General features: G+C 46.6%; 6 protein-coding genes and 1 pseudogene across 9 annotated transcripts; 2 read left to right on the top strand and 5 right to left on the bottom strand.

The window, feature by feature from the left end:
- Positions 1–8,523: 8,523 nt before the first annotated feature.
- On the bottom strand, positions 8,524–45,803 carry Hm13 (histocompatibility minor 13). 4 transcript variants are annotated; one of them, XR_007835031.1, is made up of 13 exons: positions 45,499–45,802; positions 37,599–37,697; positions 33,828–33,910; positions 27,839–27,927; positions 25,141–25,226; positions 24,924–25,049; positions 24,173–24,230; positions 22,122–22,205; positions 19,565–19,601; positions 18,635–18,737; positions 13,430–13,515; positions 9,675–9,875; positions 8,524–8,929 (listed from the first exon to the last, which is right to left on the bottom strand). XR_007835031.1 is itself a non-coding variant. In XM_051193257.1 (13 exons), exons 1-13 carry the CDS (start codon positions 45,679–45,681, stop codon positions 8,827–8,829), a joined length of 1,284 nt encoding a protein of 427 aa, XP_051049214.1. In that variant the 5' UTR covers positions 45,682–45,803; the 3' UTR covers positions 8,524–8,826. The 4 variants fall into 4 exon arrangements, 3 of the variants coding, with proteins under 3 accessions (XP_051049214.1, XP_051049229.1, XP_051049236.1); XM_051193257.1 differs by having other exon boundaries at positions 9,729–9,875; positions 45,499–45,803; XM_051193272.1 differs by having other exon boundaries at positions 9,715–9,875; positions 45,499–45,803.
- On the bottom strand, positions 26,007–26,750 carry Mcts2 (MCTS family member 2). The gene has a single exon (XM_051193459.1). The coding sequence runs from the start codon at positions 26,596–26,598 to the stop codon at positions 26,053–26,055; it is 546 nt and encodes a 181-aa protein (XP_051049416.1). The 5' UTR covers positions 26,599–26,750; the 3' UTR covers positions 26,007–26,052.
- A 29,799-nt stretch (positions 45,804–75,602) lies between the features above and the next one.
- Positions 75,603–83,224, bottom strand: Rem1 (RRAD and GEM like GTPase 1). Its single transcript, XM_051193367.1, has 4 exons — positions 82,658–83,224; positions 81,684–81,763; positions 77,423–77,624; positions 75,603–76,334 (listed from the first exon to the last, which is right to left on the bottom strand). Exons 1-4 carry the CDS (start codon positions 82,995–82,997, stop codon positions 76,060–76,062), a joined length of 897 nt encoding a protein of 298 aa, XP_051049324.1. The 5' UTR covers positions 82,998–83,224; the 3' UTR covers positions 75,603–76,059.
- A 17,435-nt stretch (positions 83,225–100,659) lies between these two features.
- On the bottom strand, positions 100,660–104,925 carry Defb123 (defensin beta 123). Its single transcript, XM_051193594.1, has 2 exons — positions 104,860–104,925; positions 100,660–100,903 (listed from the first exon to the last, which is right to left on the bottom strand). The coding sequence occupies exons 1-2, from the start codon at positions 104,915–104,917 to the stop codon at positions 100,758–100,760; spliced, it is 204 nt and encodes a 67-aa protein (XP_051049551.1). The 5' UTR covers positions 104,918–104,925; the 3' UTR covers positions 100,660–100,757.
- A 7,224-nt stretch (positions 104,926–112,149) lies between these two features.
- Positions 112,150–114,846, top strand: LOC127229022 (beta-defensin 122-like; annotated as a pseudogene).
- Positions 114,847–122,411: 7,565 nt separating this feature from the next.
- Positions 122,412–129,643, top strand: Defb119 (defensin beta 119). Its single transcript, XM_051193545.1, has 2 exons — positions 122,412–122,500; positions 129,372–129,643. The coding sequence occupies exons 1-2, from the start codon at positions 122,443–122,445 to the stop codon at positions 129,563–129,565; spliced, it is 252 nt and encodes an 83-aa protein (XP_051049502.1). The 5' UTR covers positions 122,412–122,442; the 3' UTR covers positions 129,566–129,643.
- Positions 129,644–131,513: 1,870 nt separating this feature from the next.
- Positions 131,514–134,571, bottom strand: Defb118 (defensin beta 118). The gene is made up of 2 exons (XM_051194058.1): positions 134,511–134,571; positions 131,514–131,746 (listed from the first exon to the last, which is right to left on the bottom strand). Exons 1-2 carry the CDS (start codon positions 134,566–134,568, stop codon positions 131,514–131,516), a joined length of 291 nt encoding a protein of 96 aa, XP_051050015.1. The 5' UTR covers positions 134,569–134,571.
- Positions 134,572–141,766: the final 7,195 nt, after the last annotated feature.

Genomic DNA, 141,766 nt, shown 5'->3' on the forward strand with positions numbered 1-141,766 from the left:
GAGAAGTTTCTATTCACAACAGATGGAAATGAACACAACTGGTCAAGGTATATAGAATAGAAGAGTGCAGAGTGCTGAGCCCTGAATGGGATGTCTTCTTCACAACCCTCTTCCTAAGGCTCAGGGATTTTTGTGGAAGAGGTGGTGGAAGGTTGTGAGAGCCAGAGACAATGGATGACAACAAGGGAAGTGTTTCCCAGACACAGCAGGACAGCTGCACGTAAGAACCCATAGAGGTTGTGACAGCATTCACAAGGCCTGTGAGACCTAACCCAGACAAAATCTCAGTACAGAGAGGGGAGGTAGCATCAAGCTCCACCCCTAGCTGAGGAGGTATTGCTGGGAGTGGGAGAGTCAATTGTCTTTAATGGTGTGGTTCCTAGTTGGTGGCTCACATTTCAGAAGGCCACACACATAAGAATATATAAGCAACACATATTGGCCTAGATGGATTAAAAAAAAAAAAAAAACAAAACAAAAAACTAGGATTCAAAGTTGGGCCAGTAGGGATGGTTGGGGTGGGTCTAGGAGTAGGGTTAGGTTGAGTATGATAAAAAAAAAAAAAAAAAAAATACTGTGTGACATTCTCGAAGAACAAATCAAAAATGAGAGACCAACACCAACAAAAACAGTACCAACAGGGATGTTGAGGAATGATCTGTACACTGTGTGAAAATGTATTGCTGTGATTGGTGTAATAAAGAGCTGGCTGGTCAATAGCTAGCCAGGAGGTATAGGTATGATTTCAGGTCAGAGAGAGAACTATGGGAAGGAGACATGGAGGAAGCAGCATGAGCAGTACAGAGAGATGAAGTAAACATAGGTTTAATAATACGGGTTAAGTTGCAAAAGCTAGTTAGGAACAAACCCAAGCTAAGGCCAAGCACTCATAATTAATAATAAGTCTCTGTGTCAATATTTGTAAGTTGGTGATCTCAATGAGAACGTTCATCTACATACAGCCTTATACTTGTTAAAGTATCTTATCATTAAGCCACATTCCTAGCCTAATAAAATATCTTTAAAAAAAATTTTTTTTTAAATTTTAGATGTTTTGCCTGCATGTATTTATTTCTGCACTACATGAGTGTCTGGTGTCTGCAGAAGAGGCCATCAGATCCCCTGGATGTTACTAGAGCTACTGAGTTACAGATGGTTGCAAGTCACCATGGGGGTGCTGTGAACCAAGCAAAGGACCTCTGCAAGAGCAGCAAGTGCTCTTAACCACTGGGCTGTCTCCCCAGGGCCCCAACAAAGGCTCTCTCTCTCTCTCTTTCTCTCTCTCTCTTTCTCTTTTTCCAGGGTTTCTTTGTGTAGCTCTGACTCTCCTGGAACTTAGAGATCTGCCTGCATCTGCCTCCCAGTACTGGAACCAAGGGTCGGCTTTGTTTTTTTCTCTTCAAGAAATAGTTTCTCTGTGTAGCCCTGGCTGTCCTGGAGCTTGCTCTGTGCTCTGCAGACCAGGCTGGCCTTTAACTTAGAGATCTGCCTCCTTTTGCCTCCTGGAATTAAAAGTACTACTGCCAGGTAATGGACCATCCATCGAGGAAAAGTGGTGTCTTCATGTGAGAACTTGGGAAGGTTCTTGATTGTTATATGGGCAGATCCTTCTCCTCTGTGCCTTTATTTCCCAATCTGTAGAATGGGAACTGACCCTATGATATGGGGCTGATGAGGCTTAAGAATATTAAGCACTCATCACTTGGAATGCTGTCATCATACAGTGAATAAGAATGACAACTACTGTTGGTATATTTCTTACATGAAGGCACATGTCTGTGTTGCCCAATTCAGACTGGTGTCTCCTAGACAGGGTCATTCATGGAAGTACATGCAGGCTCACACATATGTAAGTCTATGTGTGCATATGTGTTGTCCTCACTAGTTTTTATGTAATTTTGATACAAACTAGAGAGTCATCTGAGATGAGGGACGCTCAATCCAGAAAGATGTCTTCATAGGACAGAGCTGTAGGGGCCTGCAGGACATTTTCTTTCTTTCTTTTTATTTGGGGTGGGGAGGGGTGGGTTCAAGACAGGTTTCCCTGTGTAGCCTTGGTTGTCCTAGAACTCACTATGTAGATTAGGCTGACCTCAAACTGCCTGCCCCTGCCTCCCAAGTGCTGGGATTAAAGGCATACAAATATTGTTTAAGAATTAGAGACAGTTGGGAGAAGACCCAATCCATTATGGGTAGCCTTGGGAACCAGCAGTCTGCTGACTCCGCCCTCAATGATGGGCGGGACACTCATGGCCATGTCATGTCATCGCTACATCAGGCTTACCTAGCTGCTCAAGCTTTACCTGGCTGCACAGGGGACTCAGTTACGCATGCACAAGCCCCCCTTTTAAAGCAAGTGCGCCCCTCTCTCTTGCTCTCTCTGGCCTTCTCTCTTTGCTCTTTCTCTTCTCTCTCTCCTGCTTTTGGTTGGCCACCAGCTACCCCCTTTCTCTCCCCTCTCTCAATAAGCTCCACATGGGCGCTGAGTCTCGTGTTTGTGTTTTTTAGGCAATAGTTGTAGCAGAAGAACAACAGGTAGGGCCACCCCTAGTTTGTGGTCTGTAGGAAAGCAGGCTGAGCAAACAGTGAGGAACAAGCCCGTTAGTAGCACCCCTTCATGACCTAAGTATCAGCTCCTGCCTCCAGGGTTCCACCCAGTTTGAGTTCCTGCCTTGGCTTCCTTCGATGGACCGTGACTCAAGATGCGTAAGCCAAATAAATCCCTCCCCAAGTTGCTTTTGGTTGTGGTGTTTCATCATTGCAATAGAAACCCTAAGACATGTGTCTTGTGCACACCCCAAACGTGTACATTGCAGGAGACACTGCACACAAGGAAAAAGGTTCCTAGGCTCTTTGCTCCTGGAACACCCTGTGGTGGGTTAAGAAATGCAGTTCATTCTTTTCAAGGCTTCTGAACCTCTCTGCACTACCCTAGATAGCTTCAGATCAACCCTGCTGGGATATGCTTCTTTCTGGTACCCAATCAGGCCCCAGACATCTTGAGGCTTGGAACTTTTTTCCTTCTGCAGTGTGCTGGATCAAGGCCTTGCATGCCAGGCTAGTGCTGCTCCACTGAGCTGCTGTCCCCAGCCTCTGTCTGAGGACTTTTTAAGGAGAGAGTTTGAGGAGTTGCTTTGAAACTGTTTCCTACTCCCTGGGCTCTCAAACTGGGCTAAAGAGAAGTTCCTCAGTTCTGGGTAACTGCTGGAGAACAAAGTTCATCCCTGGCTGAGGAAGGCCCTGCCCAGAGTATGAATTCCCTGTAGTTTGCCTCAGAAGTCTCTGTGACTTTAAGTCTCCTTAAGATAGAGATTCAAGGTGAAGCTGCCTTATTCACCTTCTGCAAGGTTGGCTCTTTTTCTTCCTTCTCCCATCCTTCCTTCCACCCTCTCTTTTCTTTCTTTTCTTTTTTGGTTTTCTTTCGAGACAGGGTTTCTCTGTGTAGCCTTGGCTGTCCTGGATCTTGCTGGTCTTGAACTCACAGAGATCCACCTGCCTCTGCCTCCCATCTGCTGTCACCTGGCTTTCTTTCTTTCTTTTTTTTTTTTTTTAATAAAACTTAACAACTATATTATAGTGTCTGTATGTGTGCATCCCAAGGTGGAGACAGCTTGCAGAAAGCAGCTCTCTCCCTTCCACCATATGGATCCCGAGGATCAAACTTGAGTTATTAGACTTGGCAACAACAAGTGCTTTCTATCCAGGGTCATCTTGCTGGCCCTGTCTCTCTTTTGAGATAGTCTTTAGCTCCTGCATTTTAATTATTTATATTTTATGTAGGGATGAGTGCACACTTCAGCACATGTGTAAAACGCCAGGGGACATTTACCTGGAGTGGGTTTTTTTTTTCTTCCACCACGTGCAGTCCTGGGTCATCAGGCTTGCATGCTGGTGAGCTATCTTGCCTGACCATTGAGTTCTTGCTTGGCTGGTGGCCTTAAACTTCTGAACCTTGTATTGGGATTACAGGCATGTACTACCACACCCAGTCCTAAGGCTGCGTTTGAATAAACCTGTTTCCCTCTACCAACTTCTGGTCCTCTGTTTTTTGGTGGTGAGCTGTAAGAACTTGATTATTCACATGAATGAGGCCGTGAGAATATTGCCAGGAAATGCTGAGAGACATCTGGATGACCTTGGGTCCACTCTACAGCACGCCTTGAGTTCTCTGCCTCTCCTTTCTATCCCTCCCTGGATAGAAAATAGTCTCTGCCCTGGCCACTTGGCCTTGTTTATTTTAATGCCCATTAAGGATGATGACACTTCCCAGCTCAGAGTCCTCCCTTGGCTCTCCATTGCCTTCTGAGTTCCTTGGTCTGGCTTTGCGTGAGGGCTGTTTATTCCCCCCCCCACCCCCCACTCCAAAGCCTCTGGTTTCTCCCTTCTCTGCTGGGCCCTCTTTTGGACCAGGGCTCACTCTTGGAGGAAGTGACGAAAAAGCCAGGGAGGGAGATGATCTTCCTCTCCTCACTTTGCTGTATATTTAATGTGGAGTTCAACAGTTTTTCATTCATGTCTCATCTCTACTGTTTCCTGCTAAGGTTCTTGTTACCATTTGGTTTTGGTACAGGGATTGAGCCCAGGGTCTCCCTCTTCTAGACCAATGCTCTACCAACAGCTCTGGCTCTAGCCTGTGGGTCAAAATATTGAACTATGAAATTTGATAAATTATTTTCCTGAATCTAGGTACACTATAAACTTGTAGGTACCCCATGATGGATTTATTTATTTTTAGATTTACTATTTTATGTGTAGGAGTATATGTGTGTGCATGATGCCTGTGGCGGTCAAAGATGGTGTCAGATACCCTGGGTCTGGAGTTACAGACAACTGTGAGCTGCCATGTGGGTTCTGGGAACTGAGCACCTGTGCTCTGCAATAGAAACACGTGCTTTTGATGGCTGAGCCAACTCTCCAGCTTTGGATCAAAGTCTTTAAAAATACAAATAAGAGATTGCATATGTAGAAAAATTCTTGTAATCCTAGCATGGTATATATGAATTCCATCCAGGCTAGTCTGGGTTACACAGCAAGTCTGCATCTCAAAACCAAACAATCCACTCAATCTAAATACCATTACAATACAAAAAGTAAAAGGAAACCTTCCAGGTAGAATTTTGTGTTTGTTTGTTTTTTTTAAACCTCCAAATTTATCTAGTATTTGTTTTGGAACAACAGGATTTTATGTAATCTCAACTCACCCCAAACATTGCTGGCTCCAAACCCCCCCAATCCTTCTGGCCACTCCCCACCCCCCCAGTTCTAGGATTACAGGAATGTGCCACGACGCTTAGCTTTCACTTAATATTTTTACACCTTGTGGAGATTCTTCCATAATATTTTTTTTTTTTACTGAAGATATACTGGATGTCTTTGCTTCCAAGGACGGCTTAGTCCTCAGCCATCCTGGAAGAGGAAACCGCAGCTCCGAGATGAAACAAAGGACTCATCTGAAGGACTGTTCTGGACCTTTGCATCCATTCATTTAAAGAATGGTGCTTGTATGAGTCTGCACTAGGCCAGGTATTGGGGGATACAACTGTTCCCTCATTTTCTAGGTAAGAACACCAGAGGACAGGGTTGGAGATATAGCTCAGTGATAAAGCACTCTCATAGCACATGCAAGGTCACAGATTCAGTCTCCAGTGACTGGGATGAAAGAAAACAAAAGTAGCGAAGGTAAAACCGGACTAAATTCCAAAGCTTGTCCTTGGGCCAGTTGACCCCGCCCTCCTGGGTGGGACCAACCCCGGTCACGCCCCCAAGGCGGACGGCTTCCGGCCACAAAGCTGCGCAGGCGACCAGCCCAGCTGGCGGCCCCCGCAGTGCGTAGGGAGGCGGTCCAGACTCGCTGGAGCCAGGCGCTGCCCGGGCCCTACCGCCTGCAGAGTCCAGGTGTGGCCTTGGCGGGGGCGGAGAGGTGGCGCTTTCCTTCCCGCTCACATGCCCTTCCTGGCAAACCCCGTAGGATGCTGTTCTTCCCGTGGCCGGCAGTCACGCGGGGTGTCCAAAGTGGGAGAGTAGCAAGGAGGCTCATGCCGCCGCCGCCGAGACCCCATCCAGCCTGGCTTTCCATCCCCCCTGGGGTGGTGGCAGTGGTACTTAGTTTTGCAAGGGCAGCTGATGGCATAAGCCCTTGCTTTGCCCACCAGGACTCGGGACAGGAGGCTCCCCTTCTGTGGTGCCCATCTTAACATATCCATATTTAAGTCAGTCTCCCCAGAGGAATGCCGTCTTGCAGGACAGCTCTAGAGAGCCTCCATTTGTGTTCCTTGCTACATCCTCAGCGTCTTAGCTAGTGTCTGACACACTGCACGGAAACAGCAGGGCTCTGGACTTCCCATAAGGGGGACTGGCCTGGGAAGGAAGCTCCCACCCCTTAGCTAAGGATAGGGGCCAGATGTCAGGATACTGCCATCCCATCTTGGAAGCCAGTCTTGGGAAGCCTTTGACGTTGTCACCCTGTCCCCACACCCCTATGCTTGTCCCTACGGGAGGAAAAAAAAAAAAAAATCAGGAATCTAGCAGTGGTTGAACACGAACTTAGAAGTAAGACACAAGGTTCAAACGCCCCTGCCCCCTCCAGGCACCTAATGGGCTCACTGCCTCAGTTTCCTTATCTGTAAAGATGATGGCAGGTGCCATATAGAGCTCTAGTCTCCGAGTGCTGGATTAGTGGCGCATCAGCACGATCAATCATGCTTTTTTTTTTTTTTTGATAGGGTCAATCCCTGCTTGGCTGGCTGGCCTGGAACTTGCTATGTAGACCAGGCTTATCTCTACTTGCTGCCTCTACAAGTACTGGGAGGACAGACACACAACACACAGGGATATAACAACTATTTCTAGAATACTACCAGCACAATGCTGGCCACATGCTCTCCTGGTGAACATGGAGTATCAGGGGTTTCTTGAGGGATGGCCTTTCCCCTTACAACCTCCTCCTGCTGCAACCAGGAGAAGCCAAGGCACATAAAGGACACCACAAATCAGGGGAAATCGGTTTGAAAGCAGCTTCCTAAGAATCCACCTCCACCCCGGGGTGAGCCTGGCATCAGGCCCACCAGAGGCTCTGCCCAACCACCCACCCTGCCTCCCAGTCTCAGTGTACGGGACCAATGCGTGCCCGGCCTGGTGCCATTTTTCCATGGGGCTCAGGCGGTGGCCGTTCACATCTGGAGTCTAGACTCAGAGGCTCTGCTGGCCGGGCCTACCGCCCAGGCTGGGCCCCGCTGCCCGCTGTTTGCTCAGCTGAAGCTGGTTAATTGGAACTGGAGTGGCCTCTGTGGCTGGCTGGCCAGGCAGGCCCTGATCGGCGCTGCAAGGTCTGTGGAACATCTGGCTGGGCTAGGACGGTCATTAGGTGGCAGGCGCCTGGCGCCACTGCCACCTCAGCCTCTGCTGGGGGTCGGCAGTGACTCAATAAGGCCTTTGTGGGCTGTGGGCTGTAGAAGCCAACCACACTGTGTGCCTGGGCTGCTTGCCCCATCTGCCACCCTCAGAGGGGCTTTGTTCCAGGACCACACGGCCTCCCCCTGAAGGCAGTATAAGCCTGTGGAGGTCGGAGAAGACCCCCTGGCTGGAGGAGCCTTTGAGGTTTTCCTCGCCACAGAATTTTAGACCCAGAGAAGTTGGGTGGCTGACTCAGAGGGGCCCAGCATAGCAGCTTCAGTGACTCGGTTCTAGAAGGTCTGAAGAACAGCATAGTACTTTAGTATGTTGAGCGGGAGTCAACTGCTTGAGGTCACACCCATGTCTGAGGGCGAGCCATCCCATTTCCTCATCTGTACAGTGAGGCTAACAGTAACACACACAGCTTAGGACCATAAGTGCAAAGTAGCAATCCTGTATCAACACACGTTGGTCCACATCTGAACCCAGGGAAGACTCAACCTTCTTATTCTCACTTTCAGGCTCTGGCCACTTTCAATGTTATTTTTAACCATTAAAACTGAACCCTGTACGGGGTAGGTCATGGGCTGGGAAACAGAAGCCAGGCTCTCAGGCCATGGCCATTCTCTGGTCTCAGTTTTACCACCTGGGCAGGTGGACAGAGCTGAGCTGCCCTCCCCTTGTCCTCTGAACTCTCCTGAAGGTTAGAGGTGCGGGACAACTGGCTTTGGGATCCCTACCTCCTGACCCTGGATGGCATCTCCTAGTCCCTGGGGCTACCTTCTTCCCAACCCAGGCTCTCTGAGGATCTGGGCTTTATGTTGGGAAACTCAGGAATGGGCAGATTGGAAAACTTGGAGCTTTGATCTGCGGCCAGGTGGACAGCAAGCCCAGGGAGAGGCGTCTGTCTACAGTTACAGGTTCCCTTGTTGAGTCAGGCTGCTCCATGCTACTCTCTTCGTCTTCTCATACCAAGGCCAGAGGGACACAGCAATCCCTTGACCACCACCTTCACTGTCCCCAAGTGGCCTGGCAGTGGGATGGGCACCCACGAAAGGGCTTGCAGAGACCTAGTGAGCTTAGCACAAGACACTAGGTGAAGTTGCGGAGACCCCTCCAGGAGGAGCACAGTGGCCTGCCAACCATGGGATGAGTTTTTAATGTGAGCAAAGTCAGTCCACAATACAAAAATCTAAAAACCACATTCGGTTCCCACCTGGCTCCTGGGGAAAGAAGAAGCAGAGGGTTTCCTTTGCCTGCAGGGGAGGAGGAGCAACAGAGGAAGCCAGAGAAAGGGGAGAGGAAAACAGGCAGCAGAAGCCCGCTCCCCATCCTGGAGCCACCTTCGCCTCCTGCAGGCGTCCTCCGTCTCTGTCGCCTACAGGTCATCCTCCACCTGTCTGATCTGGCCCGCAAGGGTCAGGTAGCGTTGCCTCATTTCTCCTTCTTCTCTAGTCTCTTCGATGCTGACGCCTCTGTTGTCTCCTCTTTGGATTCAGTCCCAGTTGCTGGATCTTTAGGGTTTGACTCCTCATAACTGACCGGAAAACAAAGGAACACACTTGGAGGAGGCTGAGGGCACAGTCTTTGTTAACCCCTATCTTTGCAATCTCAGGGTCATTGCATCTCCAGCCTAGCATCTGCCAGTACCTTACCCCAGCCCTCTGTGTGTCCTCATGGGCACCCTGCTTGGCTTTCCCTGGGCTCTGTGCTGCCAGAGGCTGCAAGGGCAGCAGCAAATGGGAACGACTGGGCCTGGAGCTGTATGGATCAACAGTAAACTTCTTGAACCTTCTGCTGGAGAGCAGACGAGAGGAGTACACATGAGACCCTGGGAGACCAGAAGTCTCCTGGGGCACGGGGCAGGGTTAAGAGCCCAGCCCTGGGTGGGGACTGTTCTGGCAACTAGCACAGTGTTACTCATCAGGACGGACACACGGCGTCTTGTCAGGGGCTCTGCTTACTGAGCAACTGTGCCCATCCAAGCACAATGCACATTTCCTGGCTGGGTTAGGTGGGCAGCAGGTGCTTGCTTGATGAATGAAGGAACACAAAAGAGAAGGTTGTGTGTTCAGGGCCAAACACACAAGCAACAGTCTCACAGGGCCGCTCATGCCCATCTCATGTGACTGCCCATTGTGGGTGAGCACCCCAAGGTTCTGGGCTACCTGCCTGCCTCGAGGCTGGGCAGCAAGTGCTGGTGTCTGTGAAAAGCTGCCTTTCTGCCATCAGCCCCAGTGACACTCCCTGACTTTACACCAGGGCTGGAGCATCTGCCCTACCTTAGGCCCAGGACAGTGGGGGGAGTGGGCAGGTGGGCACCTGCTGGGCATTACATGGCGCTGGGATTCTGCGGGCGCCGGCGACGAGGGCCAGCTAGCTTCTGCTGCATGGAGTCGGCCAGGCTGGCAGGGGAGCCCGAGACTGTGGGAAAGTGAGTGAGCCTCGGTGTATGAGGCAGGATTATGGCCGAGGACTCGTAGCTGTGTAAAGAGACAGACAGAGAAGACAGAACAAGTAGACAGAGAAGGGAAGACAAGGAAAGGACAGAGATACCCTTCCCAAGGAGCACAGAACACTGTTGTCTTGGTTACCTGGCTTGCACTTCCACTTTACTGTGTGTAAAGCAGCCTTTTCTCTCTTTTGGGGGAAGATGCACCATGCAGACAAGAATGAAGAAGGGTGTGGTATGCCAGGCTGAGCATGCTGTCAAACTACTGTCTCTAACACATGCTGTTCTGCAACACACTAATGCAGCAGGGTGTAGCTCAGCAGGGCGGCATGTACTCAGCCTGAGTTCCTGGGTTTGCACCTTAGCCCTCTAAATACCACACACAGGAAAAGCACCAAAGTGCAGAGAATTTGCTGGAGAATGATACCTGTCAGTGCACAGATGTCTCTGAAGGTCTGTAAGAACTGACCTCCAGCAGGCTAGGAGGATAAATTCTTCCTTCTCCCAAGTGTGTGTGTGTGTGTGTGTGTGTGTGTGTGTGTGTGTGTGTGTGTGGTATATGCATGAATGTGAGTGTGGAAGCCAGAGTTTAATGTTGTTTTCCTCTATAACTCTATACTTTAGGTTTTTGAGACAGGGTCTCTCACTGAACCCACAGCTTACCTATTGGCAAGATTGGCTGTCCAGTGAGCTCCAAGGATTTGTATGTCTGTCCCCACCCAAAACTAAGGTTACAGATGTGTGCCGCTCTACCCAATTGGGTATTCAAACACAGCTCTTTATGTTTGTGAGCAGGCACTTTAATGCCTGAGCCATTTCCCTAAACAACAACAACCACCATTTGTGTGTGCCATGGTGCTTGTGAGAAGGTCAGAGGACAGCTTTTGGAAGTTGGTGTGTCCCTACCATGTGGATCCTGGGGATCACACTCAGGTCCTTAGGCTTGGCAATAAGCAATGCTACCTCGTGATCCATCTTACTCATTTTAAAAAATTCATTTACATTTTTTGTATGTGTGCATTTTGCCTGCATTTATGCATGTGCACCAAATGTACACTTGGTGCCTGCAGAAGTAAGAAGAATGTGTCAGATCCTTGGAACTGGAGTTTACAGATGGTTGTGAGCAGCCATGTGGGTGCTGGGAACCAAAGCCACATTCTCTCTGAGGGCAAGGAATGCTCTTACCTGATGAGGCATCTCCTCAGCCCTTTTACATTTTTATTTATCAATTTAGAGACAGGACCTTACTATGTTGCCCTGGCAGGGCTAGAACTCACAGAGATACAGAGATGCACCTGCCTTTGTCCTCTGAATGCTGGGATTAAGGGCATATAGCACCATACCAGGTTCTTTTTCTTTTTTCTTTCTTTTTTTGTTTCATTTTAAAACAAGGTTTTGACCTGCTTTGTTTCCAACCTGGGCTGATTCACCCCTCCTTAGGTCACTAGGAGGTCACCATAGTGATGCTTAACTTAGTGTGGATACCCAATTGGCATAGTATACCACAGCCCAGAATGATCACCCAATTAGCATAGCACACCACAGCCCAGAACTCCTGGACTCAAACAATCCTCCTGTCTCAGCCTCCCCAGTAGCTGGGACCACAGGCATGTACACCTGGCTGAAACAAGGTTTTATTCTGCCATTCAGATTGCTGGCCTGGAGTTTGCTACATACATAGTGCAGGCTGGTCTTGAAATCAGTGATGCTCTGCCTTAGTCTCCCAAGTACAGGGATTAAAACATGTAGCATCATAAGGCACAGGCTCAGCTGATTATCCAAACACAGGCCTTACTCCTTACACGGCAGGCGCTTTACTGACCCAGCTCTCTCCCTAGTCTTTTTTAAAAAATACTGTGGTGCTTTGAGTAAGAATGGACCCCACAGGCTCATATATTTGAATGCTTAGTCATCAGGGAGTGGCACTATTTGAAAAGAATTAGGAGGTGTGGTGTGACCTTACTGGAGGAAGTATGTCACTGGGGGTTTCAAAAGTCCATGCTGGCCTGTCACTCCCTCAGCCCACAGACCAGAATGTAGCTCTCAGCTCCTGCACTATCTAGCATCAAACATGCCACCACACTCCCTGCCATGAAGATAACCACCTGAAGTTGTAAACAAGCCATCAGTTAAACGCTTTCTTCCATAAAAGCTGCCTTGGTCATGCTGTCTCTTCATAGCAACAGACAGCGATTGATACACTACATTATTTGTGTGTATCATGGTGCTTGTGAGGTCAGAGGACAACTTATGGGAGTTGGTGCGCGTGCATATGTGTGTCTGTGTGTACACATGTGTGCACATGAGTACATGCACTGAGTATAGGTGCCCATGGAGGCTTCAGGCCCCCCTGGAGGGATGGTTGTCAGCTGCCCAATGTGGGTGCTGGGAACTGAACTAGAGTCCTCTGGGAGAACAGCAGGTACTCTTAACTGCTGAGTCATCTCTCCAGCCCCAGCAATGGAATTTAAAACCATGTACGTGTGCAATCCATTCAAGAATGAATCAGTGAATGAATTTTTCAAAAGGAGTGGCAGTGAAAGAGAGAGAGAAAAAAAAAAAAAAAAAAAAAAAAGGCAAAAGATCAGGTTGAGTCTGGGGTAGAGGGCAGAGGAGAGAAAGACTACCTACCTGCTCTCACTTTTCTCTAAGGACCTTCTGGGCAGGGTGGGACTTACACAGAAGAAGAGCATAGGGAAACTAGGCTTCAGTGTGGGGAAGGAGGCAACTTCTGCCCTGGCTGGGTGCTCAGAGCTCAAGCTGCTGATACAGGGGACTGGTTCAGAAGTCTCTCCAAGCATGGACAGGTGCTAAGGGCTGACCACAAGGATCAGCTTGGATGCCAGAAGATGGGGATGGGCAGGCTTTTAACCGGTATGCCAGGAGCTGGGGATTCCAGGCAGGGCAAGCATGGGGAAGGGGTGAGTCATCTGCTGCCCTGAGGTATTCAGGTGCACAGGAGGCCCTGGCAGGCACTTGGGGGACAACTTAAGGCCAAGCAGGTGGAGCTGGGTGAAGGCCCCTGAGTGGGCAGCTTTAATAGTAGCTGGCAGCTATTTCTAGGTCTTTGGCAGGCAGGGTTGATGGTGCCTGGGAGTAGACACCTGCTGGGAATCATGCAGGCCCTGGGGTAGGGGTGCGGCTGTGTACAAGGTGTGGCAGATATGGCAGCAGCCACTGGGGAAGGGGACTGTGTATCAGAAAACAAGCTGTAGGTTATAGCTAGAGAGGCATCTGGACAGGGATGGACACATGGCTTCCTGTTGTAGGTACATTCTTGCCCTATTACATGTAAACTGATGCTGCGGGAAAAGACAAGCCTCAAGTCACCTTGGCAGAGCTAACTTGTGACCCAAGGCCTGGGACAGTGGACAGCCATTCCTTTAAGACACAGTGGTATGGGCTGCCCTAGCTTAGACCTTTCCTGGCTTCTAGGAAAGGTCCCACTGGTGACCACAGGCCAGACAGCTCGTCGTTGGCAGAACAGCTGGTGGTAACACTCCCTTGGAGACAATGCCCATGTGACCTGGCAGGCTCTGCAGGTGTGCCAGGGCCTGTCTGCATGTCTGCTCCAGCCCGCCTTACCTGAACATTTCTGCCACTTCGCCCTTGACCAGTGCCACCAGGACAGGAAAGCCGATGCACGCAGGGACCAGGTACAGGAGAGCCGGCTAGGAGAAGACAGAGGCTCATGAGGCAAGGCACTCAACCCTCTCCTGGACTTGACTGAGGGATAGCTCAGACCCTGGGAGGGAAAGCATGCTCTGGGGGAGACAGCGAAGGGCTTCAAGGCTCCTCAGGAACATGCCTGACAATGTCTGAATCATAGCAGCTCAATGCCTCTATTTCGCAGGCTGGCTTTCTTCCTGGAAGCCTGCAGCTTGGGCTGCGGCACAGCCTTGCATTTTAGTAATGCTCAGGAGACACTGTAATGATGGCGGTGACAGGGACGGTAGCATACATGACCGATAGCAACAGTGTGATTCCTGATCACTGGCTTTCATTCTCATGTGCTCTGTCCTCCACCTCCCCACTCCCAAGTCTGTGAAAGTCTCCTAAGAAAGTTGGTCTGGGAGAGAAGGAAGACTGTCCCCAATGCTTGAGACTTTTCCTGGTGGTAGCAGCGCAACACCCCATGGCTGTGACCACCCTCTTTGGGTAGAGAAGGGCTAATGTTCTAGAGGGAGGGACAGTCTAGGTCTCAGTTCTAAGAGCCTAGCCAAGGATAGAAGCCCCACATACTAGGCCCTGCAGTCATTCCTTGCTCATTCCCTCTGAAAGGTGAACATCACACCGCTGTTGGATACTCTAAAGCCACCAATGCTGCCAGTGGCCTAGAGACCCCATAAGATGTGATCCTTGTCATCGTCTCCTCCAAGCCCATCCCCCACTTACTCTGGCCATAGCCCCAAGTACCTTGGCACGTGCAGTTTTAGCTGCCTAGGCTCTTGTTCCCCCCTCTGCCCAGTTCCATCTGTTCAGCCCTCAGCTCTGTGGAGAAGCCTCCACAGAAGCAGCACCAGGTCCCTGGCAGTGTGGAATTGACCATCCTAGATAGCGCGGAATCTGTCCCCTTGGATTGTGGGTTCAGACAGAGCAAGCACCCGATACCCTTGTTCAGTCTGTATGCCTAGCATTCCAGAGCGCCTGGGGGTTGGGGGGTGGTGGTGGCGGCGGCGGCAGCGGCAAATAAAGTGCGCTGGTAGCTTCTTTACCATGTTCTTTAAGAGAGAGGTCTTGGAGATGAATGGGATGAGAGTAAAGAGCACCATTCTCAGTACAAAACCAGCCTGGGGCCCAAGAACAACAGGATCGTTCCCCTGCATCTGAGGACCTTTTCTTGGTACTGGTCTGGGTAGGCAGTGAGCCACATTGCTTTATATAGATTACCCTAGAATCTAGTAATAGTATCCAGACCAAAACTCTACAGATGATGTTCCTGAGGCTCAGAAGAGGACTGACTTGCCCAAGGTCACAGAAAGTGTGTGAAGCTAAGATGGGACCTGGGGAGCTGGGCATTCATTCTTTCACTGGTATTGGGTTCTTGCTGTGGGTTTTAAAGGTCCATGCCCCAAGTTGTGAGAAGTAGCCAGAGGTACTCTAAGTCCTAAGCCCTAAGCCAACTCCAAGGAAACAAGAACAAGGTGAAAAGCTTTCAGGTCTCCAGGCAGTGCTGGAGACACACCTTTAATCCCAGTATTCGGGAGGCAAAGGCAGGTAGACTCTGAGATAGAGGTCAGCCTGGTTTACAAAGTGAGTTCCAGGACAGCCAGAGCTGTCTCAAAACAAAACAACAACACAACAACAGCAACAGCGATGATAACAACAGCTTTCAGGTCACAAAACTAGAAAAAACGGGCAGAGGTCCAGCTCAGTGGGCAGAGTGCTCACAGAACATTTATGCAACTCTGGGGTTTCATTCCCAGTACTGCCAATGGTGGGGCAGATGGGGCAGCTAGAAAAAGAATAAAATACCCTGAAGTAGAAAGAGAAAGTCAGGCATTGCAGTGCACACTTGTAATTCTAGCACTATGGAAACTGAAGGCAAGAAAACTCCTGGGAGTTTGAGGCTGACCAAGTTACAAAAGGAGAACTTGCCTCAAAACAAAACAAACAGAAACCAACCACCAATTAACCAACCAACCAACCAACCAACCATACACCCAAAACCAGGCTGGGTGTGCTGGTACACACCTTTAATCCCAGCATTTGGGAGGTAAAGGCAGGTGACCTCTATGAATTATAGGCTACCCTGTCTCCAGTGAGTTCCAGGCCAGCCAGGGATATTCAATGAGGTCCTGCATCAAACAACCAACCAAATCCAACCAACCAACACAGGCCCCCAAAACAGTAAGAATATAAGGGGAGATGCAGGGATAGAAGCTCCAGCTCCAGGGAATCTGATACCCTTTGCTGGCTTCTGCAGGTACCTACTCCCACATTACAAAGTCAACACTCTTCCACATAGTAATCATAAGTTAACAGATAGACGAACAAACTGGGGAGCTAAGGATGGAGAAGGGCTCTGGATTTGGAGTAAAGGTTCTCCTGTATAGCCAGCTCAGTGCATTCTCTTGCCCAAGACAGTCTTGGGCAGGATGTAGGACTTCCAGGGGAGCTGTGGCCTCAGGCTCATGGGAAGGGTACCTTTGAGAACAATTTTGCTAGTATCAGAGGGATACAAGTCCGCTTTCTTTTCTTTCCTCTCAAGGCACCTGGGAAAATCTTCAATGAGAGTGTGATGGAGAACTGTACTGCTCAGCTCAGTAAGCTAGAGCCAGCCTTTGAGACAGCGTCTCATACAAGTAACCCAGGCTCGTCTGAAGTAGCTGTGTAGCTGAGGGTGATTTTGAACTTTTGTTTCTCCTGCTTCTACCTCCTAAGAGCTGCGATCATAGGCATGTGCTGCCATGTCTGGTTAGGAAGGTTTTTATTTTTTAAAAGCTAAGTGAACTAAAGGCCACACAGGGGACCTCTAGCTACAGCAATGCTGCCATGGGGACTGCCTGTGACTTCTGAGAGAAGGCAACCTCACTTAACAGGCACTTCCTACGAACTGGGTCCCCTCTTTGGGACTTTCAGGGAGATGGCCATCTGGATGAATCAGGGCCAGGAGGAGCATAAGCCCAGACACAGCCTGGGAAGTCTGTCCTTCTAGGTTTGCAGTCTCTCCACAATGGGGAGGACAACACCTTGCAGAGAGCAAGACTCTCTTCCGCCTCCAGCTGGGAAGGCAAGCCTGCCCTCTGGAGGCTGTCAGGGAAATGGCTCTGGCCTACTCCAACATAGGGCTGGGAGCTATGGAACAGGCCTTGAAAAGGCCTCTAAGCTTGTTCATGATCTGGCACTCTGTAATCCTCTCACCAAGCACATGCCATGCTCCACAGGCACATCAGAAGCGGTGCTAAACATAACTGAACAAATGAGAAGGCTCTGTGAACACTCTGAGTTTCTCTGCTTAGGAGCCACACCCTTGGATCTTTGTGGAAGGTTTAGCACCAGCACAGTGATCAACAGTCTGATCGTGTGATGAATTCAAAGGCAGCTCCCACGTGACAGAGCTTTGGGGAGGGGAGGAATGAAGGGAACAATGCAGTAGCCTTCCCCATCTGCAGAACACCTCAAAACTGTACAGAATAACATACTGTGAGTGAATGCTTTACTGAGTCTCTAATGGTGAGTGGTGTGCAGTGTGACAGGCTGGATCAAGGAGTGGTTTATGTGGGCAGTAAGAGTTGCTCTTGCTATTGAGAATGCATGGCATTTAAAACTGGAGTTTCTGAAGTTTCAGTATTTTTGGGCTGTGGATAACTAAACCCACAGAAGGCAATGCTGTGCTGGGGTTGCAGGGCTGGGGGTTGGTGGGGCTCGAGGGTGCGGTGTGGGTGCGATTTATCTAGGTGTAGCTCTGAGTACTTACACTGATTTTTCCCCATCCCCAAGCCACTCTTTTTTCTGTTTTTATTAATGAAATGAGGAAATTTAAGTATGTGAATAACTTGTGGGCCCTGGCCTGAGTCCCAGAGAGGAATCTACTGATTCCCACTGGGGCTTCCTTGGCCCCTGCATCACATACCGTTCCTGCAGTGTCCCAGGCCAAATCCTAGTCCTACCACTCACTTGCTGGGTGGCGCCTCAGCTTCCGCTCCCTCATGTGCTCTCTAAGACCTGAGAAGTACAGGGCTGGGGGTGTGCACTGTGTTCCTTAGACAAGAGAGGAGGCAATCCTGCCTGTTCAGCCCCTACCAGCATCCCTTCTCCAGGTCACTGAAATCTGAGCCTTCACACATGCTGCTTTTGCAGAATTACTTTTAACTGTGTGAAGGTGGGTTACATTTGCTTACGCTGCGTTTGTTTGAAGTGTAAGATGTGTTTAACTGTGTAAAGATGAGTTGCATTTGTTTTATCTCGCCTGCCTAAGGCGCCTGATTTGGTCTAATAAAGAGTTGAACAGCCAATAGCTAGGCAGGAGAAAGAATAGGTGGGGCTGGTGGGCAGAGAGAAATAAATAACAGGAGAAATCTAGGCTCAAAGAGAGAGGAGGAAGAGAACTAGGGACAAGCTTTGAGCAAGAAGCCAGGCGGATGCCATCCAGTCAGACATACACAAGCACTGAAAGATGTATAGAAGAAAGGCAATAAGCCCCAAGGTAAGAGTAGATAAAGGGAAACAGGCTTAAAGACAGCTAGCCAGAAACGTGCCTAAGCTAGGTTGAGCATTCAAAACTAGTTAAGTCTCTGTCATGACTTGGGAGTTGGTTGGTGGCCCAAAAGAAAAAGCCTGGTACAGCTCATTGTGGTGGCTTAGAAACTGGAGCCCACCTTTGTGGGAGGAGGTGGCAGAGCCTTGGCTTTCCTAGGGTGGTGTATCCTAGGGTGGTGTAGATAGCTGCCACTTGGCAGGAACACCTAACTCTCACCCAACCCTGCTCTTTGACTGTGGTACCTTGCCTGGGAAGCCATGTTCTCTTTCCCAGACTCTTCTCCTGCAGTTGGAATGACCATGTGCCATACTACCTGGCTCATGGGATACAGGCAGAAACAAGGTAGAGAGAGCTCTGGTGAACTGTCTGCTTTGCTAATGAAGACGGTGGAGCGCTCAACAACCCTTTGGCCTGGAACAGCAGCTGCCACATTCCCACAAGTCAAAAACAACCAAAACCATGACTGTTTGGCTAACACTGCAGGGTGCCCACCTCTGGGCTGCTTGTGCAGGTAACAGAGCAACTCTCTGTGAGGTCTGTTACCGTCAGGGAAGCACTCTGGACACACAAAGGGCTGATCTGCTCACCTGCGCATGCTTGAAGATGTGCATGATGAAGATGGTGAGGCCCAGGCCGAAGATGTAGGCAGCGAAGCTGGTGTAGAAGTAGGTGTGGGTGTTTTTCTTCAAGCTTCAAGGAAGATGGAAGGAAGAGGTTAGAATTGTACCACCCTTTCTGGAGAACCCTGCAATTGCATGTGTGGGGGAGAGCTCCCAGCTGGGATCCTGGAGGGCCATGGACCCTGTACTTCCCTGAGTTAGTCTCTTTAGGCAAGTTACCTTTCTTTTTTCATGCTCAGCTCATACCTTTGCAAAATGGGAAACCATAACCCCATTTGTAAACAACAAATAGCACAATCTAGAACTGCCTGTAAGATTTTTAGCCAACATAAACATCTCGTGTGTGTGCATGCATATGGTGTGTGAAAATCCAGGTTCTAGGTTATCCCCACAGAATATAAAATTGGGGCAAGGCCCTGCTAGCAAGTGTTCCTTCATGTTCCAGTCCAACAGTATGTTTAGTTTCTACAACAGCCTGAAACAAGTCTGAGGAGGAAGAGGAAAGGGATCAGCTAGACTGACAGATGATGGCTGCAGCTTGCTTTCCTCTAAGTGACTGTGGTTAGCCTGTGGTCAGTACTCTCCGCCGACTCGCACAGCAGACCTGAGTGGGAACACTTGTTTACCACCATGGATGTGAGCTTGAGGCTCCTGAGATCAGACTGGCCACCAAGGGCATAGAGCTACAAGCACCAATCTCAACTAATAGGACTTTAAAACAACAACAGCAGCAACAAGAACAACAACAAACCAAAAGCAAAAACAAGACCACTTAGAAGCTCAGAATGCAGGTGAAATGAGAATTTCTCTGGATGTGTGGATGGAGAAACCTTCTCTGGGCTCCTGAAAACTGGGACTTTCCCCAGACCAGGCCACGCCACGCCCTCCCTTGCTTACCTGATGTCAAAACGAAGCAGTAAGGCAATGAAGATCCCTGAAGGGGAAAAGGCAGGGTTAGAATGCTGGGGTGGGGTAGGAGAGGAATCAGGACAAGCTCCCCCACCTCCAGCACCACACTGTGTCACAACAGGCCGCCTACTATTTCCCACTGATCAGGCACAGGGCAGGAGCAAGCGAAGCTACAGTTCTCAGAGCTCAGCCAAGGGGCAAGACGGTAGGGAGAACGACACCAGACCCCAGTAGGAAATCAAATTTAGGCTTGTTCTAACTGGAAAATGGACTTCTTGTGTCATAAAAGGTGGATTGGGGTGGGAGCCGGTCTGAAGAGGGCTGGGGAGAGTGGAAGGCATACTCCGAGGGGCTGCAGGATGGAGACACATGGCACAGGCAGCCACACTGCAGGCTCGGGTCTATATTCCGAGTAAGGAACACAGCATGTTAGAAAAGTTCTGGGCAGAACAACCTAGACAGGGTTAGAGAGACCCCTGTGGCTGCTGCCTGGTTGGAGGTGGAGGGTTGGAGCAAGAAGCAGACCCCTGGGAGGCACCCCGGGAGCCCAGGAATGCTAACTCTGTCCCTTAGGACCTGGCCCACACTTCAGATGCCCCAGAACCCTGAGTCTCAGACAGAGCCAACATGTTCAACCTTTCTACGCCGCACGCATCACATCCTTTAACTCAGGCCCACAATTGTGCATACTAGGCAAGGGCTCTACCAAAAGTTAGAATCCCCACCCTATGTTGCTAATTTTAAAGAGGGAACTGAGTCATCCTCAGTGAGGACTGTGATAGAAGAGTTGCATGGAAAAAGTTGACCAGAGCGGCCTTTTCTACAGTGTTTGCAGCTCAGCGCCCCCTGGTGACTGACACTTGTAACAGCTCTTCAACTAAAGCAGGGGTGGGGCTCTGCTGGTGTACTAACTCCAGGCAGCTGAGCGAGTTTCAACAGTGCTTTCTGGGCTGGGTGACTGCTGCAAGATTTGGAGCCATGTATAGATCCTGGAGGTGAGGATGTGTGCACTCTTAAAGGCCAGACCATGCACCAAGGAGACCAACAAAGCTAGAAGCCAACAGTTCTCAACCTGTGGGTTGTGACCCCTTTGGCATCAAAAGATCTCTTCACAAGGGGGTGCCCAAGACCATTGTGAAATACAGATATTTACATTCTGATCCATAGCAGGAGCAAAATTAGTTATGAAGTAGCAATGGAAATAATTTAATGGCTGGGGGTCATCACAACACGGGGAACTATATTAGGGCTGCTGCACTAGGAAGGTTGAGAAGCACTGCTGTAAGGCATTTGTCTTGGGGGTGGGATTAGATTATTTTCTTTAAAAACAATTCTGGTCACCATGCCAGGCATCAAGCTAGAGAACACAGAGAACTAGACAACACAATCTACTCTGTCCCTTACCACCACCACTAACGGGGTGTGTCTGTTCATTGCCAGAGGGTAGGAATTCACTTTTTTAAAGACAAGAGTCTCAGGAGTGGGAGGGGAACAAGAGTGGACAATGAGGGTAAATTTGATCAAAATGCACTATGTATATGGAAATGTCACAATGAATACAATATATATATATATATATATATATATATATATATATATATATATGCTTAAAAAAAGTCTCATGGTGACCATTTAACCAGGCTAGCCCTGGGGTCATAGGTACGTGTCATCACTTTCTACTACAGGACTCAAACCTCTCCTTTGTTTCCTGGGAAGCAAGCCCTTGTTGACCTCAAGTGTTTTATATCAGAGAGATACTTGGTGTGTGTGTGTGTGGGGGGGTGTGTATGTGTGTGTGGTAATGCCAAGCTCAATCTCTCAGACAAGTTGACCAGCTCCTTTAAATCTGGAATACAGAAATTCTCTCTATTCCCTGGAGTTGCTGGGAGTAGTAAAATGATACAACAAAGCACCCGCCACAGTGCTGGGTGAGTGGCAGGTGTTGTCACCACCATTCTGTTATTACTGTCCTATGGCCGGTTCTGACAGTATGGGCTTTTGTGTGTGTGGTGCTATGGATGAACCCAGGGTCTCTGTACGCTAAGCTTTATTCTTCTTCTGAGCAACATTCCTGTCCTCTGCAGGAAGGGACAGCAGATAGTTAAGACAGCCCCACTGCTGAGGACAGTGTGACTGTCTTATCAGTCCTTTAAAGAAAGTAAGAGAGAGACAGATCCCTGACAGGCAGACAGGGAGAGGGGCCACAGACAGATAACAATGCAGCCTTTTCACCCTCCTGAAGTGAAAGGCCAGGCAGGCTTTTTCTCCCATCAACAGGGATCCCCCTTCTGGCTGAGCACCCCAGGTCATCTAGAAGATAGGTTCAAGGCTATTCTGGACATGTTTACCTGAAGCTGTGGGCCTATGGGCTCCTCTTTCTTGTTTTAAGTCCAAAATTAAGAAAAAGAGAGCTGCCCTATGCCACCAAAAACCACAAACATGTACTGAGGGGGATCTGCCAAGTCCTCACCTAATCTCCCCCATTCCCAACAGGTAAGGCTACCTACCCGCCTCAAAGTAAAACCCTGGCCGCCCCAGCAATCACCTGGAATGACGATATCTCCAAGTCCCAGCATGGCAAAGTTGTCTGCTTCAAGGCCCTTCTCCAGCAGATCCTGGGGGAACACCACTGCGGGGAGAGGAGGTAGGGGTGAGAGGGAGCATCAGAGGGACCCTGTTTACTCAAGGCCACCGGCCTCCAGCCCTGTCAAGTATGACTCTTATACACTTGTGTATAGGAGACGACAGGATGTTCCCAGGATGAAATGGCAGCTCTTACATTATAGCAAAGAGGGATCTAAGAGCATCTAACCAAAGGTTTCATTAATCTTCACTTCTCTTTCTATGTTGCCATGGGACCATGAAAAAGAAGCCCAAAGCTGACTTTACACCCAACTGCTTGCTGTCTGTCACAAGCCAGAGCTGCCATGATTCTACAGATCACTGAAGTATCCTCTCAAGGTCACCTCCCCTTCTGCCCAGCTACTATGCCTGGTACAGTCCTGGAGCCTTGTGGTCCCAGGTGATTCCGGAACATTCAGGGCTGAGACTTGAAGTTAATCTGCTTTCCCATCTACCTTGAGATGACACTAGCTTGCTTTGACTGTTTTTGAGACACTCCAGCTATGTAGCCCAGGCTGGCCTTGAATTTTCATTCCTGTTAAGTACCAGCATTAACACTCAGGTGATATCAAACCCACGCATGGTAGAAAAGCTCTTTACTACTGGCTATGCCTGTAGCTATATAACATGACTTGGCAAAAGAATCATGAAAGGAGCTTCCCCCTTCTCCAGGTTTTTTGTTTTGTTTTTTTTCCCTTGAGGAAAGAGAAAAATTGGTGCATGTCTGGATGAGGAGTCATTGCTAGAACTGCGGTTCCCTCTGGGGGAGTATGGAAAGGCTAGAGAACAGATAACAAGTTCGCTGAGAATGATGGGGTGGGAGGGTGGAAGTAACCTTGGTTTTGGTGATTCTACTGAAGTGCATTAGTCCCACCTGGAGCTGTTCTACCCAGGCTTACAGTAGCCTGAGATAAAATTTCCCCGTTTATTCAGGCCCAGAGGTTCAAAGCCATCGCTAGGCATACAGTGAGTTTCAGGATGGTTTCAGCTACCTGAGATCCATCTGGACAAACACCCAGAGACTCCCCTTATTTAACAGCACTTGATGCTTTTTTGTTTTGTGGTTCTTTTGAGACAGGGTTTCTCTGTGTAGCCCTGGCTGTCCTTGAACTCATCTGTGAGCAGATCAAGTGCTGGGATTAAAGGTGTGTGCTGCCAATAATCAGCTTGAGTTTCTCCTTTTCAAAAAATTTATTTATTTTTATGTATGTGAGTACATGCATAACAGAATTTCCATGGAGAGGTCAGAGGATAACTTGTGGGAATTAGTTCTCCCCTTCCAGCATGTGAGTCTCAGGTACTGAACTCAGGTTATCAGGTTTGGCAGCTAGAAATGAAATGAGCCAGCTGAGCCATCCTGCTGGCCTTTTTTTCTTTTTCTTTTTGGACAGTCTTGCTATGTAGCCTAAAAGTTGCAATCCTGCCCCTCAAGTGTTGTGACAACAGGAATGTGCCCCATGCGTGGGCTATGGATCTTCTTTCCCCTTCTTTTAGAGGTGAATCCCAGGGTTCACACATGCAAGACCACTGAGCTACTAAACACCCAAGCCCTACATTTGGGTTTTCTAATACATGTATAACAATGGTTATTCTAAAAAAAAAAAAAAAAAAAAAAAAAACCAAGGTATGGTCAGAGTTAAGAGACCTGGTACTCAGGCAACAAGGGGAACCCAGTTGAGTGTGATAGAGTTAGTGTGAAGGTCTTGACTTCTGGAAAACCACTACAAGCCCTATGATAGATAGGCTGTTAAACAACTCTCTTCTATACTTATTCCCATTCCTATACATCTCATGCCACATGATGTTATGACCAAGTGGCTAAAGGCCAGGGTGGAGGGGAGGAGGGCCAGAGTTCAAGAACACAGCCAGATGAATCAATGAAGAGGAAATAAAGAGAGGCTCTGACACCAACAGGGATGATGAGCCAACTGGGGTAAAGAGGACGATGCCCGATCATGGGAGGTGGTCACTTACATTTGATTGGTGCCTCAAAAGACTTGGCCACAGTCACCATCACGTTGGTGCCGAAAACCTGGAAGGAGAAGACAGGGATCTAGAGGGAGGTGGGCGGGCAAGAAAGGCTCTCCCTGGTCTTCCAGATGTGGGGTGGTTTGAGGTGTACGAGAGTTGAACAGGGAACTGGTAGAGCTCAGAGCAGACCTGACATTGAGTTGAGGTGGCCATTCGTGTGGTTCTGGGCAAAAGAAAATCTGAAGGAGTCAGGGGAAGACCCCAACTGGCCCAAGCGAGGCAGCCTGCTTGTTCAGGCTTCTAGCCTTCTTAAGAGACAAAGGCACTAGGCAGCATTCATTCAAAGACAAATGTCTTCCAGAGCCAGGGAATGAATGTTACAGTCAGGCAGATCCCAGACCCCTCAGAAGATGAAAACTCAGCCAGAACACAGCTACCCTCTGTCCTTGCTGGGCCATTCACCAGCATCCACCACACCTATCCAAATGTCCCCGAGACTCATTTGCTCTACAGACACGGTTTAGTAGTACCCTGTAAAGACCATGTGAAGGTGTATGAAGGCACCGGGTACACTGGGCTCTTGGTAGGAGATGTATTTCATTTTCTTTGGATTTACAGATAGCCGAGAAATAGACCTACTCTGGGGTACAAACTCCATCGGACTGCCATGTGGACAGAGATGGCAGAGATGCAGGGAAGCTGGGAGGCTGAGGAGGGCCCTGAGAGTTGGACAGCATGTCCCTGCCTGACTCACCCAGAAGATGTCATAGATGAAGAGTCCGCCAAGCAGGATGCAGCCAGTGCTCACGTTGTTCAGGTGCAGGAGCTCTACCCCATTAAGGGAGAAGGCCAGGCCAAACAGGTTATTGGCAATCCAGTGCTGGGGAGAGCTGGGAGTGAGACAGGCTGGCCATGGCCCATCCTACCCTGTCTCCCCAACCTCCCCTTCTGCTCAGGCCCTGACTACTCACCTTCCTCAGCAGGTACCAGACACCAACGATGCTGCTTAGGCCCAGGCACACCAGGTCCTTAGTGTCAAACTCATAGTTGATGATCTCTGGGCAGAGAGGCCAGGTAAGTCCACTCCCCAGAGTGAGGCCATCCCCCCAACCTGTCAGCCCCTGGATGGAGGAGGGCATGGCCGCCAGTATGGTTAGGCAGGCCTAGGGACCTGGCCTTAGCTGCTTCACACTGGCAGGGGGGTTAGGTGGGGAAAGGTCACTGGAGCCATGCCCAATTTTCTAGAGGGGAACATAGGCCCACAATGCAGGGAGTTGGAGATATAAGCTCTGTCACATGATGATGGGTGGGTGACACTGGGGACGCAGTACCCTTTTAGAGTTTGTTTCCCTATCTGCAAAAAAGTCAACACCTTCCTCATGGAGCTGTTACGGAGTACATAACGCTGTTCTTACAATGCCCTCAGCACAGTACCTGGAATGGAATACAGTGGGTCCCCAGTTAATGCCACTCCTACCAAGTTTGAAATTTCAGGAAATCAAGGGGATTGCTGGTAACCCTTTCCAAACTGAGGAAGAAGGAAAGAGAGATGTAGAAAGTACTCAAGAGAGAATCTTGGAAGGCTGCTCGTTAGGAGCACCTCGGTAGGGACCCTGATGTCAGACCTACTCTGGCTGCTTCCAAATTTCTGAATAACAGAGTGTGGCCACTTCTGTGATTCCAAAGTGCAGCAAATTGCTGCTTGTCCCCCATTTCCTGCTCTCTCCTATCGTTACAACACCCTGTTTTCATTTTTTTAAAGGTATCTTGTTGAATTTATTCAGCGTAACTACAGAGGCATTGTCTTCATGATGTCACATACAGACACAAACACAGATACAACACAATATTTATATTTAGCTCAAGTGCATTGCGTCTAAGGCTCACTTATATGTCTTCATGTGCCACAGCCCGTCATTTAGATAATGGATATTTTCAATGCCGATCCCTTTGTTGATTTTCTCAATGTCTGCTGCAGCCATCTTCATCACTCCGACACACAGGGCATGCTCTTTCCCTTCAGCCATGACTGCCACGATGGTATCGACTGCAGCAGCGTAGAGCTTCGCTCCAGGAGATGTTAAGCCTGGGCACATGATATTTGCACCACTGAGCACAAATTTGATGGCTCCTTTGTCGACCTGCTGGTGTGGCAGAATAAACGGGTATTTGTGCAGTAATCTTAGCGTTGGATAAAAAGGTCCTTTTCTCTGCCTGAAAAACAGTAATTCTCCGTTGACTGTAAGGATTTCCATGTGTTCATGGCATCGCACTATTTTGACTGGATCTTTCTTAGGCATGATTTGATTAAGCCACGGCTCGATACCTGGAAACTGTTCAGTCAGTTGGCTCTTAATACCCTTAATAACGGAAGTTTTCAACTGGATGCAGTTGGACACACTTTCCTTCTCGTCAAATTTCTTGAACATGATCTTGGTGAAGGGGCGCCAACAGGGAAGAGCTGAGGCGAAACGTGGATCGCCGAAGGTCCAACCGGAATCGCGCTCTACAGGAAGGATGGCACCGGCGTCCGAGCCGTCCGTTGTCGCTAACCGGAAAGTGGTCCGACCCAAGGCGCTTTACGGCTACGTAAGATCCAATTACTTCCGCTCCACTGACCCCCCCCCACGGTCACCCCAAGGCTCTTCACCGGACTTCCGGCAGCCCTCCGGACTTCCGGTTCTGCTCCGGACATCCGATTGCAGAAAAGGTGGGGCTCGGACCGGAAGATGCGTCAGAGTATCCATGTATACGGATGGACAGCCGCTTCGGGTTCCGACTGGACATGCGCCGAGCCTAGCCGCGCCACCTCTCGCGGGAACATTGCTCAGCTCCGTGCTAACAGCCAATAGCGATTCTCCTGTAATTTCTACGGCTGCGCAGTGGTCACGATCCTAGACCACGAGGGGTCCCTGATTATGTAACTTGGCGTGGATGGGAGATTTGGAATCCCGAAGGGTCTATGGTCGTTAAAAAAAACAAACAAAAACAAAAACAAAAAAAAAACAAACAAAAAAAAAAACCAACAAAAAACAAAAAAACAAAAAACAAAACAAAAAACAAAAAAACAAAAACAGGCTTAGCCTTTAAAAACAAATCCAATAATCATTTATTTGGCACAGGTGTACTTGACGCGGAGACACCATCACGTCACTGTTTTGGGGGAAAAGGCAGAAGGTGCTTGGCAACCAGGAGAGAATGGAATACATTCCACAGGCTTCTCATGTGTGAGAATTATCTTCCATTTGGTCCCGAGCCATCATTACTCTTGTCGCCACGTTTGAATCCACACGGTAACTAACACATCTTCATAAAGCTTAGGAGAAACAATCACTAAACATGCTAAGAGCTAGCTGTCTGGTACAGCTTTTACTGAGTGCATCTATGAGCCAGGCACTGTGCTAAATGCTGTCCACTTAAAATTTACTTTCTAATGGAAGAAGGGGCTAAATTATCATTTTTTGTTTTACAGATGGGGGAAACAAACTTCCAATAAAAAACACCCAGTGCACAGAAATAATGGATTTACCCAGACTCTGGGTAGTGGCAGAGCTGGGATATGAACCAGGGCCGCTGAGTTTCTCCTTTTTATTACTTTTTTTTTTCCTTTCGGAGAACCCACTATTAGAGAAACAAAGAAGGGGAGGGAGGGAAGTGGGTGCCACTGACCTTCCTTGTTTTCCCCAGAGCCCTGTGTGAAGAGCAGCTGATACTGGCGATTTGGGAAGTTGGCTGGAAAAAACGTATTCATGAAGGGGCTGGAAAGAAAGACAAAGCAGGTCGGCAAACAAGAGCCCCCATGGGCAAGCACAGCTTTTAACAGTCCCCACTAATACCCACTTATGGTGGTTACCCACTGGGCACCTTTCATAAGTGCCCCGGTAGATAGAGATTATTGTTCCCACTCTGTAGATTTGGAGACTATTAGAGGAAGACTTGACCAGGGTCACAAAGGGAACCAGGATCTGAGCAGAGATTCAAACTGAGGTTTCTGACTCTTAGTGACTTGTTTTGCTTATTGGCAAAGTGGACACAAGAAGATTTGGTATGAAAAAAAATCTGGGGGATGAGTTAGAATTCCCAAGTCTGGCCCATGTGCCTTCTATATCAGTTTTTTGTTGTTGCTTTTTTTTTTCCCCCAAGAAAATTACCTCCAGACTCTTACCCAGTCCCATTCTATTAATCTGACCAAGAACTGGACTTTCACAAATGTAGTTGAAATCCTCCAGCCAGATGAACCACAGCCCCCAGAGTGGGAATATCCCCATTTTCAAGCCTACTATGAGGTCAAGAGGTCTTTGTTGCTTAGGGCCATCCTAGCTTTAAAAATATTATTACCCAGCATGCTCCACCTCCTGGCCAGACAGGGAACAGACATGTTCTTTCTCAGACTACTTTAGAGCAAGATTAGCACACCAAAGCCTCTTGATCATGGGTTTGGCAGTATTGTGGAGTGGTCACTAGTCCCTACAGTCCTGTGGGGACCACAGTAGTGGTAGCCTCCTCAGGCTTTAGTCTCCTTACCTGTGTGTGAGGATAAGAGTATGGCCTATCTCAAAGAGATACGTGTGAAGGGAAAATAAGGCAGGAAAGATGCTCAGCTTAGTGCTGGCCTCTAGTAGGGCTTAAGAACTGTGAACAAAGGTCATAGAAGACATCCCAGAATGGTTTTACAACTAAGAAGTAAAACAAGGTAGGTCTGTAAACATTTAGGTCACAATGGATAAGGCAGGGATGAGAGAGTTTTGTTTTTTTTTTTTTTAAAAATTAAACTCTGGTGGCTTGGAGAATATAAATTTCAGAACCCTCTCTGGGCCTCAGATTCCCCACTTGTCAAACAACTGATCCCTTGCAGCCTGAGGCTGTGTGATGTGACTGATGGTGAATGGCAGCAGATAGAGGGCTGGAATCTGGAGTGGGCATTTATGGAAGAGCTCTGAAGAGATGGAAGGCAGAAGCAGCCAGGATGGCCGAGGCTGGAAGATCAGTTTGCTGAGACTTTTGGGGAGGGTAAAGTCACAGTGCATGTGCAGATAGAGGCAGAGAGAAGCTTGAGGTGCCGAAGCATTCACCCAGCCTAGCCTCTTAGGAGCTTGACGTTCTGCATCTTAATCAGAATAACAGAAGAGACACGCTTCCTAGGTTCAAGTCCTACCTCTGCCACTTCTCACAGGTGTGACTTTGGGAAGTTACTTAGCTGCTCCTTGCAACTCTTTTTGAATCTGGACATTACAATATCTTCCTCAGAGGATTACTGTTTGTTTCACTCTATAGCTCAAGTTGGCCTGAAACTTGTAATGATCCTCCTGTTCTACCTCCCAAGTACTGGAGTTACAGGAAGCACCCACCAAGTCTGACACTCACTGGATGAGAGGATTGAGCTAATGCTTGCTACCCTGTAAGTTCAACTGCAGCTTCCACTTCAAGTGTTAACTGTCTGGACTGACTTCTGCATGTGATTTACACCACTGAGCTCACATCCAGCCCTTAATTATTTTGATAGAGTCTCACTAAGTTGCCTAGGCTGGCCTCCAATTTTTGATCCTCTTGTCTCATTCTGCCAAACAGTTGGGATTACAGGCAAGCATTGAGAAAAGGGGCCTGCCGTCCAACACAACACAAAGGATGACGCGTGTGATGCAACTGCTGAGTCTGACTTGAGGGTGGGGCCCTGTCTCGTCATTGTCACCTCCCAGGCCAGACAGTGGTAGATGTTTGCTAGCCACCTCAGAGTGCACTTTTATTGTGGGCAGTGTTTTTATGAACCGCCCCCCAAGTTCATTGCTTCCTGCTGAGACACATCCTGGTGCCCTTGTCCTTTTTGAGGGTAGATGGTGAGGGTTAATGGAATTGTTGATGTACCCTTGTTCTCCTGAGGTAGGAGACAAGGACTTTCTGTCTGTGGGCCACATGAGTAGGGCAGAACTCTGTCCAGGTGATAAAAATAGGCCAAGGTGTCTTGGCAGAATGTGTGGAATCTGGCTGGGTTAGAGTCTTGGTGACCGTATTAGGTGAAGACAGGATGTGACCCCTGCCTGCCCCCAGTACTGTGAGCTGCGGTCTCTTCTGAGCGTTTGAGGTAGGCAGTGGGGTGGGAACAGAGGTGAAGGGATTCAGAGAACTGCAGCTGAGGCCAGCAAGGCCTGGGATATGGCTCTTATAGCCTTTAACACACGTCTCTGAGAGATCTGTGGAGAGGAGAATCTTCAAGTTCTCCCTCTCCTTTACTTCTGCCACAGCAATAAAGAATTCTAGCACAGGCATCAGACAAACCTGGGATCTAACCCCCCTGCTTTTATCAGCTGTGAATCCTGGTAGACACAATTCCATTGAACCTCAACTTCCTTGTCTCATACCTTCAGACCTTACAGTTCAAATTCAGAGGCAGGCATGGATATAAACAGCTGTGGAAACTCTGAACACTGCAGCTTTCTTAACCAAAAGATTAGAGAAAAACACAACTTCAGTGAGTGAGAGTCAGTTTAATTCTGGATCAACACTAAAAAAAAACAAACCCATGATTATATTATACTCCCTTCTTCTAATAAAATTGCTTTTGTTGGATTTTGTTCTTTCTAATGATAAACTTATGACTCCATTCATCTGGCAGGTTTTGTGGTCCAGGCTGGTCTTAGACTCATGATTCTCCTGCCTCAGCTTGCCAAATTCCTGGGACCTTTACATGAGAGCCAGAACAGATTACTATTGCTCTGAATTTAATTAAGAAAATGATTTATGGCTGGGGAATATGGCTTAGTGCTACAACACTTGACTAGCATATGACAGGCCCTGGATTCAATTCCTAATACCAGAAGAAAGAGAAAAAACAAAACTCAGGGATGGGCTATGTTTGTGCAGAAAAGACTGTCTAGGGAAGTACAAGGCCCTAAGTCTAACACCCAACATGAAAAAGAAAAAAAATTAAAAACCATAAACCAGTCTCTAGCTGACAAATTTTACCATGTACCATTTATTTGTTATTTTGAGACACTATTTCATATAAGTCAAACTGGTCTTGAAGTAGCTGTGTAGCTGAGAATGGCCTTGAACACCTGTTCCTCCTGCCTCTACCTTCCAAATGCTAGCATCAAAGGCATGAGCCACTAAACTAAGCCCGTGCGTCTTTTCTTTCTTTTTTTGACTTTTCAAGACAGAGTTTCTCTGTGTATCTTTGGTTGACCTGGAACTCAGAGATCCACCTGCCTCTGCCTCCCAAGTGCTGGGATTAAAAGCCTGTACTACCATGTCTTTCTTTCTTTCTTTTTTTTTTTCCAGACAAGGTCTCCCAGTGTAGCCCTGGTTGATATGGAACTATGTAGATCAGGCTGATCCCGAACTCAGATACTTGCTTGCCTCTGTCTCCTGAGTGCTGGATTACAGATGTGTGGTACTGCTTGGTTTCCTATGAGGTTAACTGCTGACTAAAACCCCGGGCTTTACCCTTAGTAGACAAGTGCTCTCCCACTAAATTATACTCCCAGATGCTATGGAATATTCCTTTACACTGTGATTGGTTTAATAAAGAAGCTGACTGGCCGATAGCTGAACAGATAAAGTTAGGCGGGAAAGCCAAATAGAATGATGGGTGAAGGAGGGCAGAGTCAGAGGAATCCTAGGCCAGGCAAAGAGGGAGCAGGAGATGAATGTGTCATGGTAATAAAGATACCACCACATGGCAGAGATGTAAAGGAATATGGGTTAACTTAAAATGAAAGATCTAGTTAGTAATAAGTCTGAGTTATTGGCAGAGCATTTATAACTAATATAAGTCTCTGTGTGGTAATTTGGAAGTAGCTCCCAGGACAGGAAAACTCCATCTTCAACCAGGCAATTGCTAGTTTTATTTTCTCTTGATAATATCTATCACTAAAATTTATAAACTGGTTAGAGGGTAGAGAGACAAGTGGTTAATCTGAGACATTAGGAACATAACAGTTTGTGGGCAGTTGAATGCAAGGCTACTGAAATACTATGAAATAACCAGTTTCTAAGCATATGGTCTAAATGTCACTTCCAAAGTGTATGTTCTGTGTGGTGAAGCTAGGCTATGGAAGAACTGAAAGATCTCAAACCTCTTATAGACACTGGGGTGGGACTGGCTATACATAGAGTGAATTATCAGCATGGAAAAGGAAGAGATCCAGAATTTCAGAGTGATGGCTCCTGTCTGTGCCTAAGGTCCTCATGAGTGCTGGTTGCTATTACTTCTGCTAGGCCCAGTCACCCAGGTTCTCTGAGATGGGCCATGGTATTTTCAACTCAGCAAAAATAAGCTTTTGAAGGCGAAGATGGTGCTGGCTTTAGTACAAAGCCCAGAGCCAAAGCCTCAAAAGTCTCAGCTATTTAACTCTGGGCCAGTCCTGAGCCCACCACTGTGTGCCTGGCATGGCGCATTTGATGCTTCCTGCCCATTAGAAGGCTCTGTACTCTGTCTACAGGGGGAGGAGCTGATACTTAGAGAGGCTAAGGCTACCTTTTTAGACCATACTTTGACTGCCATCATCCTGCTGGTGCCTAGAGAAACAAGCCACACTGTCCTTGGCATTCACTGCCTTTGGGGCAGATTTTGCTCTGAATACTATGGAAAGCACCTGACATCGGTCCCTTAATGCGCAGAGGCCATCCAGCTCCTGGCATGGCACCTCTCTCCTTACACCTCTCCCAGGCTTCCTACCTTCCAAACCTGAGTGCAAGCTGAGTTCCTTTCTTTGGACAACTTTTCCTGGCCACTCCTCAGTCTTATTTGTAGACTACTGCAGAGGCAGACAGGAATGTGTTGGGCTATCTTTGTTGTCCATATTGGGGCTAAGACTTCCATTTGGTGAATGTGAATGGATGTCAAGAAATTACAAGTGGTTAGGCTAGCCTTGCAGAGTGAAGGTGGCCAGGAGCCTCTTGTTCTCATGACACAGTCATAAATCATTTATGCCCGATGCTCTGATGTGAGCAACTGGGTCTGAGCCGAGTGGCCTGGGTCCACAGACCTGGGCCTCCTGCATCCTGATTTTGCACTTTGCCAGCTGTGTGATCCTATGGAATGTCTTACTAACTTCAGTTTCTCTAACTGTAACCCAAGATCAACATCAAGAGTTGTCTAACAAGCTGACACAGGCAACTGCAGCAATCCTAACAAAGGTGACACTTTTTTTTTTTTTTTTTTTTTTTTTTTTAACACACCCCTGAGGAGACTGAAGTCAGAGAGAGTAACTTGTAGTCAAAGTCAGAGGCTGCATTCTCAGCCCTCTACTGTCAGGAGAGTGTCCCTTGAGGAGCTTAGCCTAGTGCTTGGCAAGTGCCACTGAGGTAACATATTCAGCACTGTGATGACTCTTTTGATACTCCTAACTGGGGTCTTTCTAAGACTGGGTCTTAAACTGTAGCCCAGGTTGGCCTGGAACTTGCCTCAGTCTCTTGAATGCTGACAGCTATCATAACTGGCTAGCCTTATAAGTCCCTATAAGGAGACTGTGACTCAAGAGAGGTTCCAGTGTCCATCCTAGATCATGTATAATGTGATACAAGGGGAAGAATCCCTTGGACTTTAAAGCCAGGATTTACACCTGACTCTGAATGACACAAAAGATCACGTTCCCATTCAAGACCCTGTACTGGCTCCTGAGAAAGCAGTTTCAAAGGCTGCTGGGAGATGCCTTCTGACCTGATGGTGTGGGACAGGGCCAGGATCCCCAGCACGAAGAAATACATGGACAGCAAGAGGTTGATGTACTCCTGGGAGAATATCTGAGGAAGAAATACAGAAAGAAACAAGTCAGTGTTGTTAGAAGATGAGGTTGTCAGAACCTCCTGGAGGTTGGTCTCATTCTACCCTCAGGAGTTAGGGGCAGTCAGGAAGCAGCTCATACTCTAGTGCTCCTATTTTCACATCTGGGGTAAGGGTAGTACCTTAGGTCCCACAAGATGGACTCTACCCACAAAGAAGTCTAGATGTTTACATATGTGATTCCATCATTTGGAGAAGGGCAATTACTATGTGTGTCCAGGGTTTAACATGGGAGTTCTAAGGGCACAGGGGAAGGGTCTAAAATCAAAATCAAGAGCAGTGTCAGAAGCAAGAATTTACTCTTCGATGTTTCCTTCTCCCTGCTCAAAAAGCAAGAAGCCCTAAGGCATGCTAGTTATAAGATATCTGGGTACCCTGCACTCCACTCATTTCAACTGTCTCCCCCTACCTGTGATGGCAACTTAAAGACGGGACACCAGGCCCCAACAGCTACTTCCTCATCTTGCCATTGTCAGTCAAACAGAAATAGTCTGTCACAATGCTCCAAAGCTAGTTGTCACATATTCACTCTGGAACTTGGGAAGGCTGTGCTGAATCTGTGCTTGCTGCACCTTGGCTCCACTGGCCACTGTTTTCGTAACTGGGAGGCAGGGACCTGCTTTTTTTGGGAGTACAGGGACCATGTTGCTGGACTCATATAGTTATCTGTTTAAATGCCAATCTGACCACGTCACTCTCCCACTTCAAGCCTTGCCACTGTTTTCCCTTTGATGCATGCTGTTCCCATGAGTGAGAAGACCTTGTAAGGCCCCTTCTGCTCTGCTCACACGCTGCCGGTGTGTCATAACACTACAGCCTCACTCCCATTCCCAGGCAGCCTGGGTATGTGCTCTTGGGCTGCCAACATGTTTCTCTATTTCCAGGCCGCCCCATTCTTCGTTTATCAGCTCTCAGCCCTGAGCTTTACTCAGGTACCTGTCTGACCTCTGCCCAGCAATTTGGCTGTATTTCATGGCTGCCTCCTATATGCAGCACACTGAGCCAAATACTAGTCATACAGTGAGTGAGGAATAAGGCAACTTCAGAGTTCACATGCTGATGAGAGCGAAAGAATCTCAAAGGGGATGCCAGGCTTTGCAGTATCATGACAGATTTCAGATTCACCAAGCAGGACTGGAGGATTGCAGCAGGGTTATGACATGATTTGAGGACCTGAGATGATCCTATTGCCGCTGTGTACACAGAGCAAGAATGGAGGCAGAGTGCCCAGGTAGAAAGGGTCCTGCACGAGCCAGCAGAGGGAGCATCGTGCCCTGAACTAGAGGTGTGGGGAACGGATGAGAAGCGGAGTCCAGTTTGTCCTGGACCAGCAGGATGTGCAGAGAGGCTGGATATAGGGACAGGAAAAAAGGCGGGAGCAAAGGCATCCTGGTGCTCTTGGCTGAGGGCTGAGGGTGTGTGAGACATGGGCTCCAGCAGGAGGAGCCCACAGTGGGTTGGCCCTTGCTTTTGACAAACACAACTTCACACTTGATGCTCCTACTTATTGCTCAGTGAGCCTAGCACAAGGCCTAAATTCAGAAAGACTGAATAGCAATCAAACTAGTGTCAGGTAATGGGAATTCACTTCCCCATTCACAACACAGCTGGTGGCCAAGGAAGATGGAAAGTTCCTCAGAAAGGCGCACGAGAAGAAAGGACTTGCCTGTCTATGAGAAGGGAGCAAAGGGGCTGATAAGTGCCACTGAGGTGGGCCTTCTCCTGTTACACAAACCACACAATTCCTGCAGAGATCTGTGGTCACACTGACAATGCTGTGTCAATGTGGGCACTGTGGAGGCATGGGAAGAGCTTGTGTCGGGCCCACCTGTCCAGAGGACAGACCGAGCAATACAAAACCTCAGGCAAAGTTCATACCCTTTGATGTTAGAAATTCTTTTGGGGGACAACTGGCCTAAAGAAATAAACATTAATTAAAGAATTAAACTAAACATTAAAAATGTGAGACGGTCTAGAGACACAAGGGGCTGGGTGTGAATCCCTGCACTCAGCACAAGAGACCCATACATCACCAGCAGCCAGGTCAGAGGCAGTGGCATGGCTGCATTCCTGACAAGTCCTACATGGCAGTGTGGGGCTGAGGGGGAGCCAAGGGAGCCCCACTACATACTGCTGCCTCTGACAGACACCAGACGGGCTCTGGAGCAAGGGCCTCTGATAGAGAGGGAAATGGAGGTGAACATTCAGGGCACAGGGAAAAACAAGAAGCCAGGGCTTTGAGCAGGGTGTGCTCTAACTGAAACTCAAAAACCAGTTAATACCCAGAATAACCAGATAGAGAAATCCTCAGTTTTCAAAGTAAAAACCAGAATGAGTCTGTTTAGAGAGAGACAGTAAGTGTGCTGGGTCTGCTTGTGGGGGTTAATGATTTAAGAACTAAAGAGCAATCGACAGAAGGGCTACTGAGATGGCTCAGCGAGTCAAGGTGCTCACTGCCAATCCCGGGGACCCGAGTTTGATCTGAAACCCACATAGTGGAAAGACCCAACACCTGCAAGTGTTCTTCAGACCTCGGCACATAGTGATCAATGCATTAGGAAGCAGGCATTAACATTTGGGCTTTTACTTGACTTGATGCTCTCTGGGCCAAGGGTACGGCTCAGGGCAGGAAAATGTGCTTGGCATGCATAAGGCCTTGGGTTTGCTTCTCAGCAATACCACTCCTGCCATCACTGCCACTTCCACAAAAAGGATTTGGCACTGTCTGTCCAACTGCAAATGGAGACCCTGTTGTACTGCATATACCTGTGTAGCGAAGCATTTTGTGCCACAGTGTGGAACGAACATATTTCTAGCAGCACTGCCATGCTACCTGGGCACACCTAAAACACCCTCAGGGTTGACTGTTGATGCAGGCAACCACCCAACCCACATACCCTTCCAACCCCTCAAACGTTTAACAGAAATCTAGGTCTATCATTGCAGTCTCAAGAAACTACAGGAGCGCAACCAGTGTGTTTGTACGTTTCCTTAGGTTGAAGTACACATAAATGGTGACACTGACTACCCGTTGTGAGACCTTCTTCTTCTCTCAATAGACAACTCCATGTAACGTTAACTACCTGGTATGTATTACTCTCACTCAGAAAGCAGTACACATAGAAGAACATGTACATGTACAAGAATGAACTTAAGGAGCACTTAGTTACACGAGAAAATGCCCATGACATTTTCAACGGAAAGTGGAAGCTAGAGACAGGCTACACTGTGCAGGCCACAGCTATGGAGAGAGCACGCTCAGGAAGACCACGGAGGACACACTCCAAAGAGGAACTGGGAGTGTGTCCTTTTTACTTTTCTGTGTTTTCCAAGTTTTCAACATTGAGCCTGTTTAACTTCTATTGGGAAAATAAACCCCAATAAATTTTAAAAAATTAAAAAAAAAAAAAAAAGGTAACTAGTGTGGTAGAGGTTATGTCTGCAACAAAAAACTACATTCCAGACCAGCACAAACAGGGAAACAGACCTGGCAACAGAAGAACACACAGCTATCTGGAGAAAAAGGGCTGGCTGGTGGGGAGGGGGGTAAACACTAACAGACCCTGGCTAGGCACTTACTTGTTCTCCCTGCTATTCCTACAAATGATCACGCATAGAATAAAGTTATTCAGGCAGCAAAGGACTTACTTTGAAAAAGAGGTAGAGCCCCAAGAGAGTGCAGCTGGCGATGATGGGGAAGCGGGCAGCGTCTCGGCTGGTGATGGTTTCTGGCATGTCTGAAGAGCTCTAGAAAGAAAAGAAAGGTGCAGTTGAACCGCCAGGGCTGCGTGCTGCTGGAACACGAGGCTTCAGCGGTCAGCTTTCTCCCTGCATGCTGGTCCACTTCAGTGTCTCACTCCTTGTCTCAAGGCTTTTGGTAATGTTATTCCATCTACCACAGAGGTTTATAATGGCAGATGTTATAATTAGCAAAAATATGGCATGGGTAAGGAGGTGACACAGGATAAATACACAAAAATGAACGGAATGTAAAACAAAAGCATTTCAGTATTATAAACATGGAAGTAGCTGAAAATGGAGTGACAGTATAGCATAAGGGTTAAATTAGTTTTATAGAATTTAAGTCAAAAGACTTTAATGAAACTTCATTAGTGTTAGCACAATCCTGGTTTAAATTAGTACTAAAAGCTTTCAATATGGAGGTGTGGTGTACCTTTAATCCCAGCACTCAGGAGGCAGAGGCTGGTGATTATCTGGGAATTCAAGGCCAGCCTAGTCTACATAGTGACAACCATGGTCTCAAAAACTAAACCAAACCCCCAAATCCTTATTATCATTAGGGGACTCAGCTAGCATCCCTGTTGGGAAGCCTTTCTCCTAGAACACGCCTATCCCTAAACCATTTTTTTTCTTTAGAGATGGATGTTCACGGACCTTGCTATTCCGCCTACTTCAGCCTCCTGAATAACTGGGATTACAGATGTGCACCATAGTGCCTGGCTCCCCTATTTTATATCAATCGCCCAAAGTCCTAGCAATGCCAGACTAGGCTATTTCTCATGCCAGAAGGAAGACCATAGTAGCCACAATCTCATTACAGCACCTGAAATTTCATTACCATCTATACCAATCTTGTGATAAGGCAGCTACATTTCTGGGAGAAAGGACCTCAAGCAGCTGTGGAGGCTCATCAAAATCATTAAGGAAAAGCATGCTAAGAGGGCAGCTATCTCTGGAGAGGAAGATTTTGAATCTGAGAAGTTCTTGTGCTCCAAAGTACAAAATTGCCAAAGGGCAAGGAAATAGGAGCTGGGCAGCAAGCCTGTGAAACCATCACCAGGTAAGGGAGGCATACACTTTGTGTGCACACCATTCACTTAAATGTGCACAAACCTGGGCAGCCTTTTCGATGGCAATTTGATGGAATGCATATAGTTTACATATGCCCAAAGCCACAAAGCCCGCATACCTATGGTGTGTATGTGTTTCTGCGGGTATACATGGGTGCACGTACCCCTTTCATGTGTAGAACGGGCCTCTCACTTGAACCCACAGTACTTCAATTTGGATAGTCTGTCTAGATAGCATGCTCAAGGGATCCTGTCCCTGTCTCCTAAATGCTGGGATTACAGGTGGATTGCCACACCCACCCAGCATTTACCACAGGGGTGTGATCTGAATTCTAGTCCTTGCTCTTGTGGGACAAGTGCTTTATCCAGTGAGTCACCTCCTAGCTCCACTTCTAACTTTTTTTACAGTTCTTTGTGTGGTCCCGGGGATTGAATCCAGTCTCACACACAGCCGGGCAAGCGCTCTACTCCCAAGATCCCCTGTAGTGATAATTGTGATAATGTCAAACAAAACCTTACTGTACACATCCTTTGGTCAAATAATCCCAAACCTGGGGATCTTCTCTTCAGACATCCATTGCTCAGAGCCTCAGTTTACTCCTCTGTCAGGGTGACAATCTGTATGTAGCTTTTGCTTTATTTAACTCAAAAGGGGGAGGGTGCTAAGAGGTTGAATGGAGACTAGGATACATATGGGGTAAGGGGTGGGCAAACTGTGAAGTGAATGGGAAGGTCCTTACCACCCCCCCTCACCCAGTAGGGCTGAGAGGCTGGCTGCACGGCAGGCCACTCCTCTGAGACTCTCCAGTTTGCAGGAAGGGGGAGAATTCTGACAGGGAGGCCCAGTTTCCTTCCTTCTCTACTCTGCCAGCCCTTGGCTTCTGCTTTTGGCAGCAAAGCAGTGACACTTGGGCAGCACCTTGCCTCTGTGCCCCTCCGTATGCCGAATACATTTCCTGTGGGTCCGGCTCCTTACCTCAGTGAGTCCCCAGGCAAGTGGGCTACAGAATAGACTGGTACAATGGCTGTGATATGAGGCAACATAGACATATGGTCTGATACGAGCATGAAGGCCCAATGCTTGGACAGCTTGTCCAGAGGCCAGGAGGCCTAGCAGCCTCCCAGCTATACTTCAGACAGTGATTTTTTCCCCCCTCTCAGAGCCTTCATTTCCTTGACTGCAAAACAAAACCAGGATTCCAGTTTCTGCAGTGGATGTACGTAGCACAGAGCCTTGAGTCATTACTCAGATCTATGTGCTATTTCTATCACTATGCGCAGGAATCACGGGTAAGCTGACACCATCTCTGAAGGGAAGTGTCACAGGTGGCTAGCGCAGATGCCATTTAAAGCCTCGACAGCCAAACACAGGGTCTGGAATGCAGCAGAGAGGCCAACTGAGTGGGGGCGTTTGCTCTGTGGACAAGTGGGGCAGCTCTCAGAAAGACTGCAGAGGCTCGGAGCTCGGAAGCACATTCAGGACATTGTGGCTTCCCTACAAACCAGCGCCGTGGCTCAGTTCCACAAATTCCTTTCAGTTCAGCCCAATCCCAGGGCAGGAAGAGGCTTCATGTTATTCGATGACAAACCAAGGTTGGACAGATGCTTCACCAAACAGGAATCTGGTCTCCACCGTGGGTGCCGGCTATAAATATCTCACGCTGCAGTGTTGAGTCAGAGCGGGAGCCTTGCGATCCGACTGGTAATAACAGAAGGAGTATATTTACTGAGCCCTTTCTGTGTGCCAGGCAGGGTCCCAGGAGCTTTGTACGCAGTCCCTGCCCCCAGCAGGCACTCCTAACACAGGAGGCAACGAGGCCCAGGGAAGTGAAGTATCTTGCTTGGTGTAAGACAGACGGTGAGTGGGGCTGAACCCAGGCAGCCTGGAGGCCTCACTACCTGCTTACTTGCTACTAGCTGTCTTCCACCTTTTCTCCCTGGAGTGTGCTGTTGGAACTAATAAGATAAGGAAGTCTGTGGTCCTCAGAAGACACAGACCCTGAAGACAAACAGCTCATCACCCCCTCCCCCCACGCCTCCAGATAGGGTTTCTCTAAGCTCTGTCCGGGAACTCACTCTGTAGACCAGGCTGACCTCAAACCTGCTTCTGCCTCCTGCATTAAAGGCATGCACCACCATTGCCAGGCTGAATAGTTCATCTCTGTAGTTACAAAAACCACTAAACTTAGCAGATTCACTACCAATTTGATTTGGCTTTTTAAGCTAAACACTGAAGAAAACCAGAGAATGGAGAAAAAGTTTCACAGATGGCTGAAATAAATTAGCTTTCAGTACCCTGGGTATTCAGGTGTTAGGATGGAAGCCAAAGGCACAGCCAGGGCCCTGGAAGGACTGCGTCCTGACCACACCCCAGAGATAGCCTGGAATTCCTGGGCCATTTTATTGCTGTCTTCCAAGATTGAGGCCCTCATGCCACTCACCCCCTCTGCCACCGTTTTGCCTCCTGGCAGTGCCCTGAACTTACCCCCCCCCCCCAGCTTCACTCAACTGGACCCCGGCCCTTTTGTTTTTCCTTCCAACTGACAGAGCACTCTCTAAAGCCTACTCCTGCCTGTAGTTGCTTAAAGACCTCCAGAGTAGACCACTTGGCCCTTCAATAGCAAGGATGCATGTAGCCCATGGCAGAGTGAATTGCTACAGAGTCTTTGATTCAATAAGGCAATTTCAAGAAATTTGTCCTACAAACAAAATGATGAAACCATAACTGTGTAAGGATATTGATTTCAGCATGTTTTGTAGTGGCTAGGGACCAATTTTTTGGAGGCCTTTAAATTAGTGGCTCTCACATTTTGAGTATGTACTAGAATTACCAGGAGAGCTTGCAAAACACTCTTCTGGGCCCACTTTGAATTCTGAATATGAATCTGCACTTGATGAGGAAACTGGGAGGCGTGGTGCTCACCCCTGTAGTTTCAGCATCTGGGAAGTCGAGGCAGGAAGAGTGCTGAGCTACCTAGTGAATACCAGGCCAGCCAGAGCAATGTAGCAGCATTTAGCCTCATAAAAACAAACAAATGGAAAAAACCAGCTCCCTTCCCACTCCCCTGAAAAGGACCATCCCAGGCGTACCAACACACCCGGGTGTCCAAAGGATGGATAAATAAGATCCAGGCAACGGGGGCTGCTGAAACAGGCAGCTGGGGCGGGAGGCTTTCATTATGTACCCGTGGCCCTTTTGTATTATGTACCAGGGACCTATTTCACTTTGAAAGGGCTGAGGCAGCTGTGACACAGAAAGTGACTAATTCACGCCGCTAAACAAAAACAAGCTGCAGGGCAGCATGCACTGAACAATCACTTTCTTAACAATAGGCCTACCTGTACATACAAAAGCAAGCACATATTTGTGTAGACACACACACACACACACACAGAAAATGTTCTAGAAGGCAAGCTGGGATATAGCTTGGTGGCAGAGTAGGTGCTTATCATGTGTGAGGCTCTGGGTTAGATTAGGAATGCCATAAAAATGAAAAAGTTTTGGAAGGTTCCACAAGTAGCTGGGCATGAGTGTTTCTTCCAAGTGGTTCTGTCTCTTCCAAGTGGTTCTGAAGTGGCTTTCCTTTATGCTCTGCAACTGCTTGAATTTTACACATGAGCAGCATTTTTGCTAAGTACCCATTTTAGTGTTACATCATGTCAAGGATTCTTTTCCTCAGAAAGGGTGTGGGTTCTCCAAGCATCTTGTCACAGCACTCAAGTCCCTCTCCTGTGCTCCTGTTATATTTTTCCCTGCTCCCTCTCTTCAGCCTGTTGAATTCTCACTCAAGCGTGCAATGACACCTGTTGCCTCTTCAGGAGACACAGAATGCACTCTAGTTGGCTGGTTGTACATTCTGTGTCTTAGCCCAGCACTCCTGGCACCTTGCCCAGGAACTGACAACAGATGCCCAGGGCTGTTGGCTAAGAGATCCCTCTGCACTATAGGTCAAAACGCAAAGAACCAATCCAGCTCCTGCTTGGCTGCAATTTACTTCCTCTCAGGGACACAGGCTTCTGACACCCCTATGGCGACTTCTCCCAAACACCCCTGCACATTTCACTATCTTTTGCTCAGGATTGTACAATATGCTCTGCCATTTACGGACACTGTGACCCCAGGGGAACTGTCCTCGAATGCTCTCTCAGTAGGCCTTGGTGTTGAATATCAGTTGGGAGTGCCAAGCTCCCAGATCCTCTCTCTCTCTCTCCTGTCAAATAAGCAAGGCGGACAAAGGAGTCATCTGGCCCATTATATCTGAGGTCAAAACACTCTTGTGTGTCTTCAGAGGCACTTGTATTACGGATGGCACCCTGGTCTTCTAGAACTGGGCCCACCTGGTTCATTCTAAAATGGCAGAAAATTTTCATTCTTTGACCCTTGGTTCTTTTTGCAAACGGACTGGCTTTGCCTGCCGCTCAGCAATGTGATTGTGAAGGCAGGTAAAGGTTCCACAAGTTTAGAGCACCCTGGTTACTGGGACTGGGCAGCCCCTGCTGTAGTTTCAATCTTTTAGGAAGGCCTTTCTGTGGATGATGCTTGGAACACACAGATTATGTCCCCCTTTCTTCTATCTGCACCCTCTGCTCTGCTACAATAAGATACCTGCTGTGTCCCAAAGTGCATCCTTCCTTCCTGCTTCGGTACCTCTCTTGCTTTCCCCGGTGTAGAATGCCCTCTGGTGGCTGGAACTGTACATCTTACCCAGTCAGGTTGCCTCGCTGCTCTGATACAGATAATCTGCCTTTCTCTACAGACCAACCACCTCGGCCCCGATGCATTTCAATCACAGGCTGGTCTCCCTAGACTCCTTGGTAACAGGGCTCTGACCCATTCATTCATCTATGCAACATCCTTCATCCTTGATAACAGCTTAAATTTAAGAAACATCGGTGCCCGGAAGGTATTTTCTGCAGAGTGGTCCATGTGCAGAAGGCGGCAAGAACAATCACCTAGTCTAGTAGCTGCTCGGCCTCATGTCACGCTGCCTTCCATCTCTTTTGTCCTGTTCTGTATTTCAGAACTTGCCTTGACACTGAGTCTGCCTGACTAGATTGGGAGAGGTGAAGAAGCCCCAAAATCTGCCTAGAGGAGGCAGTGGAGCAAAGAAAATGGGTCACACCCAGGACTGTCAGCCTGAGAGCTCTCTGCATCTGCCCAGAAAGAGCCTGCAGTAGGTTTCCTGGTCTTGGTCAGGAAGGTGGTATACCCTCAGCCGCCGCTCACACTGAGTGGTGTTTTGAGAATTGGAACTGAAGCAGTTTCAAAAGTGCCAGCTGCCTTGTGGGCCTGCCCTCTCTGGGTAGGGCAGCTTCCTCTCCAGGCCACCTTCAGGTTTGAAGGGGGAGGGAGGGACAGTGGGGAAATGTGCACTGAGGCTGCTGAAGAGACAGGATGCCAGGAAGGGAGAAACTGTTGGTTTCAATGGGCTGCAGAGGCTTAATATAGGGTACGGAGATTTGGGAGAGGAGGTGGAAAGTTCTGGAGTCCCCCTGGATATCCAATGAGACAGATGTCATGGGCAGCCAAAGACAGGGTCTGCCCCAGTCTCATAAACAGTACAACAGGGGCTATTATTGAGTCTCAATTTGCAAAGGGATTGTCTTAATGGGGTCTGGGCTTTAGTTTGGATAGATCCAAGGCTGGGTGGTAAGTCAGAAGAAATCAACCAAAGGAGAAATCTAAACCTGGGAAGGACCACGGTGCCACATTCCAAAGAGCTGGATGGCTGGGACTGGTTCCACACCATGAACAAAAGAGAGAAACTGAGTTGGTGCTCTATTCCGACACTCCCATCCCACACCCTCCCCCCTTTTCTGGGCAACTGGGTCTCTCTCTGTAGCCTAGCTACACTAGAATTTTTTATTCTCCTGCCTCAGCTCCCTGAGTGAGAGGCTTACAAATATGTCATCATGCCAGACCTCTATTTTATTATTATTATTTTACATTTACTTAGTGTGGGTGTGACGAGGTCAGAAAATAACATGCAGGAGTTGATTTTCTCCTTCCACCATTTGCATCTCTGGGATTTAGCTCAAGTCACAGGCTTGGCGGCAAGCGCCTTTAACAGCTGCGCCACCTCCCTGCCCCTGGGTTTTGTTTCCAAGGCAGGGAGAAGGGTCTGATCTAGGGGTTCCTGGAGGGCACACATGCAGCTGTGATTCCAAAGCTACAGAAATCAGGGCCTAGGTAGGGATGGATCTGGATGCTACAATTAACTGTGGGTGTGGCCAGGCATGGCTTCTAGCAGGATGACAAAAGATGGTGCCTTTCAGAGCCATACCTGTGAGGGACACACCGGGGCTGACCCAAACCCACGGATGGGGGTGATCGCTATGGGTGAGGTTGCAAACACCTGGCTGCTGACTAGCCATAGCATCAGGTGGGGCTAGTGTGGCTGGGCTCAAAAGAGTCAGTGCCAGCCTTTGTGTCTGAAGTCGGGCCGACAATGTTCCCAGCTGTGGCATAAAGCAGGGGGTCTGGGGGAGGGGATATGTCAGGGTCTGTCTGTGGGCCACTGTCTGAGGACAATGCTAATCCCGCTTTTGGGAGTGGCCAGATTCTGGGATACCAAAGGCTAGCCACAGCTGTGGACGCAGGTGGAGGGAAAGGCGATCGATGCCCGGGTGGGTGCGTGACGCGGGAGAGAGGGGGCAATTATCGGGTCTGCAGGGAGAGGTTTGTGGGGGCCGTGACCGGGATGGGGATGGAGGGCGCCCGCTCTCCCTGACCCTACCTTGCCACGGGCGCAGCGCACTGAGCGCAGGGCGCCGAAGAAGATGGGCAGCAGCGCCATGAGCAGGAGGCTGCCGTAGGCCAGCGCGATGCCCTCGGGCGTGGAGGGTGGCCGCGTCGTGACGTTGGCCGGGCTGCTGGCCTCGGCGCTGCCGTTGTGCGGGTCGCTGAGGGCCGAATCCATGGCGAGGCTGCGCTCGGGCTCCGACTCCAGCTCCGGCCGCCGCAGCACGAACGCAGATGGAAGGCGAGGTACTGCGGGGAAAGCCACGTTCCCCTAAAGAAACAGGAAGTGACGTGCCTCCTCGCCTTTCCGCGCCGCGCGCGCGTTCACGCTACTCCCCCCTCCCGGCCTCCGGATCGCCCTCTAGTGGCGATGAGGGAGGGGCGGCTTGTTGCTAAGCAACTTGGGGGCTGACCCATAAAAGCGCTGAGGACCATTATGGCTGTTAATCTATCCTGACACTTGAGGACCCATTCCTTTGGTCGCTGGTGATTTCTTCCGTACCAGGCTGTCCTGCTCTCCACAAATCCTCAGCCTTAAGCCTAGAAGGATGCACACATTCATTCGATACTCAATTGTTCGTTTGTGCCTTAAATATTTATCAGGGTGTCCCACTTATCTTCTAGTTACTCTCCTGGGGTCTTAGGACACTAAAGGGGACAAACAAAAGACTGTCCTTGCACTCACGAAGCTCACATTTTAGTGCGCGGGAGTTGGGAGGGGAAGACAGAAAGAGTAAAATGAACAAAATAAATTGTGAAGTCTAAAATGTATCTTTTAGAATAGCTTTAAAACGTAAAGATGTCAGCATATAGGTATGAGTTCTAAACCATATTAATGAATATAAATTAGAGAAAAACAAAGCAAAATAGGTGTGTAAAAGGTTTGAAAATGTGTTAATTGCTTATTATGTGCCTGACAATAATAACCCTGTCACCCCATAACCTCTTACAGTTTATAAACACTGTGGCTCTCATCATAACTGGAAGGATGTAAGTGGGCAGATGTGTGTGTTCAGTTGGCCTGTTGACTAGGCTCTTAATTGAAAAAAGACAATTAGGCTAAAATTTAGTATTTTAAAAAATAATGTTATAAACCTGGAGAGTTTGTAAAATTATGGTTACATACTTTAATATTTAATTCAATTAATATGTTGCTTCTTTTACCTATTACTAGGCTTCTTGTTCTTGCTAAAAATCATATCATCCAATCATGTTCTAATTACTCATCGCTATCTTTGAGATTTATTTACATCTTTGTACTGATGTCATTTCTATAGGCATTTGATGACTAGAGCGGTGCCATGTTATTCCTTGTTTTCTTTAAAAGGCAGGTAGTTTATACACATTAAATAACCCAGTCTTGGAAGTCAGGCATTGTGGTGCATGACTTCAATCCCAGCACTCAGAGACAGAGGCAGGTAAGTATCTGTGAGTTTGAGGTCAGCCAAGGCTACATAGTGAGACCCTTGTATCAAACAATCAAAACCAAAACAACAATAACTTTCCCTCTCAAAAAAAAAAAAAAAAAAACCCACAATCTTATGGCTGGTACGATGGCTTGGAGGTTAAGAGCACTTTGCTGTTATAGAGGGCAGGAGTTGGTTCAGCATCCACATATGGAAGTTCTCTGATGCCCATCATCCTTTTTTGAAGTAAATTGGTGCTCTCAGGAGCAGACTGTCCCACTCATGAAAAGCCTTATGTTATTAAAACATTTAAAATGCCATATTGTGTAGGTCTTTTAACTGTTTGAAGACCATCTATTTAAAATATATCTGACCTTGAAAACATACCTAACATGACTACAAATTTGATTTTTATAGATGACTACTAGCTTGTATTTCTCTATTATTTGAAATAGCTTTTAAGGACTATAGATTTACATTACATTGTTAAATGAGTTGCATAGGTACAATATCTTAGACAAGAGTAGAAACTATATATATATATATATATATATATATATATATATATATATATATATAAAGCTAGCAGCTTTGAAGTTGTTTTGGATGCAGAATTTTGAGGAAACTGTAACAGGCCAGATCACCTGGGCTACTTGTCTTTATTGGTGTCTGGTCCTTTTGTTTTGAAAACACAGAAACTTCTAAAGATAACATATATATCTGTATTAACACAAGACTGGAATGTGCACTGTGCACAAATCAGTTAAACATGATTTTTTGTTTTTTGTTTGCGCAGGTAAAAGGCTTCTGTTAACTTTATAAGTCTGTTAGGACTGAATAACTAAACCTGTATTCATGTCATATGAAAGGATGGCATGTAATAATAAGTCATGAGGACTCTGTAGCCAAAGAAATTCATCATGTCTCATCCAGTCTCAGAGCTGTTCCCATGTCAAGGGATCAGCATATATGTCATACATCCTGTAGTCTTTTTGGCTTCTTTCTTTCTTTCTTTCTTTCTTTCTTTCTTTCTTTCTTTCTCTTCTTTTAAATGTCTATAGCCAAGATTCTCAGGAAGTCTCCTCCAACCAAATCTGATCTTCATTAATTTTGTAGAGAATCATAACTTTTTGTTTCCTGTAGAAATATAAACTCTCCCCCAACACATTTCTTGACTTTCATTTTGAAGTTAAGACATTCTTAAGATATATAGACTGGTTTAATTTAGCAGTTTTGATAACTAATGCCTCAGCAGTTATTGTTTTTTTTGTACATTAGCATTAAAAATTTTTTAAATCAACATACAGCATCGTACAGGATCCAGACTCCCTGTGTATTTCCCATCTTTATGAGGCTTATTTTTTTAATATCATTCTTTCTTTAAAGACTTTACTATTATTTTTAAAATATTTATTTTTTCTATCACTGTCTATGGCCATTTTCTTTTCTTTCTTCACCATCTAAGCACCTTTTAAAGCATGCTGTACCTTTTTCGAGATTTTCTGTGTCTGGACCTGGCTTTACCAAGTGCCTGCAGCATTCTATGACTGTGTGAGACAAATCTTAAACTGCCACGTCAGTCACCATGAGACTCAGCCTAGTGCTTGGCACTTGTACATAGTGCTGGTGGCCGGCTCCAGCCTGTAGGCAGTGGTAGCTGAGTCTCTGTATGCCAAGCACTGACCTCCCTAAAAGACTGTCGGACTAAGAAGTCATGTCTGGTTCCTTGTCCAGAACTTTTAGCTTTCTCAGGCCCCATGTTTGGATAGTCAAGCCTCCATATTGTACACCATATGTAGATGAATTTTTCTTTGGGTCACTCGCTCACAAAAAACAACATGGAGATTTATTAATTACAAAAGCTTGGCCTCAGCTTATGCTTGTTTTTAGCTAGTTGTTATAACTTAAATTAACCTATTTATATTAATGTATGTTCTATCACGTGGCCTTACCCCCCTTCTCTCTTGCATCTTCCGTTTCACTCCCTGTCTTCTGGCATCTCCACCCTTCTTCTTCCCAGAGTTCTCTCTGTCCCCAGAAGTCCTGCCTACCCTCTTTCTAGCTATTGGATGTTTGCTTATTACACCAGTCACAACAATACATTTTCACACTGTGTACCAATATCCATCAACAGGGATATTTTCGTGGTGATTTTAAACCCAATCAAATCCACAGTGAAAAACTAACCAGCACACCTTGTTCTCTGACAGGCTAAGAATGACAAGTGGGGAGTTGGGGCTTTGGGTTTTCAAGGGCTATAAGCCAAGAGTGAAACATTTTATCCAAGGAGGGTGCACATTGACACTTAAATTTCTAAGAGGAAGTGAAGAATTAAACCCTTGTTCAGAAGAGGCAGGGCTCGAGCTGGGCCTCAGGAGCTCCCAGGGGCCAGGGTGTCCATGATACCAGGATCGTTTGTGTGCATCCCTTGTCTGCTTTTATCTGCTTTCTGTATTTATTCTCCTTCACTGCAAACTGGTGGGCTACAATTGTCAGACCCTGTAATTTGAGTTGAATATCAGGGGAATTTCTAGGGCGCCCAGTCAAAAGTCCTTTTGGGTGGCAAAGACTACTTACAGGGGTAAGTTTGAGGTTGGGGAGGATCTTGGCCATCTCAGGTCAAACAGAAGAGGCTGGAATTGCCCACTGTAGTGGGATAGTAGCCAGGGACAGCTCAATGCTTTTTGAGACAGGATTTTTCTGTAGCTTTGGAGCCTGTCCTGGCACTCGCTCTATAGAGCAGGCTGGTCTTGAACTCAGAGATCTGCCTGCCTCTGTTTCCTGAATACTAGGATTAAAGGCATGTGCCACCAGTGCCCAGCTTGCTGGGATTCTTGATTTGCTACAGGAAAGAATTTCAGGTTGAGTCCACAGAAATGATAGGATAACAGGGCACATTATTGAATCTCTTTTTATACTAAAAAAGCAACCACTAGTCTTAAATGTTTTACATTGGTTTGGATTTTTGTACATTGATACAAATTTAAGGTTATTTTTGTTATGCTGTATTATATGTTTCTATTTCTTGTTTAAGGTATTTTTATATATTGATACAAATTTAAGGTTATTTTTGTTAGAACATACTGTACATATGTTTCTACTCTTGTTAATTTACCTGTAATGTACAATGTAATGTAAATTTCTAGTTCTTGAAAGTTATTATTACAAGCTATTTAGGATAATAAAGAAGTGTAGGTTAGTAGTTTATAACAATCAAACTTGTAGTCATATTTTAGATAGACAGGTGGCCTTCAAAACCTTCAGAGACCTACAGAATATGGCATTTTAATGTTTTAGTAACATAGGGCTTTTCATGACAGCGAGACATGTCTGTTCCTGGCAGCACAATCTACTTCATAAAAGGATAATGGACATCAAAGAACCTCCATGTGGAGTTTGCATTCACTGTGGCAAAGCTAGCCATTTGGGCAAGAAATTGCCCTTGCCTCAACTGCTGACAGTATGCTGTCTAAACTGCACAAGCAGGACACAAAGAAAAAATACCACCAAATTTTGCCAAGACAAGGTAGGACAGTCCTTCAAAAATACTTGCTTCATAGAAGAGTCTGCCAGATATTATAGGCCTGTGGGCCAAATATTGGATGCTCTTATGTATAGGAACCTTGGGTGACTGTCCAGGCAACCAAATGTCTTTGTCCTTTCAATAGGTTTAGAAGTGGCTTGTTCTATACTTCCTGTTTATTCAGGTAATATGTCTTTCAGGGGTCTTTGATGGAGTTGAAGACTAGATAGTTATAGTTGCAGTTTTCCTAGTTATGATAGAAGGTAAATTGGGTACAAAGCTTTAGACTCATCAAGATAGAATAAATAATAAAGTATTTCCTCTAAATATGCCAAATAGAAATGGACTGGACATTGTAAATGTAATTCTTATTTGATAATTGTTCTTTTTGTTTTGTTTTGTTTTTTTAGACAGGGTTTCTCTGTGTAACAGCCCTGGCTGTCATTGAACTCACTCTGTAGACCAGGCTGGCCTCAAACTCAAAGAGATCCACCTGGCTTTGCCTCCTGAGTACTGGGATTAAAGGCATGTGCTACCACCCCCTGGCATTAATTGTTCTTATTGCTTGTAGTTTTATTATGTTAGAGTTAAAACATTTCCTTTTTATTTAGACAAAAAAGGGGAAGTGTTGTGGAATATTCCTTTACACTGTGTGAAGATACGTCACTGTGACTGGTTTAATAAAAAAGCTAGGCAAGATTTTTGAGGCAGAGAGAATACTGGGAAGACGAAGGGTGGAGATACCAGAACTTGCCAGCAGATGAGAGGGAACAGACATTACAAGAGGAGAGGTAAAGCCGAGTCAGGTGGCAACATTAGATGAATAAAAATGGTTAATTTAAGCTACAAGAGCTAGTTAGAAACAAGCCTAAGCTATCAGCTAAGCTTTTATAATTAATAATAAGTCTCCATGTCATTTTTTTTTTTAAAAGCTGGTGGCCCCAAAAGAAAAATCCATCAATAGGAAGTCAATAGGAGTCAATAGGAAGCAGAGTTTTATTAAGAGAGATTTTAACTGAGATTTAAGTATGGGAGTTAAGAGAGAGATGCAACATCAGGCATGGGCAGGGTTTCTAGAGATAGCCATACTTAGTGTCTCAGCCGTAGCCATAGATATGGTTTTGGTGGCTTCTGCAGGTACCATTGCTCAAAGATCTCCAAGGGACCTTTAAAATTTTTTTTTTGCCCTTCAGCATCTGGAGAGATGGGTCAGTAGTTAAGAGCAGTACTGTTCTTGCAGAGGACCATATTCTATTCCTGGCACCAAGATTGGTTGGCTCATAAATAACCACCTGTAATTTAGCTACATGGGATCTGGTGTCCTCTTCTGGCCTCCTCTGTCATCTGTACCCACAAGCACACTCTCCTACTACATAGACAAGATTAAATAATAAAGTACATTTTGAATTAAAGATTAATCTTTTTGGTAAATGAGCTCATAGGGCAGTTTCTGAGCTGCTCTGGATAGGATTACAAGCAGCTAACGTGGCAAATGATGTTAGCAGTGGTAAGGTCAGATAAGACTTATTGAAGTAGGAAAAAGGAGCTTGCAGTTTGCACTCTGGGTGTGTAGGTGACCCCGAGGACTTAAGTTCTATTGATTTGCAACAGGAGTAAAAGGTTCACGGGTTCCCTTTTGTAAACAAAGTTTTAAGGGGGATGCATTGGGCTGTTGCTTAGATTTAGGAATGTGGGGATGGTGCATCCTTCTGAACTAGGTAAAGCAGTCCGTCCATTGTCTTTGACATTTCATTCAAGATGTCTGCCTTTAGGGAGTCATTAGGAAAGCATTGTCTCTGCCAGCTATTTTGGCTTTCTCCATGGTGTCTGGAGTCTCCTGACTGTCAGCAAGAAAGGCAAACCAGTGCACAGGATGGGGCAGGGCTCTTTGCTCCCCCATCTCCCCTTCATTGCCTTTCTGTCTTGCCTGAAAACCACAAATAGCAAAGTTTGAAAAGGAGTTAAAGCATGTCTTTTACTGTGAGTGGAATTTATAATCTTACTTGTCAAGTTATAGCGGGGGTGGGGGGGGTGAGGGGGTGGGGGGTGGGGTGGGGAGAGAAGGACCATACTTGGTCTTATATGCTTAGGCTTTAAGGTCCATTGCTATTTTAACTTAAAAAATTTTTTTGTTTGTTTTGAGACAGCCTCACTATGTAGCCTTGGATAGCCTGGAACTTACTATATAGATTAGTATGGCCTTGAACTCATAGAGATTCTCCTATGTTGGCCTTCCAAGTGCTGGGATTGAAGGCATGCTGTTTATTTTAACATTACTTGAAAGGTCTCTTGATAAAAGGAATGTTGTCTTTACATTGTCAGCCCTCCCAGCAAATGTTAATTGCTTGAGAATTCTTGCTTCTCAGCTGGTGAGAGGTATTACCAGCCTTTGGAGTGAGGGGCTATTTTCCCTTTCCATGTCCCCTTCTATTTTTTTTTAAATCCCTTCTTTCTATACTCAGACTGACAGCGTGTTAGTCATAGACTGTTAGCCTCACACCAGGTTGGAAACATTTTCCTGGCACTGATGTTTTTCCTAGGGAGGGAATTGTGTATGGGATGTTTCCTTGGCAACCTGCTGTGGGGAGGGGAGACCCTGAGTGCTTTGTCTGGCATGGCTGAAATGGCAACTTTGCTTTGCAGGATAATTTGTAGGAAAGAGGGAACAGAGGGGCAGAAAAGACTGGGATGCTGGAGCAGAGAGGAACCAGTGAGATGTCCAGAGGCACTCCACCCAGAGAGGGACATTCATGGTGTGCGCGCGTGTGCTCGTGTGCTCGTGTGTGTGTGTGTGTGTGTGTGTGTGTGTGTGTGTGTGTGTGTGTAGAGGGATAGAAGGTATCATGACAGACTGATTGTGATCTTCTTACAGTTTCTACACACCTCTAGTAGCCTGGTGGGAGGTACCTGAGCATCCCAGTCCTTCCTCTAACACTGAGTGGTATGAGGGGGATTTTGGAACGAGAGGGAACTATGTGTGTTCTGCCTAGTAGGAAATGCATTGGACAGGGACAGAGTAAAAGTGAATGAATAAATGAAAGAAAGAAAGATTTGGTTGCAGGGCTAGCCAGTATAAAGCAGAATGGACACAAGTAGGAAAAAAAAAAAAGATGTAGATGACATTTTCTGTTAGAATTCTACTTGGGAGATGGCTCAGCAGTTAAGAGTATGATTGCCTTACCCAGGATTGGTACCCAACATTCACATGGTGGCTCACAGATGCTCATGACTCCAGTTCTAGGGGATCTGATGCCCTCTTCTGGTGTCTGAAGTCACCTGCACACATGTGGTGCATATAAACTCATGCAGGCACATACACATACATGTAAAATAAATAATCTCGGGGCTCGAGAGATGGATCAGCAGTAGGGTTCTTGCTGCTCTTGCAGAGGACTTGGGTTCAATGCTTGGCTCTCACATGATGGCTTACAACCTTCTGCAACTTGAGTTCCAGGGATCTGAATTCTGGCTTCTTTGGGCTCTGGCCATCCATGTTGGATACATGCATACATTCAGGCAAACCATTTACATACATAAAATAAATCTTTAAAAATATAAAGAAAAAATAAAGCTGAATGAAAAGAGTCCCCCTGAGGGAGTGTGAGGAAGAATGAAGTGTGTTGGCAGACTCCCCGATCTCTAGGGTCTTGCTGTGTAGCTCTAGCTAGCCCTGAACCCTTGATCCTCTTGCTTCAGCCTCGTGAGTGTTGGAATCGAGGTGCATACCACTGTTCCTGACTAGGCCCTGGGCTTCTGAAATGATGTATTGGACAATGAACTAGATAAGAGTAAGGTGGAAAGTCCTTTTCAGAGTCTGTCTGGAGTTCTTTCTCTTGGAGGCAGAGGCTCCCCTTGGTTAGTGTCCTTTCCTGCCAGCAGAGGGCAGTCTAGGCCAGTTAACAGATTTGCCCTCCCCCCTGGTGACTGTTTGCAACATGGACCCTAAGGAAGGCCACACTTAGCTACAGGCCAGCTCTGAGTCTAAGGTTCTGCCTTTGACTCCAGGCTGAGTCTAGCTAGAGAAATCTGGGCCAGATCAAGTCCTATGCTGCTGGCCAATCCAAGCCATACACTCTCTCCAGGAGTATTTCTAATCCTCGCCTAGAGTTCCTTCCCATCATGCCTGATGTGCTGTTAGAAACCCTTTGGCAATCATGTATGCCTGCAAGATAGTTTCCCATGCCTCGCCATCACCTTCAGGTGCTGTTTTGTTTGTCCAGCCAGGTCAGTGTGAAAACGGGAACATTTAACTTCTCTAGAGCATTTGAAAGATGTAGCAATCTTGGCTCTGCATTTTGGGCTGTGTCTAATTAACAGTTTGCTTTTGTTCGTTTGTTTAAAAAGATTTGTTTTATTTTATGTGTATGTGTATGTGTTTGCCTGCGTATATGTATGTGCACCATGCTCATGCCAGGTGCCCGAGATCAGAAGGGGACATCAAATCCCCCGGACCTGGAGTTATATTGATTGTGAGTGGCTGAGTGGGCGTTGGGAACTGAACGTGGGTCCTCTGCAAGAGACTACCTGTTCTTATATCTCTCTAGCTTCAAATACTTATTAAAAAAAATGATTGCGCAGTTTCCCCATCGTGTACTGTGGTCTTGATATCCTACCTCCCATTCCTCATCCTACACAGCTGTGTCTCAGGGTACAGAATCACACCTGTTACACACAGCAAGAGACTTTTGGTGAGCCTCCAAGGTCCACAGAACAATGTCCTCACCCTTTGGACCAGTAATTGATCCTTTTATGTCACCTCTGGCTTCTCCCTGTAGCCTGACCTCTCTTAGTCCCAGACTTTGAGCTTGCAAAAGCTATTCACAGGTTGCCTAGTTAATTGAATTTATTTATGTATTCATTTATTTGTATATGTCAGTCATGTATATCATGGTGCATCTGCGGAGGCCACAGGAAAACTCTATGGATTTGATTTTTACATGTGGTGATGGCTGCTCTTGGTTGTCAACCTGCCTACATCTGGAGTTAACTAAAACCCAAAATGATGGCCTACACATGTGAGAGATTTTCTTCCCCAATTACAGCATTTGAAGTGGGAAGTCCCATTTTTAACCCAGATCTTCTGAGGTGGTAAGAGCCACCTTTAATCTCGGCCCCACCTTCTGCTGGCAACTCTCATTTGTAAGTCCATTCCTTCATGGGCATTAGAGCCTACTTCTTCAGGATTCCGGTGTGCCCTGAAGACTGTGGGAGACATCCAGCTGTGTGGACTGAACAACTACTGGATTCTTGGACCTCCTATTGGTAGACAGTCATTATTGGATTAGCTTGGCTGTCCTGGAACTCACAGGCTAGCTTCGAACTCAGAGATCCCCTTGCCCCTGCCTCCCGAGTGCTGTGATTAAAGGCATGCGTCACTACCACCTGGCTAAATTTCCTTTTTCTATATAGATTCATCTATAAGTTCTGGTCCTCTAGAGAACCTTGACTAATGCTCATGGTGCTGGAGATTGAACATGATATCTGTATCTACATGGCAAGCACCTTCAGCTGTTGAGACATCTCACAGCACCATTACCCACAAGTTTTTATTTATTTATTTTAAAACATACTTAATTTTATTTTAAAGATTTATTTTATTTTATGGACATAACTCTTTTGTCTGCAAGTATGTATGTGCATCACATGTGTGCATGGTGCCTGTGGAGGTCAGAAGAGGGTGTCATATGTCCTGGAATTGGAGTTACAGATAGCTGTGATCCATCACATGGGTGCTTCTGGAAGAGCAGACAGTGTTCGGAACAGCTGAGCCATCTCTCTAGCTTTTAACACGAGCATTACATTTTTTTTTCCTGTTGTTTATTTTTGAGGCAGAATGTGTCTATGTAGGCCTGGTTGTCCTGGAACTCAATATAGGGACCAGGCTATCCTCAAACCCCACAGATCCATTTGTCTCTTCCTCTTGGGTGCTGGGAATCAAGGGGTGTGCCGCCATGCCTGACAAGAATTTCTTTTTTACCCTTGTGTGTGTGCCAGTGTGCGTCTTTTGGACCATATGTATGCAGGTGCTTGTAGAAGCCAGAAGAGGGTATTGGGTCTCCTGGAGGTTGAGTTTCAGGTAGTTGTGAGCCATGTGATGTGGGTGCTAGGAACCGAACTCAGGTCCTCTGATAGAGCAGTACGTGTTCATAATGGCTGAGTTATCTCTCCAGTCCCATTTACTTATTATTTTTAATTTCAAAGACAGGATCTTGCTTGTAGCCCAGGCTGTCTTTAAATTCACGATCCTTCTACATCCTCAGCGCTGAGATTACTGCTACTAGGCTTAGTTTCAGTATTCTGAAAGAACTCAGGATGGCAGGCCGGCTCTTTAAGCCATTGCTAACTCCGGTTTGATAACACTGAAGTTGGGGAGTTTGCACCTGGTCCCTAGCTTTCTGGTGGGGAAATGGAGCACTGGAGAGAAGGGACGTGATAAGAGTCCAACAGGAGAGCAGGCTCAGCTTGTGGCCTTCCAGCCCACAGTTCTTTCCACAACCAGCCAGAGGTTCTGTCGGGTACCTACTGCAGTATATGGGGCCTGACCAGAATGAACAGCTTCCTGGTTCTGAGCACTTGGAGTTCCAGCATCGAGTCTGTTTCCTTTGGAGGGCAAAGGGACTTGAAGGCCTCTTGGTCTTCAGGGAGCCCCAGCTCATGTTTCGAACTCCTGTGATGAGTCCTCTGATAAGCTCATGTCAGCCTGTTCCCAGGAGGATGAGCTGGCTGACCAGCAGCCAAGGGCGAGATGCCGTGGGAAGGAGATCCTGACTGACTGGAGGCCTGAGGAATGTGGGAAGCACCAGGCAGGCAAAGCAACAGGGTGGGGAGGGTGTGTTAGTCTCAGAAGGTCAGGCAGCTGTGAGAGCCTGGACTGAGGTTGCAGGAAGCCACCAACTGGCTCTAGGTCAGTGCTATGGTGCTGACTAGCATCTGGGTTTTATCTCAAGGATTTTGCATGCCAGGAAGTTGCCAGTCCTGGGTGGTGGTTACCATGGCAACTATCTCTGCTCTATAGCGACCAAGGAGACTTGTTGCCATGACTGTGGCTGCCAGGTACAAGAGACAAATGATTGGCTATCAGTCCTTCCTTGAGACAGATTCAGCCTCCCTTCCTCCTCCTGCCACCAACTGCTAAAATTCAGTGTACATGGGGCCAGATGCAGTGATGCTTGATGAAAGTGTCAGACACCAGAGCTCTGGCTTACTGCCACCTAGACATAGGCTGACATTCTGTGTAACGGGGTTAAATCTCTGCTTTTGCCTGTGCCTTAGTTTCCCTATCTGGATAATTCAAAGACTGGACTAATTCCCTTCAATTGTAAATTGTGGTTGCCTTTAATTGGGAAACATCCAGAAAACCAAAGGGTTGTTTCAGAAATAATGAGACAAGTGTCAAAAGCTGTCCTAAGCACTCTTACTGATGATACTTACCGCCTCCATGGCTCTGATGTGTCAGGTATTGCCCACTCTGTGACTGTGATGAGGCCTGGGGGGGGTGCTTTTAAAAATTCTGGAGTGTTCATTGTGTTTCTGGGGAGTGGTTCTAGGTACTCCATAGAGAGCCATTAATAATTATCAGGATTGCATATAGATTTCCTTTTGGATAGTCTTTGATTATATAGACACCGCTGGCCTCTAACTTATGATCCTCCTGCTTTAGCCTCCCCATCGAAGGTGTATGTCACCACACCCAGTTTATGTGGTCCTTGGAATCGAACTCAGGACTCTATTAACTTAGACACCCCCCCAGCCCTTAGTATGTCCATATGCTGGCATCGGAGCACCAGGTTAACAACAGCTCTGCTTGAGGTCTACTGTGGTGGAGTTTATGAGCACTGTACTTTCTGATGTCAGAGAGATCAGGTTGCATCTGGCTTAGCTGATGGCTCTGAAGCCCAGCCTTGGTAGAGAGAGATGTCAGTGTAAATGCATCTGTCTCTTTGGGTCTGCTAGCCTAGGCTCCAAGAATGGCTGATAGTTTGAGAAACAGGCGGGGCACAGCATAAAATGGCAGGGCCTAAGAACCCAAGGAGGAAGCAAGGAGCCTGGATGCCTCTCCTGGGGCAGATGCCAGGTCTGTAGCCTCCAGGACCTGCCCTTCCCCCTGCAAGCCCAACAGTCCCGCCCCTTGCCTTTCATAGCAGGACTTTGCAAACAGTCTCTCTGGATGGACACTGGACACGGCTGCACCTCCTCCCTGCACACTTTCCATTCCCAGACTGAGCCTCAGCCAGGGTTCCTCAGGAAAATTGGCTGAAAGAGACATTTTCCATGCTCTTGACTCCTCTGACTGCCGGCGCTCTCCAACCTCTTCTCCCCTCGGTGACCCACACCCAGAAAGCAGGGGTGTTGTTTGGCCAACCTGCTGTCATTCACCCAGCACTTAGCATGAAGTCATCTTGTCTCTCCGATCCTCAGTGTTGTAGTCTATGAAACAAGCTGCTCAGGCTGCATGTGGTGGTGCAGGCCTGTAATCCCAGTACTCGAGAGAAGGAGGCAGAAGAGCTACTTGAGTCTAGCCTGGGTATGTGGTGAGACCTTGTTTCAGATTCAAACCTATGAGGGCGGGCAAAAGGATATCTCAGTTGGAAAAGTGCTTGCCGTGCAAGCATGAGGACCAGATTTGGACTGTCATCATTGACAGGTAGTCATGACAGCACACCAGGATTCTAGCACTCTGGTAGACGGAGACAGGATTCCTGGGGCAATCTGGTCAGCTGAACTAGTGTAATTGGTGAGTTTGGGTTCAAGTAAGAGACCCTGTCTCAACAACTAAGGTGGAGAGAGATTTCAGAAGACAACTGATGTCAACCTCTGCCTTCACAAGCACATGTACACCTGCATACATGCATCTGCACCCATGTATGTGAATAGGTATACATACAGGTACAGCACACGAATGGACACATGAAAGAAAAGGAAGAACCCATCAAATCCAATCACACACACACACACACACACACACACACACACACACACACACACACGCATGCACGCACGCACGCGCGCACACACACACACACACACACACACACACACGCACACAGAGGACAAAGGGGTTGGGGAGATGGCTTAGTTGGTAGAGCACCTGCCATACAAGTAAAAGGAACTGAGTTCAGATCTCCAGAATCCAAATAAAAAGTTGGGCACAAAGGCACAGGCTTGTAACCCTTAGCCTTGGGTGTAGGGGCCAGGGACAAACAGATCCCTGAAGCTCATTGGTTGGCCAACTTAGCCAAACCAATAAGCTGCAGATTCAGTGAGAAACCCTGTTTCAAAAAGTAAAGGTGAAGCTAGTTAGGGTGGCGTGCACACTTGATCCCAGCACTGAGGAGGCAGAGGCAGGCGGGTCTCTGTGAGTTCGAGGCCAGCCTAGTCTACAGAGTGAGTTCCAGGACAGCCAGAACCATGTAGAGATACCCTTTCTCAAACAAACAAAAAGTAAAGGTGGAGAGGACAGAGGAAGGACATGTGATATTGACCTTGGGCTATTACATAGATGTGCACACATGTTCATGTACACACCCACAGACAGGTTTTCTCTGTGTAACAGCTCTGATTGCCCTGGAACTCTCTTTGTAGGTCAAGCTGGCCTCAGACTCACAGTGATCCCCCACCTCTGCTCCCTGAGTGCTGGAATTAAAGGTGTGTGCCACCACCACCTTGACTGGCATTTCTTATTTTGTCTTTCATACTATATATTGCCTGTGACTTTGCACAAGGCTTGACCCTGCACTCTCTTCATGTGTAAAATGCCCAGCTCTCACTACTATGAAAGTTGGTGAAGTAGCTGTGTTGCATATCTCTGGGCTCAATGACATCTATCTCAACCTTTTGTTGTGAGACAGGGTCTTATTATATAGACACTGCTTTGAACTCAGGATCCTCTTGCCTCCTGGGTACTGGGGTTATAAGAATGCCTTCCTGTATACTTCATTGATCTGAACTGGGTAGGTTCCCCTTAAATCAGTCTCTTGCTAAATGTAATGAAGTTCTTCTTGATCCCACAGAGGAGAACAACATTGCATTGTTGGTAATGTGGAAGAAATGAAAGAAAAAAAAAAAGGCCAAATATCTTCTACAGGATATATGGTGGTGGGAAGAAAGGATAAGCATCACTGTTAATGGTGGACACCTCCAGGCAGAAGTGGGGGCATAGGGGAGGGCGTGGAGGGAGCTCTAAGGCAGATACCACAGTTCTGTCCAATGGCCCTCACTTCATTATAGAAGCCATCTTGTTTGGAAAAGTGAGGGATTGCAGGATTGACCTAAAGCAGGTGTGGCAAACTCATTCTCATTCCCTTCTGCCTGCCCTATAGTGGCTTTTCCAGCTTCCCTTGCAGCGAGAGGTAGTAAGTGAACTATAAACAAAAGTCTCCTGGTAAACAATTTCCCCTTTGATTAAAAGACAGAGGAGAGAGGAGGGAGAAAAAAGATAGAAGGAGTGCATGAAAGAGAGAGAGAGAGGGAGAGAGAGGGAGAGAGAGGGAGAGAGAGGGAGAGAGAGAGAGAGAGAGAGAGAGAGAGAGAGAGAGAGAGGGAGGGAGGAAGAGAAAGAGGGAGAGAGGTTTCTTTTTTTCTGACATTGTCCTTTCTGACTGTTTGGGATACCAGTCTAAGGATGGAATGCTTGGAATTGTGGTAGTCATATTACAGCCATGAGAAAAAGCCTGACAGAATTACAGAGTTGCACACTAGGGTCTTCACCTTTTAGGGCTGATGAAGCAACCTAAAATTGCCTACCTCTAGGCATCTAGGTAGAAAATGTTCTTAGAAGGATTCCCTTCATGCATAGCTACAGGCAGCTTCATAGATAAAGACATCTTTGAAATTCATACCATATATCCGCCATTGTTTTGATTTATCCTTCAAATGAAAATGTATTGCTGCTGTAATTCTAAGTTCTATTTGAAATACACACCACCTGGCATTGGGCATCCTTGGTATTCCAAGTGGCAGGAAGAGCCCTGTTGGAAAGAGAGCTAGTAAGGAGTGAATAAAAGGAACACACTGTTCCTTGTAATTATGTCCTAATGCCGAGGAGTGGCCTTGTAGACTGGGGGAGGGGGGTGATAATCCATTTCTCATCTCTGTTCAGGTTTTCATCAGAGGTTGTAAAATGCTAGCTCTGGTTAGATTAGGGATGGTAGACATGACTTGCCTGGTTTTTATTTTTATTTTATTTTGTTTTTTTTTTTTTTTTTTTTTGAGACAGGGTCTCTCTGTATTTTATTTTGTTTTATTTTGGGTGTATGGATGTTTTGCCTGCATGCATGTCTGTGTGCCATGTGTGTGCCTGGTGCCCACAGAGGCATGGTAATTATCTTAGTTAGGGTTTCTACAGGTTTTCTTATAAAGGAAAACATTTAATAGGGTGGTTTACAGTTCAGAGGTTAAGTTTGCTATTGTCACGGTGGAACATGGCAGTGTGCAGGCAGACATGGTACTGGAGAGGTAGCCGAGAGTTCTGCATCTTGTGCAGGCAACTTACTGGGTGTGACTTGAGCATGTATGAGAACTCAAAGCTTGCCTCCACAGTGATGTACTTCCCCCAATAAGACCCCACCCACTTCAACAAGGCCACTCCTCCTAATAATGCCCCCTCCCTTTGGGGGCATTTCCTTTTATTCCATTCCTTGGCCCTCAAAGGCTTGTAGCCATATCATAATGCAAAAATGCATTCAGTCCAACTTCAAAAGTCCCCATAATCTATAACAGTGTCAAACATAATTAAAAGTCTAAAGTTCAAAGTCTCTTCTGAGAGTCATGCAATCTTCTAACCTTTATCCCCTATCTAATCAAAATCAAAAGGCAAATCACATACTTCCTACATATAACGGCACAGGATATACATTACCATTCCAAAACATAGGGAGGGAGGGGAGTTTAGTGAGGAGATACTGGACCAAAGCAAGACCCAAAACCAGCTGGGCAAACTCGAAACTCTGAATCTCCATGTCTGATACCAAAATGCTCTTTCTTTTCACCTTTGTGGACTACAACACACTTCTTTCTCTTGGGCTGGTTCCACCCCTGTTACCAGCTTTCTGTGGTAGGCATCCCATGGCTCTAGCATCCCCAACATTCTGGGGTCTCCAAGGCAATCCAGGCTTCCACTTCACAGCTTTACACAATGGCCTCTCTAGGCTTCCATTCAGGGACGCCCCTGACACTAGCCTGGCCTCAGATGCTTTCCTTAGGAGTTGAGGCAAATTCCATAGCCCCTTTATGTTATCCTTAACTCCAGAACCATGTGGCTGAAGTTACCAAGTTCTGCTGCTTACTGGGGCTGGAGCATGGCTCCCTCATTCAATTATATCTTCACCAGCTTTCTGTTTTTGATGGTTTCTTTCATTGCCTAAGCTTGGATGTCCTGGAACTTGCCCTGTAGACCAGGCTGGCCTCAAAATCGGAGATCTGTCAGCATCTACCTTCCCAGCACTGGGATTAAAGGTGTGTGCCATCTCACCTGGCTCTCCTCTTTTCTTTAATTCCTTTTTACAAGTTGTAAAGTTATTTTGGTGGGATCTTGCCCCGAGGTCACCACTCCATTTATTCCATTTCTTAATCTGTTTTTTCTCCATGAACAAAAAATTTAGCTCCATTTCATTGTCTGGTGCTCTAATTTTACATTTTCCCCTCTTGTTCGACTTGCTCCTTTTCATTATAAATATTTATAATCAGGAACACTAGTAACCACACAACAAAGTCTATACTAGGCTTTTGAGATTTCCTCTGCCAATGGAATTAATCAAAAACTCTTTACTTTAGCCTCAGGCAGACTCTTTGGCCAAGGGCAAAACTCAGCCACTTTCTTCACCATAATATAAGAACAATTCTAGGTAACATACTAAAATTCTTCTCCCTGAAACCTCTCAAGCCAGCCCCCAACAGTTCAAGTAACTCTTTGTCTGTCTTCCATGCTCCTACTAGCATGGCCCATTTAAGGAGCACTTAAAGTGTTCAGTTGTTTTTCTGATACATGTTCTATATTCCTTCAAACAAAAGCATGGTTGGGCCTATCATAGCAATACCCCAGTCCCTGGTACCAATTTTTCTCTTAGTTAAGGTTTTTATTGCTGTGAAGAGACACCATGATAATGGCTACTTATATAAAGGAAAACATTTAAATGGGTATATTGCGGTTAAATAAGGATCAGGATAAACAAATAGGCCGAATAGATGTTTATTCAGGGAGAAATAACTTACAGCCTAGACAGATGAACACCAGCAATTTCCACCGGATGCTCTCCTGTCCGAGTCCTGCCAGCAAGAGAGCTTTTCCTGGCTCTTCCTCTGACCTCCTTCCACAGGTCACTTCCGCCCATGGCTCCACACCCAATGGGCGTGGTCAGTGCCACAGAAGGACTATCTCACTACATGGGTGCCTTACAGTTCAGAGGTTTAGTCTATTTTCATCATGGTGGGACATGATGGAGCACAGGCAGATATGGTGGTAGAGATGTAGCCGAGAGTTCTACATCTTGTGCAGACAACAGGAAGTGGTCTGTCTCATTGGACTTGGCTTGAGCATATATGAGACTTCAAAGCCTACCTCTATAGCAGGCTTTCTTTTGGGCCACCTACCAGCTCCCAAACCATGACATGGAGAGTTATTATTAGTTATGAATTCTCAGCCTTATTTTATGCTTGTCCCACTAGCTCTTATAACAATCTATTTATCTTCATCTACATTTTGCCTTGGGGCTTTTTTACCTTTCTTTCATTCTGTGTGTCCTACTCCATGCCTGCCTGGTTGGTGGCTGCCTGACTGGCTGGCTCTAGGTGTCTCCCTCTCTTTTTTCCCCTCATTCTCTCTCTCTCTCTCCTCCAGCCTATATACCTCCTCTTCCTCATTGTCTCTGCCTGTCAGCCCTGCCTATTCCTCTACTGCCTAGCTATTGACCATTCAGGTTTTTTGTTTTGTTTTGTTTTTTTTATTTTTTATTTTTTTTGTTTTTTGAGACAGGGTTTCTTTGTGTAACAGTCCTGGCTGTCCTAGAACTCCCTTTGTAGACCAAGCTGGCTTTGAACTCACTGAGATCCAGATCCATCTGCTTCTGCCTCCCAAGTGCTAAGGTTAAAAGCATGTGCCACCACTGCCTGGCAGGCTATTTCATTTTTTACTAGACCAGACAACACATCTTTACATCATAAAACAACACATCTTTACATCATTAAACAAATTCAGCATAGATAAATGTATCACATCTTTGCCTAGTTAAAGTAATATTCCATAACAGAAACAAGTGCAACACATCTTTACATAATTAAAGTAATTATGGAATATTCCTTTACAATGTGTAAATATGTGTCACTGTGACTGGGTTAATAAAGAACCTGACTGGCCAATAGCTGGGCAGGTAGAGGTTAGGTGGGACTTGCAAACTGGGAGGATGCTGGAAAGAAGGGTGGAGTCTGAATAGTCTCGAGAGAGACACAGAGGAAGCAGGAGATAAACATGCTAAGCTGAAATAAGGTACCACCATGTGGCAGAGGGTAGATAAGAAATAAGGGTTAATCTCTAAGGTCCATGGTTTCCACAGTCTGGTTGCATAAGTAAGGGACACAGTGTCTATTTAGAATATCTTCATCCCTCTGGGAATGTTTTATAGTTTGAGTATCATTTGAACTAGTTTAATGACTGCCATTTGACTGGCCTTGTCTTTCAGAGTTCTTCTTTGTTGTTTCAGTGCCTTGGAACTATCAGGGATATTGTATCCTTTATGCCATAGACCTTGTCAATTTGGATGCTGTTTTGAAGAAATTAGAGTTTGATGAACTATCTGCCCTGTGTTGGTCCTCTGAGGCTCTTCTGAGCCATTATGGTTCTGTTGAACCTTTTCAGACATAGAAGTAAGGGTGTTGAGGAGATCTCTGTTGTAACTATGTAACCAAAAAAATAAATAAAACTGTATCGCAAAAAAAAAAAAAAGAAAGAAAGAAATAAGGGTTAATTTAAAATGTAAGAGTTAGCTAGTAATAAGCCTGAGCTATCAGTTGAGCATTTATAGTTAATAATAAGTCTCAGCCTGGTTATTTGGGAGTGGCTGCTGACACAGGGAAATTCTGCCTACAAGTACTGTTGCACAACATATCTCTACAGTGATACAATTTTTCCAATGAGACCCCACCTACTTTAACAAGGCCATACCTCTTAATAGTGCTCACTTTGGGGGCCATTTTCTTTCAAACCATCACAGTAATACACATCTTTAATCTTAGCTAGCACTTAGAAGGCAGAGGCAGGAAGACTCTGATAAGTTCAAGTCCAGCCTGATCCACACAGTGAGTTTCAGGCCTGCCAGAGAGACATAGAGATATTCTGTCTTAAAAACGAAACCAAACCAAAAATAAAGATTAAAAATAGATGAGGCTTAGAGAGATGGCTCAGTGATCAAGAACATAGGTTGCTCTAGAGGACCCTGGTTCAATCCTCAGCACCCACATGGTAGCTTACAATTATTTGTAACTCCAGATCTGGAGAATCTGATGCCCTCTTTCTGGCCTCTGTATGTACCAGGCACACATGTGGTACATAGATACACATGTGGGCAAAACATCCATACACATAAAATAAATACATCAAAGATTTGAGCTATTTCACCAAACAGCTAGGTCCTGGTTTTCTTAGGAAAATGGAATACCTGTGGTGCTAGGTTCCCATCCTGACAGCCCGGGAACAACAGGCAGCTTAGTCCCCCATTCCCAACAAGAGGGTGTAGTATTTACTTTTCTGTTGTTGTGATTAAACACCACAACCAAGGCAACTTGAAGCAGGAGGCGTTTATTTGGGCTTACAGTTTCAGAAGAGTAAGAGTCCATTATAGCAGGGGTGCATGGTAGCAGGCAGGCGTGGTGGCTGCAGCAGGAAGCAGAGCGCGCGCAGACTGCAAGTGGGAACAGCCTATATACTTGCAAAACCTGCCTCAGTGACATCTTCCTCCAACCGTACCTCCTAAAGCTCTGTAAACAATCCCATCAACTAGGGACTAAAGGCTCAAATGCCTGAGCCTATGTGGAACATTTCTCATTCAAACTATCACATGAGACAAGTTGTTCTGCACCTTGATGCTCTCTGAAGTCTATCTGTGACCTCCATAATTTATGTGAGCCATAATTAGTTAGCTACCAGCAGAGAGAGAGAGAGTGGTGTTTGGACTCTTGTATATAAAGGTGTTGACAGCTGGGGAAATGGCTGTGGGCAAAGCATGAAGACCTGGATTTGGATCTCCAGCACCCATGTAGCAGCTAGGTATGGCATTGTGCATCTCTAACTCCACTGCTGGTGGGCAGAGACAGGCAGATCCTGAGGAGTTTCTGGCCAGCTAGCAACAGCGAGTGCCAGGTTCCATGAGAGACTGTCTTAAAATAAGATGAAGAGGCCCGGAGGAAGATGTCTGCATCTGTCTGGAGATGAACCAGTGATTAAGGGCACCTGCTGCTCTTACAGAGGACCAGAGTTTGGTTCCTAGCACCCACATCAGGTGACTCACAACTGCCTATAATGTCAGCTCCAGGGAACCTGACACCTTCTTCCAACCCTCCTGGGTACCACTGCCAGGAAAGTGGCATACACACACAGATGCATGTAAAAATAAATCCTTCAGGCATGCTGGTTCACATGTTTAGTACTAGCCCTCAGGAGTCAGAGGCAGGTGAATCTCTGTGAATTTGAGACCAGGTTGGTCTACATAAGGAGTTTTAGGTCAATTAGGGTTGCACAGTGAGACTCTTTAAAACAAAAAACAAATCCAGCTTTCTCACCGGGTGTTGGTGGCTCATGCCTTTAATACCAGTACTCGGGAGGCAGAGGCAGGCAGATGTTTGTGAGTTCGAGGCTAGCCTGGTCTACAGAGTGAGTTCCAGGACAATCGCCAAAGCAATACAGAGAAACCCTGTCTCGGGGGAAAAAAAAAAACAAAAAACAAACAAACAAAACACCTTTTGGTTTTGTTTTGATTTGAGACTAAGGGTCTCACTGTGGCTATGAGTGGCCTGAAACTGGCTTTGGAGACCAGGTGAGCCGCTGCTTCCTGAGTGACTGGTTTGAAAAAATCTTAAGCTACCTGACATGCTTATGTACAGGCATGTGAACCTACATGTGCATGTAGGTTCATATGTATTCGTATACTAACACACACACACACACACACACACACACACACACACACACCAAAGAGGCAAACCCCTCTGATCTGTGTGGGCCCAGTGTGATCTCAGAGAGGAGGGGCAAGCAGAAAAGGGGGTTGGAGAGATGGAGTCTACGCTTGGCTTGATATAACTGGTATAACGAGTGAGCTATGAGCCAAGGAAAATGTTTGCCCTGTGGGAGCCGAAGAGAAGGAAGTGTCTTCTCCTCCAGAGCCTCCAGAGGGTACTGCTGCCACGATGCTGTGCCACAGTTTGGCCCAACTGTAATATAACAGGCCTGCGCTATTGGAATCCACTGAATTGATGTTAATTTGTAGGAAGTGATAGGCTTCTCATAGGTCTATCAGACTTCACTCTCTCTACAACAGCCATGGAGTTATGGCTTTGGTGACTTCGGAGGTTAATATCTTCAAGGACTTGCTAAGGAATTTAAATAAGGTGACAGGTGATTTCTGAGGTGCTCCTGGACAGGGTTACAGCTGGTGAGGTGAAGCCCAGCTCACAGGGCTGCAGAAACAGGACAGCTTCACAGAAAGCAGACTTTAATAGTTGTACTTGGGAGATTCTTGGGAAATATCCAGATAGCCAGACCGCACTAGTGTGCATGGTTCAGAGCGGTTTTAACTTGTTAATTTAGATTCATCTCTACATAGAACGAATACTGTCTCCATGCTGGCTGCCTTCACAGCAAATGGTGCTAACTGTGCTGGAATCCTTGACTCCAGCCAGACTCCAGAGACGGAGTCCTTTTCCTTCCCGTGCTCCTGTCACCTCCCCGGTCTCTCTGTCCTGCCTCAGATCCACTTTTTTTCTGTGTGGGTTCCTGACACATAGTTTCTGGGAGGGAGAAATGGTGACTTTTGTGCCTCTGCATTGCAGGACGGCTTTAAGGCAGCTTAGGGTGGGGAGTGTGACCCATCTCACATGGCTCCCTCTTTTGTTGTCTGACACATAGCTTTTCCCCATATGTAACTTTTCTTATTACACTTGTCTGTTGTCTGTCTATCTATCTATCTATCTATCTATCTATCTATCTATCTATCTATTCATCCATCATCACATCATCATCTATCTATCCACCTATCTATCTATCCATCTATCTATCATCTATCTATCCACCCATCATCACCTATCTATCTTTTGTAGGTATGGTTCTCTTCTTTCACCTTGTGGGTCCTGGGGATTGAACTCATGCCTTCAGGCATAGTGGCAAGAACATTTACCTGCAGAACTATCTCGTCAGACCCATCAGGAAGCTTTGCTCAGGGGCAAACCATGATTAATCCAAGTAGATGACTGACTTGAAGGTGGCCATGTGACTATATCCTGTCAGTGGGAAACTTTGCTTGCTAGAAGCTCCTGGGAGACTCCTGGATGATGAAAGCCAGCAAAGCAGTAGCTTTCTCATGTCCCCTGGATATTGTCATGCTCATATTTGATACTTGGAGCTGGCGTGGCCATATTGGCACCTCAAATGTAGCCAGTCAAGGTAAGCTGAAACTCAGAAGACAGTAGAGGTAAAGGGTGGTGGTGGTGCACACTTTTAAGCCTAGCACACAGGAGGCAGAGGCAGGATCTCTGAGTTCCAGACTAGCCTTGTCTATAGAGTGAGCTCCAGAACAGCCAGGGCTGTACAGAGAAACCCTGTCTCAAAAACAACAAACAAACAAACAAACAAGATGGCAGAGAGGAAAGAGCGTCTGACACAGGTGCTCCTTGTTCATAGCAGTACTATTTGTAATAGCAAAAGAAGTCCAATACGAAGAAAGCTGAAAAGAAAAAAACCTAGTATGTTTATAAGCCATGCAGTGGAATACTACACACTGCTAAAAAGTATAAACTATAGTTAATTATCAATGCAAATGACTCTCATAAATACAATATTGGATGTGAAAAGTAAAGCTGAAGGGTTTATATTTGAGTAGTCTAAAAGCATGTTTCAGAGCACATTTACATGGGAAAAGGTATAATGAATTGAACAAAAATATTACTACAAAGTATGGAGTGCTCAAGTGTGAGGAGCTTCATGCTAAAGAAATCTGAATTCTCACACTGACCTTAAGAGAGGGAAGGGCGAGCTAGAGGTGGTGGACAGCGCCAAGGAGACAGCATTTTCCAGACATAGCAGGGCTGGTGCACATATGAACTCCCAGTCTATGACAGCAAGCACAGGGCCTACATGGTCAAGTCACAAAATCCCAGAGAAGGGAAAGTGGCACAGAGCCAGTTTTCCTTAGTGGAATGACACTGGGCGTCAACCATACTCCAATATGGTTGCTCAGTAGTTAGCCAACACAAAACAGATTCCCCTGTGTGTGTTTAGATAAAGATCTTTATTATTATTATTATTATTATTTTTTTAAATGTATATGAGTGTTTTGCCTGCATGTATGTCTGTGCACCGTGTGACTGCCTGCAAGAGGGCATCAAATGCCCTGGGACTGGAGTTATTGACGGTTGTGAGTCACCTTGTGTGTGTGAGGAATTGAACTTGTGTCTTCTGTAAGAGCCACAAGTGCTCTTAATCACTGAGCTAATTCTCCAGCCTCCTTTTGTCTCAAGAGAGAAAAAGAATATGAAGTTGGGTGGGTAGGGAGGGAGATCTGGGAGGAGTTGGGGTAAGAGAAAGAATAGAATCAAAATATAATGCATGAAATTTTAGAAAAGTAAAAATATACCCCACAGACACACCCACAGGTCAATCTGATGGAGGCCATTCCTCATCCGAGGTCCCTCTTCCCAAGTGATTCTAGTTTGCATCAAATTGACAAAAGTACTAACCAGCACAATGTCTTTGTTACCCATAAAACTGAGTAAGCCTTCTCATTCTCCCCAAAAAGAGGGAAGGAAAAGGGTGGCCAGTACCCCCATTTTCAAGATGAAGAAACTGAGTTCTGAGAGATGAAGGAAATTACCCAGTAGCTCCAAATACTTAAAACTCATTTCATTTATTTTTAGTTTTTGAGACAGGGTCTCTGTGTAGTCTTGGCTGTCCTGAAACTCACTGTGTAGACTAGACCGGCCTCAAACTTACAGAGATCCACCTGCCTCTGCCTCATGAGTGCTGGGACCTAAAGGTATACACCACCGTTACACCAGCATCCTGAAGTTCATTTTATATTATAGATTGGAATTATCACTGGGAGGCCTAGGGGTGCACAGAGATCAAGCTTCCTAGATGGCACCAAATGGTGATGTTTTCCAGTTCTACCAACTGGTCTCATCTGTGAAGCATAAGCATGGGAATCTCTCTCTCTCTCTCTCTCTCTCTCTCTCTCTGTCTCTCTCTCTCTCTGCCCCCTCTCCACTGGCCCCTCGATTTGGAGCAGATGGAAGTGGAGAAAACCGCACACTCTGGTGAACCCAAAGCTTGCAGCCCATCATTAGTGTTATTTTTAACTGAACCCTGAACTGAAGGGGACAGTGCTCAAATTGAGATGGAACTTTGTATATTTTTCCAAGCTGTTAAATTTGAATGTTCAAGTAGTTCTTGAGACAGAAACCGCCATGTGACAAATTCCACCTTAATCTCTCCCTTCTGTATATTTTGATTTGTCTAAGGTCATATGAGTGGCCAGAGTCTAGGGACATTTAATTGCTCTGAAGGAGCCACACGAAATTGTTTCTTCCCACATCTCCCCTTCCCTTCTCCTTCTGAGCCAGGCAGTTGCACATGCCTGCCAGTGATGCCCTCTGTGCCTCAGCTTTCCTTCACAGCACACTCTTGGCCATGTTTGCTGAGTGAAGGCAGGGGCAAGCTGGGTCCTGTGAGACCCTGTATTTCCCACCACCCAAGGACAGGAAGCCGCGGTTGGAACTTGATCCCTTTGAGAGGCTCCAGGCAGAAGCCTCACAGTTTGGGCCGAGAAACCCAACTGTTTCACCAACAGAGAGCCTCTGTATTCTGAACAGCGGCTGGGTTGTCTCAGGAGCCAGGTGGCCTTCATCTCTTCTGGATCAGGCCAGCACAGTGCATGACCCTCCTCCACAGCAAGATGGGGACTCTGAGGAGCCTTGGGGCCCCTGGGGAGACATTCATCTTTTCAGTCTTTATCATATTTTTCCATAACAGTACTTTCCTTTTGAGATGCAGTGGCCCAGCTGGAGGCTGAGGGCTCTGAACACACTTTTGCTCTGAGCCTTGTCCCCAGCATAGGCACTGGGTGCAGTGGACGTAGGTGAGGCCCCGCCACTGTGGGACTACACTGCACTAGTTTGGTTTCTGGTGCTATTTGCTAACTGTGCAACCTAGGCCAGGGACCAACTTCTCTGTGCTACAACTTCTCCACCTTAAAACTGGCACGGTGACCGCATCAGCGGTTTTGAGGACTTCCTAAGTGTCCTATGGAAAGCACCCAGGACAGTACTTCACACACAGCATAAGTGGCATTTGCTGTTATCCTCACACCATCTTGAGCTTGGGCCCTCTCCTCTCTCTGCAGTGTCTCCAGCCCTTCGGGGATGCCTCTTGACAGTGGCTGAGTCGAACTGGTGTTGGGCCCATTTCTTAGGTTCTCTTAACTTCAGCATGCTCGTCTGTAAGTGTAGCTGTTGAGGAGGGGGTGGGGGCAGCGATCAGCAGGTACCGAGGCACAGGGCTGGACCTTGACCTGGGAAAGACTTCAGAGTTAGCAAGGAAGACCTTTCTAAGTCAGGTGGGTTGTGCGCTGTGGTTTTCTTATGCGCTATCTCTGCATCTCTGCTTCCCTTGCTCATGGACACCTACAGTCTAGACTGGAAGGGCATTTTACAGGTTGGTGAGTAATCCTGTCAGCATTCACTGAGCGCCTGTAGAAGCCAGCCACTGTTACAGACACCGGAGCTGGAGACAGAACAGCATGTAACTTCTGCCTTGTGAGCCTCCATTTCTTGGGCTGGGAACAACAGACAACTAAACACAGGAGTACGTACATGCAATACATGCTCAGATTCAATTGCCTTCTTTTCAAGACAGGGAAACTGAGGCCCAAGGAAAAAAGAAATTTTCCTAAAGTTTTCCAGTGGCATATCCAGGCAGAAGCTTCCAGGCAAATCCTCATGGTTTAAGCTTCCTCCGAGGTCTTAAAATGCAGTAGCATACATGTGCAGAGGCCACAGGTCAACCTCAGCTGTCATCCATCCACTTCTTTTGTTTTGTTTTTCAAAACAGGGTTCCTTTGTGTAGCTCTGCCTGTCCAGAAACTCACTCTGTAGACCAGGCTGGCCTCGAACTAAGATCCATCTGCCTCTGTCTCCCAAGCACTGGGACTAAAGGCAAGCGCCACCTTGGCTCACTTTGTAAATTTGAGACAGGGTCTCTCATTGGAATCTACAGCTCACAGAATAAGCTAGGATGGCGGTCCCGTGAAGGTCAGGGATCTGTGTGTGTCTCCTCAGTGTTGAGATCACAAGGCTGTGCCATGGGACCTGTTCTTTTTTTTGCATGGGTTCTGAGGCTGAAACTTAGGTCCTTGATTCTGTATAGCACTGAGCCATCTCCCCAAACCCAGTTTATGCATCTTAAAACACTTCATCCTTGAGTCAAGTTTGGGGTGGAGAATTGTCACCCATCTTATTTTATAGTGGGGGGGAAGTGAGGCACAACAAGGGGAAGTAACAGAGTTCGGATGTAGACCCCTGGCTTTAGGCTCCCCAGCTATCCACACATACCCTTTCCCCACCCTGGCTTCCTTTCCATTCTGAGTGGCCTGGTGGAAGACCTGTCCTCTTTCGAGCTTCACTTTCCTCATGGGTGAACTGAGGGGTCCTCCTTGACGGCAGCTTTTTCCTGACTCCTTTATCCACTTCGTTTTTCTCTAGTGTACCTTCCTACCAAGCAGGGTGAGCTCAGGGAGCCAGCAGCGTCTCCTAAGGGCTTGGCTGTCTGCCTGGCACATAGTAGAGCCTCAATAAATAACTGTGGAGCAAGAAGGAAGGGAAGCACAGCGCTTGTCCACGGTCCTCGAGGCCCGCTGGGAAACTCCTGTGGGCCTTCTCTCTGGGTCCTCAACCCAGGCAGCTGTCTTCCCCCGCCCTCCTCCCGCCCTCGCACCCAGCCCTCCATCCGGCCTGCATTTTTCCGGGTTTGATATCATTTTTTCCACTCTCCCGGCTGCTGCCGGCGGCCCCTGCCAACTTTCCACAGCTACAGCCTCCCACCCCCATTCTCAACCGCAGGCCGGAGACAACTTCGGGTGGGGAGACCCTCCTCCACTTCCTGGGCATGACTGCTGACCAGTGAGTTGGTAAGCCCGGGGCAACCAGACAGCCCAGGGCATATTTTTCCTGCACCTCATCCTCTGGACTGGGCCATGGGTGACCCCCTTGCATGGCCCAGGAATATGGGGGGACAGTTGGTTGGAGGCAGGGGGGTCAGGAGTTAGAGACAGGATGATCCAAACAGTTTGCATCTTGTTCTCTTCTGGAAGTAATGACAGTCCCCACCTCCCCCATCCTACCGAAATGGAAACTGCTGACCTGACCCCTACACCCAGCTGGGTTCCCAGCCAAGTGGGAAGCCTCACCACGTCCTTCATCCCTCACGGCCAAGGGAGGCCACAGGAGGGGGCTGGGTGCTGGGGGCCTGGAACTCACTGACTGGTGACCCTGGAGCGCTCTCTGCTCCTCTTGGGTCTTCACTTTCCACATTTGGAAAATGAATGCACTGAACTAAATTAGTGTCTATCCTGGGATTAATGGACTGAGTTCCATGGAATTCATGCCAGCCCCCTTAAATTATATGCAAAATCGTGTTAGAAAAATCTACGTGCTCCCATTGTTTTTTTGAGCTAGCACCTGGCTACATAGACCTGGCTGGCCTGGAACTTGCTTTGCAGACCGGTTTGGCTTTGAAGTTTCAGGGGTACCCTCCTGCCTCTGCATATCCTGAGTGTTATGATTATGGGTACACACCTAGTTTCCCTCTCCTTTCCCTGGAAGGCTAGATTGGCCTTGAATTCTAGATTCTTTTGCCTCAGCCTCCTGAGTTCTGTGTTTATGGGCATGTGCCACTATTCCCACCTCCTTCACAGAATTTAACACTTTTCCTTTCTTTTTCTTTTCTCTTTTGCAGTGCTAGGTTCAAATCACTGACATCACTGTGCCAAGAAGCTGGAGCCCTCAATCCCATCTGTAGTTCCCATCACTCTTATGAGTGTGTATAGGTCAGAGGTTATCTGCCCACCTCGTTTTCAGAGACAAAGCCTCTGACTGGCCCCAGGCTCACCAAATAAGGCTGGCTGGCTGGCTGGCCTGAGTTCCAGGGATCCACTAGTTTCTCTCTGACTCCTAGGTGCTGGGGTTACAGGACGGTAGCACCAGGGTGACTCTTTTTTCCTGAGTTTTGGCATGGAACTCAGGACCTCATCTCAGCTCTTTTTTTTTTTTCTCTTGGTTTTCCAAGACAGAATTTCTCTGTATAACAGCCCTAGCTGTCCTGGAACTCACTCTGTAGGCTGGCCCTGAACTCACAGAGATCTGTCTACCTTTGCCCGCCAAGTGCTGGAATTAAAGGTGTGCACCACCACTGCCCAGCCTCATCTTAGCTCTTTATCGATTGAGCTATTCGCCTTACCCCCTCCTAAAGAGGACTGTGACAGGGGGCTTGTAGGACCTGGGATATTGATGCCTCACTTAAAGCAGCTGTGTGTTTCTGGGTTCCTGCCTTTCCTCTCTGAACCCCTCTTTCCTAAGCGACCAGAAGAGATTAGTAGTCACATCCTGCCCTTAGGCATTGTGCAGGCATCACACTTACAAACATAAAAATGACAGGGGCTGGGTATGCAGCTCCAGCTAGAGCTTCTTAGCATGTGTGACAGCGTGACAACTTGGCACAGTCAGCTCACACAATCAGAAGCAATTACAGTGCCAGGATGAATTCTCGAGAGACAGCATTTTGTGGTTCTAGAAACTAAAGAATGAGTTAAGGAGCAAATAGCAGGTCACTCAGCTTAGTGGTGTTCATGTAACTCACAGTGTGTCTGTCTCAGGGGCCTGGGGTAGAAATTAAATGTGGCAGTTGGGAGGAGGGCCTGAGCATATAATTAATTCACTGACTTTATTGATTGTCCAAGACGTCAAGGCCAGCAGGCCAAACCAGTCTACAGTCAAGTTAGATGTTTAGAGAGGAGGTGGAGATGCCTAGAAGGGCCCAGGGAAGAGGTCCATGCATCAGACAGGACATCCTGGGCAGGCTTACTATGGTACCTTCTGAGGATTGGTCACAGCCCAGGTACAAGAAAGAGTTTTACAAAAAGACACCCACCCTGTAAAAAACAAAACAAAATAAAACCGTACTTGTGCCCAGCTTGGGTTTATAGCCCCATAGTGCACCCATCACTTCCCCAGGGAGGAAGGGTCCTCAAAGCCCTGGTTCCTGGTGACATACTCTGGCCATCCTGACAACTGGCAAGGTCCACTACTCAGACTCCAGGCGACACACCTCTAGCCCTCAGTGGCATCACAAATGTCTCATCACCCCAGAGAGGTGCTGGCCTCAGAGCACAGCCAGGTTGTGGCAGGATTTGGAGCGGGCCTTGAGTGCCCGGCGTTGTGTGCTGCGTGCTGTCAGGCGTGCCAGGAAGCGGCGGGCGCGCTGGCCCAGGCTGGCTCGTCGTCGTGGTGATGGTGCCTCCTCCGAGGCCATGCTGTCTCGGCGGCGCAGGCGCAGTTGGCGCACCACGCCCTCAAAAAGCTCCATCACATTGTGCTGCAGAGTAGCTGAAGTCTCGATGAACTTGCAGTCGAATACCACTGCACAGGCACGGCCCTCTGAGGTGGGCAGAGCCAAAGACAGAAGGCAGAGATAAGGGTGGGGGTGAGGGGTGGGGGTGGGGGAAGAAGAGGTGTGTTCAGATTTTCAGGAAGCTCCCGCCCCCCCCCCCACCAGGGTTTCTTTGTGTGGCCTTGGCCGTCCTAGAACTTGCTCTTTAGACCAGGCTAGCCTTGAACTCACAGAGATCCTCTGCCTCCCTAGTGCTGGGATTAAAGGTGTGCGAGCTATTTTCCAGGTCCTACTTAAGTCGTTCAGGTGTCAGGACCCAGGGGCAAATCAAGTGGACATCATCAGCTCAGTCTAGGGACTGACTGATACTCAGTAGAACGACGCTGGGAAGATTCGATCTCATGAGTAGGGGCCGGTTTAAGATCTTGCCTCACTAGAAAGATGAAATTTACACTGGGAGGTGGTGGCGCACGCCTTTAATCCCAGCACTCGGGAGGCTGAGCCAGGCAGATCTGAGTACGAGTCCAGCCTGGTCTACAGAGTGAGTGCCAGGACAGCCAGAGATATAGAGAGAAACCTTGTCTCAAAAAAAAAAAAAAAAAAAAAAAAAAAAAGAAAGAAATTAAACTCTTCCTCTTCCACTGCAAATACCTTTAAAAGTTTTGGTTTGTCATTACTTGCCAATACACAAGTGTTTCATCCAAAACTTGAATTTATAATCTCCCCAGTTTATACAGGAGCCAAGCTGGTAGACATGGGGTGTGGGAAGAGTGTCTCTGATTATCAGCTTGGGGGGAGCTTCAGAGGAAATTTTAAGCAAAAGTCACAAGGTAAGCCGTGGTTCTGGAAGTTTCTGTCAGCTGTCCAGGAAGAACGATTCAGTAGGGCTAGAGAAATATAGAGACTGGCTGGGACAGAGTGGTGGGGGGGGGGTGGTAGGAAATAAGAGAGGTTTGGGGTGTGGAGTGAGAGGCCTATAGGACTTGGGTACCGATTTGTTAGGTGAGAGAGGATGAGACCAGGTAGGTAGTTGAAGGAGTGCGTCAGGTTGGAGGGCGCAGACCTTATCTGATATGAGCACTGGAGGAGAGGCAGTAAGCCTAAAGGAGAGAGGAGAGGAAGGCAGAGAGCTCACCTTCTACGGAGACTTCCCGGCAGCGGGCCAGGTCTGCCTTGTTGCCCACCAGGATGATGGGCACGTGGTCAGCCCGATGTGTGCGCCTCAGCTGGATCCGGAGCTCTGAAGCGCTCTCGAAGCTGCTGCGATCTGCGATGGAGTACACGATGATGTAGGCACTGCCCTCCTGCAGGCACGACTCCTGGCTCCAGCTTTCATCCTGCAGGGGAGGGATCCCAGGCCCATCCTCAGAGGGTGCCTAGCCCTGGCTGACAAAGAGGCTTTGTTGGTCTAAAAGGCGGAGTAGGTAGAGAGAGGTTCTATTCTGGATAGCTTTGGGGAACAAATTTCTATCATAGCTGCGTGTCACCTTGGGAAAACCACTAATTGTCTGAGCCTCAGTTTCCCCCCCCCCTCGGAAATCTGATGTACAGCACCTTGCTTTCTTCCCTCTCCCCTTGACTGCTTCATGCTGGGGATTAGAGTTCGGAATCGAGTGGACCATCTCCTGAAAAGAAGGATCTACCTTTGCCTGTTCAGCCTCCTCCTCCCCTCTGCATTCTCCTGTTCTGGTTTTTGACAAAGTCTCACACTGTAGCCCAGAGTAGTTTTGGTTTTGAAGCAATTCTCCTGCCTCAGTTCTTGGAGTGCTCATTCAGCTCTATCTAATTTGTGAGGAGAGTTTGGTGTTGGGACACAGTTCTTTAGTGTTTCTGCAGTGCAGAATTAAAAGAAAAAAGGAAGAGAGGGGTATAGAGAAGGCTCAGTGGGTAACAGTGCTTGCACTGAAAGCCTGAGTATGATTCCTGCATCCCACAGTGGGAGGAGAGAACCAACTCCAAAAGTGGTCCTCTGACCTCCACACCTGCACATGGAAAGTGTGTCCCAGCACTGATACACACATACACATCACCACACAATACAGCATACACACTCACAAAACTGGTAAAAAAAAAAAAAAAAAGATAAAGTGTGTGGAGAGAGAGAGAGAGAGAGAGAGAGAGAAAGGAGAACAGAAGGCTGGATTCAGGAGGGAGGCCTTTCTCAGGAGTTTTAGAGAGAGAGTTGAAAGGTCACCCATGGAATGTATGGAGTGTGAGGACAGAAAGGGATGGAAAGGGACACTTAGGAAGCAGAGCTCTTTCTAGTCATTTGACCAAGGAAAGGAAAACCAGAATAGCAGAGACAGAGCTCCCAGAGTGTAGATTTCAAGCCTTTAATGAGATCTAGTTCCTTTACTCAAGGCACATGATCTGGAAGGTGGGCTGTGGGAAGGGGAGGTGCGGTGCAGGGTGGGGAGGGCCGTCAGGAGGGGCTACAAAAGTGGCGGAGGACGGAGAGGTGGTGTGAGGTGTGAGGTAAAGCTGAACGGTTTGGGCGGGATCCAGTAGGCAGGGTTTGAAAGGAGCAAGCCCAGCAGGCAGGCACACAGGCAGTCCAGAGGAAGGGACGAGTCAGTCTTAGAGGCTAGGGTGGGAAAGGCTGAGTGGGATGAACTGTAAGGGAGGAAGATGCTGGAAAGCAGAGACAGGTGAACAGAGAAGTGTCAGGCCCCTGGGAGCGGTGGGTGTGCACACTCAGCAGCTGTACCCATCATTTCTCAGGCCGAATAGCCTTGGGGGTAGAGTCAGACAGATGCAGACTCTCAGGGCCTAGAGGTCAGGGCACTGGGTGAAGTGCTCGCTGCTGAACACAATGAGGACCTAAGTTTGACTGAATTTGGTTCTCAGAAACAACATTACAAAAAAATATAAAAAAAAACCCCAAAACCTGGTGCGAGTGGTGAGGCCAGAGGACAGCTTTCAGGAGTGGATTCTCTCCTCCCACTGTGTGGGGGTGATCTATGGTTGTCAGGCCTGGTGGCAGGCACCTGTGCCCACCTTTGCCACCTTGCAGGCCCCGTGCCTGGCTTCCGATTGGTCTGCCCAACTCACTGACTACCCCACAGTATCCCCCTACATTCAGAAAGCAGTTTGTCCCCACATGGCCCTAGAGTCCAGGGTCTTCAGCCCACTATAGACATCTAACAAGCGTTTCCAATGAACGAGCGAGTGAAGAAGTGTAACTTAAGCCGAAGGTTCAGAAAGTGATGCTTCCAGGGCAGATGGGGTGGGGACACAGTCCAGGCATAAGCTGTGGAGCTAGTAGATCTGGGCATGAGTTTGCCTGCTCCCTGACAACTTCGGACACATTAAGTCCCCTGAACACCTGTTTCCTTGTTGACAGAAAGGGAAGTAGAAGACCAACTGTATGTATAGCTTTAACTGCATGTCACAGCGTGTGTCAGGGCTTTCCAGTGTTAGGGGCAGAAGCATGTGCTCCATAAACCCCGGTGGTCGCTGTTTTAAGAACACCGTTAAGCTCATCCCCACCCAGACTTCCTTTTATATTTGTTGAAAGATATTGGCCAAACCAGACATGGTGATGTATGCCTGTAATTGCAGCACTGGAGAGGCCAAAGCAGGAAGATCAAGAATTTGATGCCAGGGCTGATGAGATGGTTCAGTAGATAAAGGTGCCTGCTGCCAAGCCTGATGGTCCAAGTTCAGTCCCTGGACCCATAAGGTAGGAGGAGAGAACTGATTTCAGCAGATTATCTTCTGACTTCTGCATGTGTTTTACCCTCCCACACAAAATAAAAAAATCATGCAATAAAAAAAATCTAAAAAATGGAGATGCACAGGGGAGGCCCTGTGTAAAAGAACAAAAAGGAACTGTTCCCATAGCTCCTTTCTTCTCTTCTTTGATCTATGGGCAATGCTGCCGACCACTCAACACTGCCCACACATGGTTTTTTGAAACAGGGTCTCTCTACACAACCCTGCCTGTCCTGGAACTCACTATATAGTCCAGGCTGGCCTCAAACTCACAAAAGTCCACCTGCAGAGCTCTGCCTCCTGGGATTAAAGTGGTGTGCTACCAAGCCAGGCCCAACACTGTACTCTAAGTTTCCTTTAGGGGGCTTAAGTTTGGGGAAAGGTGACACAATTAGTCACTCCTTCATGTTTTCATGTCTGTCTTTTCTGGTATGCAAAAAGCCCCATTAGGTGTCCATGTTTCCTAATCTGTGAACATAGTACTTGGCACATGGCAGGCAGGTTCAAGACTATGGGTTTTGTCAGTTGAAGCCCTTTAGAGAGAGGATAGATATACCCACTGATGTTTTGATTTCTATCTCCCCCTCCCTCCCTTCCTCTCTCTGTTTCTTTACCTCTCTCTCTCTCCCTTCTTGAGACAGGCTAGCCTTGAACTCATCATGTAGTCAATGATGGCTTTAAACTTTTGCATCCTTTTGCCTTTAGCTACTGGGATCACAGTCGTGCACCATCATTTCTAGTTTGTGCAGTGCTGGGGATAGAACTCAGAGCCTTGTAATTCAGAGTGTGTCAACAGATACTTTACTAATTAAGCTAGATCCGCAGTCCACGTTCAATTAATAATGAAAGCCATATAAAAAGCATATATTACCTGTGTAACAAGAGGAAAGAAGACTCAAGCAAGAAAACTGTCACCTTCCTGTTCTGGCAGGGCAAAGGGGAGGGTTTCCTTCTTCACGACCTCCCTAGATATCACAATCACTCCAGACAGTTCTCCACTTCTGCTTAGCACTCTATTCACGCTCTGCCCTCGGCTGCGGAACTGCACCAGAGTTTTTAAAAACCAGCTGATGATGTGGCTAGGGTAGAACTTGCTCAGTGGGAAGATACATGCAGAGCTGGTTCTAGGTCCTGGGTTCGATCCCCAGAACCTTTGTAAATAAATAGCAGTAGCAAAAAAAACCAAACCAAACCAAAACAAAAAAAAAAACAACAACAACAAAAAAAAACAAAAAAAACAAAAACAAAAAACCTCAGCTAATAAGGAAGGAATGCTGGGCCCATTTATCAGATGAGAAGATTGAAATTCAGGGTAAGTCTATTATTGCACAAAGCCACATGACTGGTAAGAAAAAGGAAGGTGCGTGGGTGTCCCCTTAGGCATTTAGGGGTCAAATCCAGTGGCTTTTTTTTTTTTTTTTTTTTTTTTTTTTTGCCAAATGTGAGAGTGACCATAAGGATGAGGAGGCATGCAAAGGGAGAAGTGCATGCTGGGATGTCTTCTGGGAGGGGAATTGGTGGAGTGAGGAAAAAGGTCAAGGTTATGAGGTTCTGCTCCCTTAGGAAAAGGTACACTGAGGCAGGCTCCTGCCCTAAGCCCTGCTCTATGTGCTCCAGGAGGAGACAGGCATCTAATATTAGTTTCAGCATCCCTCACCCTAAGCAAGCTTACAGTGTCATACCAGTTTCTCAGCCTCCCAGGTGTCCATGACAACCAGTGTGGTGTCCTCTCCATCTACCGATAGTGTTCTCTCGTACACATCTGCAATCAAGTAGGGGAGTAGAATCTCAGGGTAGAGCAGGCCATTGGAGACACAGCAGTCCCTCACTTCCCTTTTATGTCATCACTTCACATGTCCTTGAGGTAGGGAACCCTGTCTTTCCTGGTGCTCAAAAGCCCTTCTTAGGTGGCCATACATCCCCACTGTGAGCATAGTACTTGGCACGTGGCAGGCAAGCTCAAGAAGCTGGGTCTTGTCAGTTGAATGAATGCGGTTAACCTGGGCATCCTCTCCAGTCTGCTCTGACTCTAGTTTAGGCAGATCATGTTATCTGTAATACACACATGTGCACATTACTTCCAGGAAAGTCAACACTGGAGAGGGGGCCTGTCCAGATGGTCCCCACCTTCCTTACACACCTCATGTCCTCAAAGCCTGCCCTGCAGAGGCCTATCTTCCTGTCATCTGCCTTACTCCTGTATCTAATTGTCCTGGGCCTATGGTCCTGCAGCTCCTGACCCGTGTGTTCAATGCATTTTGGGGGAGTAAAGCAATCCAACGCTCAGAACTGGGAGTCTGAAAGCCTCCATTTAGGAAGAATGTTAGTTTTGTTGTGGGTCTTGGTGGCTGAGGGATGGTGGGGAGGGGAGGGGAGTTGAGATCAGGAGGACTTGGAGCTGGGAGTTTCTGAGCTGGGTGGAAGCCTGTCATTTCTTGACACCCATAATTTCAGATTTTCTCTCCTTATGACATGGACATAAATAATATACCTTTCACCTAATTTCCCTCCTCTAGGCCTTGTCCAGGTTGTGTCCTGCATTGCCAGATGAGCATCACTTACTTGAGTGACTGCCCCTATAAGTTGGATGGTGGTGTGTGACCTGCACACCTCTTCTCTGCAATCCTGTGCCCCTGGTGACAGTCAGAGCTCCTACCTCCCAGCTGTTCATGAAGGTCCCGCTCTTGCTTCCCTGCAAAGAGGCTGGCCAGACTGGTCTTCCCAACGCCAGGGTCTCCAAGCAGCACCACCCGGTAGAGGGCCTCCCAGGAGCCTTCAGAGTCGCTGGATTCAGAGGACCACCCATCCTGGGCTGGAGAGGGCTTTCGAATGGGAGGGTTGAGAGAGGCTGACTGACCCAACCGGGGATGATGGGACTGAGTAGGGGGTGCTGTGCACAGGCGGCCAGGCTGGTGGCCACGGGATGACAGGGGTAGTGGAGTGCTGGCTCGACGGCGGAGGGTGGTCTTCGCTTCCTGTTGGGTGTTAAGTGTCATCCTCAGTGGGGAGATCTCTCTCTTCCCTGGCTTCTTCCTTCTTTCCTTCCTTCCTTCCTTCCAAAAACAAGGGGGCTGGACAGTAAGTCCGTGGCCGAGTCCCTTCTTCGCTGATAAACTGTGGAAATGACTCCCTCCAGGTCCTCTCTGGTTCAATTGTGGGGAGGCTCTTCAGCTTCTTGGTGTTGGGTGTTGCTGGTTTCAGACCTGGTTTCAGTCCACTGGGGTCCACCTAGAAGAGGCGAGGGCACAGGCTGTGAACACACACAGATGCACACACCCAGAAGCAGATTCCCAAATTCTGATGATGACCCTTTCCCCATGACACAGACATACAGAGGCACAGCAGGCCGGGGCATCTAAAGCATCAACAGACAGCACATGCTGCCTTCCCGGATCCGTCCCTCCCCTTCAGGATTTGAGACCCTCCCTACAGAAAGCATCGGACCGCCCCATCCCCCTTTCTCCACTGGTCTGCTTCACTTGTTCAGGGTTGGGGGGGTGCTGTGGAGGGTTGAGGCCTCTGGGAAAGTTTATTCCGCCTGCCTGATACTCCCCCCGCCCCCGGCAGAATTTGAAGAGGAAGGGAGAGCGCTTTGGTGCTCCACAAAGGCGAGGGGGCTCTGGGGATCTCTCTGGCTGTAACCCGAGTGCCCTGGTGCCATGGGAACGGCGTGCCCGGCCCTGCTCCTGAGTGAAAAATTCAGGAGCCGCTGGCGCCATGGCCTCCAGCTTTTGTTGGGGGGCAGAAGCTGCGAGGAACCCAACAACTGGTCTGGTGACAGAACAGGGTGCATCAGAGGGGCCTATCGGCTCGGGACTCAAGTGTCCTTTCAGGGAGTCTGGGCTGGAACTTTCCCAACTCGCGGTCCTGGATGTGAGTCCCAAGCCCTTGGGTGCTTGGGTGTGGTGGCGGTGTCCCTTGTGCTAGGTTCCCCCACCCTCGGAGGCCCCAGATCTGCCACCCCGAACCCTCCGGGACGCGGGTTCGAGGCTCCCAGTCCTTGGGCCACCCTGCATGCAGGCGACCTGAGAACTCCGCCCGGACAGGCAAGTTTACCTAGTCGCGCGCGCGGAGGCTCCGTGTCCCCGCTGCTCCAGCTGCTAGGTAATGCGCTATCCCCCAGCCTCGGTACACAGCCCCTCGGGCCGGTCCCGCCCGGTCCAGAGCCACCCCGCCCCGTGCGGCCCCGCCCTGTCAAGGCAGCCCGGGTCCCCGCCCTGCAGACCTCCGCCTCCAGTCCTCCCCTTTGGGGTAGCCGTGTAGGAATGGGGTGCTGGAGAGGGAGTTTATTCCTAGGTCTGAATGTCCCTCTGTGTCCACCTTTGTTTCCTCCACCTACCGGGTACACCAACTTCTTCAGCCATGGACGGAAGCCTCTGGGGGAACTTGGTCTGTGTTCAAAGTCCCAGGTTCCAAGGGAGGTGATCCGCAGACTGGGCTTAGGGATCTGGAGTCTGCATTTTAAACAAATGCCCAAGTGATAACTGATGCAGATAATTCACAGAATACACTCCGAGAAAGCTCTGGGTGGAGGATTGATTTTGGAAAGGGGCCTTGGAGGAAGAGAAAGCCTATGTCCTCTGTAATGAAGAGTTGAGAATGTCTGATTCTGATATTAACTCACTCATCATCCACTTGCTCACCATGAGCAGGAACTAAAGTGTCTGTCTTTTAGGTTACTGTCTCCTTTAAAAAATAATTTAAAAACCCATTTATTTATTGGGGGGCATACAGGGAGAGCTTGCTATGGCGCCTGTGTAGATATCAAAGGACAACTTGTAAGAGTTGATTCTCTCTAACCATGTGGGTTTTGAGGACTGAACTCAGGCTTGGCAGCAAGTGCCTTTACCTACTGAGCCATCTCACTGGCCCTATCTATCCATCAGTTATTAATTTAAACCTTTGGGGGAATGTGGGAGCAGGCAGACACGGACTGATCTTGGCAAAGGAGAAAGAAGCTGATTGCAAGGCCTGGACTCAAGTTCTGTGAGTGGGGAGCTCCTTCAACTCTTGAGGGGTTCAGGTATGTGTGGGGGGGCTGTGGGGGGCCATACTGTACCTGTGGGTGGGGCTCCTGGTCATGGTTGAGGGGCTCCAAGTGCCTGACTTGGAACAGATCCACTTAACAAGGTAGGCTGGCTCAACCCCCGTAGTAACAAACTCCCTCTGGTCTGACTCCCTTCCGCAGCCTGGAGATGAGACTCTGCTTGGCTCCAAGTTTCATTAGAACAGTGGCTTTCAGGTTGTGCCTTGCCTTGGATGACCCCATTTTACAAAGTAGCAGTTGGCTTCATTTTGACTGCACCTGCAGAGTGACATGTAGACACTGCCACCTACAAGGCAGAGACCAATAGATAATTTAGCCCTATAAGGGGAAAAGCACCCTCTATTAGCTTATCAAATCGGACTGGGAGCATATAGGATCACTGCTATATGGGGACTGTAGCATAAAAACATACAGAACACCAGATTAGTAGAGGGCACAGCACCCTTAGCTGGACCCCATAAAAAGGACAAGTGATGCAGCCATGGCAACGTCCCCACAGGCCTGTCATGTGATCACCTGCTCTCTCTCTCTCTCTCTCTCTCTCTCTGTGTGTGTGTGTGTGTGTGTGTGTGTGTGTGTGTGTGTGTGGTGTAGAGAGCAACATAGCTCCCAATTTTAGCTCAGTAGAATCTCCACCACTTGACATGGCCTGACTGAATTACTATTCATCCATCTACTCACCTGGCCAGACTAGTCTTGTCTACCTCCCTGGCTCACAGTTCAGCCCTGTGTCTGGGCTCTGAGAATCCAGTGGCTCTCCACTCATGTTGTTAGTGTGTTGTCTAACCACTGGCAGTGACTTCTCTGGACCTATTTGCCCTCTACCTCCACTAATATCCCTTAACTCTGTGGCTGCTTTAACCCCATGTAACTTTCTGTAATACACACACAAACACACACACACACAAAAGAGAGAGAGGTACCTGTATAAAACTGTGTGAAGTATAATATTAATACTCAAGACTGGAATAAAAGAACCTAATGCCAAGAGCCAATTATCAAATCAGGACTGCCTGATAAATTGCATCCAACGAAATGGGCATAGTGTGTGGATTTATTGCTATTCAATAAATTCTGGCATTGGGGAAAGACACCGATGTTAGAAACACATATCTTGGCTGCCTCAGCCTCCCCGTTCTCCCTGCAGGATGGGCTGTGCTGGACAAGTGCCCTCCACAATCTGAGAGTACAGGGACCTGGTTTCCAATCCCTACTTCTGCAACTCTGTCACTGTGTGACCTTATACAAGGGAACTAACTCCCCTCTTTAGGTTTTAGTCTCTTGATTTAAAATTGTAATCTGCCAGATGTGGTGGTATATATCTGAATCCCAGCACTTGAGAGTTGAGGCAGAAGGGTTGTGAGTTCCATTCAGCTACATAATAAGTTCTAGGCCAGCTTTTATTAAAATTTTAATGCTGACCAAGACGGAATTTGGTCAGGACCACCACGTGGGAGCTTTCCGGCTGTGTGGGCTCTAGGCACCTGTTGGTGGGGCTTACATGGATAAAACTCACAGACATGGCCCTGTTTTAACTCCCAAGGAAAAAGCAACTGGGGGTAAACTTTCTAAAACATAAAACAAATGAACATGTTTTTGTCTATGACATAAAAGTCTGAACTTGGCATAAGACGTGATCTGTAGCCATCCCAGCCTCTTGTAAGTAGGTCTCCCCATGTGACCTGTCCTTTCAGCTCCATTCTGCTCCCTCTGCCAGGGATACCCTTTCCCTTCTCATCTTTCCTGATGTAATCTAGACGATGATGTACCAGTCCCCAGGCTAAGCTCCGTGTATGTGTTATCCTGGTGGCTTGGTCTGCAGTGGTGTCTTAGAAAAGCCATGGCTCTTTGATTGGAAATTTGGGGTAGGGTTAGGGAGTTCTCATTTCTCTCAGGTAGGGCTTGCTATTCCAGGGACTACACTTAGAAAACCTTATTTTATCCAGTGCTCTGAAGGTAGTTATTGTTCACTATGAGGTATGCGCTCAGGCTTAAAAGCTAGAAGGACGGCTCAGTGGTTAAAAACACTGACTATTCTTGCAAAGGACCCAGGCTCAGTTCTACGCACCCACATGGTGGTTCACAACCATCTCTAACTCCAGTTCCAGGGGATCTATTCCCACTTCTGACCTCTATAGGCACCATGTATACACACGGTACACATACATACACGCAGGCAAAACACATAAAATAAAATGAATGAATCTAGTAAAAAAAATTAAAAATAAGGTAATTAATTAAATGATTATTATCACTTTGTAGATGGCAACTTGGGAATCTTCAAGGCTAAGTGATGTGTTCAAGGTCTCAGGGTGATTAGGGAGTGGATTAGCTACTTTTGTCATTGTTGTGACAAACATAGCTTAAGGGAGGAAGGGTCCATTTGTCTCACAGTTTGAGGGTACAGCTCATTAGAGTAGGCAGTGGGAGTAGGAGGCAGCTGGTCACATTGTGTCTTTGTATGTGGGGAGGAAGGAAGGGGAGAGGGAGGGAGGGGAAGGAAGGGGGATGCTGGTGCTTAGCTCACTTTCTCTCTCTCTCTTTTTTTAAAAAATATTTATTTATTTATTATGTATAGTATCCTGCCTTATGTATCCCTGCAGGCCAGAAGAGGGCACCAGATCTCATTATGGATGGTTGTGAGCCATCATGTGGTTACTAGGAATTGAACTCAGGACCTCTGGTAGAACAACTAGTGCTCTTAACCACTGAGCCATCTCTCTAGCCCTCACTTTCTCTTTTTTACGCAGCCCAGGATGATCCTGTCCCATCAAGTGGTTGTTCACATTTAGGGTGAGTCTTCCCACTTCTATTAGCACACTTAGACACTAGCTCACAGGAATACCTAAATGTTGGCCTCCTGAGAGATTCTAGATGCTGTCCAGTTGACAGTCAGTGTTGGCCATCACATGAGGAGATGCTGACTATTCTCAAGTGTTTTCTTATTCTCTCAGCTGGGAAGATTCATCGCTTCTCCCTGGCCCCCTTGGACAGACCCCGGGGCCTTGCAGCCTCTGGAGGATGTGGCTGAGTGGTCCATGCAGAGCTGGCCATGAGAGAGCTAAACGGCCTTGGAACCACGTGGCTGCACCTCCCACCTGGGCTTGCTGCCTGTGACTCTGCAGCCCATAAAAGCTGGGTGTGTAACGAGACTGTGTGCAGGATTCTTCTCCTGACTTAGTCCTGGTGGCCTCCCAGGAGCTTGCTGGCCATGGCACAGTGGATTCTGCTCATTGCAGTTCTCCTGGTCCTGGGTCATGTGCCACCAGGTAATCGTGTGTGTGTGTGTGTGTGTGTGTGTGTGTGTGTGTGTGTGTAAATGAGTACTAGGCTCCCAGGTCCAGGAGGCCAGATTAGTGTTTAATTTCTGGTCCAACCACTAATTTGTGGGGCAATGTATAGTCGATTGTTAAATCTGTAAAATGGGATTCACTCAACAGGAACTCATTTGAAAACTGTGCTATTATGATTGCTGGAGGCAGGTGGGGATAGAAAACAGGCAGGCAGACCACCTGCAGGTGGTAAGGGACAGAAGAACAATGGAGGCAGGATGCCTGTTAGAGCAATGTGTGGGGAGGGCTGAATGGTGACGAAGGCCTCTGATCTGCTCTTTAAAACTTTTAAAGATTTATTTTATTCCTTTGTGTGGTGGTTGGTGTGTGTGTGTGCAAATGTGTGTTCAGGTCCACAGAGGCCAGAATTGAGCATCACACTCTGTAGAGCTGGAGTTATTTGTGTTTGTGTGAGCTGTCCGATGTGGGTGCTGGGATCTGAACCCTGGTCCTCTGATAGAACAGTGAGTGTGCTTAACCACTGAGCACTCCTTCCAGCTTTTAAAACCCTTTTTATTTTGATCTGAACATGATGGTACACACCTGTAATCCCAGCACTTGGGAGGCTGAGGCAGGAGGGTTGAGGGTTCAAGGCTGGCTTGGACCACATTAATGAGTTTGAGACCCTGGCTTGAAGAAAAAATCAAAATATAAACAAAAGATAAGGAAAAATTAAGAAAATTTCTGTTCTGGAAAAATGTAATATATGCACAAACAGAGAATGATGTAGCCAACAGGTAAGGTTGTGTTTCTTTCCTTCCTTCATCGTTTTGCTTGATGGCACTGGGGGTGGGACCCAAGACTCCACATCTGTTAAATACATGTTCAAGCACCTGCGCCTCCCTCCCACAAGGTGAGTTTATTACAGATAAATTTAACACATGAAAAAAATGGAGAGTAACATAGTGATATGAGGTTTGAAAACATTTATTGTAAGACTTCTTAAGGACATGTAGAAATGTCTGAAGAACTCATACAGCCACACACAGTGTAAGGAATGCGAACCAGAGCAGTTTGGTTACACCTTGCTCTACCTCACACTATATTACTTTGTAAAGGCAGGTTTGAGCAGAGCTCTGAGTGAACAGAGTGAACAGAGGATCAAGGAAGGATGTCTCAGGCCATGGGAATGACAAGCAGCCATTAGCAGAGGAGGCCAGTGATGCCGGAGTGGGGCACACACAGTTGTGCGAGGCTAAGCCCTAAGTTACAAACACAGGAACTGAGGGCAGATGAATGGGCAAACTGTGGAGTGGAAACCCCAGCTTTAGCCCTAAGGATGTTGACTGTAGGTGAGAGTTCTGTTCCTAAACCTATCAGAGCTCAGTGGTCTGGGGCATGCCCCTTGTCTGGAAAGTGGTGGAAATGCCCTAGAGTGGATGCTGGTAGACCTGGGCACCTGAGTTCACCATGAGAACCTCGCTTTCTGCTTACTGACCATTTACATTGTGCCTGGTTCCCATGGCACCTTCAGAAACAGAGTGGTATAGAATCCAAGGCCAAGGTCACTCCACTGGGAAATGGTAGAGCAGGTTCACCCAGCATTGTTCACCATTAGTCACACACCATCTTCAGCGGGCACACCGGGACTCCTACCGATTGTGAGAACATTTCTGGGTTGCTCTAAGTGGCTCTGCTGGGCTGCAAGGCAGGATAGTAGGGCAAGTAAACCTTCACATGGGGCTGGCAGCATCCTTGGAGGACAGGGAAGGATCGCTCAGTCCAGGAAGATGGAGGGAAGCCAGCCCCTCCCACCTCCCACTCCTGTTGGCTCTCTTCTTGCTTGAGGTCATGTCTGGAATGCACTGTCCCAGGCAAACCTGAGTGCTTCTGTCCTCCCCCCCCCACTTCTGCTCCAACTGGTCACCACAGCATCCTGGTTCCATGGGGCACTTCCCACAAGCTCTAAGTATTTGCTTCGTTTTAACCATCTCCCCTCCACTTTCTTTCATTTTAAATTGTGGTATCCCCACTGCTCCTTATGTGTTCAGTAAATAAATGAGAGGCCCTATCCATGCCATGACCCCCAAATATAAGACCAAGTTCCCCAAAGCCGGACCCTTACTATGGATGAAAACTCTCACACTAAAACCTGGCATTAAAGAGGTCCCCTTGTGCCAGGAGCAGTTTGTGTAACGGAGGCTTTTTTGGCTTTCAGTCTGATTTTGCCATGTGACTATGACGGTTAAGGTTACTGACCTCTGTGAGCTTTCGTCTCTACACTGTTACAACAGGGACTGGAACGAGACAAACTAATCACACAGTGCTGCTAAGAGGGTGTTTTTACCCGGAAGAGAGATTATCTTTTAACCAGTGGTCTAACCTGTGTCTTTTAACCAGTGGTCTAACCTGTGATTTATGAGCTTACCTAGAATGAGATCTGCCACTTCCATTATACCCTGGTGCCCTCATTTATGACCTGTGGTCTAAAAAATGATCAGAGAGCTAACCTAATCTATTAGTCCAACTAGTGACCAGTGGTCTAACCTGTGACCCGCAGGCTGCTCTGTGATCTGTGGTCTTCATCCACACAGGGACCTGTGAATTCAAACGGTGCTGGAAAGGCCAAGGGGCCTGCAGAACTTACTGCACAAGGCAAGAAACCTTCATGCACCTGTGTCCAGACGCGTCTCTGTGCTGCCTCGCCGATTCGAAAAAACCTTCCCCAGCCAACAAGATCACAGAGAAGTAACTTGCTCTGGCACTGGCACCCTTACTCCCCAATAAAATTCATGCTGCCACCAGCTCTCTGTGTTCTGCTTGCATGAGTGTGTTCCTTTCCCCACAGGGAAGGGGTGGTTGGAGAAGAGGTGCTAGGGAGAGTGGGCATTGATGATCAATCTAAATGTTCTGGTTTTGACTGAAGAATGATTCGTCCTCTTGGCCATCCACACAGTGTGGAAGAAGGATGTTGGGTGCTGTGGATACAGCGTGGCAAGCTGCTTGAGTTCCCGCCTTGACTTCTTAATGATGGGCTTTAGCCTGGTAAGCCAAATAAACCCTTCTTTCTCTGAGTTGCTTCCCGATGTTGGAGTAGTTGTCACAGCAACAGGGATGATACTAGAACAGATGCTTACTTACGGGCTTACACCACTGGCTTCAGGCTAGGCTGGACCTAACGAAATTTAGTCCTGCCCCCTGACCTCAGTCATTCCCTCAGTGTTTCTGGGAGAACAGAACAGCTCCCTGCACAGCCCCCCAATACAGCATGTGTGGCTTTGGGACCTTGCTGTGGGGTGGTGATGACTTCTGAGAGTGGGGGTCAGAGAGGCTCAATTCTCACCCCAGCCATGCCACAGCTCAGGCTGTGGAACCCAGGGCAAGTCACTTCCTTAGCCCGTTTGCCAGGTTTCTTTGTGGCCAAGAGGAAATCACCACAGCTTGTAATGGCGTGGCTGACAGAGGGTATCGAGGTCAGAGAAGGTGGTCTAGTGCTTTGAAAGTGCCCAGTATACAAGCCACTGCAATCTGTTACTGCTACTGAGCAAAAGGCATGCCCTGGCCACCTTCCCTCCAAAGTTATCTCATAGAAAACCTCAGGAATAGCATAAAGAGTTTCCATGGTTTCCCAGATACTTACTGTACCGCACAGATTTATGTCAACTTGACACAAGCTAGAGTCATCTGAGAAGAGGGAACCTCAATTGAGAAAATGTTTCCTTAAGATTGGGCTATAGACAAGTCTGTAGGGCATTTCTTGAAATTAGTGCTTGATGGGGAGGGTCCAGCTCACTGTGGATGGGGTCATCCCTGGACTGGTAGTCAAGCATCCCTGGGCAGGTCAAGCAAGCCATGGGGAGCAAGCCAGTAAGCATCACCTCTCCCTGGCCTTTGCATCCCCTTCTATCTCCAGGTTCCTGCCCTGTTTGAGTTCCTGTCCTGACTTTCTTCAGTCATGGACAGTAATGTGAAAGTGTAAGCCTATTAAACCCTTTCCTCCCTAACTTGGTTTTGGTCATGGAGTATCATTGCAGCAATAGAAATCCTAACTAAGACAAGTTGTTACCAGTATATTGTTGGGGAGGTGTGACCAGACTTTGGAACTTAGTGTTGAGAGCTCAGTGAGCCATTCTGTAGAAGCTTGGAAGATAAGAATGTTGAGAGCAATGGCATTTATCACCCCTGTGTGCTGAGGAATAAAGTGTCTTCTGTGCAAGTCAAACCCTTGCATAGAACTCGAGTAATCACTTAACTTTAATTCCATACATACACGCACACACACACACACACACACACACACACACACACACACACACACACAAAACCCCTAATAAATAGACTTCTAGGCACTGCAGACTCTGAAGTGGTTATCATGAGATGGTGTGCCCATGTTACTGGGCACCCAAGTTTTAGACCCAGCCAGTCCTGTCAGAAGATGTATGTGACACTGATATATGTGACATTGTGCACGTTTATGAAGCACTATCCCAGAGGAAAACGAAAGCCTTAGTGGTCATAAAATATCTTGAAGAATAGTGACTGAAGAAGGGAAATCCCTCAAGACCTCAGATGACAACGGTAATTCTAAAATTACGACCTGTCAAATACTCCTCATTATTTACACTTAAAATAGACCTATTTATTTTACATCCTGAAGTTTCCCCTCCCTCATCTCCTCCCAGTACTCCCCTCTCCCTGCCCTGTTTCCAGCCCCCAATGCACTCCCATGAATATCAACAAAACAGCACAAAACAAAAGTATATGGACAATTGTTTTTGTATGTACTAGTGTCTGTTAGTTCCTTCTGGGACTGCTATAAAAATTACTGGTGATCAAATAGGTTTTATTTTTTTCACTAAATTAAAAGTAGAGGGAAAAGCAATGTTGATGATAATGGCCAGAACAGTGTTTGAGTGATTATGAGGGTACTAAACACAGCTATGCTAAGTGAGGAAAACAAAAGTTCAGAGCAGTGCAGACGATGGAGCCCTGGCTTGTGATGTTGCAGGTGGACGCAAAGACTATCCATACTTTCATGTGACCAATCTGTGGTGACTGGTCAGCCAGAGCTGAAGGGTCAGCTGTGATTAGCAAGGCACCAGACCACTGAAGTAAAACCTTTACTTTGCTGGGGCAATGGAGAATTATCAGTGATTAAGGAGACCCTCATCTCTGAGGTGAAATCTTCTGGGAGGTGTTTCCCGAGAGACAGCACAGGAGCTGTGGTCCAGAGACTGCCTAAGTCGTCTCTTCTGCTGCCCCCTGAACTAGCATAACACTCACTGGGGCGGTACTGGCTTTGAAGGCATGAAGGGGTCATGGAGAGCGGCTGAGGCTGGCACTGTGTGGTAGGGCTGGAGTCCCTGGAGAGAGAAGAGCACCTGGATTGCAGCCAGAGACCCCGGCATTTTGGAGATGCCAGGACCATGTACAGCAGCAGCGGGGAGCAGAGCCAGCTGGGAGCCTAGAAGACCTGTGTGTTGTAAAGGGAAGTGACCCAAAGCCCTACGGAAGGGCCCAGAAGATTGTGAGTTGAGTCCAGATATTGGATATTTATTTACACAGTTGGAGTTGGATGTTGATTTGTTCAGATTGCTATTGTGTCCTGGTTCTTCCCTTTTGAAATAAGAAATTACTAATTAATTTTTTTTTAAATTTTATAGGAGCCCACAGTTGAGACTCTGGATTTTAAAAGATACTTTGGAGATTTTAGTGTTTGACTTTGTAAGACTACGGGACTTTTAAATTTGAAAATAGTTTATACATGATGTCAACATTAATGTGTAATCTTGGAAATTGAATATGAAAGGAAAGGCTGTGGCTTGACAGAGATTTGCGTGTCAAGTTGACAAGGGGTCAGTTGTGTTGGACAGTTTTTATGCCAATTTGAAACAAGTTTAAGTCTTCTGAGAGGAGGGAACCTCAATTAAGACATGCCCCCATTTTCCACCTTGATCTTTTTGTGCATCTTTTGTGAGCTGTTTGCAGGTAAATTTCAGGTGTGGTGGGCTTTTATTTCACCACTTTGTTTTACTCAAACACTTTCTCGTGTAACCACACAGAAACCAGCTGTTAACAATGGAAAACTCCCTACTCTTTAGTCTTCGGAGCTTTGCCTAGATTTCACTGTCTGGGAAAAGAACACCAGTCACAACATTTCTTTGCTCCTTGCCCTGAGACTAGCAATGTCAAGGTTGGTGGTGTGCTTGCTGATGGAGGGCTTGCCTACCATGCGGGAAGCCCTGGGTTCAAGTCCCAGCACTACATCAGTTGAACATGGCATGTGCAAAATGGAGGTAGGAGGGTAAGATTAGCTACATGGTAAGTTCAAAGCCAGCCTGGAGTAAATGAGAAAAAGAAGTTCATCAGGCTTTCGAGTCTCCCACATTTATCACTCATCCGGCAGGTTGTTTTATGGCATGCCCCTTGGTTTGAGTTGCTGGTGTTTACTTATGACTGGGTTTGACACCACACATATTCTTAGCCAGAATGTTCCAGAAGTGATGATGTCGCTCTGTTATGAGTAGTTTTTCCCGCCATTCTGGACCCACAGCCAAGCCAGCCTCAAATAATACACAGAGATTCTGTATTAGATATAATTCTGTTGGTCCGTTACTTGTTTCTTAATGGCTAGCTCTGTCTTAATGATTAACCCATTTCTATTATTCTATTTCCACGTGGTCTCATCTTACGGGAGAGAAGGGCTGGCATTCTCTCTCAGTCCACTATCTTGGAACTCCTCCTTACTACTTCCTCTCTCCTGCTTGTCTCATAGTGCTGCCTATCTATCTTGCTTTCCTATTGGTCCACAATGCTTTATTCATTAACCAATAAGGGAAACATATTTACAGAGTGACATCTCCCATCATCTCTCAGTGGGTCATGTGTGTGTGGTGCATGAAGTGTGGGTATGTGTGCATGTGTGTGTGAGTGCCCTTGGAGGTCAGAGGCATTGTACTTCTTGGAGTAAGAGTTACTGGTGGCTGTGAGCTGCCTGATGAGGATTCTGGCAACTGAACCCTGGTCCTCTGCAGGACAGTGCATGCTCCTAACAACCTCCCCGCCTCCCCAACTTATTATAGTGCCTTGGATACAATGTTTCTTCCTAATTGTCAAAGTAGACACCATGAACAGTTACAAAACAGATGTGCAAATGAGAAAACCACACTATGTTCAGAGTGCAGAAAAACAAATAAAAATGTGTAAAATGTGTTTAAAAACAAAATGAAGCCAGGCATGGTAGTGCATGCCTTTAATCCCAGCACTCAGGAGGTAGAGGCTGGTGGATCTCTGAGTTTGAGGTCAGCTAGTTCTATAGACCGAGTTTCAAGATAGCCAGAGCTAAACGAGAAACTGTATCCAAAAACCAACAAAATAAAACAAAACAACAAAAACAAAAAACCCAACCCTCCCCACAAAACCAACCCAACCCAACCAACCAACCAAACAAAACTCCCCCCAAAAACAAAAAACAAAAACAAAACAAAACAAAACAAAAAAAAAAAAAAAAAAAAAAAAGGTGTCAAACTCTGGGTACTTTGTGTCTTTATATTTTTGTCATTTTAGAAAATTTCTAAAATGTCTGTTTATGTAGCTCTGGATGTCCTAGAACTCACATCAAAAAAGATGTTTACCACTAAAATAGCTCCCAAAGTTACTTTAAAGTCTTTGACAGTTTGTAACTCCGGTAGTATTTTGAAAATACTTCGAGGGCATTGTAGCACACACCTGTGATCCCAGCACCTGGAAGGCTGACTCAGGAGGATTATGAGTTCAAGGCCAGCCTGGGCAACTCCAGCTGATCCATTTTTCTTATAGACTTCAATGATCAGAGTCTCATAGGTAGATACTGCCCTCTTGTGGTTATTTGGAGAATCTACTGGGCACGTTTCGGATGTTTGATTCCCTACTGACAAGCAGGGACTGGGATTTTAGGTGGCACAAAGTGTGTGTGACTGTCCAGGAGAATGAAATATTGGTTTATTTCCCAGACTTGTAGGTGAGGAATCCAGATGAAAGTATTTCTTGACAACTGAATTTTTCTGGAACGAAACTACTGGGCAAATTACAGGGCCATTATCCTTTGTTCTGGGAGATTCTTTTTAAAATATCTATTAATGTGTAGGCACCCACAGAGGCCAAAAGAGCTCACTGGATTCCCTGAACTGGAATTGCAGGCCATAGTGGGCTGTCCTATGGGTGCTGGGAGCCCAGCTCAGCCCTTTTCAAGAGCAGCCAGTGTTCTTGATCATTGAGCCATCTCTCCAGCCGCTGGGAGATCCTTTCTACTGTACACTGATTAAAAACAGATTTTTAAATTTTATTTGATGTATGCGTTTTCCCCACGCGTGCTCTGTTCCTGCACAGGTCAGAAGAGGCTGTCAACCCCTGGAGCTGGAGTTACAGACAGACATGAGCAGCCATGTGGGTGCTGGGAACTGAACGCTAGCATGAGCTCTTAGCCACTGAGCCATCCTTCCAGCCATTGCTTCTGCTTCCTCGTCTTCTCTTCCTTCTCCTCTTCCCCTTTCCTTTCCTGTGTTCCTGGAGGTAATACCCGGACCTATGCACGTGTTCAGAAAGTGCTCACATTGAGCCACTGCCTTGCCCTCATTGCCTCCTAAACATCAGTATAGATTGTTCATATCATCTTGACTTAAGTTTTTATAGATAATATGTGTCTAGAAACGTATTTTGTTTCAGCTTTAAAATTTATCGGCATATCAAATTTCAAATTATTGAAAGCATTTCACATCCTCCGTGTGTGTGTGTGTGTGTGTGTGTGTGTGTGTGCACGCGCACACACACGCTCATGCACTTAGCACATATTCCATGATGTACCTTGGAGTCAGAAGACGACTGTAGGAAGCTGGCTCTTTTTCTACCACCAGGTAGGGCCTTAGCTTCTGAGCCATCTCCCTGACCCCTACAATTATTCCTATTGACCCTCCATATTTCACTGGTATCTGCTTTAATGTCTCTATTTTAATCTTCAATTGTATTTTTAATCAAAAAGTTTGCTTATTATTATTATTATTATTATTATTATTATTGTGTTTTCAAAATGCATGTGTGTGGGCACATGAGCCATGCATGCTTGTGGAGGTCACAGGACAACGTCACAGGTTGTTTCTGTCCTTCATCCTTTACGTGGGTTCCTGGGATTGAACTCAAGTCACTATGCTTCTACGGCCAGAGTCTTCCCCTGTGGAGGCATCTCAATGGCCCTCTAATCAGAGCTTCTCTTCTTCTGTCTTGGTTAGTCTGGCGATTTGTCAACTTTGTTTACCTTTTCTCTTTTATGTATGTGCACGTTTGTGTCTGTAACCCCATGGTGTGTGTGTGTAGAGGTCAGAAGGCAACTTTGTGTGTTTCACCTTTCACCTTGTTTGGGACAGGATCTTAGTTATTTTTCCACCACACACACCACAGCAGGTGGCCCACAAGCTTCTGGGGGTTCCCTGTCTGCCTTCCATCTCTCTGCAGAAGCGCTGAGAGTACAGAGTCTGTTGCCATGGGTTCAGCATTTACACAGGTTCTGGGGATTTGAACTCAGATTCTCACCCTTGGTAGCAAATGGGCATTCCCCCCACCCCCCGCCCCCCAGTCCTCTTGTTGATCTTTTTAAAGAATCAACTCTGTGTCTGACTAGTTCTTTGTCCTGTTCTTTTAATTTCTTTATTATTTTTTCCATCTGTGAGTTTTGAGTTTGGCTTAGTCTTGTGTTTCTAAGACCTTGGGGGCATATCATTAGGTTATTTACTCAAAACCACTCTGAGTTTTGAATGTAGGCTTTCTAATTGACAGACATCTCTCTTAGAACTACCTTAGTTGTCTTTCAAAGGTTCTTCATGAGCAACTGACCACTGAAGCTCAGTTATCATGTGTAGGATGATTTCTCTTGCTGTTGATGGGAGGGATCCCGGGAAGCCCTGAGTGAGTGAAGCCCTGAGTGAATGTACGTTGTAGGTGTGGCCACAGTTATATCAAGGACTAAGGCTTCAGACCCACGGGAAATTGGCAAAGCCTTTTCCCATACTGGCGAGGCTCAGAATTGGCAAAGTCTTCTTCCTCTGGTACAAGTCCAAGTGTTTATAATTGATCAGTGTGTGCAAAAACTAGCAACTGCAGCTTCCGTCTGCTGGCTGTGTATAGCCCGAGACTGCTGGCCTGCAGAAACCTCTCCTGAGACTAGTGCGCCCCTCCCCCTGTGCATACACCAAGCACAGGGTAGCGGTTGCAGCTCTGTTAGAGCACACACCTCACTTGACCCCAGTTTTTCTGTCTGTGTGTCTGTGTGTCTGTTCTTTCTTCATTCCCTTCACACCCTTAGTCAGAGTTCTGGGGCAAAGCTGAACAGGAAATGGGAATTGATTGCATGTCATCTATTGGTCTGTCACTTACTCTTCCGCTGCACATCCGGTGTGCTCTTAAGCGCATCTACCACAGCCCTTTATTTTAGACAGTGCAATCTGCTTTAGAATGTCAAATTTATCTTTGGGGGTTCCACTTTGAGGATGCTGTATCAACACATGGCAATCCCCAGTGAATCATAGCTCCCCCTATTTGTGTCCTGTGCTCCTTTCCCACAATGATCTTGGGCCATCTGTCTTGCTGTGACCAACAGGACTTTAGCAAATGCAGCAGAAGTCTGATAAATGCTATATGTTGGGGCATACCTTCTTGGACCCAGCCGCTGTGGAAGAAGCAAAGGAAGATGATGCACTCACATGGGACTAGCGGAAGAACTGTTCAACTGTGAGTAAGAGCACACAGGGCTATTTTATTATACTATATTTGAGATCAGGTTTGTAATGTAGCACCAGAAGAGTGGCCTCTTTAAAATGTATTAGATTATTATTAATTATTATGATTAAGAAAAGATCGTACTCTCTACCTCAGGCTTGTTTCAGACTGGTCTCAAATTCTTGGTGATTTCACCCTTCCCCTTTAGCCTCCCAAGTGCTGGGATTATAGGCATAAGCCTCTACTCCCAACGGTTTGATTTTGAAATAGGTTCCTGTATAGCCAAGGCCGCCTTCACAGAACAGCTGAAGCTCACCTTGGATTCCTGAGCTGCTAGCACTTGCCACGCTTGGTTTGATGTGTTATTAGAGATTCTCCATCCTTTCACCCACTTCATCAATCTTTTTTCTCGTTTCCTAAGCATATGTATGGTAGTTCCTTTGGAGTTGTCTGCTACTTCCAGAAAGTGTGCCTGGAACTGACTTCTTTTTATTATTATTTATTATTATTATTATTGATCATGTTTCCTTCCTTTGTGCCTGTCTTATAAATGTGTGTATGCATACACATATAATTTTTTTTTATGTGGTGCTGGGGATTGAACCTAGGGCTTTATATTAGGCAAGCACTCTTCCAATGAGCTATATTTTTACATCTTAAAATTTTTAGGTTGGGCATGTGTTATAATTGGCACCTGTGGTGGATGGTTTTATGTCATCTTGACACAGCTAGAGTCATCTGGGAGGAGGGAACCTCAACTGAGAAAATGCTTCTCTAAGATCTGTCTGTAAGAGACTTTCTCAGTTAACGATCAATGGGGGAGAGCCTGGCACATCATGGGTGGTGCCATCCCTGGATTGGTGGCCCTGGGTTCTATTAAGAAAGCAAGTCATGGGAAGAAAACAAGTAAGCGGCACACCTCCATGGCTTCTGCATCAGCTCCTGCCTCCAAGTTCCTGTCCTGACTTCTTTGATGATGAACTGTAATGAGGAAGTGTAAGCAGAATAAGCCCTTTCCTCCCGAGCTTTCTTTTTGATCATGATGTTTCATCACAGCAATAGAAACTCTAACTAAGGCAGCATATGTTGGTAGTGCATGCCTTTAATCCCAGCACTCAGGAGGAAGAGGCAGGCAGATCTCTAGGAGTTCGAGGCCAGCCTGGTCTACAGAGCCAGTTTCAGGACAGGCTCCAAAACAATACAGAGAAATCCTGTCTCAAAAAAAATCAGGCAACAGGGAACACTTATGTCTTATGCAAGGAAGGTCTTGGGATTTAAAAATAATGATTTTGAGGGTACAGGGTTAATAATATCAAAGATCATTTGTATGAGGGCAGTGGGATTACTAAAAACTGATTGAGCCAACCTCTGAAAATGATTATACCTAAACAGCTCTAGAAACACAAATTACATAAGCACATTTCTGTTAGCTGCCCAACAGTTGTTTCATCCTATGCCTCATGGATTCAAGAAAATCCCACTATTCACCCATGAGAGACAGAGATGCCATATTACTATTATGATGGTGGTTATTATTGTTTTGACTTCCTATACTTGAAAGTTGCTAGTGTAGATGAGCAGGCTACACAGGGGTCAGCCAGGTGCATTTATTGACTGAGCTCAAGAATCCATGAGCTCAACCTAGGACAACTTTGCCAACTGCATCCTCCAGGCTCTAGGCTTCAGGGCACTTAAAACAGCCATGGCTTTGGCTTTGGTTGGTACTTGGGCTTCACGCAGCACATCTTCCCGTTTGTGCAGTAGACATAGACGCTCTCCTTCCTAGAGCATCGGTGGCGGCACTTGCCATTGAGGTTCCAGCATCTCTGAGCATCACCTGGTACAAAGAAGAGAGAAGGGAGACTGGGTCAGTCCTAAGAAGAGGGTGGCTTCGGACTGGAGGAGCAGGCACAGGTATGTCCCGACGGTTCCCTTGGACTGGTTTCTCTCCAGCACTTGAGGGTCCCTGCAGCCGCTTATGAAATACTTACTCAGAGGCTAATATTAAATATAATTGTTTGGCCCATGGCTCAGGCTTATTACTGGCTAGCTTTCTCTTATAAATGAACTCCTTTTCTAATCTGTGTATCACCATGTGGCTGTGACTTAAGGGAAATGCCCTGGCATGTTACTCCTCTGGCACAGCATGGCATCTTCCTGACTCCGCCTTCTTTCTTTCTCCTTCTTTGTTTGGATTTCCCACCTAGCTACATTCTGCTTGGCCATTGGCCAAATCAGCTTTATTTATCAATCAGTGAAAGCAACGCATATTCACAGCATACAGAAAGACATCCCATATCATCATTGCATGACATGAAGGTAGAATGGGGACCATGAAAAGTGATGTCTAGAGATAGGGACAGGGAACAAGAAGGGGTAATGCAATATATAGACATGAAAACAGAAGAAAGGACTCTCTGGGGGGGGGAGGAGGGCAGCCAAAGGGCAGAGGGGAAGGCAGGCATAAAGTGGGAGGAAAGACACAAAATATGATATATATGCATGAAAGTGCAGCAGTGAGACCCGTTACTTTGTAGGCCAGATAACAAAAATTAATTAAAAAATAATTTCAAAAAGACTAACAGCAGCTATTTTAATCCGTGTTAAAAACTTCAGATAGGGCCGAGAAGAGAGAGAAAAACCCAAAAACAAAACAAAACAAAAACCCCGACACATGCCTGCTCTGTGCAGGTCTCCAGAGGGCATGGCTCTTGTCTTTGAACACTCATATGAGAAATGTATCAAAGCCTGGGAAAGAATCAGCAAGAGAGTGAGGCAGAACTGTCCTCAGAACTGGGAATGCTCTGTGTGCTCACCCGCCAGAGCAGAAAGGTTATATAAAATCTGTAGTGTTTATGGGGCCAGAGGTTTAGAGCACTTGCTGCTCTGTCAGAGGACCCTGGTTCAGTTCCTAGCACCCACATGGCAGCCCACAACAAGCTGTAACTTCAGTTCCAGGGGACCCAACAGCCTCCTCGGGTCTCTACAGACACCAAGTATGCATATAGAACACAAACATATGTGCATGTAAAATACACACAAGATAAAAATAAATATAGAAACAGCCAGTCAGTGCAGTCCACAAATATAATTCCTGGGAATGGAGACAGGAAGATTAGGAGGCAAGTCTCAGCTATATAGTAAGCTCCAAGGCAGCCTGGGTTATACAAGACTAAATGGATAAATACATACAATTGAAAATATCTTCTGCAAAAGATAAGTGAATTTGGAGACACAAGACAGAAACTATTCAAAATGAAGGACAGAGAAAGAATAGAGCCTTGCTGACTGTGGAACAGTAATAGCAAATCAACATGTCAGCAGCTGACATGCCAAAGGAATGAGAGGAGAGAGACGAGAAGAGTATGTGAACAAATAGAGTCTGGAAAAATCTCAAGTGTGACAAGAATCACAATTAGCCAGAAACCTCAGATTCCTGATACGACTCCTAAAAGTTGTCCTTCGATGTCGACACCTGCCATGGTACATGCATATAGCTATGGAAGCCAAATGAGATTATTTGAGGTGTAGGAAGGAGCCTTGCAGGAGGGGTAGGACGGGGTGTGGAAGCATGAAGATGTGAGTACTGTGGAAAGCTGTTTTCTGGGAATAGCAGCCATTACTGTATTTTCTTCCTTCCCTAACGAAAATAGATTTATTTATAGTTTGCCTGAACTGGGGCAAGGAAGATGCCTCCTTTCTCCCTCCTCCCTTTCCAGTATCAATGTTATAGTTTCACAGGAAAGATGCAACAACAGCCTAGGCATCCCTGTGTCTTCTGTGATAAGCAGCCAGAACGGCATGGGATCTCTCCCAGGGAGGCAACCAATAAAGGTTGAAGAAAGAATGAAAGGGTGTGGGTGTGGTATCATGGAGTCTCTTCTGGGGAGTCATGCTCCAGTGGTGGCCCCCAGGCTTCAGCCCAGAGGTTACTGAAGAAATCAGAACTGTTGGGGTTTACTGTTCCAATAGTGTCAGAGCTGAAGAGAGCCACATCCTCTTCTGTTGAGGGTGTTTGGCTTTTTATTTTTCCAGGAAGTGTTTCTGGATCTCTCCTTCAGGTCATGGAGCCATGCCCCACAGCAAGGACCAGCATACTCTCTTGTCACAGCAAGGACCAGCATACTCTCTTGTGCGGTGGCGACAGGGAAAAGGGAGGAGTGGAGAGAGTTGTAAAGAGCAAGCCCAGTGCAGAAGGCAGCAAGGGGCAGAGTGAGCATCTTAGAGTGAGGGATAGCGGAGCTGCCAAGTGCTCCTATCAACGCCATCCTAAGTTACCCCAGGGTCATAGAGACCCATTTCCTGGGCATCGCTGCACTCAACACCCCTCACGCCATGTTCAGTTATTATTTTAACTTCTTCCGGTATTCCAGGAGAAAGCAAGGTCTCTGCCTCTCCCAGAATGGAAGTTCCCGGGAAACTGCAGATGAATTACAGACAGTAAGAAGCTAACTTCCCATCCCCCTCTTCCAGACAGGGCCTCATTTATCCCAGGCTGCCCTCAAACTTATTAAGTAGCCCTTGAATTTCTGATCCTTCAACCTCCATCTCCCAGGTTCTAGGATTACAATCCTGCATCACCACACTCAGTTTATGTGGTGCTGGGAATCAAACCCAGGGCTTTCTGCATGCCAGGCAAGCACTCCATCACCTGGGCTGCAGCCCCAGATGTTAGTGCTTTCAAGCCCCCTGTGACCACACACACACACACACACACACACACACACACACACGCACGCACGCACGCACGCACGCACGCACGCACGCACGCACGCACGCACACGTGCATTCACACACACACAGACACACACACATGCTCAGTGTTGCCACAGTCATCAGAGAAATGAGCAAGTGACCCTCTAAACAGTGGTGAGGTTAGGACTGTTGTGATCAGAGTCAAACAATGGTGTGCCACTTAGATGAAGGGTGTTTCAGGGTCACAGTAGGGAACTGAGTGGTCAGCTTGCTTAGACAAATTGTATGTTCTGATTCTGTAAAGTTTGAGAGTGTTGGGGTGGATAGAAACTCTGCTAGTTGAGTAGAGGAGGCAGGTAGTTGGTGTGGCAGGTAGGAAGGACAGGGTTGACCTCCTCAGCGAAGCCCTCCCATGACCGTCACCAGGCAACTTTAGGCTGCTTTCTCACCTGTGGCTCTCACCTCTCACCCCTGCATTTTGGACTGGGTCCCCACAGGCAGCATGCTCTCTCCCTCCTGGGATTGCTTACTTATGCTTATCCGGAATCCTCCCCTCCCCACCGCTTCCCCTCCCCCATCTAATTTCAAGGCACTTTCCAGGACTCTCCTGACCTCAGGTTAGCTAGGCCCTACTAGTGTTTCCTCAGTTCCCTGGCTTCCCTTTGTCCAGCTTTGGGTATGATGCTATCTAACTGCGTCTGAGGACCATGCCATTTGCCTCCATAATCCTAGCTCCAGCACGAAGTATGACAGAGAGAGGAACTGCAAACATGAGCTTCTCACTCCCATTAAGGTAGCTGTGGCTTTTACTAAGCCTGGAACATTTTGCTGACTGTTTTTCTAAGACATCTGCTGTTGCCTTCTCCTCTCTGGCTACTTCGGCCTCCACGCTGGCCCTCTGCCCAGCTTGGTAGAGCTGAGCATGGAGTGGGTGATGAATGAGATACTCAGGAAGTTGTTGGTACCTAAGATCCGGTACGTGGCAAGGTGGCTGGGAAAGGTGGCCCTAAGCCAGGCTGGTCCTCCTTGCCCCTGGGGGTTCACTGACAAGGCCAGCGTCCCCCTACCCAGCCCCTTCTCTGAGGAGATCTACATTACCTGGAGTGAGCTGGGACAAGAGCAGCAGTGTGGCCAAGGTCAGCAGCAGGAGCTTCATGGTGGTGAAGCTTCAAGTCCAAAGCGGTGGCAACGTTAGTGGCCAGCTGTGGAAGCCAAGTCTCTCTGGCGGAAGTCCCTCGGATCTCCAGGAGTAGCCCACGGGAACAGCCCTGTATCCCTGGTCTACAGTGTGGAGCCACACCCACCGAGTCCACAGCATCCCTTTGTCTTTTGGATCAGGAGGATGAGGACAGCCAAAGTCCAAGGCCACACAGTACAGCCCCCATTTCCTACCCCCCCCCCCCCGCCTGCCTGCCAGCTCTGCACCACCTTGTCCAAGGTACCAAAAGGGGGCACCACACACACGAATGCCACGGAACACACATCAGTGGCTACCAAAGACACTGGCAGAGAAGAGGAAATGGGTTCCAGGCAGGGCAAGGTCTGTTCAAGAGTGGATAGATACAACAGGAACAAAAATCCGGGGGTGAGGGTGTGGGGTGGGATGATGGCATGCGAGGCTGCTCCACATACCAAGCACAGGGTTGTTCCGGGCTCAAGGCTAAGCTCCTTGGATTCAAGAACAGACGTTTCCTGCGCCCTGGTGTGAACATTCATTCTAGTTTCTTTAGTTCCCTTAGCAAAAGCAAAGTGGCTGCTCCTGCAATAAGTAATGCTTTCTTCAGGGTCTCATTTTTCAACCTTCCAGACAAAGTAAGCAGTTCTCTCCATTAACTATCTGTCTCAATTATTTATGTGAATTCTACTTCCTGCCTGGACCCTCCTGATACAGAGGTCAAGAGAATCAAGGCATGCATAGAGCTTACAGTGTCTGAACCATCAGTGGGGACAGAAAATATTGAATGAGCTGTCAAAGATTTACACAAAGGTAAATGAAAGTGTGTGGTGTTAAGTAATTCCTTCAGGAACATTTTTTTTTTTATAAGGAAGAGAATAAGAGATGGTCTGAGACAGGACCCAGTGATCAGCCCTCAACTCCACCATAGTGGCCTGCCACCTCTTACTTCCTGTCAAGATTCAACTGGAGGAGAGCCATTAACGGCATCATAGAATAAGGAATCTCTGGTAAAGTTGGTCTCAGCTTAATCATTGGAGAATCTGGAAAAGCAAAGACTTATTCTTAATTTTGGAAAGTATTTTAAAACGTATCCTCTGAAATTTTCATGAGTATAATGTCTTTTGACCTTATTTGCTCCCTCCATCTCCTTTCTCTGCTCCCCTCACACCTTATTTTGGAGACATGGTCCCATGTAGCCAAGGCTGGCCTTGATCTCTCTATGTAGCTGAAGGTGACCTTGAGCTCTGATCCTCCTGCTCCTACCTCCTGAGTGCTGGGATGAGAAGAATGCTATCATGGCTGGTTTTATAAAGGGTTGGCTGGGGATTGAACCTATGACCTTGTGTGTGCTAGGTAACCATTCAAGCAACTGAGCCATGTTCTCAGTCCTCCTATTAACTTAATTTTTATTTTTAAAATGATTTATTTTTATTTATTTACTTATTTTATTTTATGAGCATTGATTGGTGTTTTGCCTGCATGTATGTTTTGTGTGAGGGTGTCGGGTCCTCTGGAACTGGAGTTACAGACAGGTGTGAACTGTCATGTGGGTGCTGGGAATTGAACCTGGGTCCTCTGGAAGAGCAGCTGATGTTCTTAACCCCTGAGCCATCTCTCCATTCCTTTATTTTTATTTTAAATTATGGATCCATTCCCCTATTTTTATTTTTAATTATGGATGAGTGTATGTGTGCGCATGCAAGTGCAGGTATACTTGGAGGTCTGAAGAGGGCATCAGGTCCTTTGGAGCTGGAGTTGGGGATGGTTGTGCCACTTTCACCCTGCGCATGGGCACTGTGAACCGAACTCAGTTCCCTAGCAACAGCAGTATGCATTTTCAACTGCTGAGCCATCTCTCCAGTTCTTATATGATTTTGGATTGTTTTCAATGCTAAACCCAGGGCTTTAGATATATCAGGCAAGTTCTTTGCCCCCTGCTACATCCCTGGAAATTTTCCTTTTTTTTTTTCTGGGTTTCAATATGTTTCACCAAGGATTTGGAGCAGATGAGCCATGGGTGTCCATCTACCCATCACTTTATTTGGTTCTATAGGTATGAAAAAATAATTTACAGAAAGAAATGGATGCAATAACACAAGGATTTCAGCACCCTTGCAGGGCAGGGTGATTGTATTTCGTCCATGGATTCTTGGGATCAGCCACCCAGGCTCTGAAACCCTTAGACCATGATGGAGCTTCCATTTGACCTCCAACTCCCAAATATATGGTGTCACTTTGAAAGCCATACCCCCAAACATGCCTTTAATCCCTGTACTTGGGAGGCAGAGGCAGGCAGATCTACTTGAGTTCAAGATGAGCCTGGTCTACAGAGTGAGTTCCAGGATAGCCAAAGCTACACAGAGAAACTCTGTCTTGAAAACCAAAACCAACCAATGAAACAAACAAAAAAGCCACACTCCTGGTCCCACTCCTTGCGCACCCGGGTACTACTGTGCTTGGTTGTGATGCCTTTAAAAAGCCAACCCAGGATAGGTGCAAGTATGTGCGTTCTCTCAGTTATAAGGGACAAGGGACCTGGTGAGGGCGTAGAGGAAGAGGCTGTGTGAACTCCTCCAGGCACACCTCAGATAGCATGCCCTGTTCCTGGACAGCAAGAAAGGCCACTTTCAACCTGATCAGGAACCAAAGAAAACAAATTCAATTGACAAGGGAGTAACAATTTTCTGTAATTAAATGATCAGGCATATTATTTTATTACCCAGGATGCCTGCTTTCCCTTTTCCTTGGACCGGAGGACCTGAGGACTGTGGACTGTGGACACCTCACACAGGTGTCATCTTCCTGCCCAGTGCCCTACTGGATGTGATTGAGCTTGATCAGGAGTGCAAACTGGATTCAGGGGAAGTCACCTAAGACGTGACTCCTTACTGTCTCTTCCCCATTGTGGGTACCGCCGAGGGGATCTGGAATCCTGCATCCATTGAATGTGTCTCTTGTCCTCCCATGGAATGGAAAGGCACTCTTGGACTTCTTCCCCTTGCCTTTGTTTTGTACCTGTTATGTTTCTGGGTGTCTCCAACACCAGATAGAGATGTTCTGTGCCTCATTTTGCCTTCCTGGATCTAATATTTGGGCCATAGGCCAGAGGACAACTCTGTTGAGTTAGTTCTCTCACTTTATGTGGGTTCTCAGGTCAAAGTCATGTCTCTGGGCTTAAATGGCAGATAACTTTATCCCCCAGTCACCGTTCTGGTCCCAAGTCTTCCTCTTCTTATGGGCAATCCTGTCCTCCTTAAAAGCTGTAAGCTTGACCCCAATTCAGAGGGTTTTTTTCCCCATGGGCAAATCTGCCCTAATACTTATATTTAAGGGGGACCTGGAGAGATGGTTCAGTAGTTAGAGCACGGGTTCCTCTTTGAAAAGACACAGGTTCAAGCATTACCACTCACAACTATCTGTAATCCATCCCCAGGGGATCTAACACCCTCTTCAGCCCACCTAGGTAGAGTACTGCATGCATGTGGTGCATAGATGTATATTCTGGCAAAACATCCATTTAATCCCAGCACTTGGGAGGCAGAGGCAGGTAGATCTCTGTGGGTTTGAGGCCAGCCTGGTCTACAGAGCTAGTCCCTCTGTGTAACAACTGTTACACAGAGCTGTTACACAGAGAAACCCTGTCTCAGGAGAAAAGCAAAACAAAGCAAACAAAACAACCCCCCCCCCAAACACATGTTTAACTGATTCAAAATCCTTAGAAAGTGAAAGTACGTACAACCTGGTTTTATTGTGAAATAAAGACTATTAGACAACTTAAAATTTGAAAGTGTCAGATGGCCCATTAAAGCCGTGTGTTCTCTCTCTCTTATGATGTCCCTTGTTTCTTGCTGAAAGGGAAGATCATCCTGAGGGGAGAGAAGACTGTTTCCTGTTTCTTATCCATCCCCATTCCTGATGCACAGTGCAGCAGGCAGTGGTAACTTATTCATCTGAACAGATCCATGCACAGTATAAGGAGGCTAAGAGCTCTGGGCTCAGCCTGCCATCCCTGAACTCAGTCACACCCCTGGAATCTTTCTCCTTCTTCCCTTGGTCCTGCAGGAGAATGTAACCACTTGCTATCTCCCCTGGATCTTCAGCGGAGTTGATGTCATTTGTTTCCCAGGCTGTAATCTCAGGATTAATGGATAAAGATGTTTAGCTCTTTGCTTTCCTCCTGCCCTTTCTCATGAGATAGTTGACCGTCCAAGGTCATTGGAAGCCATTGAGGGGCTAAGAGCTTGCTGGAATGAAACATCCTGTAATTCTCAGGGTTTTGTAGGACAAAGAAAAACCTTGTAAAAGGACTTAAGAATATCCAAGCATCTGTCAAGTCTACTCAACAGGAATGGGTAAGATTTAGAGGAGACAACAACCTTACAGCATATTTCCTGGAGGATTTAAGGGACCCAGGTCCTAGAAGAGAGAATGTTGATTAGGAAAGGGTTAGTGTCAGAAGAGACTAACAGTCCCTCACCTCCCAACCCAGTTACTTCATTTGGGCCAGAAAGATAGCAGTGGTGGTCAACAAAACAGCATGCAGAGGCAGGCAGTGATTGTCTCCGGCTGGGCCAGTTCAAGGCTCCAGGTGTGAAGAACAATGGATGATTCAGCTCAAACCAGCTCCAGGGACTGCCTCACCAGGGAAGCATGCCCAGACTGCACTTACCCTCCCCCCTAGTGAACTTTGCAATTTTAGGGACTGCTTAAATGCTGGTTCATATTCTTGAATCATGTGTGTACTTATAACAGAAGGATTTTTGTGTAAAATGGGCTGCCAAGAAGAGCATACCTATTTCCTGGAAGTTTCCACCCTGGAAGAAGCAGAGGGGAAAGGGTGACAGAAGAGAGGCACATGCCCCATGCCTGCTGGGCTCAGCTCATTGCTGCTTGGCTCAGCTGGTTTCTTTCTAAATAGTGCATGGAGGCTTCCTCGGCTGCTTGCTCTACTGTTGTGTCCTGTCTGAATTCTTCTCTTCTGGGAGCACAGGAATGAAGACTGCTTCTAGGGTCTAGAGAAGATAAGACTCAAGACCACCTTGTCCTAGTTAGCTTTTATCACAGCTCTGCTATGATAGAAACCAAAACTAACTTGGGAAGGGTTTTTTTGCCTTTCAGGGTTACAGTTCATCTCTGTGAGGTATTTGATTACTCTGTAAAGACATGTCACTGTGATGGCTTAATAAAAAACTGAATGGTCAATAGCTAGCTAGGCAGGATTTCCAGGTACAGAGGATGCTGGGAAAAGGGTGGGGTTGCTAGGAGATGTGGTGGAAGCAGGTCATGTAGGAGATGAGGTAATAGCCATGACCCAAGTGGCAGTATGTAGATTAATGGAAATGGGTTAATTTAAGTTATAGGAGCTAGCTAAAAATAAGCCTATGCTATTGGATGAGCTTTCATAATAAAAAAGAAGTCTCTGTGTGGTTATTTGGGAGCTGGTAGGCAGGACAGAGAAAGATTCCTTATAGTCTATCATCAAGGGAAACCAAGGAAGGAATTTAAGGCAGGGACTTGGAGGCAGGAACTAAAGCAGAGATTATAGAGAATACTACCTACTGATGCACCCCCCCCTCCACAGCCCCCCCTTAGCTAGCTGACTTATACAGCCTAGGGATGGTATTGCTCACAGTGAACGGGGTCCTCCTATGTCAATTAACATTCAAGAAAATGACCTGCAGATAGGCCTACAGGCCAGTCTGATGGAGGCAATTCCTTCAGGGAGGTTTTCTTTTCCCAAGTGTGTCAAGTTGACAACCAAGATTAGCCACACACACCTTGTAACAGGAAGTTCTAAGGCTAAGTATGGAGTGGGGATAGCAGTAAGATTCTGTGAAGCCAACTCCAAGATGAGATCCAAGGCTGCCATCAGCAGAGGCAATGAAGGATGGTCTGTAGTTTGCCCAGAATGTTACCCAGGCTGGGGTGCCTTTCTTGGAACCTTTACCTGAATCTCTGTGGCAATCTCACTGAGGCAGCTCAGTTAAGAAGATTATAAAGAGATCATGGCACTGGGACTCTGTAGGTTTGGTCTTAATTAGTTTGGTCAACATTGGTGGGAAACGCTTAAATTTCTATAGCCTTTCATTTTCTGTGTATTTTGAGTGTTCAGGGAGCCAGAATCCTGAGGGTTGGGTTAAATTCTACAGTTCATGGACTCTAATCTGATCACTGATCAGTCTGTGAACCCTAGTGAGAGAATGTGATTTGTTCTAAGGTCACACGACTAAGTGGTACATCTGGGACAGCGAGCTGGATAATTTCAACTCTACCTTTCTTGGCTTCAACGCCAAGTTCCTCTAAAAACTGGGCATTTTAGGCAGTGGGAGCTGTTTTCTTCAATAGAGAATATTTTGCCACACAGTGGTGGTGTATGTCTTTAATCCCAGCACTGGAGGCAGAGGCTAGCCAATCTGGTCTACAGAGTGAGTTCCAGGACAGCCAGACTATACAGAGAAACCCTGTCTCATAAAAAAAAAAAAAGAATATCCTGATAGACACATACGCTGAAGGTGTGGAGAATGTCTTCTCTTTCTTAGCTCCTGAAACGGGAAAGTCCATCTGAAGAAGGAACGTCTCTGGGGCTGGAGTCAGTGGTTAAGAGCGTACTTTGTTCTTCCAGAGGACCTGGGTTCAGTTCCAGAGGACCTGAGTTCAGTGCCCATGTGGTGGCTCACATCTGCCTGTAGCTCCAACTTCAGGGGATCTAACGTCTCCTAGGGCAACTGTGTTCATGTGCACATACCTCCCCCCCACAGGAATACATATGCTTATAATTAAAAATAAAACAACATTTTTGTTTGTTTGTTTTGAGACCACTGAGCCATCTCTCCAGCCCCATCCTTTAAAAAATAACCCAACTGGTCCAATTTGTGCCGCCCACAGACTCATGGATGTGTGGCCATTTACTGGAGCATAGTCAACCTACCAGGGGCCATGCTCTGAAAAACAACTGACTCCCCCGTGCCCCCAGCAGCCATCAACTGTGAACAGCTTCTCAGTTAGGGGTGGGGGCTCCTAAGTTCCTTTCCCTCCAGAGTAGAGGATTCTGGGCAGAATTGATAGAGACTGACATATACTTATAACCCTGACTTTTGGAGGATTTAGCCTTGCTGGTCTTTGAGAAGAGAGAGTGTCAGCATAGGACTGTGTGGTCAGTGCTGTGGGTGTGGTGGCCTTGGGATGGGGAAGGCAACTGGCTCAGGGCAGACTGTACACGTGGGCCTGTGAGGACACGTGTCCCAGCTGGTTACAAGGATCAGGGATCCAGAGCCTTCTTCCATTGCCCGGTACTTTGCCAGACACAGCCAACACCTCAGGGTTCCTGAAGCCATGAAGACTGCAGTGTTATCTGTAACTCTGTTGCTGCTGCTTCTATCCCAAGTCATTCCAGGTAACCCAGACCCCTTCAGAGGGACCGAGCTGGAGGGTGGGTCTGGCCAGGGTGCTTAGGGCTGGGGTGGATGGCCAGATGGGTGTGAGATACCATCTGGGGCAATGGGAAGGGCCTCAGATCTTGGGGTTAGAACCTACGAGCCAACTCAGTCCTCTGTGTTTCAATTTCCTAATTTTTATGTAATAAATTTGATTGAAAGGTCAAGACTGAGAACACTGGAATTTTGGCATGCTTCTTTGCTTTCTTAATTTATCCAAGAGTTCCCAGGAACTTCCATTCTGCTTTATTTGTTTTTCTAAATGTCTTTCTTCCTTCCTTTCTTCCTTCCTTTCTTTCTTTTCGAATGGAACCCAAGGCCTCATGGGTTTTGGGAAGCATGCTGCCACTGAGTCACACACCTGGGCTGCTGGGAATGATGGACTATACCCTACTTCCTTATTTCATCATCTCTTGCCACAAATACCTGTATAGTAACAAGTTCTCAAGCCATTGACAATTGCTGCACATGTTCTCAGTCTGAAGTTCTTTCTCCATTAGAGTCTATAGGAAAGGCACTTGGAGGCAATAATTGTCCAGTTTCAGATGTGAACAGTTCCTTGCTATCCTCTCTCTCTCTCTCTCTCTCTCTCTCTCTCTCTCTCTCTCTCTCTCTCTCTCTCTCTGTGTGTGTGTGTGTGTGTTTGTGTTGCCCCAGATATTTTTGTTTTCTTTTTGTGTAATGCCCAGTAACATTGCTACAGTCATCCCGTTTTGGTTCAGCTCTGGCACATTCTATGCCCTTTTGGTACGTATTTCAAGCATTTCTCTATTGGAGAAAATGTTATTGAACATAGTTTGCTGTGTTTCCTTCTTTGTTTTACTTTGTGCCCTTTAGTTTGGGTATGTTGAATTTCTTATCAGTGGCTGGCACTTCCCATTGATTCTTCTTATTTCCTTTTCCTTTTTAGCATCCTCTGGTGGACTAGTGGTTAGGATTCATTCTCCTTCTTTTTGGTATGAAAATATTTTATGTTTTTTGAGAATTTCATATACAAGTACTTCATATAATTTCTACCTCTTTCCTTCTTCCTCATTCCAACTCCCACTGTGTCCCCCAACATTCCATCTTGAATTTATGACCTCTTCATATATATGTATGTATTCGACTGGATTCAGTCATTCATATGGTGCTGCTCTTATGTGTGTGTGTTTAGGCCTGACCATTTGGGATAAAGTATCAGGGAGCTCATCCCTGGAGAGAACTGACTCTCCCCCATCTCAGCAACCATCGATTGCATGTGCCTACTCATCTAGGGGGTGGGGCCTGTGAGATTTTGCCCATCCACTATTGGTGTGGTAATGCAGGTCTTGCTCATGCCGCTATATCATTAGGGTTTCATGGTCATAGTATCCGGTCATGCCCAGAAGACAGTAGCAGCTGAAGTCTTTGTCCTTTGCCTCTACTGTCTTTCTACTTCTTTTCTGCGATGTCCCCTGAATCTTAGGTGGATGGGTTGTCTTGTAGACACAGTGATTGTGTCACTAATTCTCTGCATTTTGACGAGTTGTGTGTCTTCTCTTCTTTATTTAAATATCCTTTCCATATTGCATTTTTCATTTCTCTTAAGCCACTAACTTTCATTATTGGCTAATGTATTCTTTCTAGTTCAGCTTTTTTCCCTCTTGTGAAATGACTCAAACTGCTCAGTCTTTGCTGAGGTCCTGTCATTTCATAGTTGGATTTAATTAGTTAATTAATTAATTAATCATTAGTTTTATTTTACATTTTACTTTTGAGACAGAGTGTCATGTAGCTGAAGCTGGTCTCAAACTCACTGTGTGTTGCTAAAAATGTCCTTGGATTCCTGATCCTCCTGCCCCTAACTTTTGAGTGCTGAGATTACAGATGTGGCCGTCATGCTCAGTCTATGCTACACTAGGGCTGGAGCCCAGGCTTGAAACATGCTAGGCAAGCACCAGCTGAGCTACACCCTCTACACCATGAATAGCCACAGATTCCCGAGACATCTACATCTTCTTGTAGAAAAGAGGAAACAGATTCTTAAGAAGGAAGTGACCATCTCAGGGTCTACTAGCTGGCTCAGGAGACAGATTTCAAATCCAAAGTATAGAGTCCGATGTTCATGTTGTTAGCCTCATAACCTACTGTGCTCTTAACCCTTGTAATCCACTGCACTTCCAAGAGGGAGCATTTATGAGGCTGAGGTTGGGATGGAGTGTCCATAGAGGATGTGAGGTGATACGACTTCCCTAAACCCCTGGAGATGACTGCTTCTTCCACAGCCTCCATTTTACTGACTGGCCCTCTGGTCTCTACCTGGAACCCCATCTCTGATACATGCGTCCTTGTTTGTACTCTGGATTAGGGAACCCCGAAAAGTGCTGGAAATCTCAGGGTGCCTGCCGCAATGAATGCATCAAGGACGAAAAGCTCTACATCCTGTGCAGGAGTGGCAAGCTGTGCTGTGTGAAGCCCAAGAAAGTGCCACAGCTGTCATAGAACTTGGATTAGCACTATAAAACCTGAGGTGACAAAAATGAAGGTGGACCCACCCAGAGTCTGACCCCGGCTGTTCCCTGAGCTTCATTAAATCAGCAGTGACTGACTTCTGTGTTTGCCTCTTTATATACATAGCCAAACGTCATCAGAAGGCATGTGGTAACAGGGCACATTTGTGCATTTAGTCCCCCTTGCTTAGGAGTTCTGCATCTGTGGGGCTAACTGATTGCATGGCAAAAATATTCACAACTCATTTTATCTTTTCTAGTGCGGGCGTCCTTTTCTAGTTGTTTCTATACAATATTTTCAAGAATGATATTCATGGCATTTACACTGTATTAGGAATTATAAGTATCTAGACATAGTGTAAGTATAGTTATTCCTTGTGGTCTATGATTCTGTAATCCCTGGAAATGCCAATATAGGTGTTCTCTCACATATAGTATTATGCTGTTTGTATGTAACCTCTGCACACCCCCTCAGGTGCTTTGTTTCTTACATATATTATTAGAGTATATTGATTGCACAAGATAGTAGATTCTACTGTGCCATTTTCATTTGGCAAACAGTTCACCCCCATTACTTTCTTATACCTCCCCAGACCCCTTTTTGCTTTCATAATAATCCCCTTTTAATATGTGTCCTTTTTATTTTCTTAAGATTCCACATATGAGAAAATCCATCTTTGTTTTCCCGAACTCTGACTTATTTCACCTAACAAGACAATCCCTACGGCGGCCCATTCTCCTTTAAATGAAATGCTGTTGTTCTCCATGATTTAACAACACTTTGTTGTCTGTGTATTCCACAGCCCTCACCTCCACTTTCTCACATTTGGTTTCTGACACAGGTCTCACGCTATAGCCCAGGCTACCCTGGAACTCACTGTGCAATCACTGTGTAAGTTGCCTTGATTGTGGCAGGACTCCTGCTTCAGTCTCTTGAGTGTTGTGATTACTAGAATGAGTCACCACACCTGACTAGTCCACGTGTTCTTTGTCCATTTATACATCACTCGGTGGGCACTCGGAATGTCTTCATGACTTGGCTACTGTGAGCAGTACTGTGGGTCACGGAGAAGCAGGAAGTAATAACACTTGCTTGTTTATCTCCCTTCAGTGTGTGCCTAGGACTAGGACAGCTATGTTGTGGCAGGTCTATTCATAATTGTTTGAAGAATGCCATGTGTATTTACTAATTTACATTCTCAGAAGCAGGATCTAAGCATTCTGTTTCCCTTACACCCTCTCCAGGATTTTATTTTTCCTTCATGATTGCCATTTTCTTTTGGGGTGGGTGGGTTTCAAGACAGGGTTTCTCTGTGTAACAGACTTAGCTGTCCTGGAACTCACTCTGTAGACCAGGCTGGCCTTGAACTCACAGAGATCTGCCTGCCTCTGCCTCCTGAGTGTCAGGATTAAAGGTGTGCACCACCAGGGCTGGAGAGATGGCTCAGTAGTTAAGAACATTGCCAGCTCTTCCAGAGGTTTGGAGTTCAATTCCCAGGAGCCACATAGTGGCTCACAACCCTCTATAATGAGACCTATGCTCTCTTCTTCTGGCATGTAGGTTCTATGTGTGGATAGAACACCATATACAAAAGCCAAATAAATCTTCTTTAAAAATGATGTGTGCCATCACTGCCCAGCTGGTTACCATTTTTAATGTAGAATGGGGAGAAGTCTGCAAGCTACTCATTTGACAGAGCATTAGTATCCAGAATGTAAAGAGAACTAAAAAAGAACAAAAGTGACCAATAATTACATGAAAAAAGACCGACATCTGAAGATGGAAGTTTCTGTCCCTCCTGGTCCCACAACCACTTTTCCCCAAATAAACACATGGACACTATATTAATTATAAAATTGTTGGCCGATGGCTAGGGCTTCTTACTGGCCAGCTCTCTCTTAATTATTATCCCATAACTACTAATCTATATATTCCTACATGGCCTTGTCTTACCAGAGAACACCTGGCATGTCCTATCTTCCCGACCTCTACATGGCATCTCTTCCTAGCAGCCTCTTTGCACCTCCGCTCCCCAGCATTCTCCTCGTCTCATTGTCTCGCCTATACTTCTCGTCTGGCTATTGGCCAATCAGTGTTTTATTCATTATATACAGAAGGACCTCTCCCATCAAACATCTTTGCCACCAGGGAAGTGCAAATCCCTCTTGCACTCTAAGTCATCTCTATGTCATGCCCAAATGGAATGAAAACATTCATAAGTAGAGTATAAATGACTGTTTACACACATACGGGGGGCAGTGCAAGCTTTTAATCCCACCCATTCCTTAACATGTCTTTAAAGTGTCAATGAGGTCTAACAGTCAAGTAAAACCATGTATACTTAGGCTGTGCAGCATGGTGCTGACAGACATCTGTATTGTGCAAGGGTTGGCACAACTGAGTTAGTTAACACATCTGTATATTAGTGCTAGCAACCTTTCCTTGTTGCTGTGACCAAATGCTTACAAGAAGCATCTTAAGGAAGAGAGGGTTTAGGAGCCATCAGTCATGGAGAGGAAGACATGGTGGCTGGAGCGTGAGGCATCTATAGTCCACAAGCAGTGTGTGGTGAGTGCTGATATTCACTTGTTCCTCCCCTAACCAGCTGCCTCATTTTCATTCTGGGACCCCGAGCCATGGAGTGATGACACTCGCGCGCAGCATGGACTTTTATTCCTCAGTGAAGACTCTCTGGAAACTCCCAAACAGACACACCCATTATTCCTCCCAATACCCAGTTTTCTTAACCCAGTAAAGTTGATAGTCAAAATTAACCATGACAAATGTACTTCTTATCAACCGGACACCCAAACACACAGCTTTTAACCATTACATTCAATGTCTGGCCGTGAAAGACTCACGGCGTGTCACAAAGCAAAAAGTGTTTAGTTTCTCTGCAAGAGTCACTAAAATCTGAATCCAAGGGTGCTTTCCAAGCCTGAGACCCGAGTTTGATCCCCAGGATTCATATGGCATGAGGAAAGAAGCAATTTCCCACGGTTGACTCTGACTTCCATGCTGGAATTTAGCACACGTGTGCACATAAACAAGCAACAAAGAAATAGATGTAGATTAAATAAAAGTAGATTAACTTTCCAGCAGACTTTCTGCCTTGTCCTGCTCCATGTCCACCTGCAGCTCAGCTGGGGTTGCTGTTCCTTGTTGTCTCACTGTAAAATTCTGACCAAGCAGTTTTGCCGTTTGTTACTGATGCTGTAACAGGAGAGGGTGTCATTGGCAGTTACATGGTCTGACCGTGGTGATAACATTGCTCATTAGCAACAAGCAGTGTCATGACCACATCCAACCACAAGAAGACCAAAGTGCAATCCTGCACTGGGTTTAAGAACTCAGAATTATTACAAGAAACACCTGAGAATGGCTAAAATCCCAGCTCTGTACGCCTGTACTCAGGATGAATTCTGGAGGCGATCAGTCTGAAGTTGGTATTTATTTAGCAATCATGTCATGAGCATTTTTTTCAAAGGTTATGGAGCCTGTTTTAAAATGCATGTTTTACTGTATGTACTGGTGCACATCCAGCACTGGGGAGGTAGAGGCAGGAGGATCAGGAATTTGAGGTCAACCCGGCTATTGAGACACTGTCTCAAAACAACCAGACTGAACAGCTTAGCTTGTCTTAGGGCAGAAACCTGCAAGTTTTATCTTCCCCTCCCCAGCATCTTTATCCTTGGCCCATAGGCAACCAGATATGAGTTGGTTGTCTGTTTCTCTATTTTTCCCATTGCTTTTACAATGCCCCGGGCAGTCTTATAGATAAGTTAGAAAAATCTACACCTGGAGCAGGGAAAGCACTCTCTGCTCTAGGAGGGCAGTGGCTGGTTCTGGGAGAAGACAGATGAATTACTGAGGGGGTGGAAAAACCTCCAGAAAGGCAGAGGCTGAAGTGGCGATAAGAATCCAGAGGAGAGATGCCGGGGCTGGGGGGGGGGGGCAAGCAGTGCAAGGAAGTGATAAACTCCGGAATGTGCTCTGATAAAATGTTGGCATCCTTCTTTCCCATCTTCCACAGGGCCTCAACAATAACTCTGTGTCCACTCCAGGCACAGAAGAGGGGGATGGCCTTGAATTCAGTCCTGAGTAAGCAATCTGACTGAGCCTTAGACTTTCAAAGGTTTGAAATGTCCAAACTTAATTTGAAGATGTGCAGTTAGGAGTCTGTGTCTCTGACACTGGGTCTTAGGTAGGCTGATGAGGAAGGCAAGCTAGAGCACACCAGGGAAGGAGACAGACAAAGAGCACACATGCGGAGAAGTCAGGAAGGTGAGCTCTGATTGCTAATGGCAGTGGTGGTTAGCCTTCACAGTACTGGCCGTCCTGGAACTTGCCATGTAGACTAGGCTGTTCTTGAATTCACAAAGACCCAACTGCTTCATTCTCCTGAATACTGGGATTGTAGATTTGGGGCAGCCAGGTCCAGTCTTTAGCACCTTCTATAATGGGAGATGATTGTCCTTTCCACAAAGGCACAAAGGACAGAGTGGCACCTGGACGGAGTTTGAAGAGGAGCCCATGGCCATTGAGTGAACAGCGCCTCCATCTGGAGTGTTTCCATTTGCTGGAGCCAGGCCTAGCATGTAGGGAGGAGATGCCTCGGATTGGACACACCAACAGGCACTGGCTCTTGGGGTGCTGTTACTCTTGGGGTACAAGACTTTAATGTAGTATTTACCTGTAATTTTTCTCTATTTTATTTGAGGGGGCATTGTGAAAATGTAAGACTTTCCTGCTCTGTCTGAAAGAGAAGACAGACCTTGTATTCTGAGTGGCCTTCCTTTTTTAATTGGGAAACTGAATGTGTGTGTGCGTGCACGCACGCTCTCTCCATGATACCCTCTCCATGCTTTCTGAAACCTTGGCCACCCTTGTTGTGTCCCCCCGGGACACAGGAACCACAGGACCTGGGTCTAATGGAGTGTGACTGCACAGAGGTGAAGGGTCTTGTCAAAGACTTTGACTGTACTGTCAGTGTGTGTGTGTGTGTGTGTGTGTGTGTGTGTGTGTGTGTGTCATCTCCTTGACATTGTTGTTGACTTGACAGCTCTAACGAGAGGAGCCTGTGAAATCACTTTGAAGTCCTGTGCAGGCCTGTTTGTGGGACCTTGATAACCAGTGTCCTCTCTTCTCCCCCACATGGGACTCATAGTTGCCCAGATCGGAAGGATGGAGGGTGGGGAGGCCTTCACAGCTTGCCAGGCTAGGCTGTTCTTGCGTGGGAGACTTTACAGTTTGTTCTCATCCGGTCTCCCACGGGCACCATGCAGCAACCGCTATCGAGTTGGCCCTCTAGCCAAAGCTCACCTCCTCCCTTCTTGCCACAGCCCCTGCTCCCCATATCTCCTCCAGTCACTCCCAGCTTTGTCCCACATCTTCAGCTCAGTAGGAGAATTCCCAAGCCACTGTCACATTCCAGAGTCACAGGGTATGGGGAGTGGGAACTGAGGTAGTAGACAATGGTTTAAAGGTTTGAGAACAGAGCCATGTTTGCAAACACCTACTCAGCTGCTGTGTCTCCACACAAATCACTTGGCAGCATAAACACACACACCCACGCTCAGTACATGTGTAACACACAAAATAGACCTGAATATGTACCATTTGAGCACACATGTATGTGTAAGTTTGCGTGCACGCGCGCACACACCCACACACACACACACTGTAATTTAAAAATGAAAAGAATACAGCAAAGCAGGAGGCAGACATTACTAGCTCCAAATTTATTCAATGGAGTAATAGGTACTATTTATTAAGTCTGCTAATGTTTATTAAATATTATTCTGTATATAGAGCCAGCTTCTAAATATCTCTAGTACTCCTCAGTGTTGGTGCTTTTAATGAATCAGACCCTGACTTTCATCAAGCCATCATTGCCCAGAATAAAGGAAAATATTCCTAGTGTATCCCGGAGCTGCCTTTGGTGGGAATGGGTTCTGGCCAGTGGACTGAAAACAGTGTGTGCATTTCTGAAGGCTTCCTTCAAAGGAAGAGCATCACACTTCACCCCATCCCCACCCCAACTCCACCATGTAGGAAGTGCTCCTGGATCAGCAGGTGAAGCTGATATAGAAGGACCCAAGCTCCCTGCTGACTGTGAAGTCCTGCACCTAGCAGCACACAGGAATGGAAAAAACAAAACAAAACAAACAAAAAAAAAAAAACCAAACAAAAACCAATGTCTAAGTTTTGGAATCATTGTTTGGGAGCAACACCTATTAAAATAGCTGAATTAATATCTTAATATGGCAGGTGAAATCCTGTGCTAGGGTTGGTTATAAACCATAGTAGTCTGCCTTCTGTTGCTATCACAAAATATCGAAGGCTGGAAAACAAATTCGTTGAAACCACCATTTGAGAGGCAGAAACTCTTTGATTAGGCAGCCATGTCTGCCCCCCCACCCCCAGGCAGGACCTCATGGTGGGTGGCACCCTATCCAGAGGTGACCAGAGGTCAAGTCCATTCTTGTTACAATGACTTTCTTGGGCTCTAAGCAGAGTCCCTCACATTTAGCTGTGAAATCCTGTGGCCTAATTACCTTGTGCTAAGCCCGCTTTGTTTGTTTGTGTGTGTGTGTGTGTGTGTGTGTGTGTGTGTGTGTGTGTGTGTAAGAGACCAATGTCAGGTAGCTTTCCAATTGCTCTCCACCTTATTTTTTGAGTTTCTTACTGACCCTGGAGTGCGTTGACTTGCCTGGACTGGCTGGCCAGAGAGACCTAGAGACGCTGTGTCATGGTTTCCCTGGCTCTAGAATCACAGATATATGCTACTGAGCCTGGCTTTTTTTTTTTTTTTTTTTTTAATGAGTGCTGGAGATCCCAACTCAAATCTTCATGTTTACACAACAAACACTTCACACACCCCCTGAGCCATCTGCCCATCTCTAGGAGGCCCCACCTGTTAAAGACACTAACATCTCCCCACACTGAGCAACTCATGCCCATGATCCTCTGAAGGGCACAGCTCGAGCCAAGTTCCTGGCATCCCAGTGAAAGAAATGGAGATGAAACATGTACAAAAAATATGAAAACATCACATGAATTGATGAAAGCCAAAAGAGAACTTTCTGTGGTTCAGGGTAACCTCAGCTGGAGGGCCCAGCACCTACAGACACCACGATGACAGGCAGTAGCAGCCTCTGAGGAAGCTGGGGGCCTGAAGAGAGAGATGCAGGCTCAGACTCTGATGTGGAACATACAGGAAGGTTCAAGATTTCATGAGACATACATCCGTGTGTGGTTTGAAAAAGTGAAAAAAAAGCTAAGATGGAATAACTCCTAAAACTTAAATGTTTCTTGACATGTGTTCACATGTTAATCATGGGTGGCTCTCAAAATTCCAACTTTACTTCACCCTTGTCCTTCCTAGGAGAGAAGACATGTCTAGCATAGGTGCCAGAAGCTTTCCCACACTCTCGTTTTAGGCTGAGACATCTGCTACGCACTGTCCTTCAGTCTGGCTGACCTTGTACAAATCCCTCCTGTCCTCAGCCACTGCCCGAAGCCCTGTTGATAAAAGGAGATCCGTCCCTGCCTCCTATGTCATAGCTCGGGCTCCACCTTCGTCCTGGTACCGACACCATGAAGCTGTATCTCCTGCTGCTTGCCGTATTTGTGGTCACAGAACGGGTGATGTCAGGTAACAGGTTCTTTTAGGGCCCTGGGTTTCTTTCCTTTCCTTCACTCTCACAGGGAAGACAACCAAGTCTTCCCCCCGCCCCGTTCCACGCAGCTTCGAAGGGTACCCCAAGATCCTGTCATGCATGCTGCTCAAAATCTGCCTTGCTAAATGGCTGCAAGAGAGATGTTTTGAGGGTCTGGTACTTTGGGGGCAAGAGTGGAATTCTGGTGGGAACTTAGGAGATGAATGAAGGAAGAAGGATTGGGTTCGGGGTGGGACCTGGTTAGGGGTGATTCCTGATGTGGGATAATCCAGGGGCTAGGGTGACAGAGAGAATATCAGGATGACCTGGGCGTGAGGACCTGGATTTCCTGGTGTGCAGGGTGCTTCGATTCAGCTTGGTGGCGGGCAGCTGAGCTTTGGGCTGGTGACTTGATTAGATTTGGGTTTGGTTGGAGTGCGGCCTCTGGGAGCATTGAGCTGGATGGGGCAGGAGGCTGACTGGGTCTTGAGTTTTAACTGGACGAGTATGGGATCAAGGAGACTGGGCAGTGGGTTGTGGCTGGAGCTGAGGCTTGCCGGCTTCTGCCATTAGTTGTAAAGCAGCCGGCTCTGTTTGGATGTGATTGAGTCTTCTCTGTCCACTAATGCAAACATGGACGTTGTCCCTTTCCCATCATTCACAGGCTCCACTAGGTGGGACCCTCATTCACGCACACTGATTCTGGAGGAAGGGCTAGGAAGTTGGTTGAGGGGGGGGCAGGATGATAGATGGGGAGAAACTTTGAAAAAATTTTTCTTGGCTGGATGTGGTAGTGCACACCTTTAATCCCAGCACTGAAGGTAGAGGCAGGTGAATCTCCATGAGTTTGAGGCCAGCCTGCTGGCATACTGACTTTCAGGCGAGGAGCTGAGACCCTGTGTCAAAAATAAGAAAGAATTTTCCTGAAAGTTTTCCAAGAGCAGTCACCTCTGTGCCCTCCCTCTCATGGCCTCAGACCTGGACAGCACTGCTCACCCAATTGCGTGGCTCTGTTTCTTTCCTGCTCGCCTGCCCTCTGCTGCTTCTTGTCTGTCATTTGGGTAATACTAACACACACCTAATGATTGTTCCTGTGCCCCAAAGACGCATGTTGGAAGGACGGGCAGTGCCGGGTACTATGCAAGGATGCTTCATATGCTGCCAAAATTGCAAATGCTGCTGTGTCCCCGTATGTTACTTAACACACCCTGCTATGATTGGGATGAGTCCTTGACTAGACCATTCCCACAATGTTCACAAAAATCCATAAAAAGAAGAAGAGAGCCTACTATTGGTAGAAAGGACATTGCTTCTTGTCCTTTAGTCTCTTCACCACATTAAAACCCACAGAATTGTTTTTTGTGTCTGTCAGTCATAATGGATGGGGTGGGGAGGACGGAGGATGGAGTTCAGAGGCAGGAGAGAGAAGTCATCAGGACTGAACCTTGGTAATGGAGTGTGGAAGATGGTGTCGCCTGCAGCCCCAGGGGCAGCTGTTAAGACATACCTAAACTTAGGGAGCATGGGGGTGGGCAGAACCAGACTTTAAGGAACCTCAGACACCTAGAGTGTTGGTTCATCTTGGGAGAGAACTTGACAATGGTGGACAGAGGTGGAATAGAACCTAAATCTTTGGATTTCAGCTGAAATACCTTGTAATTCTCAAGGGCACGTAGCCCCAGGGGCCAAAAAATTTCCAAATATGAAAAGCAGTTTACTCAGTCCTGGATGGACTTGTTACAAGCAGTTTCCCACCAGCCTGGTCCCAGAGCCTTGTCAGTCCCAAAATAGCACACAGAGACTCCATTAGTTATAAAGTTGTTGGCCAATGGCTAGAGCTTCTTATTGGCTAGCTCTGTCTTAGCTATTCACTCATTTCTATTAATCTAAGTATTTTTATGTGGTCTTAATGGGGGGGGGGAGAGTTGGGACCACTTATTCCTCTCACGGCCTACATCTTGACCCCCCTCTCTACTACATCTCCCAGAATTCTCCTTGTCTCCTAGTCCTGCCTGTCTTGATTTCCTATTGGTCAACAGGGCTTTATTCATTAACCAGTAAGAGAAACATATATACAGAATGACATCTCCTATCACTTGTTTGTTCACTCTCTGTTTCTAGCATTCTCTTACAGATTTGTATGTTCACCCATTCACCTCGCTCTGCCTCTCACCATTAAGGGACCCTGTTTATAACACTGTCAGAGAGCCAGAATCTTGTTTCTTTCTTTCTTTTTTTTTTTAAAGTTGAACATCAACATTAAGTAGCTCAGGCTTACAATAAGAATTAAATGGGCACAGAGCACAGGGTCCAGGGCTTTGGCGAATGCTCTCTGGCCATCTTACCTTTGAAGAGTAAGCACTGGTGGTCTTCCTTGACTCTGGAAGGGGGTGGCAAGGGATGGAACTCTCCATCATTTGGATGGGTAATTTAACACAGGTGAGGCTAGAAATGGGGAATTTAAGGAACCTGATGGGGAATCTGTGGGACCGGTTGTCTTCAAATCCCAGTCTTGGCACCTCATTTACACGGCATAATTGTTCATCCCTGAGCTACTCTGTTGATGAACTCAAGGATGTGGGGAAGGGCCTTTATGAAGCATGACACATGCCATTGAGATAGATAGGGGTTCACTATGATACAGGAAGAGAATGTTCTAGGAAAAGAGACCCCTTGTCCTGATCTTGCCATTCATCTGGTCTTCCTCTAAGCTCCTCCCACTGGGTGAGGACAAGCTGCCCAATGATGTCCACCCTGCCTTCAAGCTTGTGCTTTGATTAGTGGGGCTGGTGCTGTCTGTCCAAGGACTCCTTGAGGCTTCTACCTAAAACTACATGAGCTGCTCCCTAGGTTCACCCACAGAACCTTCTGGGATGTAGCACTAGGCAGGGTGAGGGGTGTTAGTCACATTCTGTTTTCAGCGGCTATGGCTGAGCTTGGACCACATGTTCTCATGAGTGACTCCTTAGTGTATGCAGATCTGAAGGTGTAAGGGGCAGCTGCCGCCATGCTATGTTTCTACAGGAACTCTGAGGAGTACAACTGGGTCATCCCAGAGGGTTGTCTCATTAAAGAACACAGAATATATTTTTACTTAAGTATTTCTCTTGCTGGCTTGATTAATCACTTTTAAGTATCCAGACATATGGTGTAAGGGCCTTTATTTGTATTCTTTCCCAAGAGTTTGATCTGATCTTTGTAGGCTCATTGCTTTTCTCCAAACTAGGGTGTGTGTGTGTGTGTGTGTGTGTGTGTGTGTGTGTGTGTGTGTGTACCACCATGTACATGCCTGGTGCCCACAGATTTCAGAAAATAGAATTGGATTTCCTAGAATTAGAGTTATGGATGGTTGTGAGCCACCACATGAGTGCTACAAACTGAACCCAGGTCCTCTGCAAGAGCAGCAAGTGCTCTTGACCACTGAGCCATCTCTCCTGACCTTGACTGAGCTCATGGTTTTAACCAGAGTGTTTTAATAACCACTGTTTGTTGAGGTGGTTCAGTGGATTACGTGCTTGCTGTGCAAGTGTGAGGACTTGAGTTCAGATCCCCAGGACCCACATAAAGCCGAATATGCCAGACTGAGTCTAACATCTCAGTGTTAGACAGGAGGATCCCTGGGGTTCTTGCTAAGCATTCCAGCCTAAATCACCCAGATCAAGTTCCACTGAAAGACCCTGCCTCAAAAAACAAGTAGACAGTTTCCAAGGATAACACTCAAGGTTGACATCTGGCCTCCATATGTACATACACACGTGTACCTACACATACATAAACAGACACAGACAAACACACAAACACTGACACACAACTGGGGACACCAAAAATGCTCCTAAATGTAGGAATGGTTAAAGAGACTATGTTACATGCGTCTGTGGAGTACAGTTCAGAATGAGCAGGAATACAGACACACACACACACACACACACACACCAGACACAGACACACATACACTGACACACACAGACATACAGACACACACACACAACAGACACAGACAAACACACATACACAGACATACACACACACACACACACACAACAGACACAGACAAACACACATACACACACACACACACACACACACACACACACACACACACACACGAGCGCATAACTGGGAACACCAAAAATGCTCCTAAATGTAGGAATGGTTAAAGAGACTATGTTACATGCGTCTGTGGAGTACAGTTCAGAATGAGCAGGAATACAGACACACACACACACACACACACACCAGACACAGACAAACACACATACACTGACACACACAGACACACACACACACACACACAAAACAGACACAGACAAACACACATACACTGACACACACAGACATACAGACACACACACACAACAGACACAGACAAACACACATACACAGACATACACACACACACACACACACAACAGACACAGACAAACACACATACACAGACATACACACACACACACACAACAGACACAGACAAACACACATACACTGACACACACAGACATACAGACACAGACACAACAGACACAGACAAACACACATACACAGACATACACACACACACACACAAAACAGACACAGAAAACACACATACACTGACACACACAGACATACAGACACACACACACAACAGACACAGACAAACACACATACACACACACACACACACACACACACACACACACACGAGCGCATAACTGGGAACACCAAAAATGCTCCTAAATGTAGGAATGGTTAAAGAGACTATGTTACATGCTTCTGTGGAGTACAGTTCAGAATGAGCAGGAATGAACCGTCAATGGTCTGAACACAGAGGGATCACAGGTTTGGTTGATTATCTTTTTTTCTTTAATTTGGCATGTGATTATCCTGGTTCTGGTGAATGACTTTTGACTGAGAACTGGCTATTTTGTATAATAGAAGATTTTGGGCTTAGAGGTTCTAGCTCCAAAGTGTGTGTCCGTTGACACCACCCTAGTTGGAAGGGGCATTCTATCTTTTGTGTGCCCTCCAGTGGCACTGTGTGGCCTGGTAGCACTGGAAATAATGCATGATCCTTTGGGTATATGAGATCTAAAGCTATCTATATCTATACTGGGTCATGTGATAGCTCTATTTTTAGCTCTTTGAGAAAATTCCAGGATGATTTTCTTTCTTTTTTAAAGTAGTTGTGTTATTTCTTTTTATTTTATGTGTACCCTTGTCTGTGAGGGTGTCGGATCCCCTGGAACTGGAGTAACAAACAGTCGTGAGCTGCCCTGTGGGTGCTGGGAATTGAACCTGAGTCCTCTGAGAGAGCAGCCAGTGCTCTTAACCATTGAGCTATTTCTCTAGTCCCCCAGGCAGATCCTCACAGTAGATGCATCAGTTACATTCTTACTAGTAGTGGACAGAGGTCCCTTTCTCACATTTCAATAATGGCTATGGATATCAAATACTTTAAAAAGACTTTGGCCATTTATGTTTTTTCTTTTGATAACTGTCAATTATCAAAGGTCCATTCGACTATTTATTGATTGGCAGTTTTTTTGTGTGTGTGTGTGTCTGAGGTTTTAAAAAACTACTTATTTTATTTTATGTTTGTGGGTGTTTTGCCAGCATGTGTATCTGTGTACCACATGCACGCCTGGTGCATGTGGAGGGCAGAAGAGGGTGTAGGAACCCCTGGAACTGGAGTTACAGATAGTTATGAACCATCGTGGGTGCTGGAAATCAAGCCTAGGTCTTCTGGAAGAGCAGCCAGTACTCTTGGCTACTGAGCCATCTCTTCAGCCTATGGAGTTGGTTTTGGCCATTCTTTATATATTCTAAATAGTAATCCTCAGTTTGAGGTTTAACTGATGAAGATTGTTCTTTTGTTATGTTGTCCATTCTCCTGGTAGTTTATTTTGCTGTGAAGAAACCTTTTAATTGAATTTAAGCCCATTTGTCAATTCTTGAGGTTATTTTCTGTGCTGTCTGAGTCCTACTAAGGAAATGCCTGTGCCTATATACTCAGGTGTTTTCTCCTGCACTTTCAGTGTTTCTAGTTTTAAGTCAAGGGGTGTGGGACGTCCTTCTGTATGCTGTGAATATGTTGTGCTTGGTTGATAAATAAAATTGTTTCAGCCAATGGCTAAGCAGAGTAAAGCCAGATAGAAAATCTGAATGGAGATGGGGGGGGGGGGGAGAAGGCGGGATAGAGGAGATGTCATGTAGCTGCTGGGAGGGCAAGATACCAGGGCATCACTGGTAAGACACAGACATGTGGTGATACACAGATTAGTAGAAGTGGGTTAATTTATAAGAGAGAAAGAGCTATCCAGTAACAAGCCTAAGCCATTGGCCAAACAATTATAAATATATATTAAGTCTCTGAGTGGTTATCTTGTAAGTGGCTTCGGGGACTAGTGGATGGAGAGAAACTGGGACTGGGCTAGATGGAGAAAAGCTTTCCAACCACAATCAAGGCCCCTGATCTGCTTGAAGAGGACTTTTGTACAAAGTGAGAGACACAGATGTAGACTGCAGCTCGGCCCTCAGGGCTGCCCATACCAGTTACTGAATAAGCCTTCTCTTTCAAGCAAATGTTTGTGACCCCTTTGCCAAAGTTGGGTGTCTCTAGCTGAGTGGGTTTGCTTCTTGGTCCCCTGTTCCATTCCATCCGTGTCCCTGTTTGTTTTTGTGTTGATACCATGCTGTTTTCTCACTCTAGTGTCCAGAGCCTTGACCTGCATGTAGCAGGACAAAGGGAGGAAAGGGCATTGACTCTGTCTGTCTTGACTGTGGCTCTTGCTGTCACCCTTTAGGTCTTTTCTGTGCTCCTGATGCCCCCGATCTATGTCACCGATGAGCAGAAATTAATCATCATCATTTTTTTTCTTTTTTGGCCAGGCAAAAACCCTGTCCTTCAATGCCTGGGTAACAAAGGTTTCTGTAGGTCTTCCTGCAAAAAGGATGAACAGCCTTACTTCTACTGCAGAACTTACCAGACATGCTGCCTCCAGTCCTACATGAGGATCAGCCTCACAGGCACAGATGAGGACACCAACTGGTCCTATGAGAAACACTGGCCCAAAATACCATGAATGCCGGTGAACACCATGCACACACCTCCAGGGAGCCCTCCCTGCTGCCCACCTCCTTATTAAAGTTCATGCATTTGACATTGCTTGCTTGTCTTTCCTCTGCTGGAGAGAGATTGGCTTTTGCACCATGAGATGTCTGTCTTGTTCTGGATGCAACCCCATGGGAGAAGGGTCTGGGTCCCTGAGTGACTTTCAGATAGGAGCCTGGCCAGCCACTGAAGGTGGGAGAGTTCAGTGGAGACCAGGGAGGGAGGGATTTGGGATGAGCCATGGCAATCTATGCCATGCTGGACTCACAGGTGGGATGGGATAGGTGTGTAGTCTTCCAGACACAGGTGGTTAAGCCTGAAAGAGCTTCCAAGCAGACCTGTTGGATTTGGAGTAAGCTGTCTGGTTATTGTGTCAAGTTGTGAGGCTGGGATCGGCTTGGTGGTTACTGCAGAAGGGATTTGAACAACACATGTCCTTCTCCATGATTGTTAAGGTCTTTTAATTCCTAAAATTCTAGAGGGCTTTAAAAAAACTATATTTTTAAACAACTTATTCTTACTTTGTGTATACATGATGTGTATCTGTGTAAGAGTCTTGCCATGCTTGTGCAGAGGGCGAAGGACAACTCTGTATAATTGATTCTTTCCTTCCACGTTTATGTGGGTCCCAGGGATTGAACTGAGGTCATCAGGTTTGCCAGGAAAGTTCCTTAACCCACCAAGCCACCTTGCTAGCCACAATACTTGCTTTTTTATGTCTTACTTCCCACTAATATCTTGTTTCTCATTCTTTAATTCTAATTGCTGCCAATAGGGGAATGGCTATCCCAGGCCATTTCTTTCTCTACTTCTCTGACTGTGCCTGACATCATATAGCTGCTTTGGTATATAGCTTGCTCTGGGGAGCTGCCTATGGTCCAAACTCTATTACAATGCCTCTTTGGAAGTTTCAGAAGTGTGTCTCTAGGTAGTACTTCCTCCATTGTTGCCTTCCTTGGAATGCTAAGCTTGATCACTCTTTGTGAAGTTCCCTTTACCTTTGTTTTCCTCCTGAGTTTAGAGCTGGTTTTTGGTTTTTTGTGCTCCCTCTTTATCTGGGGATCTTCAGTCCCCTGGGGTTACTTTTGTCTTCATAGAATTAAAACCTCTCTACTTTTGTAAGAAAAGGCTGGTAACTTCTACCGCCATGATGACAAGTAAATACCCTGGAATGTTTTCAAGCAAGTAGTTCCTGCAATGACATCCCAGTAGATTTTGAGTTCACCAGTATGCACTCTGTCCTCTGATTTTTTTTCTCCCCTTCCATGCGACCCTGTCCCTTCATACAACAGAGCAGATGATCTGGAGAAAGTGCCTACTCCAGACATGCTTCAGGAAGAATCTGATCTCAGTAAAAACTAGTCTTGGAAAAGGCCTTAGCTAGGGACTGTAGGGTTTAAGAGCACGTGAGTTCCATCTCTCCAGCCCCTGAAGCAAGCTTTGACAGCCTACCAGATAGCATCATAAATGCAAAGGTTTAGGATTTTGATTTTGTTGTTGAATGTTTTTTTCATCTGAGGGGAAACTAACACAAGAAAGCTATCCTCAAATTCTCATCAGGACAGAAGGAAATGCCAGTGTGGAAATTAATTCTTCCTCAAGTGCTTAAATTTGCAGACAGATTGCCAGCAAATAAGGAACACAGGAAGTTCAGTCATCTGGAGCAATCACTGGATGTTTCAAGAGCATCACAGACCTTATCACTGGAAACATTTGAAGTCTTTCTTTACACAGTGTTTTTTTTTTTTTTTTTTTTTTTTTAATATAGAATTACACAGTCATGGAGGTTGAGTGTGGTCCATGGGTGTTTCAATGTCTTACACATACAACATAGTCCATCACTCTTGGGGCACGAGAGAGCAACATCTAAGAAGCCATGAGCTATAAAAACTCCAAAGACAGAGCTTTCCAGCCATTTCTCAGGTATTTGTCACTGTGCTAAGTTCATTGATGAAATATGAGTTTAGATCATATTCAACTGTAGAGGATGCCTCTGTGGTCCAAGTGCCCGAGGCCTTTTGCTTGTGGCTCCTATAGGCTGGAACGCAGCAGTTTAGGCGATTTTTACATCTGTCCTGGAACACTTCTCCATCTTTGCAGCTTTTCCTGCATATCCCCGATCCATACAAGCATTTTTTCTCACCACCATAGGCTAAATAATCAAAGGAGAGACCGGTGATTTTAAGTTGTTGTTGCTTGATGGCTATAGATCTGGCATTCCACAAATAACATTGGGCCGTGGCAGACTACTAGGGCGCTGGCTCCTAATGGTAACTTGCTAGTGTCATGTTTCTCAAAAGTAGACCTTGCAGGCCATGTTTAGCTTTTCTCAAAGTGTGGTGGATCACTCATCAATCAAAGGAAAATAATGACCACTGGTGATCAAGACTATATGTTTTTTTTTTTTTTTAAAGTAAAACAAAAATTTGCCCTCTTGATGCCAGCTCACTATAAAGCCAGGTACTTTGACACATATGGTGTTGTCAAAGGATAGATAGCCCAAACAGACAGACTTGAACACTCGGATGCATGCAGTAAGGAGTGCCCAGATGAAAGGAGAAAGTTTAAACTATTCCACATGCTGTTCTGGAAGAGCTAACCCAGGCTTCAAAAACAAACAAACAAACAAACAAACAAACAAAGTAGACTGTTCATCACACCTGATAGCTTAAAAGCCGAGGTGTGGGGAAAAAAGTTAAAACATTAGAAAATACTGTCAGAGGATCCTTTTGGGTGTGAGAATCAGGAGGAAGTGCCTTTAACAAAAACACCAGGCTCTGTGCACGAGACACCGCATAGTTGAACTTGGAAGACCAGAATTAAGTGTTTTTCTCTCTTGTAGAGGACTTTTCCTGGGCAAAGTTCCTGCCCTGAGAGGGGACAGGTCACAGACAACACATCCAGTGGTTAGAGCCCACTAACATGTAAAGAACACCCCACTTGAGAGCTACGCCAGATGAGGGGTGTTAAGCAACGTGCTAACAGAGGAAGGGAGGTTGCTGTAGTTGAACAATTATTTGCTTAGAGTCTACTGGATACCAGGTACTGTTCAAGATGCAAGAGGAGGCAACGATTAAAAACAAAACAGATCAAACTTGCCCTTCTCTGGGTAGTTCAGAATTTTCACACCTTAAATATAATAATAGGAGAAGAATGTTAAAAATACTTTGTTTAATAATTAGCTGCAGGTACACATTTTGGAGATGAGGTAAGCAGTCTGCAGGGGAGGGGGCGGGTGGGGGAAGGGTGTGTGTGAGCAGCAGGGAAGAGTGGGGGGACTTTATTGAGTGAGATTAGGGGAAGAGCTTGTCAGGCAGGGGAATGACAAGCACAAAGGCCCACAGGCAGGCTGACCTTGAAGTTTTCCAGAAACCAGCAAGGTAGCTATGGTGATTGGAAACTTGGTTAGATGAAGAGCAATGAAGCTGAAGTCACAAGGGGAACTGAAGGTCTTGAGAGGAGGCTGTTTGCATGTGTTGATCGCTGGGGAACACAAGCAGATTCAAATAACAGCATGACCTGTCTGTTTTTTTTTGGAGAGATACCATGCTCAGCCTAGACTCAGGGATGTCGGGGTGGTGGTGGTGGTGGGTGTGGTGGAGAGATGCCTTGGCCCTGCCTCAACGAGGTGATGGGACTGATTTAGTAGACGACTTCCTAGGGGAGCAGGTGGGAGGTGGAGTGGGTGGGAAGTGGGGGGGAGCAGGAGGAGAGGGATTAGAATGTAAAAAGGAAATTAATAAAAAAGACTTAAAAAAAGAAAAACCAAAAAGCCAACCCCCCCAAAATACATAAATAAATAAATGCAAACCCCCAAATAACAGTGTGAGACACTTTTATCCATCAGGCTGGTAGAAATAACACCAAGCATGTGAGGGATTATGGTGATGCACGATCCCTTATGCCCTACCCATGAGAGGCTCTAGAGGCCCTCCTGACACCAGGGACTGATTTTTGTCCTTCCTTAAGTATGGGGGAGTCCAGAACAAAAAAAAGACTTTATACCCCTTCCTTGTCCCAACTTTTGCCTTTGACAGTCTGCTCTGTCATACAAAGTTCCTTCTCTTACTGCATGCCCCGAGTTTCTGGGGCCCATGGACTGTTCTCTCCGAATTCTTCATGTCTCTTTTTCCTAGTCTCCTTACCCCCATCAGAATGCAGAATGGACATAACTGGTTCCCCTAAAGATCCCAAAGAACTGTCCCTGCAACTGAGAGCCACTCAAGGCTCCAAACGGCTCTGAAAGCCTGCTGGTAGTGTCCTGACAGGTATATAAGGGAGGAATTAACGAAGCAAGAAAAAGAAAAGCCAACTTACCTTTAACACAACCGTTTCTCTTTTAGGAACCTATCCTAGGTAAACCCTTGTCCATATAGTTAAGTATATTCATACACACCTGTGCACTGTGGATAAAGGATATCCTAAATAACTTTGTATAGACTCATAGTTTTTTGGTTTGGGGTTTTTATTTGTTTGTTTGTTTGCTGTTTTGTTTGTTTGTTTGGTTGGTTTTCCATCCATATAAGAGCTCTGCAGACATTTTGTTCGCCAAGTTCCAGAACATGAGAAGAGAAAGGATCTCCTGGAAAGTGATAGCAAGACTTTTAAAAGACCAAGACATCAAGGGCTATGGATTTTGGGAGGATTTTCTAGAGTTGTACAGGCCAGAAAGAGAGCAAATGTGGGCGGAAAGTCTAACCTTGTTCCTTAGGTGAAAACATGGTGTGAGGGGGATCTCTAGCTGTGTAGGCCGCCCTGAGGATTGCCTGATCTCCATCCCTCCATCCCGCCCTTGCCAGAGACAGTTGCAGTGAGGAAATTTTTGTCCCTGTGTTAGGGAGAACAGCTACACATTGGACCCCACAGGCCAGGGCCCATTAGGCCTTCACTCTGGTTGCTTTCCTGGGGTCTGTTACCTGGGATCACTTGAGGTAGAAAAGCAAGGACAGGAAGAGCCAGCAGCAGAAGTCTCATGGTTCTTGGGAAGTTGTAGGTGGTAGATCCAGGTATCCAGAGCACTGGGTACAGTGTGAATTTGATCAAGAGTTTTATTGGGTTTTCCATAGTGGGGGCAGAGGGATGTGCATTGAGCCAGAGAGAGATGTAAAAGTGTATCCAAGCAAAACATCAGAAACAGGCCCTGAGAGCACATGCAAAGCCTGGAAGTCACAGGCCTTGGGGACATGTTCGGGAGTCTGGAGAGGGAGAACTCACATAGGACTCTGTCCTCAGTGTCTTCTGTCCTCTTGGCGCCCCACCCCTTGCCCACAAGCTCCCTCAAGTCTGCTCTCAAGATCTCTCCTCCACCCAGGTGTGGCGGCACACATCTTTAGTCCTAGAATTTGAAAGCCAGAGGCAGACAGATCTCTGAGTTAGAAGCCAGCCTGAGAAAGTTCTAGGACAGCCAGAGCTGTCCTACACAGAGAAACATTGTCTCGAACCCTCTTCCCCTCTCCCCACAAAGATCTCTCCTTACCACTGCCTCTCTACATTAGAGTGTGAGGTTGCTCTGGATAGGGACAAAGCCCCAGAGGCACAGAGTTTATTCTCAGTGGAGATTTATGGCAATGAACACATGCTCACATAGAAACTAAAGTGCTCCCCTACATTCCAACAGGGAAAGTGACTTGATGATAGAGTTGACTTGCAATAGAGTGTGGGGAATTCAGTGTATAGCGTGACTCCAACAGGTGGCCATACAAGTTAACCACTGTTGCCAAGAATGCTCCCTGTCAAAGGCACTCACAGTAACTTTGGATGCTACTGTTGACCAGTGTGCTACAGAGGCACAGGAGCTGGGCATTATCTGCAAAGACCTCGACATCTAGATATGCTTTTGGGATATAGAAAACTGGTCTAACCTTCAAGGTAGTCTTGTCCCACAGCCCCTTAGTCACTTGCACTATGGCACGTGTTTACCAGTGAAGCTGTGGCGGTAGAGGCTGCGTTCATGCTGCTCTTCCCGCCAATGGAAGACTGGTAAGTGAATAGTTCAATGGCGTTATCATGAATTCAGTTGTGACCTTAGTGGCTCGAGATCGAATTACAGAAGCGAATTCTTCTAGTCCAAACCTAGTCTGGCCACCTCAGTGGTTGTAGTAGAGAAGATAACTACAGAGACTATGGGGTAAGATGTTGTTTGAATTCAGTGTAGCCCTCAGAAAACCCTGGCACACGCAGGGCTGGGATCTCCCAGGAGTAGTCAGATGATCGTGAGGACTACCCTTGTTAAAAAACAAGACTCAGATTTAATAAAAAGATTTTCATATTTACTTCTTACCTGTGTTGGGGAACGTCTGAGTTTGGGCTCAAGAGTACAGTGTCCGAGGAAGCCAGAAGAGGGTATCAGCTCTGGAGCTGGAGTTACAGGTGATGGTGACATCCTGGCAACTGTGGTCTCCTTTAAGAGCAACAGGGGCTCCTAACCACTGTGCCATCTCTTCAGCCCCCAGACTTCAGATTTAACTGTGCAGCTTGGTGGGACTTGGGGCTAGCTCAGTCCACAAAGCATGACACTGTTAATTCCGAAGTTTGTAGAACAAGTGTAATACATCAACTCAATTTTATCATGGGAAAACCAAAGCTTTGATGAAGGCCGAGATCCTGACATGCAGAAGGCATGTGGCATCAAATGAAATGGAGAATTTGAAATCTTTACGGTCTAGAAGCCAGTCAGTTAGCTTGAGAGTTTTTTTCACAACAGTGTGACCTAAGATTAGCTTTGTTAATTGATGGCTATTCTTTTAGACCCATTCCAATAGTCCATAGGGCTGCTGGACCGGGCTGGGGTCAGAGCTCAGTATGGTTACCAGTGAGGATGGCAAAGTCTGACCTCTGAAGACAGACTTCTGTGTTAGAAGAGCTGAGACAGCTAATTTCTTTAAGCATAACCTGAAGAATATGTATGGGGCCAGATTCTAGAGTCTGCTGGATTCTTTTGGTGATATTTCAAAAATATTTATTAATACATTTACTTTATTATTATTACTATTACCATTATTGTGTGTATGCATTGTGTTGCGGGGAGGAGGTGGGCACGTGGGTGCATGTGTCTTGGTGTACGTGTGAAGGTCCCAGACCACTTTGTGGAGTCAATCCTTTCTTTCTCTCTTTCCATCTTTATTGGAATCCAGGGATTGAACTCAGGTCCTTAGCCTTGTAAGTAAGTACCTTTACAAATTGAGCCATCCCACCAGCCTGAGTCTACTGACCGCCACTCTCTCCCAGTGTAAACAACAACCACCTGGGCTTCAAAATCAAGACCCAGGAGGGTGAAGCCCGGAGTAAAAGTGAGGCCTTTTTCTTCATTCTGGTTCCCTTTTCACTGGATCCATTGAGGTGTCTGGCGTGCTGTTTGGATGGACATGTCCCTCCTGAAATCGCTGGCTTCTGCTCTGCCACACCCCAGTAGTTGCTTAGGGAACTGGTCAGCAGGGACGGTGGTGCTTCCACAGAGACGATTTCAGCATCAGGTGGGACCAAACTCGAGAGTTGTTGAGTCGTTTTATTTCTGAAAGTCCTTCAGGCACTGCACAGCTGTGGTGAGGACTCCATGCCGGCCCACAGCACCATCTTAAACATCTCCCCACCTCACCTCCTTTTTTACGCGTACAGAAAGGTAACTCTAGCCCTCTCCATTCCTTTCCTGCTCATCTTATTACATTTGGCCTGCATGCCTAGCCTGTCACTATATGGCTATTGTCGCCTTTAAATCCTTCATTTTTGTCTTTTACCAGCATCTTCTTCTGCAGTCTGAGGGTGGCATAGCAGCTGATTTCACACAGTTGTTCATTTCCTCCTAAAACCCCGCCAGTCTCTCTCGATTATAAAGCTGCTCTCCCTGGCTTTTTTGCTAGCTTTGGGATGCTCCTTTTCAGGCATTTTCTGGGGAGATGTCATTTGGTACTCAGTTACATTCTTTTCCCACAATAAGTGCCTGCTTGTTGTTGCAGGCCCAGTTAGGGGGAAATGTCAAATCTGCTTTTGGCAGTTTTCTGAAAGCCAGCCCCTCAGTAGAGTGCAGGTTCTAAATTGGTGGATAAATACATAGAAGTTGGATTGTTGGATCATTCAGTAATATGATTTTAAGTCTTAGCTTTGTCCCTCTCCCCAACTTCTATAGGATCATTTTCTGTAATGGCCACTCTAATTTAGATTCCCAGACACAAGTATGAGGAATTTGCCCAGTGTGGTTTAACTTGCATGCTTTTCATGTACCTGTTGGCCACTTGTGTGTTTTCTCTAGAGATTTGTCTACTGACAGCCCTTTCCTGTTAAAAACCCACATCCATTGTTTTCTTTCTATAGAGTTTAGTCTTTTAGTCTGAGAATGCAAATACCTTCTCCCAGTCTGTGGCTTGTTGGTGTTGCCTTGACTGTGCTTGAGTTTGATGTAATCCCTATCCCAACCCCCTTTCCCCAGTCTAATTTTGCTTCTGTCTCCTGATATTTTGAGTAAAATTTAAAGCATTGTGGCTTAGACTAGGGACTGTGTTTTTTCTTATGTTTTTGGTTGTGAGCCTAGTCATTAACAGCTGAGCTATCCCTGCAGCCCAGGACTTTTCTACCATGCTTTCTTGCAGCCATTTTGTAGTTTCAGGTTGATGCTTAATCTGTGTGGAGCCACTCTTTGTAAATGATGTGAGGCGAAGGTCGGATTTCATTTTTAGGCGTCTATCTATATCACCTGTATCTTATGTCTATATTTATTTGTATCTATCTCTGCGTTTCCTGCATCATTTATTAAAGAGACCAAAGGACATTTTGTATATTCTAGCATGTTCTCTCTGTGTCTGTGTCTCTCTGTCTCTGTCTCTGTCTCTCTCTCTCTCTCTCTCTCTCTCTCACACACACACACACACACACACACACACACACACACACACACACACACAGAGGACTGAACAGAAAGTCTCACATAGGCCAGGTAAAAGACATTACCCAGCTTGTTTTTCTTAAGCAAAGTGAGCAGAAGGATTCCCCAGCCCCCCCTCCCCCCCCCCCGTTTCTCCTGGCAGGCAAACTAGGGATACATGGGATGGACTAGTTACAGGTATCTCCCATGTTATGAAAAGAACTCTTTGTGTCCTGGTAAATGTGGGGAACAACAAACACCAAGGAGTTTCTCACATTGAACTAGAAGGCAAATGTAACACAAGAATGTCCTTAGCGGGTTCCCATCACCTCTTTGAAGGCAGGGGAACACGGAGCCACAGACATAGGGCACATTATGGCTTGTCTTGGGTGAAACAATTTGGTCTTTGTATTTGAGGAGCTTCTGAGGAGTGCTCAAAGTTTCCTGTTTCCATCTAACTTTTGGAATGTTCAGCACCTCAAGGTCTGCTGCCAGCCCCGAGAGAGCAGAGATGAGAGTCAGAGGAGAAGAGGTCACATATTTAATGGGCCCATGGAAGGGACTGCAGCTGGCAACCCCTGCTCTGCAGAGGAGCAACCTATTTCAGCTTAACCCAAATCCATTATTGTCCATAAAGAGCATGGCTGGCGTAGTTTTGGAATATTGCTTGAAATTATGACTAGAGGCTTTTATGGGTGCCTGTGGCAAAGGGTCCGCCTTGCTCATAGTGCAACAGTAGTCTCCATTGCTGCATGGCTTTTTCACCTGCTCCCCAGACTTGCAGTATTTCCTGCAGTGTCCTCTTATGACCCAGCAAGCTTTGCGGCACCTGCAGACTGACAAGAATTAAAAGAAAAGGGGGGGGGGCTGTTAGTTCAAGATATGGGGGCCCATCCGAAGGATCCACTGGACCACTGCCTCAGTTATGTCTGCAACAGCCCAGCCCTGTACTAAAAAAATGAGATTATGTGAGCAAGGCAAAGAAAGACTACGTTATGACATATTATCAAAGATCTTATGGCCGACGCTGAAGGAACTCAGTAGCTACTGGGAGCTGGGATGACTCGGGAAGAAGCTGTGTGAACATGTAAAGTAGGTGCACAAGAGTCTAACTTTCACTCTGTGCCAGCTGAGTTACTATTCCACAGCTACAGAATTCTAACGCCAACAGGCTCTACAGTTTTGTTGTTTTGAGACACGGTTTTTCTGTGTAGCCTTGGCCCTCCCGGAGCTAGCTCTGTAGACCAGGCTACCTTCAAACTAAGAAGACCCCCTGCCTCTGCCTCCTGAGTTCAGGGATTAAAGGCTTGCACCACCTCCCTCTGGCTAGGCTCTACAAATGTGCTACCAAGCTTTGCTTCAGAAAGATGGGCGCTTTGGGAGGTGGTGAATGAGCTTGTGGTGTGTGGTGATTTGAAAATGATCCCCATAGGCTCCTATGTTTGAATGTTTGGTTCAAATGTTTGGTTTGAATGTTTGGTTGATAGCACTATTTGGGAAGGATTAGGAGGTGTGGTCTTGTTGGAGGAGGTGTGCCACTGGGAGGGGCTTTGCGGTTTAAAAAGACCATACCATTCCTGGTTAGCCATCTGCCTTCACAGGCGTAGTTTCAGCATGAGAACTTCAGCCCTAGCTCCAGCTCTATGTCTGCCTGCTGCCATGTTCTTCCCATGATGGTCATGGACTCACTCTCTGAAACTGTAAGTCTCCAATAAGCTCTTTTGTCTATAAGTTGCCTAGGTCAGGGTGTCTCTTTTCAGCGATAGATAACCAAGACAGATACAGACTGTGGTAATGATCTTATATTCACCTCCAAATCCACCCACTAGCACACATATTTTTCCCATGTATCAATAATAGCTTAATAAGGTGGCTTCAAAAATGATATGATAATATAATTAAATCGGCATAGGATACCCCAGAAATATAGCTGTAGAAAAGCATGAGTTGGTCCCCACTTTAAGATTTGCTATATCCAGCCAGGCATTGGTGGCACACACCTTTAATCCCAGCACTCGGGAGGTAGAGGCAGGTGGATCTCTTTGAGTTCCAGGCCAGCCTGGTCTGCAGAGCAAGTTCCAGGAAAGCCTCCAAAGCAATACAGAGAAACCCAGTCTAGAAAAAACAACAACAACAACAACAAAAACAAAAACAAACAACAACAAAAAAGATTTGCTAAATCCTAGATTGCTGGAACACACCCCTAGAAATCTTGGTGTTCAGCCATGCGGAAATGGACTTGAAAACGAGTACTTCTGATGATTCCACAGATAATGTTGGTGGGGGTGGCTGGGAGGATCTCTGTGCTATAAATGAAGTCTGTGGCATCTTAGGAAGACTGTCTACACAACAGTAAACTTAATAGTTGGCACCCTTCTTAAAGAGCCAAAGCTGAAACATCCACGCAGAAAGAAACAGATCTGTGGAAGGCTTGTTGGTAAGCTCACAGGAAACATCTGGTGGTCTCAGTATCCCAGGTCTCATGGAAGTTGTGATCAGTGGCCCATCTGTCAAAATCTATCTGTTGTTGCTCTGGAGAGATGGCTGAGCAATTGAAAGCACTAGTTCCCAGCACCCACCTCTAGTTCCAGGGCATCTGATGCTGTCTTCTGGCCTTACATACATACATTCGGGCAAAAAAAAAAAAAAAAAAATATATATATATATATATATATATACATGAAACAGTTAAATCTAAAATGTCTTCTTAAAATTGGGCTGTTGATTGTTAAGTGGACTTGAATGGACTTTCTAATGAAATACTTTTAAGTTAAGAATGAAATAAATATATCAGAAGACACATCCAACATCATCGTCCATTCGTAGCACCTGTATGTTGTATCATTACCAAGATCCTCCCTGAATCACAGAGGTTTTCATCCATGTATCCACTGTACCAAGTGATGGCTTGCACAGGCATTATCTTTCACTGTGATCACGTACTTGAACTGTACATAACTATCCCATTCCCTCTCCTTAGTTCCCTTCCTCCTTTCCCTTGCCCCACAGTCTCCTCCCTTCCCTTGGCCTCCTTTCAGCTTTCATACCATCTACAGACAAATAGAAACAGTTTATGCATCTATAAAGTGTTCTAAGACCCAAAACTGAGACAAAATGTGAAATTGGTCTTTTGTGTATGAGTTACTTTCCTTGAGATGATTCCAATAACTTTTTGGAAAATGATGTAATTTGATCCCTTTTAAAAGTTGAATGAAATTCAGTTGTGTATATCTCCCACACTTTGCTTACCTTCTGACAGAGAGCCCAGCCAATTCTGTAACCTTGCTGTTCTGAGCAACTCTACATTAAACACCCCAA

The sequence above is a fragment of the Phodopus roborovskii genome, unplaced genomic scaffold (assembly GCF_943737965.1).
Source record: "Phodopus roborovskii unplaced genomic scaffold, PHOROB, whole genome shotgun sequence".
Classification (NCBI taxonomy): Eukaryota; Metazoa; Chordata; class Mammalia; order Rodentia; family Cricetidae; genus Phodopus; species Phodopus roborovskii.

Bases quoted from the DNA above. Each gene is read 5' to 3' on its own strand.
- Mcts2 (XM_051193459.1), bottom strand. From the start codon at position 26,598: ATGTTCAAGAAATTTGACGAGAAGGAAAGTGTGTCCAACTGCATCCAG.
- Hm13 (XM_051193257.1), bottom strand. From the start codon at position 45,681: ATGGATTCGGCCCTCAGCGACCCGCACAACGGCAGCGCCGAGGCCAGC. The intron at 25,050-25,140 runs GTGAGTAGTCAG...AGCTCTCCCCAG, and splicing joins TCTGGTACCTGCTGAGGAAG to CACTGGATTGCCAATAACCT. The intron at 18,738-19,564 runs GTAAGCAAGGGA...TCTTCCTTGAAG, and splicing joins CTGCTTCGTTTTGACATCAG to CTTGAAGAAAAACACCCACA.
- Rem1 (XM_051193367.1), bottom strand. From the start codon at position 82,997: ATGACACTTAACACCCAACAGGAAGCGAAGACCACCCTCCGCCGTCGA. The intron at 81,764-82,657 runs GTAGGAGCTCTG...ACTTGATTGCAG, and splicing joins CCTTCATGAACAGCTGGGAG to ATGTGTACGAGAGAACACTA. The intron at 76,335-77,422 runs GTGAGCTCTCTG...TGCCCACCTCAG, and splicing joins CCGGGAAGTCTCCGTAGAAG to AGGGCCGTGCCTGTGCAGTG.
- Defb123 (XM_051193594.1), bottom strand. From the start codon at position 104,917: ATGAAGCTCCTGCTGCTGACCTTGGCCACACTGCTGCTCTTGTCCCAG. The intron at 100,904-104,859 runs GTAATGTAGATC...TCTTTGTACCAG, and splicing joins CTTGTCCCAGCTCACTCCAG to GTGATGCTCAGAGATGCTGG.
- Defb119 (XM_051193545.1), top strand. From the start codon at position 122,443: ATGAAGCTGTATCTCCTGCTGCTTGCCGTATTTGTGGTCACAGAACGG. The intron at 122,501-129,371 runs GTAACAGGTTCT...TTTTTTGGCCAG, and splicing joins CACAGAACGGGTGATGTCAG to GCAAAAACCCTGTCCTTCAA.
- Defb118 (XM_051194058.1), bottom strand. From the start codon at position 134,568: ATGAGACTTCTGCTGCTGGCTCTTCCTGTCCTTGCTTTTCTACCTCAA. The intron at 131,747-134,510 runs GTAACAGACCCC...TTGATTATTTAG, and splicing joins TCTACCTCAAGTGATCCCAG to CCTATGGTGGTGAGAAAAAA.